This window comes from Sceloporus occidentalis, unplaced genomic scaffold, assembly GCF_023333645.1.
Source record: "Sceloporus occidentalis isolate IW3139 unplaced genomic scaffold, rSceOcc1.0.p SCAF_11, whole genome shotgun sequence".
NCBI classification, from domain to species: Eukaryota; Metazoa; Chordata; class Lepidosauria; order Squamata; family Phrynosomatidae; genus Sceloporus; species Sceloporus occidentalis.
Genome location: NW_028316991.1, coordinates 3,623,277 through 3,767,455, shown reverse-complemented (window position 1 = coordinate 3,767,455; position 144,179 = coordinate 3,623,277). Strand labels below are relative to the sequence as shown.

Below are 144,179 nucleotides of genomic sequence, written 5' to 3'. Positions count from 1 at the left end.
ATACACTCTCCAGTATCTGTAGGAGCAGCACCAGCGTCTGCAGCAGCGTCCACCAGGAGAAAGATGGCCGTTGCAACTTCTGCGCCCATCCACGGCCGTCCGCAACAACAACCGCTTCCCAGTTTACTGCGGAACCGCCACATCAACCGCAACCGCACCTACCGCAGCTACCTTCCACTTCGGTAGCTATACCGGCAAACCGCTTCGATGACTACCGCGGCTGCCGGTAACCTCGGTGCGGCGCGGTAGTGCTGTATAGCAACAGCGGCTACTATGGTGGCGTCTCTAGCGGCGTCCCTGGCAGCGTCTCTATCGGCGTTGGCAGCGTCGTATCAGCTGTAGGTTCCGGGCGGATCAGCCGGCTATGGAGATCTCGGCATCTGGACCTCGCGGCTCCTCCCTAAACGCACGTACGCAACATAGCGTCGTCACGTCATCTTTTCCCCCCCGTCTCCCCGCAAACAAGATCCTCAATCCATGTGTTTAATAGGATGAAAGACCGGTTACTAGTTCATTTTAATCAAGAATATCTTGCATTTCATATCAGTAATCTTCCTTTTATTCATTAAAATATGTTCTAGATTTTATAACCTTATTTAGTTAATTCGGCTTAGTTTGCTATTTTTTTCCTGTAGTAAGCCTTTGGGTGTTTGGAACACTTTTTTAATGTTCTTGGGCCCCTCATCAGCCCCGTTTACCCTGGTTTGGAAAAAAGGTTTTTAATGATTTTTTGTTACTTGGCTACCTTTTTTAACCCCTTGATGACAATTGCCGGTCCGGGCACGTCACGGAAATTCAAGTCGATAACGACAAATGACGTGCCAGGGCCGGCACGTCATTAAACGGGTGCAGAAAGCGATCTATTTACGCTTTCTGCACCGAAACGGCGTTGCTGTAATGCCTCGACCTCGAGGCATTCAGCAACGCCATTATCGGCAGAAAGGGGCCATCTCTGGCCCCTCCCCGGGGCGTCAACATCCGCCATACTTTGTATAGCGGCGGACGCCCGTTTTAAAAGCCTCCTAAACTTAAATGGTGTCGCTGGAATGCCTCGATCAGGAGGCATCCAGCGACACCAAACACTTACCTGGGGATGGACTGTGACCGCTCCGGAGAGCGGTCACAGCCGCAGCTGCCGGTGAGCTTCGCCATCAGCAAGATGGCGGCCCGGGAAAAAAAATAATAAAGATGAAAAGGTTCGCTAGACGGTCTCCTGACCCTCTAGAGAACTCTGGCTCCACTTGCAGGTAGAATATAGGTACTGCATTCAACCGCGCAAGTCAAGGGAGCTCAGCTTTCTAATCACAGTGTGATTAGAAAAAATAAATATAAAATAAAATTAATAATAATTAGAAAAAAAACCAGTAAAATGTAAAAATAATTTCCCACTGATGTCACTATCAGGGGAACCTTCAAGTTGGAAAAAAATGTTAAAAAAATTTAAAAAAAGGCAAAAAAAATATATATATATAAAAAAAATATTTTTGTGAGCAAGTCCTAAAATTAGCATATTAGCTTAAAACAATTCTCGCATGGAAAGAGTTAAAATACTGGCATATTAAATGCCCATGGGGTGTCTACTTTTAAAAAATTTATGATTTGATGGGGTAAATTGAATTGGCCGGGTTCAACAAGGTCCCAATTAACACGGGGGGAAGGATGGCCACACATCTAATTTACAATTAGAAAAATGCACACGTACCAAATGTGGCCTTTTAGTTCCCCCCAAAAATGACAAACCCATGCATGTGGGGTATCATTGCGCTCAGGAGATGTTGCTGAACACATATTGGGGTGTCGTGTGACAGCGGCATATACCAGGAGCTGTAAATTCATACATAAAGTAGGTGTGTGTGGGAAAAATACACACACAAAAATACTACTGCAAACTTTGAAAAAATGCTGGTGGTAAAATGTGTGCATGCAAAGAGTTAAAATACCAGCATTTAAAATACCCTGGGGTGTCTAGTTTTTAAAAATATATGGTTTTGTTGGGCACACTGAAATGGCCCGGCTCAAAGATGTACCAAATAGGGCATGGGCAGTGGATCCCCAAATGCCAAAGTTCAACATTGAAAAATGTGCATGCCCCAAATGTGGCCCTTTTGCCCCCGAACAGCCAGGCAAAATCATTCATGTGGGGTATCACTGCGCTCAGGAGATGTTGCTGAACACATATTGGGGTCTTTTGTGATAGTGACATATACGAGAACTTTTTAATTCATACCTGAAGTAAAATGTGTGTGACAAAACAAATGCAAAAAAATGACTACCACAAAGTTTGACAAAGACTGGTGGTAGATATGGTGCATGGAAAGAGTTAAAATACTAGCATTTGAAATACCCTGGGGTGTCTAGTTTTCAAAAATATATAGCTTTATTGGGCACACTGAAATGGCCCGGCTCAAAGATGTACCAAATAGGGCATGGGCAGTGGATCCCCAAATGCCAAAGTTCAACATTGAAAAATGTGCATGCCCCAAATGTGGCCCTTTTGCCCCCAAACAGCCAGGCAAAATCATTCATGTGAGGTATCGCTGTACTCAGGAGATGTTGCTAAACACATATTGGGGTGTTTTATGATAGTGACATATACCAGAACCTGTTTATTCATACCTAAAGTAAAATGTGTGTGAAAAAACAAATGCAAAAAAATTACTACCATAAAGTTTGACAAAGGCTGATGGTAGAATAAGTGCTTGGAAAGGGTTAAAATACCAGCATTTGGAATACCCTGGGCTGTCTAGTTTTCAAAAATATATGATTTGATGGGGTAAATTGCATTGGCCGGCTTCAAAGATACCCGAAATGGCACATGGAGGGAAGAATTACCAGATTTGGAAAAAATGGCTTTGAAATAGCAAAACGCTACCTGTACTTATTGCCCCATAATGTGTAGAAAAAAGCAAAAAAACATAAAAACATTGGGTATTTCTAAACTCAGGACAAATAGTAGAATCTATTTAGCAGGTTTTTTTTATTACCTTTTATAGATGAGTAAAAGATTTTTCAACTAAAAGTTAGTTTTTTCTAAATTTTTCACCATATTTTATACTTTATACTTTTATACAAGCCCTTCTTGTCCTGAAAAAAACAATATCTAATGTGTGTGGGTTCAGTAAACGGGAAAGAAGAAAATTACAGCTAAACACGAGCAGCGCAGAAATGTTAAAACGGCCATTGTCACGAAGGGTACAAAAAGTAAAATCAGCCTTTGTCACGAAGGGGTTAAATGCATTTAATCATAGACTGAAGAATTTGTGGTCATGTTGTGGCACTCTTTTTTTTGGAAGTATAGTGAGAGATAATTGCTACAGTTCCAAATATTCAACATAATCTTTAACTATAGGTCTTTCTCTGTACATACGCCCCATGACTTAACATACAGCTTTTTGTTTTAAACAGTATGAACAAAGAGATACTACATAAAGATGTGATGATGAAGTGATCTGGTACACTCCATTGTGTCATGGGTGATGTTTATTATGTTGTATGAAATACCTTTCCAAGATTCACCTAATTGCATTGATACTAATGATGACAAACAAAACCCCCTTTAGGTACATGCAAAGTTTGCCCAGAAGGGGGGACATTTAATGAGCAGTCAGAATAATTACCCAATCAACTAATTAAAAAAACTGTACTGATTATGTTTCTTTGGTAAAAATGAGAAGTGTTTGCCCCCTTAGTCTCCACGCTACTAATGTCTGCCTAAGTACATAGAAGCCATGGGTGTGACTAGAAACCATGGGGCCCTGGTGTGAAAATTGCCCTGGGCCCCCCAACTTCAACAGCTAATCTGTGCCATCATTGCCCCTGCACTACTGGTCTGTGCCTTCTTTGCCCCTTCCAACATACAACATATGTAAACACAAATTACTAACACACACTCAACCTACTTACACATACGTGCTCACAAACACCTACACAGACCCTGTCGCTGGTTTACCACCTTTCCTTCCTTGGACCACTTAGATAGGTACCGACCACTGCAGACAAGAGCTGCGATTTAGGAGATGCTCTGACCCAGTCGTCTTGGCATTACAATTTGGCCCTTACTTATTTTTCCTGCTTTTAACACACGAACTTTGAGGATGAAATGTTCACTCGCTGCCTAATATATCCCACCCTGTGACAGGTGTCATGATAACAAGATTATCAGTCTTATTCACTTCACCTGTCAGTACTCGTAATGTTATGGCGGATCGGTTTCTCTCTCTCTCTATATATATATATTATATATTGCACAAAGGTCAGCGTAGAAATGTCATTGAACACAGTAACATCCGCTGATTAGTTAAAACACAGGTTAGATTAAAAAAAATGGTTATTAGAACACGTGATTTGCAACACAGCACTGCCTACTATCATTTTGAGTTACTATGTAATGAGGCACAAAAAGGGTGATTTAAGACAAAGCCCTTTTTCAAGTAAAAACTGATAATGTGGCCACAGACATCACTGCTGGATTTCTCGGCACTGCCCCAATTTCCAGGAGATCTCATGAATAAAAATATCAATCTCAATAAAAATCTACCAGTAAGAGTCTTAGTCATGAAATCCCATGCCGCCATGATGGGTGCACACATTTGAGCAGCACCTACTTCATCTTTAGTTTCTGTAAGTCCAAATTGTGATGTGATGCACTACTTCTTTTATCATTTTGGTAGGGCGCTATATAAATCAATAAAAGAAAAACTAAAATACCATGAAATGTCATTGTGGATTGGAAAGAGTTAAGCAGATCTCTCATTATTCAGTATGTAAGAGAAAAGAACACCATACATATTCATGCTTTTTTTTTTATATATTTTATCACTATATCAACTTAAACTGAACTAATTTCAGCTTGATAGCATAAACTGTTGAAATGATTCACACTTTCAGTAACCCCACGGCGACAATGGATGTTCCGGTTGTCGTATAAAGTAGCTGGAAAGAGCCCTTGTGATACTTATACATAATTCCTCTTTCATGTAATTTAATAGTTTGCCTTCTGGAGTTTTTGTAATAAAAGTTCACTTGGCACAGTGCTCGGAAGCATTTTACGATTAATGCTAAAGTGGCATGTCATGTCATAGGTACCTTGGTTTTGTTGACTGTTCTCCATAGCAGACTTCTACTAGTAGTAAATTATTAGGGTAACACCTATGATGATACAGAGTTGCTAGAGAACTTAAAATCTGGTATTGCTGCCAGTTTCATAAGCGCTTTGCGTCCTTTTGCATCAAGTAAAAAAGAAACACAGTTAATGCTGTTTTATTTACTCTGGAGTGGACTGTTCGAGGCTCTCCGTCAGAATCCTGACATTGACAACCAAAGTCCTCAAAGCATTTTTACCTTTGTAACAAACTTCAGTTAGGCAGCCTCTATAACACTCTTGACTGTTAGAAGATGAACCTTATCACATACTTTGAAGAGGTGAATTTTAATGGATTATACATTCCATTAACTTCCTGTTCGGTCTCGGTGCCGGCTTGTAATGCTGTGCCGGAAGATTTCCGGCGCTCAGCATTACAAGCCGGCACCGAGACGGAACAGGGAGACTCGCCGCAGGACTGGTGAAAGGTAAGTACAAGAAGGGTGGAGGCGGCAGGGTCGGAGGGAGAGGAAGGGTAGATAAGGGGGGGGCGGCAGGGACGGAGGGAGAGGAAGGGTAGATAAGGGGGGGCGGCATTTTAAAATTCGCCCCAGGCGGCATTTTGCCTTGGGCCGGCCCTGCATATAATGAGGCGGTATGACCCAAGCCAGTATTTAATCTTATACTTTGATACATCTAGTGCATCATACGTTCATTCTGCAAAGCCTTCTTTGATGCCACTCATGCCACATCAGTGATCTATGCATCTTAGGACAAGCATTGTCATTAACATGCCTATAACAATGTCTTCATGATAAGAACATGGCTGCACTTCGGTTTACAGTTTGTTTTATTTAATATGTCTTTTTTTCCCTGAAGAGTAGGAGTGAAACACTCCGCATCACAGTGCATTGGCCCTTTGTTCTAAACGAAATTGTATTTCCAATTTAGTGTTATTAGTTTAGCGCATTGTGTGTTACTTACTGCTATTATCAATGTATGTTCTTGTTTTGATCTAGGCCGTACATCTTTTTCCTTAAATACTTCATTTTAGATATTAGACTTGGCCAGGAGACACCTACCTTTAACCTCAATTGAAGAATGTAAATAAAAAAATCAAACAGATATTAAGCTTCATAAATCTCTTAGAGAGTTCAGAGATCACAAATTGCCCTCTCCATGGCTCTTATTTGGAAAATGGATAACTAGCTTTTAAAATATTCACCTCTGTGCCCGATTCTGTACAGTCAATAGAGTTCAGAAATTGAATGAGCTTTGACGTCTGCCTTGAAAAAGCAAATCCACCAAAGATGTACTGTTATTTCTTTGAGGTCTTTAATAGCTTGAGGTTTACCGTGTGAGATTCATGAAATTTAAAGAGCAGATCTCATTACTGACCCGGTTTGCTTTCCTTAATATGGCTTGAAGCAAAATAATATTGGTGTTCCAGGCTCAATTCACATTCACACAGCACTACTTATAGTACCAAACAGGGCCGTCCCTACCATGGAGCAGAGTGGGGCAACTGCTCCAGGCGGCACTTTGCCGCCCCAAGCCCTTTTTTAAAAAAAATAATTTTTAAGCGGAAGAGAGAGAGGGCGCTGAGTGGTTTTCGCTTACCAAGTTGTCAGTACCCGGTCGGCGCCCCTCTCTCTACTCTTCAAGCCCTCTAGCTCGGTCTCGGTTCCGGCTTGTAATGCTGAGTGCCGGAAGATGACGTCATTTCCAGCGTTCAGCATTACAAGCCGGCACCGAGACCGAGCAGGGAGACTCGCCGCAGGACTGCTGAAAGGTAAGTACAAAGGGGGGAGGGAGGGAAGGAGAGTAAGGGTAGATAATAGGGAGGGAGACGAAGGGTAGATAATGGGGGGGCATTTTAAACTTCGCTCCAGGCGGCATTATGTCTTGGGCCGGCCCTGGTACCAAAGCAGAAATTCAACACAAATCTCTTATGAAATAAAGGCTTAAAAAAGAAGTGTTAGTTAAGAAAAAAATAAAGCAACAGATACAGTAAATCCATCAATATATTTAATACCTTGTATGTATAAACAGGTTTAAGTGACAGGGGTATGTTATCTTTCTGTTAGGTGTTAATTCTAATTTGTGTATTCTGAACCTTTTCATTGTTTTATTTGAAAAACTAAAAAAACATCTTTTTAGTAAATAAAAAAAGTAAATAAGTGATTAGGCAAAAATGTATTAATCTAGTGTTGCAAGGAAGGAGAATTCCTGGCATCTGCCCTAGCCAGTACTCGTGGGTACTATTTTGATGGCTACTATTGATGGCACCAAGCTGCGGGGCCATGTGAGGATGTTCCTCCTCGGGCTGGGTTCAGTATTTACCAGTAAGTAAGTTAACCTTTTGTGGTGTTACCTTGTGGCAACCTCCGTGTATCTTTTCTATCTGGAATCCTGACCCGACTTTGACCACACTATTATGTGGTATCCTGACCCGATTTTGTCTGACCATGCTGCTATCCGGCGTCCTGATCCGGCTGTGTGCCCACACTGCTGCCCAGGCATCCTTACTCCTACCTACTCTGCTCCTGGCACGTTGGTAATTGAATCAATTTTAATCTGGTGAGCAATTTTATTTCCTGCTTTAATAGTCGGCATGCCTTTGATTTTTGGGCATATTGCATTTATTAAGTTCTGGCCCCAATATTTTCCGTTCAGAACAGGGAGAAATGCGGCATTTTAAAGTATGTTTGAAAAACGCATCATCTTAAATATGATAAGTATGAAAATACATAGTTCCTTTATATCACTGGGGCTGTGATGTCATGTAATTGGCTGGGACCAACTGAGAGAGCACTGCTACATTTCGTATAATATATAATATAAACTAAAAGAACATTTTAAACAGAGAATTTACTTTCACAGTAGGTAGATTGTAGCTATCCTAGCTGCAGGGATTATTAGAGAGAGTGAATGTGTGTAGGTATATATGTGTAAGAGTCTATCGCTCTGTGTGTATGTAAGTGTGTGGTTTTAGATTGTGTGTGCATGTATGTTTACGTTTATGGTGTTTAGAGTGTCTGTGCATCTGTATATGCATGTATGTTTTTATGTGTAAATCCATGGTGTTCAAGTGGCTATGCTATGCATGTATAAGTGTATGGTGTTGGAGGGGCTATGTGTGTATGTATACATAAGTGTTTGATGTTAGAGTGGTATGTGTATGTTTATTTAAGTGTATGGTGTTAGAGTGGCTGTGTATGTATTTATGTGTAATTGCATGTGCATGTTGTAAGAGTTTGTGTATACATGTATGTGTAAAGTGATAGTGGGTATGTGTATATGTATGTATATGTATTTATGGTGTTAGAGTAGCTATATACTATATATATTATATATGTATGTATGTGTTTGTATAGAGCTGCCTCTGATCATCATCACTGTTAGGGTTCCACCCTACCAGCCTGGACTATGTCATAATTATAACACTGTCATGTGTACCTGCAGCAGCTAGTGACCACCCTTCCCTCTACCTGTTTCTAATCACTTGGGACAGCTGAGCCCTCTTCAAGCTCCCTAACATACCTTTTCATCTTCCCTTAGCATGGCTGCCTTCATATTCATACAATATTAAACGATACTTTAAATTAACTGATACAATTTAACACAGGGGCATCACTAGAAACCAAAGGACCCTGGTGCGGAAATTGCCCCAGGGCCCCCTACTTCATAAGCAACATGTCCCATGTTGCCACCTGTGCCCGAAAAAGTTGTGAGTGCCACCTTTTGCCCCCAAAACAGCATGTCTGTTCTATCTTCGCCCCAAATAGCTAACCTGTGCCATCTTTGCCCCAAACAGCTTGTCTGTGACATCTAAGGCCTCGAAACAGATTGGTTGTGCCATCTTTGCAACCAAACAGCCTGCATGCATCATTTTAGCTTCAAACAGCACATCTGTGCCATCTTTGTCCTCTAAACAGCATATAAGTGCTTAAACAGCTTGCCAGTGCCATATTTGCCCAAAACAGCTTGTCATTGCCCCCAAACAGATGGTATATTCTCATCACTCACAGCCTTGCCAATGGTAGAGGATACAGTTGTTCTGCATAGAAGTTTTACTCGAGTTTAACCAGACATTTACTATACAATCGCTAACCAATACACGAATACACTGAAAAGTATGAACACCACCACATAGTTAATATATTAAGTACAACTGCAAAGAGAAACAACATCAGTTTATTATACTTATTGTTTTTGACTGTTAACAGCTGTAAAGTCATACTCTATGCCAGACTAGACTAGGTGTGATCATTACCTCTGTTTTTATTGTGAATAAAGCCATTTCTAACTACCAGTATGCATGTTCTTGTTACATTGCCAACTGTTTCAGGTAGTGACATTGTAGCAATATGATTTTGTTACATTTACTTAATTGTATTAGATTTGTATTATTAAATTATACTTCTTTCTGCATTCAGAAAAGTAAGCATTTTGGGAGCCTAACATTTGTTAGACACCTATCTCTATCTCATACCAGTGTAACTATATCAGTGAGGTCCATAACCACTTCTTCACTTCAGCATTAAGGTGTAGTGGAGCCTGATATTTCTAATGTAAGGATGTTTTAATTTACTGAGATGGTGGTGCATAAGTTGGACAAGACCAAGGACCAATTAAGGTTTGATTCTTTCAGCACAAATACTGTAATCGGCACACCAGATTGGTTTTTATCTGCCATCAAATTCTGTTTCTATATTTGGAAACTTTTAATCAAGCAGTCCCATCTATCTTTGCAGAATATTCAAATGTTTAAGCTCAAGCTTTCTTTGGTGGAGATACACTGGAGCAAATCTAAAGAAAAATGAGACCAGTATGGAGCCCAATACTTAGTTATATAGTTACATAGTTGCATAGTAAATAAGTAAAAAATACCTAAGGCCATCAAGTTCAACCCTTCTACATAACCTCCCTACTCTTGAGCCAAAAGAAGGCAAAAAAACCTAATTCTGCCATCAGAGGAAAAATTCCTTCTTGACTCCAAAAGGATTTCTCCTTGTATCAAGAAGCTCTAAAGCTTTAAAATGTTAATGGTATTCTATTTATATCCCTGACATGATACATAATAAAACATGAATTTCTTGCCAAATATAAGAATGCAAAAAAATAGAATGTTGCAGAATCTTGTAATACCTTTTTTATTGGACTAACAGTATTTAAAATAATAGACGAGCTTTCGGGAGTCCTCCCTTTATCAAGTCAAAAGCATTTCTGACCAAGCAAGTGACCAGTACATGTTCTGATACAGGGTTAAAACAGGGGTTAAAACAACATGGTAGAGAATTTGCAGACAAAAAACTAAGAGGGTCGTAAATAGTAAATAGTGGCATATACTGCACAGATAAGGCTAGGGGGGGAGCAGGGGTAAGCGTGTAGGAGAGAGAGAAGAAGAAAAAAAAAAACCAAAAAAAAAACCAAAAAAAAACCCCAAAAAAACCCCAGGTTATAGGAAGTTTTGATAGTGTGCTAAGAAGCTCAAATCCACATTAAGTCCTCTGTTTTTACAATCATAAAAATGTATCATTTTGGCTTCAAATGTCTTTCTTTCTTGGGTGTTTTTGAAATTACCTCTCAGTGTTTTGATTTTAAGGTCATGTATGGAGTGACCGGTTTGGGTGAAGTGGTGCCCAACTGGAGTGCAAAGGTTTTCTTCATCATGATGGTTGATCAGGCTTAGTGGAAAATATTTTAAAACCCTTTGTTAAAAACACTAGGAGCTTCATACAAGACACCACTGACTTCCTTAACAAACTCAGTCAAATTACAAACTTGCCTGCCAATTCTATACTTGTAACCATGGATGTGGAATCTCTATATACCAACATCCCACACGTAGATGGAATTGAGGCCTGCTCTCTGTTCCTCTCAGAACATACTCATAACCAGAAATACAGTCCTCAAACCATTACTAAACTCATAGAATTCATCCTCACACACAACTACTTCAGTTTCAACAACAATATATATCTGCAAACCATGGGCACTGCCATGGGGACGAGAATGGCACCACAATATGCCAATCTATTTATGGCTGACCTGGAACAACGATTCTTGGAAACACAACTTCACAAACCCTACAAATATTATCGCTACATTGATGATATTTTCATTGTCTGGACGGACGGAAAAGAAAACCTCAGAGAGTTCCATAATGCATTTAATACATTTCACCCATCTATTAAACTCAAAATGGACTTCTCCACAGAAAGTGTAAACTTCTTGGATACAACTGTCACAATAAACAAGGACACACTACATACATCCCTATACAGAAAACCTACAGACCGATCCAACTACCTGCACAAATCCAGCTTCCATCCATCCCACACAAAGCAAGGCATCATCCATAGCCAAGCCACCAGGTACCACCGCATCTGCTCCAACACTGATGACAGAGACATGCATCTAAAAACCCTGTCTGAGACACTCAAACAAAAGGGATACAAACCTAGGATCATCAATAAGAAAATTAACTCTGCTCTACAAACACCACGTGAACACCTGTTGCAATACACAGACAAACAAACATCCTCACGCATACCTTTAGTAGCCACGTACACACCTGCCCTAGAAGAAATCCGAAAAATCATCAAGGATCTGCAGCCAATGCTAGCAGAGGATGTGGTGTTAAAATCAATTTTCCCTGAACCCCCCATCTTGGCCTTCAGACAACCAGCTAATCTCAAACAAAAGCTGGTGAGTAGCAAACTACATACTGAAACAACACACACAGATAATGGAAGCAAACCATGCAACAAAGCCAGATGCAAACTTTGCCAACACATCTGTACCAGCAACACAGCCACCCACAACAACAAGACATACACTATTAAAGGATCATACTCATGCACTTCACAAAATGTTGTATACATGAGTCAATGCACCAAATGTACTATAGGCTGTTACATCGGTGAAACCTGCCAGCAACTTAATAAAAGGATGAATCTGCACAGATACTCCATCAATCATCATGATGAAGAAAACCTTTGCACACCAGTTGGGCACCACTTTACCCAAACCGGTCACTCCATACATGACCTTAAAATCAAAACACTGAGAGGTCATTTCAAAAACACCCAAGAAAGAAAGACATTTGAAGCCAAAATGATACATTTTTATGATTGTAAAAACAGAGGACTTAATGTGGATTTGAGCTTCTTAGCACACTATCAAAACTTCCTATAACCTGGGTTGGTTTTTTTGGGGGGGGGGGGGGGGGGGTTTGTTTTTTTTTGTTTTTTTTTTTCTTCTTCTCTCTCTCCTACACGCTTACCCCTGCTCCCCCCCTAGCCTTATCTGTGCAGTATATGCCACTATTTACTATTTACGACCCTCTTAGTTTTTTGTCTGCAAATTCTCTACCATGTTGTTTTAACCCCTGTTTTAACCCTGTATCAGAACATGTGCTGGTCAGTTTTAAACTGTGTTTTTCACTTGCTTGGTCAGAAATGCTTTTGACTTGATAAAGGGAGGACTCCCGAAAGCTCGTCTATTATTTTAAATACTGTAAGTCCAATAAAAAAGGTATTACAAGATTCTGCAACATTCTGTTTTTTTGCATTCTTATACACTGGACTAATACGGCTACCCCAAATTGCCAAATATACATATACAAATCATATGTACATCTAATGAAAATGAATTTAATATAAATTCTAATGTGCAACAAACCAAATTATTTCTCCTTTCAATGTATATATATGTATATAAGCTGTATTTCTTATATTGTCCAGTAGATGGTAGTGACTGCCCTACACTGGAAATGTAACATGACTCACCAAGGATAGAAGTGGTAAAAAAGAAATGTGCCATTGTTCCTAAATGTACTGTATCTTACTCGTCCCAAATAATCTAGGCATTTGCTATGTTATTCCAATGATCAGGACAATAGAATATTTTGCATAAACTCTTTTATGGAAGTCAGTGTACATGAGTTGCCTGTCGTGCAGTTGGGATGTCTTACAGTACTAATGCTCTTAAACTTGTAGAATCTAGTTGATAACACAAGGGTATATCGGATGTATGCATATTCTTAAATAATTAGGTAAGACCCCTGAAATTACTTTTCAGAGGTGCTTAATGTGGACAATCCTGGATAGTAGCTCTGATGAACACCTCTTTTCATAATTATCCAAGGTGTGGTCTAGACAATTCTTTGGAGTGAAGTTAAAGATGGGTGGAAAGCAAAGCATAGATGTCAATGATTTCATACAGTAGCTCCCTGGGCCGGTAATGGGAGATCTTCTTACCTCTGTCTAACCGGCCGATGATCCCCACTTTGCTTTGCAAAAAGCAGGATAGGGGGGCAGCTTTGTGCAACAGTGTGGGAAAAGCAAGACAGTCAAGAGGTCCACTGTCTCTGCCTTCTCCTTAATCTCCTAAGGTTTTGGTTTGATACACATTGGGTCACAATACACAAACCTCACAAAAGTGGTTTAATGTGCTGGTACCTATTTTGGATTTGAATACAAATTTGAATGTCCAAAAAGAAGGAGTGATCAAAACAATGGCGAAAAAGACGAAAACAGAGAGCTCCCAATTGTTGTTTGCATTTGATTTTTTCACTTTTTCTCAAAACCAGTGATTAACCCTCTATATAATGTCATTCAGCTAGGACTTTATAATGTCCTGTTGTTTTTAGTTTATAGGCTCTTAATTCTAGAAGCCAATAGCATCAATGTATACCATCTGGCACTCCTTAAGGGGTTTTAGCCTTATTTAGTTTGAATCTTATGGGCTGTTGGGAAAATGAATTGCTGAAACCAGAGTTCTCTAAAACACATCTTTTCTGTGGGAGTACCTTTGTTTTCACTTCGGCAGTTCTCTAGAGATACGTAGGATGGAAGTTACGGCATGTAGGTAACGGTAGTAATGGTTATTACAGCTGTGTGATGTAATCTGCCAGCTGGCAAGTCCCTTATTCCTCCCATGCTCTGCTGTATCTGAATCGTTTTACGTTGGTATATTCATATAGCTGCACAAACAGCGCAGTCTGTATTATATAGGTGCTGGATTTAATAAGCCGCATAAAATAAATATATAATAAATAAATATATAATAAATAAGCCTTATATAAAATATAAGGAAACTTTTTATAACATGCAATCTGCATTTTATTGTACTTTTTATCAGGTTTATATCAGCAGATCGGGTTCAGAATACCAACTACAGATCTCTTTGGCACGGTGTAGTGGCACGGTGCATGTTTTATGCAATCTCTATAATGTATCGCTCAATACACTGTAGTGTAGTAGAGCTGATAACCAGCTCCTTATTGCAGAGGAAACCTAGGCATTAGGGGAAGTCTTGCATGCGCAGATATGTGAGACTTCTCATGCTTGTAGGGGATATGGCTGCAGGCCTGGTGTACACCTGGGAAATCTGGTTTTGTCGTGAGTCAGGTATGAATGTGCAAAGATAAGAGTTCATCTTTCTTTAAAGAGGGCCATCAGAGTGACCTTCCCACAAACCTCAGGGGAACTGTGCCTAAGCTCTTCTCTGCTTCTTTCCTCTTCAGATTAGTATACTCATATAGGTACACGTGCAGTGTTCTGCATGTATTATATTTTTAGTTATTTTTATATGTAACAGCCTTTATTAAAATCTATACTATGAGCTGTCCAACCAAAAATGACTATTTTCAGTTTTTACACCCTACTCCATTTGATAAGAATGTTTTCATAAGTGATTTTTTCACCTTGTGATGGTTAATCAGCATCTGCTTGCTGTTTTGGTCATTTATGGCCACCATACCTTTCCCTATTGCTTTCCAATATGCTTTGTGGTACTTTTTCCACCTGCGCTGCAGACTTCACTGCGTAGATTCTTTTAGGTGTCTGTGATATGTACCGTCCTATACACGGTGCCTCCCACTTTACTTCATTAAGTGCCAATGTAATGGTGGCTACACGTGACGACAAATGAACGAATCATGACGAATTTTCAGAACTTTTGCAGTTCGTTTTCATCAGTCTCGTCGGAGATGGTCCTCGTTTTTGTTGATTCCTACGAACACATGACAATTTTCGTTTCAAATAAAGTTTGTACAAAAACAAATGCGCAAGTCTAGCGTTCAATAAACAGTCTACCATATTGTTGTGGAACCCCATCTTAAAGGGACAATCCAGCCACCATATGGTCCATTTTGTAAATGCACGTGCCCCTTTCCCCACACCCAGGTAAGTGCCCTGCAGGAGATGGTAAATGCCCTGCACGTGACCTACGTACCTCCAGTCAGCTTCAGCCTTGGCTCTTGTGAACACTGCTTGCAGGGGTCTGTAAACAAATTGTGACGCAAAAGGTAAGAAGTAGACTTGTGCATTCGTCTTCGGGCGAACATGAAAACGAACACGAAGAGTGCGTTTTTGTGTTTGTTCCGAAGACTCGCCGAAGAGAAGACAGCGGCGGCAAAACGTAGGCGAAGACGAAGACACACACCACGAAGATCTTCGTGATTGTCTTCGTCTTCGTCTACCATTCCCCCCCCCCCTCTTCTAACTTACCTTGTCTTCGCGGCAGTTCCCGGAAGTGGAAATCCGCAGGTTCGCCGTCACGGGTTACAGGGCAGTGCGATTGAGCCTATTGGTCGCCTACAGGGACCTCCTCTGGCATCAACCAATTGGTTGATCCAGAGGAAGACCCTGCAGGTGACCAATAGGCTCACTCGCACGGCCTTTGTAAATTGTAAGTTAACCCCTGACAGCGAACCTATGGATTTCCGCTCCCGTTAACCCCTTCGATGCTGCGTTAGATAACGGGAGCGGAAATCCGTAGGTTAAAGGGCCGTCCAAGCGACCAATAGGCTCACTCGCACGGCCCTTTAACCCTTTAAAAAAAACGTTAACCCCTAATAAAAGTTAACCCCAATGCTGCAACTTACCCGGCAGATCCCACTGGTCTCCCTGTTCTATCAGTTAAATGTCCGTACAAGCGACTTTATTGGTCGCTCGTACGGACATTTAACTGATAGAACAGGGAGGCCAGTGGGATCTGTAGGGTAAGTTCCAGCATTGGGGTTTTAAAAGTCTGTACGAGCGACCAACAGAGTCGCTCGTACGGACATTTAACTAATTGAACAGGGAGGGAGACCAGTGGGATGTGCCGGGTAAGTTGCAGCATTGAGGTTTTAAATCAGTTAGTCTGTGCCGGGTTAAATGTCCGTACGAGCGACCAATAAAGTCGCTCGTATGGACATTTAACTAATTGAACAGGGAGGGAGACCAGTGGGATGTGCCGGGTAAGTGCCGGGTAATGCTGCAACTTACCCTGCAGATGCCACTGGTCTCCCTCCCTGTTCAATTAGTTAAATGTCCGTACGAGCGACCCTATTGGTCGCCAGCAGGGGGCTCGTCTGCCATTGGTTGATGGCAGACGAGCCCCCTGCTGACGACCAATAGAGGTGCTCATACGTACATTTAAACTCCTGGCGCCAGAGCTGCTGCGGTACGCGTTAACCCCGTATTAACCCCTTAACCGGAAAAACGAAGAAAAACCGAACACGAAGAATGTCCACGAATATTCACCCAAAGAGAAGACAGGAACAGGCGAATATTCGCGGAATACGAAGATTTTTCGCCCCCGAAGACGAGCACGAAGACGAACACAAAGAGCCCCCTGGTGCCCAAGTATAGTAAGAAGACATGTTGGTGTAAGTACTAATGGTTAAAGACGGCATGTTGTTTTCAATGCAGCTTTTTATGGCTTTCTAGATTGGTATTGGTAAAATCCAGTCAAAACTAATACAAAAGTGAGAACTAAAACTGATGGACATATCAGTCCTAACATCAAAATCCAAATCCAATCTTTGTTTAACATTTAACTTTAGAAGAGAAATGTGCAACTCGCGGTTCATTTGATGGGCACAGCACTAGTATTCATTGGCTTATATTTTCCAAGGAATGGTTACTTGGACGCTCTTATTCAGGATCCTCACTGATTATCAACCACTTATGTAGTACAAAGCACACTTAATGAATTAAGTGACAAGTGACAGATGATCACATCCTTAACATTACTTTATGTCACCTTACTGACTGGTTTATGATTAGGATAGCAATGCAGATGACATGAAGTACTATGGAAATATAATCCAAACTTACTAAGGGTTTTAAAATAAAAAATGATTAGAAGTGGATTTGCCCTTTGAAAATAATTCCTTCTCTTTATGCTCTTATATATCAGTTATCAGTTATACGGTTAGTATATAAAGATGTAAGATATGTAGTATTTAAATCTATACATAATGACCCTTGTTATGGGTGATATCTAGCAGGCTTTAATATATTTATTTCATATAATTTATGATATTGTTATTATTCTATTTCTATTTTTTACACTTTAGATAAAACATAATAGTATAGATTATGTATATGTTTGAAATCAAAAACTGTGTTTCAAAATGTGTACCAAGAAGCATATAAACGTATGAAAGAATGTTCTTAAGATCGCAGATATTGTTAAGAGTGCCTCTCGTTATATAAAAAGCTCATAAGTTAGCCTAACAATGAAATGTACGTAACTCAGCTGTATAATAGCACTGTATAATAATAATAATTAAATCACGGTGCAAAAATAATTCCTTGTTTTTCATCTCTAAAATAGTTTCTGTTTTTGATGATTGTGTAAGCGTCTTTCAAGATGCCATATGTTCTTGGCCACAGAACCTAAGTAAGGCATCTCTAGCATGGGGACTATCAATGGAACTGTCAAAGAAACTGTATTGAAGAGGGCTGTGAAGCGTGCCTTGTACATTCCAAGACTATAGCGATCTCTGGGTCTGATTTTCAGCTGTTGAGACTAAACATTGCTTGAAATGTAACTGTTTAGTTAGCATCGCTAAAGTAAGCCAAAGTGTAAAAATCATGCTGAATTATGCTCTAGTTTCAACTGACATACAGTGTAACAGACATGGGGCCATTTACTCATTATATACTGTAAATTTCAAAGTATGTAAACATTACTGTAAACATTACCGTGACGATCTCTGTTTAAAAATCCTTAGCAGACCACTCACCATTTGGCTTTTCTACCAGCTAAACAAATAGGCACTTATTTGGAGACATATAATACATACCGTATTGGCTCGGATATAGGCCGCACCCGAATATAGGCCGAATATAGGCCGCACCCTAAAAGTTAGGTGCTTTTTTAAAGAAAAACATTTCTTAGTAAAACAAAAAACACTTAGTGGAACAGATATGCTCCATCTGCTCTCCCCAGATATGTTGCCACTCTGCCCCCCACTGAGATATGCACTCTGCCCCCCGAGATATGCTGAAGATTGTTAGCGTACATCGCGCAGACGTTCACCGTCTGCACGATGTGCTTTAACAATCTCCCTTGCCAGGACTCCCCCCATGGGAATTCCCGACAAGGGAGATTGTTAAAGCACATCGTGCAGATGTGCCGGCAGCGGGGGCTGTTTACGCGCATCGCCGGTGAACGTCTGCACGATGCGCTTAGACAACCTCCCGTGCCGGCACTCCCCCATTGAAAGTGCTGGCAGGGGAGGCTGTCTGAGCGTATCGGAGAGTAGGATGCAGGTCCCCTGCACCGCTGCGGGGGATCTGCATCCTAACCCTGCTGCCCGGCGCCCGGAACTGCATGTCCCCGAATATAGGCCGCACCCCTACTTTAACCCCTTAATGACAATTGCCGGTCCTGGCACGGCACGGAAAAGCATGTGCTTTACGACAATTGACGTGCCAGGACCGGCACGTCTTTAAACGGGTGCAGAAAGCAATCTACTATCGCTTTCTGCACCCAAAAAGCGTTGCTGAATGCCTCGACCTCGAGGCATTCAGCAACGCCGCGATCGGCACGAAGGGGCCATCTCTGGCCCCTCCACGGGGCGTCAACATCCGCCATACTTTGTATGGCGGCGGACGCCCGTTTTAAAAGCGTTTAGGAGGCGATCGACGATCGCCTCCTAAACTTAAATGGTGTCGCTGGAATGCCTCGATCAGGAGGCATCCAGCGACACCAAACACTAACCTTTTGATGGGCTGTGACCGCTCCGGAGAGCGGTCACAGCCGCAGCTGCCGGCAATCTTCGCCATCAAGGAAGATGGCCGCCGTCCTGTAACAGGAACCACAAATTTTAAAAGTTCGCTAGATAGTCCAGACCATCTAGAGAACTTTGGCTCCACTTGCAGGTTGAATACAGGTACTGCATTCACCATGCAAGTCAATGGAGCCCAGCTTTCTAATCACAGTGTGATTAGTAAAAATAAATTAAAAAATAAAATAAAATTAATAATAATTAGAAAAAAATAGTAAAAAAACAGTAAAATGTAAAAATCATTTCCCACTGATGTCACTATCAGGGGAACCTCCAAGTTGAAAAAAAATGTTAAATTGTTTTTAAAAAAAAATAAAAAAAAAATATATATATATATAAAAAATATATTTTTGTGAGCAAGTCCTAAAATTAGCATATTAGCTTAAAACAATTCTCGCATGGAAAGAGTTAAAATACTGGCATATTAAATGCCCGTGGGGTGTCTACTTTTAAAAAATGTATGATTTGATGGGGTAAATTGAATGGGCCAGGTTCAACAACGTCCCAATTAACACGGGGGGAAGGATGGCCACCCATCTAATTTCCAATTAGAAAAATGCACACGTACCAAATGTGGCCTTTTAGTTCCCCCAAAAAATGACACACCCATGCATGTGGGGTATCACTGCACTCAGGAGATGTTGCTGAACACATTATGGGGTGTCGTGTGACAGCGGCATATACCAGGAGCTGTAAATTCATACATAAAGTAGGTGTGTGTGGGAAAAATACACACACAAGAATATTACTGCAAACTTTGAAAAAATGCTGGTGGTAAAATATGTGCATGCAAAGAGTTAAAATACCAGCATTTAAAATACCCTGTGGTGTCTAGTTTTGAAAAATATATGGTTTTGTTGGGCACACTGAAATGGCCTGGCTCAAAGATGTACCAAATAGGGCATGGGCAGTGGATCCCAAATGCCAAAGTTCAACATTGAAAAAAGCGCATGCCCCAAATGTGGCCCTTTTGCCCCAAAACAGCCAGGCAAAATCATTCATGTGAGGTATCGCTGTACTCAGGAGATGTTGCTGAACACATATTGGGGTGTTTTGTGATAGTGACATATACCAGAACATTTTAATTCATACCTGAATTAAAATGTGTGTGGAAAACCAAATGCAAAAAAATGACTACCACAAAGTTTGACAAAGACTGGTGGTAGATATGGTGCATGGAAAGAGTTAAAATACTAGCATTTGAAATACCCTGGGGTGTCTAGTTTTCAAAAATATATGGGTTTATTGGGCACACTGAAATGGCCCGGCTCAAAGATGTACCAAATAGGGCATGGGCAGTGGATCCCCAAATGCCAAAGTTCAACATTGAAAAATGCGCATGCCCCAAATGTGGCCCTTTTGCCCCCAAACAGCCAGGCAAAATCATTCATGTGGGGTATCGCTGCGCTCAGGAGATGTTGCTGAACACATATTGGGGTGTTTTGTGATAGTGACATAAACTAGAACATTTTAATTCATACCTGAAGTAAAATGTGTATGACAAAACAAATGCAAAAAAATGACTACCATAAAGTTTGACAAAGACTGGTGGTAGATATGGTGCATGGAAAGAGTTAAAATACTAGCATTTGGAATACCCTGGGCTGTCTAGTTTTCAAAAATATATGACTTGATGGGGTAAATTGCATTGGCCGGGTTCAAAGATACCCGAAATGGCACATGGGGGGAAGAATTACCAGATTTGGAAAAAATGGCTTTGAAATAGCAAAACGCTACCTGTACTTATTGCCCCATAATGGGTAGAAAAAAGCAAAAAAACATAAAAACATTGGGTATTTCTAAACTCAGGACAAATAGTAGAATCTATTTAGCAGGTTTTTTCATTACCTTTTATAGATGAGTAAAAGATTTTTCAACTAAAAGTTAGAAACAGTCATTTTTTTCTAAATTTTTCACCATATTTTATAATTTTTTTAATAGTAAATAATATGATACAATCAAAACAATGTCATCTAAAGAAAGCCCTTCTTGTCCTGAAAAAAACAATATCTAATGTGTGTGGGTTCAGTAAACGGGAAAGAAGAAAATTACAGCTAAACACAAGCAGCGCAGAAATGTTAAAAAGGCCATTGTCACAAAGGGTACAAAAAGTAAAATCAGCCTTTGTCTCGAAGGGGTTAAAGACTTAAAGTGGGGGGGAAAAGTGCGGCCTATATTCGAGCCAATACGGTAAAACTGAGCCCAAACAGACATACAAATAAGTTCCCTATTGATGCCCATGTTATATGCTGCCATTTCAGAGAGAGGGCTGCAAACTCTGTGTAGATCCCGAATAAGATGTGTCTGTGTCCTGACATTGAAATTGGCAGGGGGCAACCTACTGATGCATCCTGCCAAGTTTTTTGTATAGTTGCAATTAAGATCACTGGGGGAATACCTAGTTGATAGAGCCTTGTGCTTCACCTTTGACATCTGTAATAACTTTAAGGGAAGCAGCTGTTTCCAGTTCCTTTGTCCCAGAGGACTAGGACCTATGATGATACCATATTTTGGTGATTCTGTGAAGAGCTAAACCATTTGCTGTATATGTCCCTCTTAAATTCTTGTAGACTACAAGTGCCATCTGAACTTCACTTTGCACAAGCATATGAAAGTGCAAGGCAGAGTGGGAAAAGAGTGTTAGTCTATAGCGAGCTCTCAAACTTCAACTTTGGCTAAAAGAACTTTTATGACACATAAATTAATTTAACGCCCATTGTCTTTTTGTGATGCTATTTATTTCTCTCAACATCAGCCTTTATAAATAATGATAACATACCTACCGTAGTCTAGTGTATCTCCCTATAACTTTTCTATCTGGAACAGGAACTGTTAAAATTTATGAACTTCAGAATGCTATCCCACTTCATCAATCTCCTTTGGACTGCAAGGTCTGCCTTAAGTGAATCTTTTTCTGTAGAGTACTGATACATTTTTCATAGTCTCATTCATTGAGGGAATTGCCTCTAGTTAGGTGTTATACTGGGAGAATAGCTCAGTACATATTTTAGCAAGACAAATGATGGCAACATCCATTGAGTGTTAGAGGTCTTTAATGTCTGTGAGACACTTACAGGGCCTGAAGCTAAATACTAAGTGATAACTTTACAAACCAAATATACCTTTCATACGGAGCAGGTTACCCTAATGTGACCTTGAACACGACGAGTTAAAAAAAGAAGGCACTGTGCATTTTATAGTTCACCATAACTTGAGTAATGCTGTTTACTTATTATGAGACAGTATGGTGCAGGAGACGTTTTATGCAGGTGTGAACAAATGCTATAAGGTAAGAATGCTTTCAAAAATAATATTTTTTTTATCATTTGACAAAATGCAAAGTGAGTGAACTGAAGAAAATTCTAAATCATTATTTGGTGGGACCACCCTTTGCCTTTAAAACAGCAACAATTCTTCTAGGTACACTTGTACATAGTCAGAGATTTTGTAGGCATATAGTTAGGTTTATGATTAAACAATTATACCAAACAGTTGCTAATGATCATCAATTTAATATGTATGTTGAAACACAAGCATTAACTAACACAAAAACAGATGTGTAGGAGGAATACAACTGGGTGAGGAACAGCCAAACTCACTACTAACAAATTGACTACAACAAGGAAGTTATACTGCATCAGAAAGGTCTTTCCAAGGCAAACAATGCAAGGTAGACAGGGGTTTCCAGATATTCTGTCAAAGCTCTTTGGAAGAAACACAAGTGAACAGGCATTGTTAAAGAGCGTAGACAAAGTGGTCGGACAAGGAAACTTAGTGCAGCAGATGAAAGACATGTGCGTACTTTTCTTCACAATCTGAAGATGTCCAGCAGTGCCATCGGCTCAACACTGGCAGAAAACAGTAGGACCCTGGTACACCCATCTACTGTCCAGGGAAGTCTGGTCAGAAATGGTCTTCATGGAAGACTTGCGGCCGAAAAGCTATACCTCCAACATGGAAATAAGGCCAAGCGATATATATTCATAAAAAAAACACAGAAACTGGCATGCAACAAAATGGCAGCAGGTACATTCTAGTTTAATGGATAAATGGATAGGATGTGGAAGCCCACTTACATGAGGTTTCGGATTTCAGATAACAAAATGTCATGGGAGTGGGATATTAGTGAAGTGAAGTTGTTTACATACCACCGAAGGACAAATCCAACTTACTAAAATGATTCACTAAAGTTGGAGTTTGCAGAGGAGGTTTGTTTCAGCTTCACTATACAGGACCAACATTCACCTATGAAGGTCCAACCTCAGTGAGCTTCTGCTGCATGAAGAACTTGGCTGGCCCTGTATAACCTGTGAGATTTCTTCAAAATCTCCTTCCACATTGAGTTAAAGCTCAGCCCCTCACACTTGAGAAACTTGCCAGTGTTGGCCATTCATAGTGAATAGTAAAGTGAGGGAGTTGAAATCACAACTTTCCTAACCACTCTTTCTTTAGTGAATAAAAGTGCTAAGAATCACTGTGTATGTCTATTATTTTTAGGTTAGAAAGAGGTCCTCATACTCAGATTGATAAAATAAAAAACACCTTAAAACTTGTTGACACGATTTCAGTCCTAGGCATAAGACAAATGAAATACATGACCATGTATTTGAAGTCTTTCTGATTAAATTGTGACTTTAGTAAGACAATTTTCTTCTATTAAATATTATTTAAAAAAAGACAAAAATATTACGATGAGCTAGCTTTAATTACAAACGCAAGTAACAAAAGGTCCCGTTATACATAATAAACAGAAGTTATTACAAGGTCTTTCATGTCACATGCTAGGCAAGATGCAGACGATAAGTTATGGGGCCAAATCCACGGTTTTTGTTGACTATTTTGTAATAGTAACATAGCTGACCTTAAATGTGGGCCATTTTACTATCTCATTTTCTGACTATTCTATCAACCTGTAGCAAAATATAAAAAAAATACAATAATTTGTGTGATTGTTGAGTGAAAGCGCAAATAACACTTATGATATAATGTCAATATTGGGCAACATCCAACACGTTTTAGGAATGTGTTTCTCACCTCATTTAACTTTGGGTTAACGCTTTCAAATCAAGAAACTGTCGCATATCCCTACTAGCATAAAAAGGGGTTAAAGCCAGGTAGTTGACCAAACCATGGTGCACTGAATACGTTAATGAAAACTGCTTCCATTTCCTTACTATTTCTTGATCTCCAAGACCAAATGAAAATAGAACAGAGACCCAACAGTGTTTCTTTAATTAATTATTTACTTTGGAGAGAAATGCACTTTAAAGCACAGAGAGAACCAGCCAACACGTTGCCAACTCATCGAGGTTGAGGAAGTAGTACATGTTGCAATCAAAGTCGTTAGTCTTTGTTAATTGAAATACCCAGAACTCCAGCCAGCATTATTATGCTGTGTTCTTGTAACGGCGAATTGGTTTTTAGTACAGTATAAATTAAAGTTTATAAAATCATGTCCTTTAATGATTAGGATGAAATGGTTCACAAAATAAATTGAGTCAGTGACCTTTAATGGTATTTTTTTTTTACAGCGTGCCACAAGACAAAGTCCTGCACTCTAAAATAATCTATTTTCTCTTCACGCGCTTCTATCTGCTGTCAGGACCAGTAGCATTCTTAGCACAGTGTCATTAACTGAGCTGAATACTTTTGATCACATAACAACCCCATGAGACATGGTTGAATCATTTAATACAACCTAGTGAAATAGGTGACCATATATCAACTGTCACAGCGCTGCCAATGGATGCCATACTTCTGTATGAAGTAATCATTTAAACTACAGTAGCTATTTAAAATGATAAAATGCTGCTAAAAGATAAGCCCCACTAAGGTGAAGATACAGAATGATCACATTTAAGTGAAACGCGAAAAGGTTTATATCACAGATTGCATCCAGCCTGCTCCTTTCATTACCTCTACATCAAGGGCTCACTAAGTGTTGAAGCTTTTCACACAAGAACAGAGCTGGAATGGCAATAATAGGATGCCCCTGGCACTTTAACGCCAGTGGCTGCTTGATGACATAAGGGTGGCCAGTGGCATGTCCATTGCGTCCAGCCGAGCATGTCCAGCTGCAACACCTGATCTGCCGCTGGAGTGGCAGGTCGGGTAAGCAGGTAGCGCTGTCAGCTACGGCCCACCAGGCATTAGCCCAGTGTGCCAGATGGCCTGCCCAAGAATCACCACAAGGTGGGCAAAATATTAAAACATGCATTCCTAAGGGGCTACCTTAGCCTCTGCAGTAACTCATGCAAAACCATTGAGAGGCTGTTTCAACAAACTGATATTACGACGGACGCCATGTTGATCACATGATATATACATCACAACACCCAGACGAAGCAGTCTGAGAGGGGGGGTATTTTGGCCCATATCTTGTCGTAAATATATAACCATATATACCCTAGACTTTTTGAATTGAATGGTAGTATTTTATGTGAAATTAAATATGTTTATATTGTGTATACTGTCACAAACTACAAAACAAAATCACTTGACGATATTTTTGCACAGCGTTCTCTATATTGCCTTAATTTTAGTCCTCACAGATTTACTGTTCACCGTTCATTGTTTTTTGATTCATACTCTTGATTGTTAAAATTGCATAGGAAGAAACATTCAGCAAATTCCCATTCTACAAAACAAAGACAAAAGTGAATAAATACCTCCATGGGAATCATTGAAATTGCTTCAGAGCTTTTCTGTTTTTACGGGACTTAAAAAAAGAAAACGTTTATTTATATTTTTATTAGTCCAGAACCAGCCTATAGTAACCCTTAATGTCTCTTACTAAACCTAGTGCTTATTTTTTCAGTTGTTAAATGAAGTAAAATAATAAAATTCTTACTCTGTATATTATAGCAATCAAGAATGAAAAAAATAAAAAATAAAAACAATAAGGCAAAAAATGCAATCAGTTTTATATTTCAGAGGGGAATGAAATTATTTCTTGTTTATAATCTTTACATTATTCTTTCTTTCTACTCTTGCACGCACTAATTAGCTTTATATAGCACAAAAATAACCATATGATAGTTAAGGTTTCAACTTTGAAATATGATGTACTGTATCATGCATTAGCAAAGATACTATTATTGGGCTGAAAATAAGAAGATTATTTTCAAAGCATATAGAACGGGTTGCAGCACCCAAGAGGCACTGTGAATTGCGTAATATAGCAATAAAAACATGTACGGTATTTTCTGTGCGTAAGAGAAACCTATGCTACTTATGCAGGCTGTTGCATTGCGTTGATTCATGTAGTTTAAACATGAAAACTGTGTATTAATATTGATTGACAAGATCCAGAACTAGAAGTGGACATTATTACATGCAAATCCATCAGAAACCTGTAGACTGTGTATTAAGTTTGAATCCAGAACTAGAAATTGACTTTATCTCATGGAAGAAATCCCATTGTACCGCGCAACAGAATATGATGATGCTAAATTAAACAATAAATAATCATTAAAAAAAAGCGCAAAATTGCAAAGTTTGGATGTGTGAAAAAATGCTCAGCTTTATTTTTGCCACATATGATGTTTTTGAAATGATTGCATGAAAAGTTGGCAGTATGACATCAATGGAATAGCCCTAGGTTATCAGAAATATATACTTCCATACAAGTCCATACAAATTTCCTTAATCCTCGCTTCTGCTATCGCTAATCCAACGGTGCATTATGGAAAATGCCGGTGCCTATACTGTCGCGGAAAAAATAGGTAGCATGAAGTGATTGGCGGAATGCTAAATTATACAGTTTTTTACTCAAAAAGATAACAGGCAATTAACTACCCTTCTAATAACAAGCCAAATAATTATTTAGACTTCATTTAACCTCTCAGTTGTCATTTTAGTGAACCATCATTTACATTAAATTTATTTATAAAGCGCCGGCAGATTCTGCAGCGCTGTTACAGTCAGTAGAACTATTTCACATACAATAACACACACAATAACAAACTGGCACAAAGGAGAGGAGGGCCCTGCTCTTGCGAGCTTACAATCTAGTTGGTGGTTGAGGGGGAAGTGAGACCATAGGAGAGGACGGCTTGGATGGGGATGAGTTGATCCGGTTCTGATGATGTTTTGTAGCCGCTTTCTGTAGTGGTACCTGGTCTGTCGTTTCCCCACTGTTTAACTCCAGTGTAACTCTTAACTATCCACTTATGATGAGGGCACTGGGGAAGAGACCACAGCAGATACATTTCCGAGTGAGGCCTGGGGATTTATAAGGCTGCCTCACAAGTGGTCAGATAAGGTGATTGCATACAGGAAGCAGATGGTCCACACCTTGGCTAAGAAATGCAATTAAGCTAGACGAGCGGGCACCAAATTTACCAAAACCCTTTAATAGCAGCAGGATATGGAGACAGGCAGGATATAGACATACCGGTTGAAAAAAAGGGGTAGCAGCAGGAGATGAGGGGTTCAAATGAAATATGGGATATTCATACCAGGTGGAAAACAGCATCATTGGCATAACAACCAATAAAGAACAAATCATTAGTGTAAATTATAATTCTATATCAGTTTTGGTATATGTTGTACAAAATAATCAAATGTTTATTGCAAATTTAAATCCCAGATATTACCGTATTTGCTCGATTATAAGACGACCCCCCAAAATCTGAATATTAATTTAGGAAAAAAAAAGAAAAAGCCTGAATATAAGACGACCCTATAGGAAAAAAGTTTTACCAGTAAATGTTAATTCATGTAAACTATGTGAACAATAGTTTGTTAATAAAAGCTATGATTGAGAAAAATATTTTGTTTTTATTTACTTTTTTTTTACAACCTGCCCCCCCCAGTTATGCACATCTGCCCCCAGGCTTGCCACTCTGCCCCAGAAATGCCTTATACCCCCTATGTGCCACTGTGCCCCATGATATGCCTTTTAACCCTCTAAATGCCACTGTGCCCCGTGATACGCCTTTTAACCCTCTATATGCCACTGTGCCCCATGATATGCCTTTTGACCCCATATGTGCCACTCTGCCTCCAGAATTGCCTTATACCCCTATATGCCACTCTGGCATTTAGGGGGTTAAAAGGCATATTATGGGGCAGAGTGGCATATAGGGAGGTATAAGGCATTTCAGGAGGCAGAGTGGCGTATAGAGGGTTAAAAGGCATTTCTGGAGGGAGAGTGGCATTAAGGGCGTTAAAAGGCATTTCACAGAGCACTCTGCCACAGAAATGCCTTATGCCCCCCGTTTAACACTCCCTCCCCCTCCCTCATCCAAATTTACCGGTGCTTGAGCTCTACACGCTGCCCAGACTAAGCACCGGGGACTCAGATGCACCGGTAAGTTGGGGGGGCATAACACAGGAGGATCCAGGCCCCCTGCATCGCTGCGGGGGATCTGGATCTTAGTCTCATAGTCAGACCTATTTGAGATCTGATTGTAAGACGACCCCGATTATAAGACGAGGGGTATTTTTCAGAGCATTTGCTCTGGAAAAAACCTCGTCTTATAATCGAGCAAATACGGTATTTGTTATGAGCTGCAGTCAATTATACTAATTTGTACTATTTGTCACTGTACTTGACACGTGTACCATAACCTTCCTGTGTCATTAGGATCCTCTGGTGGCTTGAAATGCCATAATCATAAAACAAGCTATTGATTTTGGCAAAACGTGTACGTAGTGAGCTGTGAGAGGTAACATATCTGTTATGTTTACAAGTGAGATAATGTCAGGAATCAGGAGCAATATATACATCGATAGTCGTACAGTGAAAGTACGGAAAATCAAAGGCATTTGGAGACTGGACGGCGACATTACATATGGTGCTAAACTGAAAATGTTATATTTTGGGGGTTTTTACAATAGCGAGGAATAAAAAAACCAAAACATAATCAACAATAAACAATTATTCTAAAGCCTGTACAATGGTTATGTCATACTGATGAACCAAGTTAATAAATAATTCAGTACTTTGTGGATCTCCATTTGTAACACTACTGGTTGGAAACATGTTGTTCTTTTTTTTCTCTTAAAGGTAGTTGTTCTGTATTGCATTTCTATCCATGTCAATACTTTTTCTGTTTGTCATCTTTTTTATGAATGCAGTTGTGGATATCTTGGTAAGATTGAACTCAATAGACCGTTTCCTTTACTAAAACATATAGACACTCTTCCAAATGTATTGAAGATTGCTTGTATGCAATGCTGTGTTACGGAAGGCCTTTCATCATAAACATAAAGAATCATTAGCTATATGATGTTCATCATTCACTTTGCTTGAGTCAGAGGTGTCCCTGTCCTGCATTTAAAGATATAAAAAAAAATCGAAACAGTTTGTAGGTGAAACACACAGATCCATGCTTTTCCAAACTGATGCCGTGCTTACACCCTCAACGACCCTTCACTGCAAGGCCACTGTGGAAAATCTTGGGCCCAAGTGCAAACCTAAAGACAGGGCCCCAATGCCCTACCCCATGCTTGCAATAGGGCCACTAGGCTCCATGTCTGAAAAGGGGGCACCGGGACCCAATCTCCGGAGACGGCCATCTTGGCCCCAAAGCCAACAAAAGCCAAGACATGAAAAATGTGGGGGCCCATGACAGGTCAGGGAGGCTGGGCCGCTCTTCTTGCCCAGGCTGTACACACACAGATACTGGATAGCAGCTGTGCTTCATTGTTTTTATGGCTGATTGCTGACACTTGCCAGAAGGTCTGAAAACAGGAGCAGAGACCCAGGACAGTCTATTCAGATACAGCTGTTGGCTAATCAGACTCATGCGAATAGCAATGCATGGCTACGGAGCCCTGCTTCCCGATTAGAGTGTGGTCAGCATGGGGGGTATTAATGTAATCAGGGGATGTTGAGGAACATACATTTGGTTATTGGGATACAGAGCATGATACAGTATCTACTCTGTAGAAGGAATCCTAAGTGATATTGCGATAAGTAATATTTTTTTTCTATTTTGGCATATTAAGGAGACTCTTATAATCATGCGTAAAGGATCACACCTTGTAAATTTGTGTGCATGTCAGTTTTCACAAAAGTGTTTCATTTTGCTTACTTAAACTTAGTACAGTCTATTCCCCAAAATCTTACTTTGTTTTTTAATACGCGCATAGCTCCATTTGCATGCATTGTTCAGTTAAAGGAGCCAGAAGATTTTTCTTATTTTTCTCCTCCCATAACTGCTTTTTCTAAAACCAGTAAGTATTAGTATGTAAACTTCATGCACATGCTCAGTAGCACCAGTCCATTACATCTTATGGAGCAAAACATCAGCATTCAGATAGCATGGATGTGATTGTCTGCTGCTATTCCCATTTAGCTCAAATCCAATAGGCTAGAATGGGAGTTCTACTGAGCATGTGCCAGATGCATTTCGCAGTATGCTCCTTGCTTTTAGTAATTGCTCCAGGCCCCCTACTTAACATGTCCAACAGTGCTAGCTTTGCCCCCAAATGGCATGTGAGTTCAGCTTCTGCTCCCAAACAGCTTATCAGTTCCATCTTAGCCCTAAACAGCTTGTATGTGCACACCTTGTCCCTAAACAGCTAGTCGGTGTCATCTTTGCCCCAAGCAGCTTGTCTGTGCCATCTTTGTCCCCAAACAGCTTATCAGTGCCCCCAAACAGCTTGTTTGCAACATCTTTGCCACCAAGCATCTTGTCAGTTCCACATTTGTCAGCAAATAGCTGTGCACAACCCCAAAAAGTTTGTGTGTGCCATATTTGTCCCTAAGTAGCTTGTTAGTGTCCCCAAACAGGTTGTCAGCTACTTATTTGTCCCAAACAACTTGTCAGTGCCCCCCAAACAGCTTGTCTGTGCCATATTTGCCCCCAAACAGCCTGTCCATACCTCTGCCCACACCACCAACCTGCAAGGGTGGTGTGAGTCTCTTCCTCCATGCTGGAAGTAGATGTGATGTCACATCCTGAATGCTGGATCATTCAGACACTGCATGCAGGGAAAGAGTGTGTGGGGGTTGGCACCTGGACATGGGTAAACTAACACAAACACACACTCAAACACACATACTTACACATATACGCTCACGCACATTTATATATAAATATATATATATATATATATATATATATCACACCCAGACGCCAACATGTACACTTAACACAAAACACTCATGGTAACACAAATTTACACATAAATACTCATACTAACACACATGTACATATTTACTCATGCTAACACTGGCACTTACACATACACACACTAGCTCACACACACTTACACATATACACTAAGCTGTGTGAGAGGTAACATATCTGTCTGTGGTAATCAGTGGTTAGATATTTCTGATACTGGAGAAAGAATGAAGATTTTGCAGCATGGCTATAACTTCTGTGCCAGGTAAGTGTTTGATTTATATATATTTTTTCATTTTGGAAGAACGCATACTAAAGTACGCACAGAGAGTTACTCAAAGAGTAATTCTGTATGTATTCTTCTACAAAATTAATAAAAGGAACGGAGCACTATAGTTATGAAGAAAGGTTAACAAATTGACATCTGTTTAGTTTAGAAAAGCGGCACCTCAGAGGGGATATGATATCATTATATAAATATATTCGGGGCCAATACAAACCGTTGTGTGGAAATCTGTTCATAAACAGGACTATGCATAGGACACGTGGTCATGCGTTCAGACTGGAAGAAAGGAGATTTAGTCTAAGGCAGAGGAAAGGGTAGGGGTGTCAGGGATGCTAAACTGGCCCTTTTTCGACACATTTTTGGCATTGAATTATCCCAGAGGTCTGCTTTACTGCTTCTAAGGGACAGTGCAATTATTTTGGGGTGGAACTATTGTACATTATTTTCATAATTGATTAGATGGCCTATTGTTTGTTTGATTGATCGATTAATCAGATTTGAAAAATGCCATTTTTTCATTTATTTAAAATTATTTAATGAGGGGACCAGCAAAATTAATAATGGGAACTGGGGACCGGATCAGTCCGAAGGGTGGGAGGGAGTTTATTTAAAGACTGGAGGATAGGAGGGGATTACTGAGGGGATGAGATAGGACATATACTGGGGATCAGATCAGTCTGTAGGGTGGGAGGGTGGTAGTTTATTTAATTTGCAGACTGGAGTGTGAGGGTAACGAGGGGACCAGGGGATTTAATGATGGAATGAGAGAGATAGACTGGGGACCGAAGAGTGGGATGGAAATTATTTTGTACTTATTTTAGTACTTCTACTAAAGTTTGTTATTTTGACAGCAGGTCCCTGTTGAAGATATTGATGTTATTTTTAAACAGATGCCAGCAATTATTAAATATGGTAATCTGAATATATTGTCTTTCTCTTCTTCACTCTATCTCTTCTCTACTCTTTTACATTAAATCAGCAGCTATTTAGAATGATACATAAAAGATTTCCAGAATGCTATTTTAAGTTATATTTTGCCCTTTATTATATGGAGCGGCTAAGGAATATTTTACAATAGTAGCTGAAAACTTACAATGCCCTATTTTCACTTCCATTGTCTATGACCCTATATGTTGCTGTGTTTTATTTTAACTGTGCTTTCATATTATACCATCTACCACTTCTTAAACAGAGCTACAAATTCAGGGAGATTTTACATTCTGCCAATTTGTAGAACTTTTTAATAGAATGTTGTATTTCTTGTCTATCTCTGTGCTTCTGGAGTCTAAAACTGAAAATAATCCTGTCAGCAAAAGAGAACTAATGATTCAGTTATGTAAAAATTAAGGAGAATAATAATAAGAAAAAGATTAAAGATCTGGGGTCATATGCTTCTTATGCATATTTATTAGATTTGTATGATCTATATTTTACAGAATTAAGCCAATTTTTTGAACTTGTATGAATCTCCAATAACAGGGGCCCCAATGAAACAAGCAAATGGCGATTAGTAAAATATATAAGAAAATAAATAAATAAAAATGTAGTGACATGTAAAAATTATTCTCAAGTGATGTCACCATCAGGGTAAAAAAAACAAATCAATCAAAAAAAATTACTCTGTATCTTTCCATTAAAAGAGTTAAAATATCAGCATTTGAAACAACCTAGTTTTCTCAAATATATGGTTTCATGGGGTAAATTGAATTGACTGGTTTCAAAGAAATGCCATATAGGACATGGGGCAGGCTGACCAAATGTCAAATTGTTTTTAAAAAATGAGTACCTCCCAAATGTAACACTTTAGCCCCAAAACAACCCGACAAACCTATGAATTGGGCATCACTGTACTCAAGAGATATTGATGAACACATGGGGTATTGTTTTTAAATGACATATACAAGAGGCTGTAAATTCATACCTGTGTGTGAGAAAAGCACAAACATATACTACCACAGACCACAAAAGCTGGCGGTCGAATTAGTGCATGGGAAGTGTTAAAATACCACAATTTTAAATATCCTGATGTGTCTAGTTTCAAAAAAAGTATATGGTTTGATGGCATAAAATGAATTGTCTGGCTTTTGATGCCCTAAAAAGACATGTGGTCAGGTTGACCAGATGTCAAAATTCAAAGTTGATAAAAATGTGCATGTCCCAAATGTGGCCCTTTATCCCCTAAACAACCAGAATAACCTAACCTGGGTGGTATCACTATATTTAGGAGATGTTGCCAAACACATTTTGGGGTGTTGTTTGGAAGTGACATATAAATTTATACCTGAAGTATAATGTATGTGAAAAAAGCAGAAATAAATCCCTCCACAAATTTTGACAAAGGCTGGTAGCAGAGAATGGAACATGTTAAAATACCACAATCTGAAATACTCTGGGTGTCTACTTTTGTATAATTTTCAAAAGTATATGTTGGATGGGAGACATTAAAGTGGCTGCTTCAAAGGTGTCCCAAACAGGACATGGGGGCATAATGTTGAAAAACTTAATTGCCCATGCCTCAAATGTGGCCTTTTATCCCCCAAACAACCTGACAAACCTATGCAAGAATGGTATCACTGTACTCAGGTGTAAGGCTTGGGGAGAGAGAGGAGTCCAGTATGCAGGAAGAATACACCAGGCGGGATGCAACTGATACAAATAGCAGCAAAGTCCGTATACAGAGAGTAGCGTAGTCCAATATACAAGCCGGGTTCAGGAACACAGGAATTCAGGAGAGCCGTTAAGTAGACCAGGGTCGGTACACAGGAATTCAGGAGAGCCGTTAAGTAAACCAGGGTCGGTACACAGGAAATCAGGAGAGCCGTTAAGTAGACCAGGGTCGGTACACAGGAATTCAGGAGAGCCGTTAAGTAGACCAGGGTCGGTACACAGGAAATCAGGAGAGCCGTTAAGTAGACCAGGGTCGGTACACAGGAATTCAGGAGAGCCGTTAAGTAGACCAGGGTCGGTACACAGGAAATCAGGAGAGCCGTTAAGTAGACCAGGGTCGGTACACAGGAATTCAGGAGAGCCGTTAAGTAGACCAGGGTCGGGACAATAGAAGGCAGCAACGTCAATGGAATAGCCGGGATCATACACAGGAGTCAATAGAAATACACCAGGAACGCAATACTCGGCACAATAACTGAGCACTGAGCTTTGCTCAGTGCTGGCTTTTAAACTTGCCGCTCTGGGATACTCCACCCCCGGCCGTGACGTCATTCAAGCGCGTTCCCCGGCGCCTCTAGAGGCAGACACACCGGCTGCAGAGGAGGAAGGAGAAGCGCCGCGGGATCCAATACCCGCGGCTAACGGGTATTCAGGTGAGTGGCTTCGTTGTGGTCCGGGTCTCGGATCCTGACATCAGGAGATGTTTCTGAACACATATTGAGGTGTTGTTTTGAAATTACATATACCAGGAGCTGTAGGTTCATACCTGCTGTACAATGTGAGTGACAAAGAGCACAAAAAAACTTAGCCCCTGACCAGTAAAATCTGCAGATGAGGTAAGGGGGTGTGGAAGAGAGAATGGGTGAATAAAATGAAGGAAATAAGTGAATGGTATGTATAAGTGTTTTGGGGCAGAAATTGGACAAGCAGTCAATTTAAGGGCCAGAGATTGCACAGGGAGGCTGCTTAAATTGCAGAGTTGGTACAGGCAGGCTGTTTTGGGGCAGAGGTGGCATAGCAGGCTGTTTCAGGTGCAGAGGTGGCACAGGCAGGTTTTTTCAGATGCAGGAGTGGCACAGGCAGTTTTTTTCAGGGGCAGAGATGGCACAGGCTGCTTAAGGGGCAAAGGTGGCAGAGACAGGCTGTTTCTGGGGCAGAGATGGCACTGTTGTGCTGAGGTGTCTATATTACCATGGTGTTGCACGCCATGAAAATTTCAGAAGTGAGCCTAACCTGTCCTGGACTTGCCATCTGACTCACCCGGCAGGGCCAACTACTTACCTTTATGGCCACTCCAGCAACAGACCGGGTCTTGCAGTGTGCTGTTTACACACAAACGTTTACAAAATTTGTAAGAAAAAATAAGAACCTGCTTCACTTTCTTTCTTCTCTAAATTCCCTGCTTCATGCATTATTCCTTTTTTTGTTTTACGCCATCACCAGTTATTCAGTCTCCCACCACTTTTCTCCCAATATGTAAAATGGTTATGAGGATCAAGTTAAGTATCAGTATAAGTTAACGATGATACAGAAAACTTGATACAAAAAATGATACAGAAGACTTGCTGCTGTCCTCTTTTGCAGCTTTGGAAGGGGATGTAGTGTATACATGGATGCCTCCATATACATGGTATAGCCAGTAGTAAAAGCATCATATGGAGAAGAAATCTGATAATATATTGGTTTCAGGAAAACATTGGTTAAATACTTTCTGCATCTATATGACATAAGAGATGATTCAAATATATAGGCGTGATTGCAATGAATGACTCTGCCTATTTTAAATTCATTAGCAGATAATAAGCTGTGTGACAGCCAAAGGTTCTTATAGGAATCATGTCTTCAGACCGACACACTAAGCATCACATGTCAAAGCTATCATGCTGTATGGAATAGTGAGAATGAATCACTCCTGAAACCGAACGTAAACTGTACATGATGAAGCATCCATACATGCAATATGTGTGTGTGGGAAAGCCCTCAAGAGATTTAAAAAAGTACATGTTTGAATGTAAACTAGTTGTTAGCAGGGACTTTGCTCAGTAATCCTAAAGCATGCTTTTTATTCTATAGAATTAAATGAGTCATACTGACTGTTTAACCAGAAGTAGAACAGCTAAAAAGAAACACCCGATACAACTGGCCTTGCCATAGGATGGCATCTCCAGGATGACAACAGCCACTATGCCTCATAACTGAGGGCAGATAGCCGCCACTGCTTCATGGGCCAGCGCATACACGCTATGGAGGACTCTGCCTAGCTTAGCCACCACAGTGAACTTACTCCATGCGACTTGTCATTAAAATGCGGCGTGCTGGGATATGACTCCATATGCAATTGCTCAGCACAGAGGACTGCGTTCTTATTTTCTGCGATTTTCACATGTTCTTTTTTTATCCAATCACCCTCTTTTTTTAACCCCCTAAACTCCCGTTACTTAATTAAATGAAGCTACCCATAGCTTGTGCATTTTCTTTGCCAATCCTTATAATTATTTTACTTGTTTTTTGGCAGAAACTCTGGCAAATGAAACTGTTTGAAAGAACAGACTCCATTAGCATTATCATACAATAGCAGCCTTCTTTTTCGCAAATATATCCCAGCAGATGAACTTTTTCTTATACATTCTCTTGATGTATTCTAGAACTTTCGAAGCATAACTTCTTTGACAAGGTTACAGGGTGAGCTCTTTTACTATATGTAAAAGAGCAGATGAATCAAGTCTGTTGGGGTCAACATATCAGAATTTTACTGAGGGCACCTAACATGATAAATCTCATATGCAAAACCAGGAATTATCCCTTTTGGTATTGCCAAAATTGTATGGCCTAACTAAGCTCTCAACTTGATGGTGTCACAACAAGCATTGGATGGGTTCTAGTACATGAACAAGCGTAAAGAAACCTCAGCTCACCTATTGGTTGTTTCATAATCTTCATACATTGTCGTATTTTTTTAAATCTTTCTACCTGTATTCTTGCCCATTTTAAATTCCAAATGTATGGCCACCTAAAGTTGACAATATGGAAAATGGTTTGCGGTAAGCAGTAATTTGTTGCCCAGGGAAAAGGTCAATGACTTTATTCTGGTGTATGCATAAGTCAAGTGATCTCAACCAGAAATATATATTAGAAAAGTCACACAATGCCTTTCCGTGAGCATGCTAAAGGTCAGCAAGTCTGCCTTCTGCTGACCTGCAAGCAACATTTCTTTCTAAGGCACAAATAACATCAACGTCTTTTTATTCAAAGCACCTAATGTGCAACCCAATAAAATTTTTTAGAGCAAATGCAACCCAATGCCGGAAATAAGGTGTCCCAATGCTCCTCCGCTGTGTTTTTTCTTTTGTGATTAAATGTATTTTCCTATTCTTTTGCCTTGTTATTGTGTATGTATTAGATATGGGCTAGCTGTCAAAAGCCCAGTCCATACAGTCAATGTACAAGCCAAGCCTGTCCCATCACAACAAGGTCCTGGCGTGACTGGAATAAAGCAATGACGGAAACAAACCCTTGTTATTAGATCCAGTTCAGGAGCCATTTGCTGAAACTTTAACAATGTGGTTTGGAAGAAAGGTTCCATCTACTAAAAATGGTAAATATTGTACCAAATGGGTTGCCGCCAGTGGAGAGAAATATGAAAAAAACCTTTTGTTATTAACTGGTTTATCATTTAAATGATCTGTATTCTTGAAGACATTCTAAGTTCAATAGCTGCTGAATGAATGGCGGTAAGAATTCTACACAGGTTCTACCTTGATTGATGGTACCCTAAAAATGCTGATCAATCAGATCAAAGGTGTCATCCTCTAAAGTTATGGTCTGCGCATATTGGCATTTTTGAATAATAGGTTCCTCTTTAAATGTCAAGCTGTCATGTTAACATGCTCCAATGAGGATGCACATTTGTAGATAAAATATACAGATATATATACAAATGTTGACCTAGATTATATTGTTATGCTCAGATGCAGACATGAATACTTATTCAAACAATGTTAACATGTGATAATGGGATACAGAGACTCATACACGTCTATCTTACATGAAAATGGCTAAACAAATGAGAGAATGCACTTGCTGTCTTTCAAACGGGAACACAAAAGCCTTTAGTGGAATGACTTCCATCAACCAAGGAATCGGAAAGTATCAGCTTGTATCACTTCATATCCTTCCACTGTCTCCTCTTCCTTCATCATCTTGTTGACTCCTTGCTCTTCATTCTTTCCTCCTCCCCTCCATGGACTGCAGTCAAGTGTTTGGCCACACATTACATCAAAATACACCAGTCTTGGTGATTCCTATCTAATCCGACCATACTTACCATGAAGCCGAATCAGTGGCACATTTCTAAAATTATTTCTATATTTCACTTTTAGTACTCGATTACTGCACGTTTAGTAAGCCCATGCATTCACAAGTAAGCTGTCCGACAGTCCTATGTTCTAAACACCCGAACATGTCTCAGGATGCTTACATTTTGTGATACGTGGTATTAATCCTTTTGCACATGAGGTTTCTGATCTGTGTTGCTAGGCTATTAGCATATTTAAATTGTAAGTGCTTCTAATGTATCAAATACATTTAATAAGAAGACAACACCTAATTTAATAAGGGAAACCATGAATGTCGAAGAGCATGGCTTGGTGAGGATTGATTTAGACAGTCTTTGTTTATATCCCCTAGAGAAACAGTTTATCAAGAGCAAGACATGCATGTGAGAAAGATAGAACAGCCGTAGAAGTCTGGAGAGATTTTCTGCGTATTAGAATAATATCAAGCCCTTCTGGCTTTGATTATTGATACAACACATGCATAGGCTGAGAAGCATTAGAAATCTGAATTTCCCAGAGGCCTTCTTGTATAGCTACAAGATTATTGTTATTTGCATCGTATACAAGTCTTATTGAAATGATAAAAACAGGCAGAAATCTTAATGGTAGGAATTATATTGCAAAGAGAACTCCAACATTTTTGGCAGAAGGCAGACCCAGATTGTTAGAAACTATGACGTAGATTTTAATTAGGCACTCATAATGAAACATCTACTGAATCTGATTATCTCATGGGGGATACGGTATCAGTAGCACTTTCCATGAGCAAGATAATAAATTGATTGCAGTGTCTGAAAGAGAAGGGACTACATTCTAGATTACTAACGGGAAATGCTATAGAGTTATACCGTGTTAGCCATAGAAATAGAAAGTGCCAATCTGGTAAAGATGAAGTATACTAGATTGCAAGCCTTTGAGACTATCTAGGTCTCTTGTTCAGGCATATTATACATTTAATATACCGTATTGGCTCGGATATAGGCCGCACCCGAATATAGGCCGCACCCTAAAAGTTAGGTGCTTTTTTAAAGAAAAACATTTCTTAGTAAAACAAAAAACACTTAGTGGAACAGATATGCTGCCACTCTGCCCCCGCGAGATATGCTGCCACTCTGCCCTCCCCAGACATGCTGCCACTCTGCCCTCCCCAGATATGCTGCCACTCTGCCCCCCCGAGATATGTTGCCACTCTATCCCCCACTGAGATATGCACTCTGCCCCCGAGATATGCTGCCACTCTATCCCCCCCTGAGATATGCTGCCGCTCTGCCCCCAAGAGGTCCCCCCCTAGACTTACCGGTGCAGACTCCCCGTGGTCTTGCAGGGCCGGCGGGGGACAGCTACGCAGTACGCGTATTCATCTTCCGGTGCTGGCACTTCCGCCGTGGGAAGTGCCGGCAAGGAAGATTGTTAGCGTACATCGTGCAGATGTGCCGGCAGCGGGGGCTGTTTACGCGCATCGCCGGTGAACGTCTGCACGATGCGCTTAGGCAAGCTCCTGTGCCGGCACTCCCCGTGTGGGGCTGTCTCGGCGTATCGGAGAGTAGGATACGGGTCCCCTGCACCGTTGCGGGGGATCTGTATCCTAACCCTGCTGCCTGCCCAGTGCCCGAAACTGCATGTCCCGGGCATTGGGCGCTAGACCCCGAATATAGGCCGCACCCCCACTTTAAAGACTTATATTCGAGCCAATACGGTAGCAACAAACAGACAGTCACAGCAAGAGACAAAGATTTGGAATTGCGATTACATTACTAAAGTAATGTCAAAGGGAATGCAAATGTATGACTTCTTTGGAGTGTTAGTGTGAAATGAAGCTTTTGGCACAAGCAGTCTCGTTTGGTCTTATAGACTGTCTCACATTTTGCGTCTCTCTATAAAATTCATTGCGTGGATAGCGTGACATAAATTCTTTATCACAGATTAGGCCTGAGTTAAGAGTGTAAAACGTCATCATGAGTTTATATTCCCACATCCTCCTTTCTCTCTGTGTCTGGAAATTCCTCATTAATATGGTGACTCTGTGCTGCTCTGTCCGTTTTGGCAGAAGTGGTTTTGTACAGGTTTGTCTGTCCTTTTTCTGTATACATTATGTCCATGTGAATTCATCCACTGTCTTATTGTCTGGCCTGTTACACCTAAGTATAGTCCTGAACCACATTGGATGACTTGCATGAGAAGGTGCCATTGATTTTATGACGTAAGCCTGTGTGTGGTATTGGTACCGTGTCTGTGGTGTATATGCGTGCACATGTTTCATTATCAGTTGTTTTAGGTTTGGATGTTGTTTGTAACAGAGCAGGGGAGGGTGTGGGGATATTTATTTTAGCCTCTCATCATATAGTGTTGTTTGAATTTCTTTTGATATCTTGCATAGGATCCCCTTATGACCTGGATGACCCCTCTCTTCTTCACTCTGACAGGTGTCACTGATGGGAAAGAAAGTGCTTCTACCTCATACTTTTCAAGAGAGGAGGAACTAGCAGAAAGTGGATCAGCATCACTTCTGATTTATTTAATTAAAGTTAATGTCACTGTATGCTTGCCATGTATCCATGTGCACTTGGCTCATCTTTTTTGTTACTTTCAATACATGCTTTATCGAGAGGAGATGGCGGTGACCATCGCCTACAGCTGTACTGGGGTATTACCTCCTAATAACTGAGTACTTGAAGTACTCCCCTTCATTATTTCATATTGAATCCCTTGATGTATTTCATGGGGCAAATGTTAATCTAAAGGGGACACTCACCTATTAAAGAACATGTGATGGCTAGCGTGTAAAGCTCAATGAAATAGTACACAATGGTATCAGAACTAATTAACTAAAAAGGCCAGTGCTATTTTATAAGCTTCTCTGTATTTTGTACTACAAATATTAGAGCTCTGTGGCATTTTACTATGTATTTCTACTTCTTTGTAACTTGGTGTAACTGCACATATACTTTTTTTTTTTTTTTTAGTGTAAATAAAGGTTAGCCTTCTATACTGGATAAATATATATGACCTATCATTTAATTTGAATTAAATATAAAAATGAAACAATTTTTACAGATTTGTCTATAATCATTTCCACACAACAAAACCAAATTAAGAATATATATCTACTTGTTCTGAATTTTTTATTAATGCCATACAAAAAGAGGTTGAGATGCTCACAAAGAACAGACAGCTGCTTCATAGTGCATCTCCTCTTGGGAGCATCACAAGTTTTAGCTCTTTAAAAAAGAAAATCTCCATCAACATATCAGTCTGATCCCACCCCAAGGGCAGTCCAGAACTGAAATGTGAGGCAAATTTCCTCTGCCCGAGGGAACTAACCTACACAAATGTACGTTTTGGCCTTCATTGGCCTCGTCAGTGGGATATGGTTAGTATCCCTCTAGGCACTAGAGAACAAGGAGGTCCATGTCTGAACTCACCTTTATACTTGGGGTGAAGCCCAAGAGATCCTCGAAGGGTGAAATGCCATCCAAAAAGAATATGAACCAAGAACAGTCAACCTCTTCATAGCATGCTTTACGGTGCGTCCCTGCTTGGGAGCACCTCAAATTTTAGTTCTCTGTTTTTATTAACCCTGACTGATGCATACATAAACTGATCTCCTATGCTAAATATATCATTTCTTCCCAAGTCATTGATAAAGTAAGACAGGTATCCAGGTATCTACAAGCGTCGGTTGGCTAGAAATATTATAAATTATAGGCTGGCATATACATGTGGGATCTATTCTGTAGTATCCATCCATATGCATTTGCAAGCCCCGTTCTTTTTCATGACCTGGTTTTGGCCAACCATATCTCCATGCGTGTGATATACTTGCCAGCTGAAGAACATTTTCAAAGAGTGCATTTTAAAGTACTACTTTAATATGAATCATTCTTTATTGGGACTGTGAACTGTCCCTTTAAATCAGGGACATTTCTTTATTTCCCTCACCCATTGAATAATGCATTATGCAGGACCAGCTTAATGCTTCTTGCTGGAGAATCTTGCCAGCATTGGCTCTCCATAATGAATAACTCTCCTGTAAACTATAATGTAAACCCTCCCTTCAGTCAATGATCCCCCAAAGGTTAAAATAAGTCTTGGAACAATCATGTAACATTTTACCCATATGCTCAAACTTTAGACAGTGAGAAAAAGATGTAATCTGAGATCCACCGCTAAAAAAATAGGGAAACATAATAATGTGGGAAGGTTTATACAAATAATTAAATGGCGAGATAAGATGTAATTGACTTAACATTCATGGGGAGATAATAAAAGGGGCATGATGAGTCTAAGTGATACAGCAGATGCAAGAACCCTTGAGGAAACCTTCTGTATTAATCTATACAACAGTCTTAACTAACAATCTGTTACAGAAAATTTCATGTGTGGCAATGGGATGAAATAATATGTGCTAATGTATAATAAAGAATTGCTCAATGAATTGTAATGAACAGTGAAGAGAGACAAGTTTCAACTACTTGTAAAAGTGATACCAGTGCCATGCACACAATGTAAAAATGAATTTAATTGTTAACTCAAACTTGTGATTTTTTAAAATGTTTGTGGTTTATCAATAATTAAAAAGTCTTGTATAACAACAATACGCAACCTCAAAGGTGTACTTTTGGCAGATTTTCCTATAAACAGGCTAAAGCCAAACTTGTTAATTGATGTGTACTAATAGCATCAGTAGGAACCCCCTTATTAGTTGAAAAGCAATTCCAGTACTGTTCTATATAATTGTGTAGATACATAGAGAATAAGCACAGTATATGAACATAAAGTGAATCAAATATGTTAAAAGAAACATAAATATGTGTTGTAAAATATAAAGGTTGCCTAATTTTGTGATAATAGGCAAATCTGCAGAGTTGATGTTCTCGAATGTTTCTGGAACGTTAAATGTTCACTTCTTGGGTAAAAAACACACTTTGAAAGCAAGGACTGATTTAATAGAATAAGGATAAAATTAAAATAGCAAGATCTCTCTAAATGATATGTTTACGCTACAGCTTTCCCATATGTTATTTACCGTATTTGCTCGATTATAAGACGACCCTGATTATAAGACGACCCCCCAAAATCTGAATATTAACTTAGGAAAAAAAGAAAAAGCCTGAATATAAGACGACCCTAAAGGAAAAAAGTTTTACCAGTAAATGTTAATTCATGTAAACTATTTTTTTTAATAAAAGCTATGATTGAGAAAAATATTTTTTTTGTTTTTATTTCTTGTATTTTCCAACCTGTCCCCCAGTTACGCACATCTGCCCCCAGGCTTGCCACTCCATTATGGCACTGTGGCCCATGATATGCCTTTTAACCCTCTATATGCCACTGTGCCCCATGGTATGCCTTTTGACCCCCTATGTGCCACTCTGCCTCCAGAAATGCCTTATACCCCTATATGCCACTCTGCCTCCAGAAATGCCTTATACCCCTATATCCCATTCTGGCATTTAGGGGGTTAAAATGCATATTATGGGGCAGAGTGGCATATAGGGAGGTATAAGGCATTTCAGGAGGCAGAGTGGCATTAAGGGAGTTAAAAGGCATTGTATAGAGCACTCTGCCTCCAGAAATGCCTTATACCCCTATATGCCACTCTGGCATTTAGGGGGTTAAAATGCATATTATGGGGCAGAGTGGCATATAGGTGTATAAGGCATTTCAGGAGGCAGAGTGCTCTATTAAATGCCCCCTTAACGCCACTCCAGAAATGCCCTATGCCCCCATTTAACACACACACACACACACACACACACACACACACACACACACACACACACACACACACACCCTATACCCCCATTTAACTAACACACACACACACACACACTCTCCCCTCCCCTCCCCTCTCAGCCCTCTCTTACCGGTGCTTCCAGCCGGGGCAGCGGGTTGACGTCGCCTTCTGCTGCAGCCGGAAGGAGGTGGAGTTGGCAGCGGGGGTTTGTATCCGTCCGTCGCGTATACTTTCCCCGGCTGTCAGAGATCAGAGTTCCCCGCACCGGTGCGGGGAACTCTGATCTCTGACAGTCGGGGAAGGTTTGCGCGACGGACGCAGACAACCCCCGCTGCTAGCCACACCTCCTTCCGGCTGCAGCGGACGTTGTCTACGCGGATCGCGTAGACGTCAACCCGCTGCCCCGGCAATACAGCAGGAAGCACCGGTAAGTGTGTATGATGGGGGGGGGGGGGTGAGACAGGAGGATCCAGGTCCCCTGCAGCGGTGCGGGGGATCTGGATCTTAGTCTCCTAATCAGACTCTATTTGAGGTCTGATTAGAAGACGACCCCGATTAGAAGTCGTCTTATAATCGAGCAAATACGGTAGTATATTCTCAGAATGGCAGTCGGGTGCATATGTACATAAATAGAAAGTCTGACACCAATATATAATCATAGACATGCTCTGATTGTATTATAATAGAAAACAGTATAGAACATTCTGGTTAAGACTTTCAGGTTTTGAGTGACATACGGAAAAAGAAAGCATAACATTTAGGAAACCCTCGGTTCTTATTTGAGAAGGTATATGCCTAGTGTTCCTGACATTCCCATATATAAAGAGTCATATAATGTCCCTTTAATAATAAAAATATAACAAAAGATTTGTGTTCTTTTAAATCTTATCCTTAGTTTGATACAGCTATATAAAAATGTAGAGCTTTATTTATATGTTTGATGAATATGAGATATTAATTCAGCAGCTAACTCACGTGTAATCTGAAAGGTAATGGCCCCAAACAATTTTCTTTTCTAACTATATTCCTGAGGAGAACACATTTTGTATGAGTCAAGATAATGCAGTTTTCTCATTTTCAGACGTAATCTTGGGATGACCTGCATATTCTCTTTCTTATTTAATTGCCCTATTAGCTTGGTTTAGTGTGGGCTGCAGAATCTTTTCATGGGGCAATACAAAAGACCTTCATAGATATACTAACATACACGCTTTGAAGGTCTGAAAGAGGTCTTTTTAGATAAAAAGCTGGAATACACATTATGACTGAGAATAAATTCCTGTGAGTTGTGCGAAACTGGATTTTTTGAGGTAAAAATAAAAAAAATGTCTCAAATTTAGAGGAAGGATATTGCTAAATTGCAAGTTTATTTATGAAACAATGTTTTATGACCAACCTTAACAATGCATTCCTTGAGAGAACTTTGGTTGTCACCAAAAACAGTGTTTGGAATCAGGGGATAAAGCACAAACAAACAAAAAAAATTAATTCATATATTAAAACAGCAGAGTGGCAGGCCCATCTTTAATAATAATGGGGTCCCGACCAAGCCCCCCTAGTGGACCCTTCCAACATGAGTTGGTGCACAGGCCACAAAGCAGGAATTCCTGGTGGAGAGGTACTTGCTGATGGCTGAAAGACCTCAACCTCCATTGCAGCCTAAGCTTGCCTCTGGTGGCTGTTGAAGGGGGTCCTAAGGTAAGTCTGAGCAGGGGCCAGCTGTTCCTTATCTCCATTTGAAATATGAACCTACACAGTGGAAATCAAGGGCACCATAGTAACACAGAATGTGACCAAAAAGACCACTTCCATATAACCAAAATGTATATACCCATACCCATACTGGCCCAATTAAAGGTATTGACTTGAAAATAAACACTCAAAGTTGGGACAATACAACCTTATCCATTTTTCTTACTGTATCTCTTTTACATATACATTTTTTGACGCTTTACAATTTTTACATTATTTATAAAAGTTGGAATATGTCATGTATCCCAGTTCCCATTAACAACAAAGATGATTAAATCACATTCCAGTTCCGATAGTTGCTGAGGGTCAGTTACAAAATAACACAAGGTAGAAATATTTAGACCAAACAATGGAAATATAAGGAAAAACAACCATGGGGTCTTAGCTACTATGACAACCTGGGGACCTCTTTGACCACAGCCTAAAAGATAACATTCTGTTTATTGGCTCTCATACGCATTATATGTTCTGCTATTCTTTATTAAATGAAATTGCTAAGGTGGTGGGGATGCTGAGACATTGTTGTTTACTTTTATCAAGGTTTTCCTGTATTTCTTTTATAATGGCCACCCTCTCTTTACTTTACTGAGAATATTGACCTTTGCTGAATAGCCTCAGACTGGCTTCATGTTCTTTTCTTTTTATTGTCTGTGTATAGAGGACATTTATATTACTGCTTGGTCAAAGGAAGCAAAGTCAAATTGCTTGTCTCTAGTTCTCTTCCTAGGACCTGAACATAAGAGGTTGCTTAATATCTGGAGGAATACATATAGCTTACAGACCCAACAAGCAGAACAGCATGTCTCTTGTGTCATTTTTGTAGTGTCAAGAATTTAGAGCAAGTCTACATATCTTAAGTGCATCAGTTTGTCTCTTTATTGTATGATCCAGATCATTGGTCCAGATCACTGTTTTGCACCTTAAGTCACAGGAATCCCCTCAAAAAACAAAGCACTTTCATATATTGTCAATTAATCCAGTAAAGTCTTTATACGAACATGTAAACATGCACACACAACAAAGCGAAAGATCAGTGCAAACCAGAAAATACTATTTCAACGCACATATCTGAGACAAATATTATGGATTTCGTCACACTATATGGCCATATATTGCCTAGCCTCCCACAAAGTCAAATGTATTCTAATTTTGGTGAGTCCTATCTTATTTTACATGGCTATATTACTTACCAAGGAGCTAAATCTATAGGACTGAACTGCATTTTAACCCACGGAGACACTGTGCGTATGTGCAGGTTTTGACCCACCTACCACACAGGTGCCTCAAAGTTGGAAACATAGCATTTTCCAAAATGTCTTGGTATGCTGAAGGGGACAATGCTATTCTTCCAACTTTGTGGAAACAGCTTGGGGAAGGCTTTTCTATTCCAGCATGACTGAGCCCCAGAGCACCAACCAAGGTCTATAAAGACATGGTTGGATGAGTTTGTGGGAGAACTTGACCTGACCTCAACCTCATCAAACACCTTTGGGATCAACTGGAACAGAGATTGCAAGCCAGGATTTCTTGTCCAACATCAGTGCCTGGCCTCACAAATGCTCTACTGGATAAACAGGCAAAAATCCCCACAGAAACACTCAAATCTTATGGAAAGCCTTCCCAGAAGAGTGGAAGCTGTTATAGTTCCAAAGGAGGGACCAATTACTTATTAATGTCTATGTATTTAGAATGTGATGTCATCAAAGTCTCTGTTGGTGTAATGGTCAGGTGTCCATATAGTGTATTATATATATATATAACAACCTTTCCAGACACGTATATATATTATTAACAATCTCAACTATCAAATAATGATTGCATTATAACCTACAGGAAGCAATACTTTAAAATGAATTAACCAAGAAATAGTCAATTAATTTTATTACATTTTTCTTACAATCCATTCCCATCTATCTCACTATGTATTAAGAAGAAGTTGGCAAAAATGAGCCATGAAGTATTTGAAAGATCAATTTCAAATACTTCATATAATTTCTCACTTCACTTCAATAATTTCTCAGAGAAGACTTGCGCAATCGAACAGCCCAGCAGGTTCTTTTAAAGTCTGTTGTCAATCCCCATGAATAAAATGAAGTTTATCTTGGCCAATAATGGGTATTTGGAACTAAACATCGATGGGTTTGATCTCTTTGTGATATTTGGAATCCTGGCATCTGCAAAATGAATATTGCCAAGTTCTGATGTATACTGTGAAAAACTAGGTAGTATAAGATTTCCTTTGACGCATTATTTTGTGAGTGACATTTGTTTTTTGCGGATATAATGAGCAAGGTCAGATTCAGATACGTGGAGAGTATTTGCTGCTGTCTGAATGAAAGGAATTTGGCTTTCACTTGTTAATTTTATTAGAATGTGTGGTGCAGACAGTATGAAAGAACAGCATTTTATGCCTGCTTTGTAAAGCTATGCAATGCCCATAAAAAAATCATGTTTCACGTCTTTTTTTACCTTAAAAGACCACTTTAACAATATACATACAATGTGTAAAAAGTATTATATTTCGCAGGAAACGAGTACATCATAAATTAGAATTTACTGCAATAACTATTTCACGCAACCTAAATGGGAATTATACAATGGTATTGACAGATCATTCTCCGTCATTTATTATCGAAGGCCAAGAATAGAAGATCTTGTGGTGACATGAGATAAATATAAAGGTCAGCTGTTTCTCACCACCTGCAGGCTGTCTGATGTGTAAAAGCATGTGCCCTGGAAGACTTCTTAGTCACACTATTTGGAAACTCAGTTTTGCACTAAAGGAATCAGATTATGGGGAAGATAAGTGAATTTAGAAGCCAGTAAAATGTATGCTTCTAACATAAATTCGAAATGTTCCAGATGACAGAATGCAAATATTCTAGAATATAGAAATTCTAGTATTTACAAGCAAAATGTTTTTCAAAATAATCATAAAAAAGGAATATAATTACAATATCCTGATCATAATTTGAGCCTACCGATTTCTTTTCATTATTCCTGCTGGATGTATGGTTTACGTCCCATAATTTGCTTGCTGATAGGAAACGTCCTACCAAACACCTTAAAATATTAACTGTACTAATGATGAAAAGATTTTAGTTGACAAACAACACTAATGATCAGGAAGGACTGTTTGACTACTGTATAATTTTTAATAATTTGTAAAGCTCAGTGCTGAAACTCACAAATCCTTTATTTACTCTTTAGCGTATAGAAACAGGAAATGTGATAGCAGATGAGAACCATTTAGCTATTCTGAACATTATTCCTGCTTTAAGGGCTTTGATCTTTGATCTTGCCTTTTACTATATGACTAAAAGTATGTAGACACCCCTTCTAATAAGTTTAGGTGGCCCACTTTGCCTTCTGGGTAACCCGCTACAGCCCTGATCATGTTTTATGTTTCTTAGTCAGTCAATGGATTACAAAATAGAGATGCTCTCCCAACTATTTGGATGGAGAAGGAAACTTGACCACTTTTTTCCTGGTTGACCCAATAGGTTTTGGAAGGGAAATTTGCTGCACTCCAGTGACTGAGTGCTACAGTGTATAAAAAGTGTATAAAATCAAGCACATTGGCAGCCGTCTCCTTAGACAAACTTTGGCAGTAGAATGGGTCGAACTAAAGAGCTCAATGGCTTTAAACATCTCATAGGATGCCATCTTTGCCACAAGTCATTTTGTGAAATTTCTGCCCCGCTAGATCTGTCCAAGTCCACTGTAAGGGCAAATATTGTGAAATTGAAACATCTGGGAGTAACAACAGCTCAGCTACAAAGCGATAGACCAAGCGCACTCATAGAGCTGGGCCACCGCGTGCTGAAGTGCAGAAGTACAAGTTTAGGGAAGGCCCTTTCCTGTTCCAGCATGACTGTGTCCCAGAGTACAAAGCGAGCTCCATAAAGACATGTGGAAGAACTGCAGTGGCCCAGACAGAGCACTTACCTTAACCAACCTGAACACCTATGGGAATTTGTTCCCATTTAGCCAAAACAGCAGTTGTGAAGTCCAACATCAGTGTCTGACCTCACAAGTGCTCTTTTGGCTGAATGGGTGCATATTCCCACAGACACACTCCAAAATCTTGTGGAAAGTCTCCCCAGAAAAGTGGATGTTGAATGCCTATCAATGGGATGTCCAACAAGCTTATATAGGTGTGGGGGTCAGGTGTTCAAAATATGCAGGACCGGACTGGACATGACTAAGCGGCCCTGGCAGTTTAAGGTCAGTGGCCACCAGATGATGTACGGTAGTTGGGTAGATGCAGCCACATCCTAATGCTTTTATACATGTGTCAGTATGCAACCGTGCGTATCCGGTTGGTAGCCGCACACTGTAGCATGGGAGTGCAGCAATTTTCCCTTCCAAAACCTATTGGCTCAGCCAGGAAAAAAGTAATCAAGTTTCCTTCTCCGTCCAAATAGTTGGGAGAGCATCTCAATTTTGTAATCCATTGACTGACTAAGAAATGTAAAACATAATCAGAGCTGTAGCTGGTTACCCAGAAGGCAAAGCGGGCCACTACAGCCCCCACTTTACAACAACTATTACTTTACAACGTGCATGCGCTTTCATTTAGCAGAATAACTACAAGTTCATACAGTCATGGCAGTACCAGACATTGTTATTATATATATATATATACAATATATATAATATATATTATACGGTAATAATATATAATGTAAATATTTGTTAACGATAACTTACTATTATAACATGTGGCCAAATGAAAAATTAGACAGACCACCTGCTTTTAAGGATATTAACCAGTTCAGTGCCTCTGTCTGCACGGCTTCATTAAGAATAGAGATCTATAGTTGTGTTACATTCGGCGACACAGAAGCAGTGAGTAAGTACTATAGGTGCTCCTCTTGGCAGCCTCATGGTCCACATACAGAATATAATATAATGGGGGTAATTGAGTGAGAGTTGTGTGTTTTTCAGAAAGGCGTAAGGACAATAAGATCATTTGCAGCAAGCGTATAATGTGGGGGATGGTAAATGGGTAAAGAGATGGCTAAGGGTGCTGACCTGTTGTTAAGTATCCATTCTGTTGAAAGACAATAGTTGCTACATTACATACTGTATAAAGGATAAACGGCCGAAGGGGAGAGTTATAGTAAAGTGTAATGGGAACATTTACTGGCTGAAGCGGGGAAGTTCTAATTAAAACACGTTGCTGCATTGATAGCTTGGAGAATTGCCGGCTTTCCTATGTAAGAGACGGGATCTTACAGTCAAATGCAAATAAAGAGTGTGTTTATGAATGCCCAATAATCTCCCGGGAGACTTTACCTGTTGGGATGTAAATAGGGTTATTTTAAACAAAAGTAAGAGTCTGGACCCTTCATTTATAATCTGAAATCTGGGGTTAATTCCTGGGCTTTAAAGCATCTACACATAGAGATAATAATACATATTTACTACGGGGGTAATAATACCAAGTATATAACAATGCCACGTCAGCAGGTCTGCGGAGTATTACGGACAGTTCTGGAGACCCCATCTCCAGAAGGATATTGATACATCGGAGAGAGTTCAGAGAAGGGCTGCAAAAATGGCACGTGCTTTGCAGGATAAAAATGATCAGGAAATACTAAGGGATCTGAATATATCCGGCTTGGAGAAAATAAGAAAGAGAGGAGATGTGATAGAAACATTTAAATACTTAAAGAGATTTAAAAAAAGCACAGGCTTATTTGAAAGGAGGAGGAATGATAGAACAAGAGGTCATGGTCTAAAACTAGAGGGTCAGAGGCTTCCATGTAATGTAAGGAAGTTTTACTTTACTGAGAGAGTAGTAGATAAATGGAACAGTCTCTCAGCAGAAGTGGTGGAGGCTAATCCGGTGAGGGAATTTAAACATGCATGGGGATAGAGATAAAGCTTTCCACACTATGGAGCCAGACCGAGGACTGATAGGGGTTTGAATCCTTTTGATGAGGAAAAATGGGCAGACTAGACGGGTGGAATGGTCTTTATCTGTCTGTTTCTATGTAAATTGTTCCTTTGCTTAACCCTTGTGCTGCCTTCTTTCTACATCAGAACCTTGATGTTTGAGCAGTCATCACAGGACTTTAACAATATAGACATTGCATTATTAATACGTACATTTTACCCGATAATATTTAAAATGTAAGAATTTGCATTCATTTTTGGGGAGGGGGGAGGGGGTTTGGCTAAGAAGAACCATTAAAAACCTGTAGGCTTCACCGCTGTTTTTACATCAATCGGATCCTCTGCACAAGCAACATCTGCTGAAGTAAGCATTAACCATTGTGATGCCAGAGGACACAGCTACAGCTAGGCTCTTTCGCTCGTGGCAGATACGACAAAGAATAAACCTGCGGTGTATCTAATCCTGTGTGTCTGACATGTTGCAATGTACACCCATCTGGAACTCCAAAGGTTAATATATTCAATAGGTTGAGCTTGAATGAGAGAGAAGGGAGATGTGATGGACACATTTAAATACACAAAGGGATTTAACAAAATACCGGCAGGAAGTTTATTTCAAAGGAGGAGAAATGTTAGCACAAGAGATCATAGTCTAAAACTAGTGGGTCTGAGGTTTAGATGTAATGTAAGGAAGTTTTACTTTACTGTGTTGGATACAGGGAACAGCCCCCCAGCAGACGTGGCAGAGACTAATACAGCGATGGAATTTAAGCATGCATGGAATAAGAATATGGCTATTCTGAATCTATGACAAGATAAATGACTCTTTAAGAACCAAATGGTTCTAATTTGCCATCAAATTCTGTATTTCCATGTTTAATATGGATCCCCCCCCAACAATATGTAGTTAAGTGTATGACTTTGAACTGACTAATTTTATGCACTCATATGAATAACAGAAGAAGACAATAACATAGTCCGATCTGCGGAACCTTAATACAATACATGACAGTTTTATATGGGGTTATGACTGAAGACACAGCAGATAAGGCAGCGCAGGCATATTACACGCATCCATTACTGCTGGGGAATATTGACTCACACAAGGGTTCAAGGAATTGGAATTGGTTAATGTGCAATACTGGAGGTAATTGCAGAGTTTGTTTTAGTAAATGAGACAGATTCAATAGCAAGAGAGTTTATCTGAGATGTGTCGGAGAACAGGTAATGGATGTGGTGCAATTTAGAACATAAATTATACTTTGTCTTTTTAGAGAACCGTTTAAGAACAGGGTGCCATAAAATCACACACCTGGGTATTTCTTAGAATTTTGGTTTTCCTTAAAAAACGTATCAAAATTGTTTATAGTGAGCTCTTACGAATGCAATTCTTTCTGCTATAATAATTTTTGTTTGTGTTAATATACTGATGACATCATCATTTTAATACAATTATTTATCTCATAGATTTGGGAAAACAGACATGGTATTTCTATGTAAATATTTAGAATGCCTTACATATTGATTAACTTAAATTACTGAAATTACAATTTTTCTAACACTCTAACACTTTAGATGTGCAAAAATATTTTACCTTTTTTCTTTTATTAGTTGATTATCTTTTTTTCCCTTTGAGCCCAAAATATGTATTTTTTTTTTTTTGCTCTTATACGAAAACCCTCTCTTGTTGTTCTTGCTTAAGTTAGAAGAGTTTTCTTTCGTTACTTAGGGAAAGGATACCACACCTCGATTTGGGATTTGGCTAAAATCTTTTTTCCTTTGACCGTTTGGTAGTAAAAGGTCACTTGCTTTTGTTCGGCACACAAGGGAAATCTCATTCAAGTTTTTTTGTCAATGGGAGACTTGTGAATATTGTTTCCACTCTAGGTGTCATTTACGTCACTAAGGAGGTGATAAATATCTGGGAACATAATTGGATGTGAGATTCATTGTTGTGATAGCAAAACTCTGCCCATTGCTCCAAGGAGGCATTATTTATTCAGTAGAGGATCAGCACGCAATAGTTGTCAAGAAAGCGTCAGCTTATTAGGCAAGAGGTGCGTGATTCTGCAAGAGGGTCTTAGCTATAAAAATCCAGCATCAAGGCTCAGTTTTGTAAGAAATTCATTTCACGAGTTCAGGATATGTCAGCACCTTAAAGAAGAAAAAGAAAATCTCAGAAGGACTCCCAAATCCTTCTTATGCTGCAATAATTCTGTCTCCGCAAGCACCCGGCTTTACCCCAAGGAAGAAGATCCAGCCTTTCAATTAGCAAGTAAGTTTAACATGTTTGATTTTCTTTATTGCGCAAAATCTGGACATAAGCTGAAATGTGAACGTTTTCGGTACCAACAGGTTCTATACTATATTTCCAGTTCTTTTCTTTGTCGGGGCTGCATGCATCAAATTTATTCATTCTATAAATTTATTCATTTCACCTGCCACAATAATTCTTGCTGGTTTTTATCGCAGATTTTTGTCTATGGCAGCATTTGTATTCTATCACTTAAGGATAAATCTCATAATGGATAATCTCCTTGTGCTGAAATAGTTTGAAATGCTTTTATACCCCATATGGCATCTTAGGTTGTCATTCCATGTGAATTCATTTCAGCACCATGGAGAGCTATTCCGAGCACACTAAAGAAATGACTGTTCTCTTCTCTCTCCCCTCTCATTTCCACCCCGTTCCTTTAATCTCATTCATTTTCCTATCATGCTTACCTTGCTTACACTGTCCTGTCCGCACAATTGCTTTCACGTCTTCTCTTATGGGATCTCTCCCTCTCTCTCTCGCTCGCCTTCATTTCAGAAATCTCTTGCGCATTTATTTTGTTTCAGATCTGAAATTTGGGGAATAACATGAAGTTCCAGCTGTGGGTATCTATAGGAATACTTCTGGTTTCACTCCTCCCCTGCTATGAGTGCAGAGCTTTCACTAAGTCTTCAGCATCTTCTGCCGGAGCCCCCCCGCCTCTCTTACCTGAGTACCAGCCCTTTTTACTTCGCATGGGAGAAGAATATTTCCTGCGTCTGGGCAATTTGCACAAGTACTCCCCGAGCTTGCTTGGAGGAAGCCGGCTACCTGAGTCTTTGGCCGGTAACTTTGTCAGAGACGTGCAACAGCTGCAGCCGACGCAATGGAACGGCCAGCAGGGGCTTGGGGCTTCGGATAGAGCAGAAAGTCCATACAGCAGCCAGGAGGAAGCCACGGAAAGGGGAAAACGAGCAGAAGAGCCGCCGATTTCCTTGGATCTGACTTTCCACTTGCTCAGAGAAGTCTTAGAAATGGCCAGAGCCGAGCAGATAGCCCAGCAAGCCCACAGCAACAGAAAACTGATGGACATCATTGGGAAATAATATATACTCTTGCACCAAAGAGATTTTTCCCCCCTGCATTTAGCACAAACTATACAGTATTATGTACCATAGTGCTGCCCTGATACCATTTGTTTATTTTTATATAGCTTCAGACCTAGAGGATGCACATATTAACCCTTTTGGGCTGTCCGGAAGGGGGAAATACATTTTACATAGCAATGTGTAGCTAACCCCCTGGCAACAAGGGGGGGGGGGTAACAGCCTGTATCTGTTTGTCAGCATGCACGGGGTGTATTTGACTGCAGTAAAAAAAGAAAAAATTAAAAAAACATTTTTACATTACAATCTGGGGGGTTAATCATGTAACATATTTCCTTAGGAATAAAAGTTTGTGCTTCAGTGTCGGAACTGAATTAGCTTAATCTATAGAAATTGATGGGTTTTCCTCTGGGAGGTGAAAATCGCTGTAATTTATTTTGCATCAAAAAGTTTATTGTACACATTTCCATAATAAAACATCTTTTCGGAGCTCGCACAACTTTGGTGTGTAATATAATGTTTAATATCTATATTTCTAATAAAATCTGCAAAGCTATAACTGTCCATTTTAATTTATTTGTGGAAAAGCGACGTAGAGGTGGTCCAGAGATCTTGTACAAATTGACAAAAAAGAAAAATCTTATGTGCATTCAGATTAAAAAGAATAACAAAAATATTCAACTGCACACCGGTTATAGTTACACAGGGAAGACCTTTAGAGACTCAGTTTTCTTTTCATTCAAATACAAAATCTGTTATGCTAAATAACCAAAAACTACCACGTGAGCACAAATAATTCTGCTTTTGTTTTCTATTTGATAAAACTGATACTTGATCCTTTTCCCTAAAACTTCTACTTCACTATGGAAAAGGGGGGGGGGGCGAGTTCACAGATATCCCCTCATAAACATATAAACTGCTTCGATATGTTCCTTTAAACCTCCAACACTTTGTAAAATTATAAGAATGAGGTATAACGCACCACCTGATATTTCAAGTCATCTACATTGATTAAAAAGCCCCGTAGAACACAGAGTTCCTTATCTTAGGGCACAGAGAACGCATTACTTATCTCACTTCTATAAAACATTTGCCCTGCTTCACGACTACAGAAAATGTCAAGTCCTCTGTAATGATGACATTTCTTAGGTATAGTTAATATCTTACCCATTTCAATCATATGATTATTTATTATATATCTCCATCATATTCCATAGCACTGCACAATGGGCATATAGTTTAGTTCTATTTTAGCATCTCTCACAAGAGCTTCATGCGTCAGACTCCTTCAGAGGAACACAAAGCTCCCTACAATATTTTGCTATATAGCAAGCAGTAATAGCTTCTCTCTCGCACTGTAGAGCGCTAAGGGATAAAGTGCCATTGGTGGCTGGCATATCGACTTTTGAGTATTGATAAAGGTGTAGGCATGTGAAATAGAGAAGCTTATGCCATTCCCAGCACCAGTTGCTCAGTACGTTCAGTGGTTACAGAGGCATTCGCTTATATACCAGGATTTGTGCCATTCTGTATATTAGTATGCACATAGACTGAACTTGTGTCAACATCATCATGGACCAGTACTTTGCTATGAAGACAGATGATTTAAGAGGGAAGAGGAAAGCATTGCTCACCCTTATGGCATTCAGAAGGTTAATTCATAATGTCACTTAAAGTAGAAAACACGTATAGACAAAATTCCACAAAAACTAAGATTTTTTCCACTGACTAAAATGTCTCCGTTGCTTATCTGTTAACGAGTTCTCTTTGGACAGAGATAGAACTTCTTCTTCGGCAAATGGTTATTCTGGTAAGGAATTTAGCCAGGAAAAGGAGAAGACGTGGCGTTCCGTGTCTGTATTTTCTGTCTGATTAGATCCTGTAGTCTCTTCAGAGTCTCCATGCTTGGATTCACTGGACCCGGTCTGTAGGAATAAAAAAAAACCCAATATGTCAAGAAGAGCACTTTAAATAAACCCTTTATTTTCCATTAAATTGTTCTCTTGCAGGCAAGCTTTGGCACACAATCTGTTACGCATTATGAAATACACAGAAAGAAAAACGCGTCCTATTGTTATTAAGACTTTCCTAGAATTGGTTTGGTTCACCAAAATAATCTGTAATGGTAATGCATGAAGACGTGACAGGTAAGATCATTGGCGTACTTAAGATTACTTAAAGGTTTCATGGACAATTTTTATACGTATGATTATCAAAATAATTGAACTCAACCTTAGACAGTATTCCATAAAAGTTCACCTGGACACTGTTTGCCCATGATTGTTTCATGAGCTGAGATGTCTTTCACTGATGTGGGAGAGATTTCTTCATTTCGTATATAATTCTCCCGAGTCTAATGTAACTACCATGCCTAAGGTGTCTCTCACGTTACAACAAGGGCTCTATATTATATATAGTGAGAAGTCTCTTCTCTGCCACTCCTCGATATTTCGTTTCTTCATATAAGTGGTTGTTACAATAAGACATATATTTGAGAATGTCATATATTTCAGCATTAAATAATGCCCATAATTCTATATTAACCAGAATAGCTATAAAAGAAGCACTCAAGACAGGTTGACGCAAACATGACAAATGGCTGAAAATGTGACATTGCGGTAACTTATTACACATCGGCGGCAATATGACAGCTGCAGATTTATTAAGCGGTTACATACATTTCTTTTAACATTTAGCCAAGTTAAAGTACAGTAAAAAGATGTCCACATGGAAACAGAGAAAGCTTGGGAATTGATTGCCATCCTAGAACCAACAATAGGGTCTGTCTCGTTGAAATAAGTTATACATATATATTTTATGAGCCTTGTGCTCGTAAGAAAGATGTTCAAGAAAGAAAGAGTAGATCTCCCATCACCTTGCCCGTGGGCTGACCATGTTAATGCTTAGCACTGATTGAGAACATTCATTCCATTTATTTTAACTCAACACAACATCAATGAAAGTCTCTACCTATAAAATATTTATTTGGAGGATTGTATCAGGGAAATCTACGGACGCTCGGAAGGTCACGAGTGATGTAATTAGGTGCAAGAAACTACCATGGAACCTTTGCAGATATGAATGATATTTTTAACATTCTGTTTAAATAAAATATTATGTTATGCATAGACTTCCAGGTTGGGACAAACAATACTATAGTTGTGGGCTCCAAAGAAAAACACCCTCCTGTTTTAACAGGTTTCTACTTTTTTCTCACCTTTTTTCTTCTCCAGTACAAAATTCATCGCATTGTTTATCTCTCAGACCCTCCACTGTAAACGAAGTACTAGATGGTCTACTAGAGACCTATATGGCATTAACAGTAAATACTCTTTGATTATCTGTAGGTCCAAGAACCAAATCTCATCTGGAACTGTACAGAGGGATTAGGATAACAGAGGAATGGTTATATCATTACCTATGATCTTTCCAGGCATCCCATTCGCATTGTATTTTAGCGTTCTAGCAAAACCTCCGTACAACATCTGAATCCCACCAAGGGACATAAAGGCAGAAAAAAAAACCATTCTTGGATAATTTAAATCTCATAGTATGTTGGACCTGAATGCTAAATGTTAACTCTCTAGTACCGTTCTCTTATACCTTAAGCTGTGCTCAATTCTTGACTGACTTCAATTCATATTGATTATTGACACGCTTAGTCTGATTAGTCCGCAACCGAATTGTGACAGTTATTAACAGCACGCGTTCAGTCAATGACGCAATTAAGGATGTTCTTAGAAAACATTTTTTATATTTGTTTTAATCATTTCGTCCGTAATAACACCATAAGGGAATTGCAAGCATTCCAGTGTCAGAGGCGTAAGGGATATAAGCATCTCTGGGCTTACCATATCTACTCGTGCGACCTTATTAAACCCATGCTTATAATTTTGTCCATTTTATAGTCAAAATGGCAACTTGTAAAAGACTTCCGGTAAGCAGCTGTATAAAAGGTGGATTAACTAATAACATAGAAATTCCACTAAGAGTTTTAATCAGATAAAACATACCATAGTCTTTTTAGGTGAACAATTTCATGCAGATATCAAATACTTCTGCACTTGGCTTCAAATACTTTGCATACTCGGAAAACAGTCCTGCATGTTTTAATGTGTCATGTCATGCTACTCCGTGCATTAGCAGAACACGGAAAGGTATTAAATTGGGCATTTATATTGTATTTCAGGATAGTAGCATCAAAAGAGGCGCTTTTGCCATTAGGCAGCAGATAAGAGCTTTTTCCGAGATTTTTGTCGGAACTATTTTGTTTTGGTTTTTTTTATTGCTGAAATTAAACATCACTCCCAGAAATATATCTATAACACAAGGGAATACAGGTGAAAGCACCGTGTTGTTGGTGTTGTCTTTTTTAGAATATGTCTCACTGTTTGTGATAACCTGTAAATATGCAGTAATTTATACATTTGTCACGTAATTAGCTACACCTAATAATCCACACATTGAAACCTATTTTTTAGCTGGAAAGATTAATGCACCAAGAGGGCTATTCGTTAAGATGTCAGCGTACGTGAGAAGACAGAACTCACATTTCTGCTAATATAAACGTCACGTCTGGTAGAAAAATTATATAAACTCGTCTACCCCTGAGAGTTTAGGACTCCTGAGCATTGGATATGGTATGGTGGTCAGTTGTTCTAGAACAGGTGGTAGACAGTCTCCTTTGGAGTGGAATTCTAGAAGGTCCTCTGTTGCTGGTCAGGGGTAGAATTACTTGTTTTTGGAGGCCTGACAAACCTTATCTGTTGGTGACAGCCATGATTATTTGGGTCAAAGCCTAGGCCTCATCAGAAGACTGATAAATTCAGTTCACCATATATATTTAGTTTGCGATAAGAAAATCTCCCAAAGTTCAAGTATACCAGCATTGCCAAAGTATAAAAAAAAAACACAAACATTTTCTTTTGTGACCAATTATGTTCCCAAAGTTTAAACTTATTTCTGGCTCACATGCTTTTTAAAGTGAAATGGTCATTGGCAATACCTATCGTTATGGACTCACTATATATGAAATATTAGATAAAAAGCAACAAGTCAGTAATTTCAATTTGTTTGCACATTCATTCCATTACGGTAGCTGGTAAACCCAGGCTTGTGACTCAGCCTAACAACATTGAGTATATGAGTAGGGGAGAGGTTAAAGCCTTTTGATAAAAACTTACATTTTTTAGGTGTCTGCGGTAATTACGTCACGTTCATATACATATAACAATGAATTCAATGTTTAGTAAAAGGAAGCAAAGGGATACAATACATGTGTATCTCCTGTAAGAAGGAACTTCTGCTGAGTGCATGATGGAAGGAGGGTTCCGACTGCCAGACTTAACCCTGACCTCTTGGATGTAGGGAAGACAGCTCCTCATTGTCAACAGACCATAACATTCATTTAAGGAATGAATGGCTAAGGAGTTGCTCTATGGGCGAGGAGGAACTGTCTTATCCACCGTATCCTTTTTCCTAGTTTGTAATTTCAAATACTGTACTGATCAGGTTGTAATTGTATCCTCTGATGAAATGTCAAAGCAGATAACCTGTCAGTGTGGGACCTAGATATTGTGCCAACATCAAGGCTTGGGGTGATGGCACTCCAAAAGCCAGAGACTCTTAAAATGCTTGGATCTCTGCCATATGGATCTCTTTAATATAAAGCTATGGCTCTTATTTTCTCTCATGGGTGTCCTACCGTTATTTGTAGCGACTGCATCCAGTCATGAATGTTTGGGGAATATATAAAACCATTTCATAAAATGTACAAATAAATATTTAAAGCTGTTGATGACAAAAATTGTAAGCCTCCATCATCCTCCCTTACAGGACTTCTGAGCCTCTCCTCACGGCTGAAGCTGATATCCCAACCTGTCTAAAAGGCACAGATGGGGTACAGCACATCCCCAACTCAGTATAGCAGAAGTAAATAGGAAACTCCTCTGTACAGAAATGTATTGATAAAATAACAGTGCTTGAAGTTATTATTATTATTATTATTTCATATAGCTCCATCATATTCTGCAGTGCTCTAGAATGGGTAAACAGGACAGAGCATTTGCCTTACAGATACCAGAGGTAAGGAGGGCCCTGCTCAAACAAGCTTACAATCTAGAAGCAGGGTGTATTAGACAAGAGGTAAAGGTGTTACTCCTTGTGATATACCAGCCACACTAGTTACATTAATAATTATAATTTTTCTGGACATAAGTACAGTCAGAAAGCAGGAGAGTTACTAGCAAAGGCGAGCTAGAGGTAAGTGGGAGAAAAGGAGTTGAACTGTCGGTTGATAGGCATCCTTAAACAAGTAGGTCTTGAGGGATTTTTTGAAGGAGTGAAAACAAAGGAGAGACAGAAAAGCGAGAGAAGGGCATTCCAGAGCATGGGTAGCTCTTGAGAAACATTGTAAGCTCCATGAGAACTAGAAATCAGAGTAGAGGAAAGATGAAGATAATCGGATGAGTCAGAGACCGGTTAAGAGAGTATTTGGGGATGTAAGTAGGGGGACCGCTATGAAGAGCTTTGGAAGTGAGAGTCAGCATTCTGAATTGAATCCTGAAGTGTACAGGCAACCAGTGAAGAGAATGACAGAGGGGAGAGGTGTCAGCAAAACAATGGGTGATGACGATAAGTCTGGTGGCAGTGTTCATGATGGACCGTAAAGGGGCAAAATGGGTAGACCAGCTAAGACAGAGTAACAGCAGTCAAGAGTGGAAATAATGAGGGCATGAACAAGAGCCTTAGATGCATCTCATGCTAGATGGAGGCAACAGTTTTTTTGATGTGAGAGGTGAATGAGCGTCAGCGTCAGGGTGACACCAAGGAAGAGAATAGAAACATTTACTGGAAGGTACAATCCGAAAGGTAGGATGTGAACCAGGAAAGAGCAGCGTCACAGAGAACAACATCGTCAAGAGGGAGGATGGTGATCTACAGCGTCAAAAGCAGCAGTAAGGTCCACCAGGATTAGCAATCCTGTCAAATATGTATGAATACATGTTATTGATTATTGGAGATATTATACAGCAATATAGCCTAAGAGTGGCTACCTTAGAATTTCTTTCAAATTCTATATATTGCTACATTTTTAGACAGGATTGCATTTTTCTTTCGAATGCTATTATTTTATTTTGTTCAGGACATGTGTTAATTTGCTATTCTATTATGCACTTGCACAGGTACACAGTGCTTCAGATTTTTTTATTTAAATAAAAAGAAAAGGCCACAATGGAATAATTAATTACGCTGTGCATCTTTCATTCCTGTGGGCCATAGCATTACACCAAGTTTAATCCACCAACGAGCGTGTCAATCTTTTAGTCATGAATTCACACCCATATTGGAAAATGAAAACTGCTTTCTGCAGTTGTATTACACAGTAAAAAAAAAAAAGATTGATTTACTTAAAGGATTGAAATAGAAATATACGTCATTGAACTATAATTAACAAATACTCTTGAGAATTATAACAGTTTGTCTACTTTCTTACGATTAATATAGCGGAATAAGTTCCTTTTTAGCACCCAATCTTTTACTTCATTTCACTTCCATAATTTAAAATTTAAAATGATAAGCCACAATCCGACTTCGAGGGCAAATTGTATATTGATGCAGCTCTGTTCACTTGGCCTCTATTCTACACAAAGATGATGTCAGCCAAGAACTCGTTGTCAAAAGCGGTGTAAATTCAGGAGGTAAATTCTGCCATCAGGGGGAAAAATTCCTTCTTGACTCCAAAAGGCAATCGGATTTCTCCTTGGATCAAGAAGCACTAAAATTTTAATTCTATTGATAGCCCTGTATGTCATGCCTTTCTAAAAAAATATCCAGACCCCTTTTGAAGGCATCTAATGTATTGGATAACACCACCTCCCTTGGAAGTGAATTCCATACCTTTATTGCCCTCACTGTAAAGAATCCATTCCTTTGTCGTTGATGACAGGGTCTCAGAGGGTGACCTCTTGTTCTTTGTATATTTCTGTTAATGAACAGGTCACTGAAGAACTCTTTATATTGATCTTGCATATATTTATATAATGTTATCATATCCCCTCTGAGAAGCCTTTTTCTAGTCTATATAATTTTAACTTTTTTAGTCTCTCTTCATAACTAGTATCTCCCAATCCCCTTATTAATTTTGTAGCCCTCCTTTGCACTTTTTCTAGTTCCATAATAATAGGCACGCCTATGTCTATATGAATATATGTTACCTGTGCGCCAACCTAGATTGGTTATCATAAAAAGAATCATACACAGATTTTTCCCCACACATATATACCACAAAGATGCTGTTTCTATGCTGTTTACATTCATTAGGCTTCCACTTTGCTTTAATCACTTATTTCACTTTTGTAATTTTACCAATGTAAATAAAGAATGTATTTAATGGGAAGCTAATTGCAAAGAGGTACGAATGGGCCACACATTCCATGTGTATGGCCTGATTAGTGATTAGCAACATTAGCCTGTTCAATGTATGCTTAAGTCTAAATACACACTACTATGGCGTCAATGTTGTGTTCTAGAAATGCAAAATGCTATGTACAATCATTTTTTTAAGTGCAGAAATAAATAAATTTACACAACATGCTAAATATTTGTGTAAGCCCATTAAAGTCTCTTCCTATAACACTTCGGGAACTAGTGACAGCATTTGTACACGGACAGCTAGAATGCAGTAATTACAGCCATACATGTCATTTTTTTTTTTCAATCTTGGAACGCATGTAAAGTTAAATAGGTTACGGTTTTCAGGGAATTAATGTTGGCGTAATTGCATGTTTCATGTTAATTTTTGTGCAGATATCGGGTTTGATTTAATGACTAAACCTTAATTGGCATCATCAGTGTAACAAAAACCCTTCCGTTAAAGCGATTGAATGAGGTGCGCAATGTGTCCGAGAACCTAAAACGGAGATGCGTTTGCCCGTACATTTCACCCCATAAAATTATCTCTCTAACCTCCCCTAGACTTGACTAAACATAAAATGTAGACACTGTACAGGATCAAGTTAAACACACTGCACATGCGCAGTCAAGCAAGAATAAGCCTTACCAATTTAACCCTTTAATGCTGACACAACCATATATCAACCATACCGCTACTCCTTCACTACTTACACATTACTAAGCACGCTACCTGTTTCCACATATCACCCCTATTAACACCAATCACCCTGTTCTAATAAAAGTGTAAAATGTATGATATGTTAAAAAATGTTGTGTCTGATGGTTTTGCAAGAGTTGATATAGGTCATTTGGAAAGGTTGTTGCAATTTTCCCATCCCAGTTAGCTGTAATCAGCATTTACTGTGGCCTAGCCGAGCTCCAACATCGTTTGGTATTTTTCCTTAGACTTAATTGGTGGTTAAGTGGTTTGGCCGTTCTCAAGCGGCACGTTGTGGTGTGATGAAGTGATAGTCATGGTGTGCCTTTAGTCTGGGGCATTGCATTCACACTTTGTACGGAAAACATTTTCTGACTAAGACTTGATTTAGTCACATAGTTGAATTGAGCCCTTTAATAGGAGTGCATATTAATAACATGATTCTCAACATTTATTGTTTTTTGACCAACTTTGTACTTGAGTTCCTATACACATTATTGTGATATTTAGGCCTGTGAAACACATATTCTTCTAACCACCAAACATTCTTAGCTACTAGAAGGGTGAGTCACAGGAATTTGGGTTCCAAAGGTGAAGATTTTGGAGGTTTATTATAATATCATATGGGCCGTGACATATTTACTTTGGGGCAGCAATCTGCCTCCCAAGTTTGTGGCTGTGCCCACCTGGACCTAGTCAACCTCAGTCAGAGTATGTCGCTGAATATGGTCCAAAATTGTACTTCTAGTATCAATTCTATGCTTCATAACTGAGAGGCTAAAGTATGACATCATATCCCTGCTATTGCAGAGACACACAGAGAAGCAAGAAAGCATATATGCCATTGGAAGGGAACAGGTCCCACACAGGAGATAAGGGATTAATAGTTGCACCTTCCTTTGACTGTTAAATAGGAATGCCAGCAACACAATGATGTACTGTTTATCAGAAAACAATTAGCGTTAAGCCTTGATATCGAAATAATATTAGCATCCGTAGCATAGATTCATTTGCGTAAAGAGTTATAAATATAGGATTCTTTTCAGAGTAATTAGGATGATGATGAGAATGCATTAGTAAAGGGATAAAACAAAATATTTCCTACCCAGGATAGTAAAAATCAAGTACTGAAACTGACTCCAGAGCTCGTGTAGTATGATAAATAAAGCCAGAACTTGTAAGCTCAATGCTAACTCCTGTGAGGAAATAAGAAACATACTTCACCATTGACATTAATGCACTTAGGTGTGGAATACAGCTTATCAACAGGGACCAATGACAAAAAAAATGATCCAACAATCCAAAACATATTTATTTTGTGAAGATCTGTAAGGATCTGTATTTTCCTAAAAGCCAAAAAAAAAATACCTTAAAAATGAAATCTCATTTCTTGTGAACAGATGTCTCTCTGCAAAGTTTTATGTATGAACGGAAGGCCAGGTGTTTAGACATATTTCTTTATATATATATACCGTATTGGCTCGGATATAGGCCGCCCCCGTATATAGGCCGCACCCTAAAAGTTTGGTGCTTTTTTAAAGAAAAAAAACATGCTGCCACTCTGCCCCCCCCGAGATATGCTGTCACTGTCCTCCCTCCCCGAGATATGCTACCACTGTCCCCCCCCCGAGATATGCTGCCACTGTCCCCCCCCCGAGATATGCTGCCACTGTCCTCCTCCCTCCCCGAGATATGCTGCCACTGTCCTCCTCTGCCCCCCGACTTACCGGAGCTGACTCCCGGGTGTCTTGCGAGGCCGGCGGGGGACATCTACGCAATACGCGTATACAACTTCCGGTGCCGGATGTGCCGGCACCGGAAGTTGTATACGCGTATTGCGTAGATGTCCCCCGCCGGCCCCGCAAGACACCCGGGAGTCTGCTCCGGTAAGTCAGGCGGGGGGCCAGAGGTAAAACGCATCGTGCGGTTAGACAACCGCACGATGCGCTTAGACAACCTCCCTTGCCGGCACCCCCCCCCCCCCCGTGGGAAGTGCTGGCAGGGGAGGCTGTCTGAGCGTATCGGGGAGTAGGATGCAGGTCCCCTGCACCGCTGCGGGGGATCTGTATCCTAACCCCGCTGTCTGCCCGGCGCCCGGGACTGCATGTCCCGGGCGTCGGGCGCTAGACCCCGAATATAGGCCGCACCCCCACTTTAAAGACTTAAAGTGGGGGGAAAAAGTGCGGCCTATATCCGAGCCAATACGGTATATATATATATGGGTATGATTTTTTATTTTTATTTAACACAAATGAAAGATTTTATTATATACAAATGAAGCAATGCAGCACATATGTTGAATTATTTGTTTAAAAACTATTTTTATTGTAGGTTTGTAAGTTATATATATATATATATATTTTTTTTTTTATCTTGTAAGTACAGATATATCCACATTTAAGGGAAAATACACACACACCTCTAAACACTGCGTAACCTGATACATTTAATGATGGTTTTGTGACTGCAAAACTGTACATCTTTTACAGGATACAATAAAATCACTTTATTTATTAGGGATAATGTTCAAATATCTCACCACAAATATAAAACATCATCTCCTATGCATTCAGTTTGATGGTTGTTACCATAGTGCACACAAAATGGGCTGTCCGCTTAAGGTTTTCTTGTTTAGAATGAGAAAACTGCAAGAAACTTTACCAAGGTTTATCATAGAAAACAACTGAAATGTTTTCTTCATTTAGTATAGCAGGTTCTTAATGGTTTTGCTCCAGACAATATTTAGCATACAACACGTACCACAATGTTATTGCACGTGAAAATAGAAAAAAATGCTATAAATATCCACTATGAAATGGTTTTCATTTCCATTTAATGTTCACTTTGTGCCTTGTGTATGCCGATAGATAAAATATGTGAAAATAAATTAGCAAATACTTTTCACACCCCATAAATAGCATTTATTGTGGACAGATTTTCTCTTAATATAAAAAGTACTTCTGCAGTGCATGAGACTTGCTCCTTTAGAGTTTCACAGTAACCGCCAGGGGTAATCCTACTGCATAGATTGAAGGGGGGGTCATACGGGAAATGTGGGCAGATTATGAATTATATATTTTTAGACAGAGATAAGTGAGCATTTAAGTGCATTATCGTTCTTCCCAACACGACATTATGTAGTCATCTTATCGCCATGCCGGGCCCTTTTATGGTCTGAGTACTTTCCAGCTTTCAGTCTGTGGTGTGATTAGGATTCTATTTCTTGTAGATCATGTATGTTAAATCCGCAAAGATAAAATTTGCATAATACATTCTTTATGTATGAAAGTTTCCTATAAATTTGTATTTCGTCGGTATGCCTGGATGCATAGGATTTGCATAAGAATATATGTTTTTATTCACAGGTATACAGTAATGGAATTCTTATTACATTCCAGAGGATTTCTTATTATTATCGTCTACATGTTCATATGTAAGTGTAATTGTGATTACTGCAAATGGTCCAGCTCTAAATTTTTTATTAGGTGAGGAAAAAAGAACGGTCATTGCATACAGATGCAACATGGAAATGATCACTGATGAACTGATGAACTGGTTTCCTTACCAGCCACCGCTGTACCCTCCTTAAATGTTGGAGCTGCAAGGTCTGTTTTCTTTACAGTCATTTCTTTAGGATCTGAAGAACCTACTTGACCCAGAGCATCACTCAATGGCACCTTGTTTGGGCTGGAGTCCTGCCGTGCTGGGACTTTATACCAACTAGGGTAAAACAAGAGATCGGAGTTTTCTGTTGCTGAGAGCACTTGAATGTTAGGCTCGGAGGTCTGTTGAATGCCACTTGGCTCAACATCACCCTTTATCAGGACAGATAAAGTGAAAAACAAAAGGTTATCTTCTGGTATGCAACCCATGTTCTTATACGGCTAATGCATGTGGTGCAAGCTATACTACGAAAAAAGAAACTGTTACTAGATATAATGAAAAAGTTAAAATGCTGAACATGTATGTAGCAGACACTCACACACCCACCAAACTGTGGACTAGAGGATTATTTGTTTCTGGTCCTGAGACGAGAAAGGCTTGTTTTATATATTTCAAGTTTCAATGTTCAAGTTTAAAATTCTAATTTAAGCGCATAAATAATGTTTAGAAGATTATACGAATGTCAGAATGACGTGAGCACAGCAGACAAAGGACCCAGATCGAAGAAAGCGAAGTAAAATCAGAGACACTGAAGGAGTTTGCTGCCTCCTCACAAGTTTCTTGTTTGCCTAGAAAGCAGGTAGTCAGCAAATATTTTCATCTCCGGTGTTTTCTCTACAGTAAGATGTTTTAAACACATTTTTTGTTGTATTGATGGTTTTAGGTTTGCATTCGGTGTTTTGCATTTTGTTTTGCATCCTATATCCTGCTGTGTATGTTGTGCAGCAGGTTCAGAGCTGCATTAACTGGGAAAGATATTCCTATGGGGCTATCGACATCCCTGGTATGCTGCCTTTCAATTTGGTAATTGGGAACATCAGAGATTTTTCCTGTAACTGGCCCATTTTCATGACTGAGCTCTGTAGCTAGTCAGTACAGTCTTTGTAATATCTCATCCCCAGCACCCTGTGTCCTTCTGGGGTGGAGTGCTAAGATATAAAGTCTTTTACCAGCAATCAGAACAAACACGTTGTGCAAGCAAGACGCTGGCAGGTAGATCCTAAATAGACCGCTGCCTGAACCAAGATGGATCAAGCATTGCGAGAAGACTTTAATAATAAGGGCAGATGTCGGGTCTATTAAATACCAGGGCATCGATTGGAGAGATTTTTGCACATGATTAATATTGTATTGCATTATCATACTGGGTACAATAAGGCCCAGATAGCTCTTCTTAAAGAATCCGAAAAGGACACTTTTAGAGATGGAGTTACATTTCTGATGACAATGTAAAAGAAACATCCACCACCTGCCGCTGGCACTCACTTAAATGGTCATTTCTTTATTACATGCCAATGCGACTAGGGTGGTAGAAATATTCACAGAAAGCTAACAGGCCTTGTAATTATTACCAATGTATACCCTAATCATCAATAGCCAAGAAAAGTAAAAAATCAATTAACTGTAATAATTATACACCATGAAGAATCTCAGAATATTCATCATCCATGAACTACCCAAATAAAAAAGCCACTTACCCTTCATTAACTGACAGCATCAGAGCTGCCACCCATCAGCCATCAAGTAATAAAGAAGCAGCAGCATACGATATCAGATACCGGAATCATAGCAGGCAGTAGCATCTAACACCAATAAGAGTGGCAGGGGTCGCACTCTTATCTTTTCGTATCAGAGTCAGAGCCTTCAGTACCATGAAGATAGCAGTATCTGCCATCTTTCACATTGCATGTGTCCATTTAACTTGTCATACAGTTAGAGACATTGCTTGTCAACTTTCTGAACTACATTGGTTGTTTGTTTAACATCAAGTGCCAAAATGACAGCAAAATCTAAATATCAGCAACTAACCACACAGTAAGATGTCAGTATTGTGGAACCGGGCCTAGTGGAAAAAGCTGGATCGTCATTAAATTGTTTAAATCACACCAAATGCAGGATCTACTCCCAATATATCAATTGTTCTTCCGTGTGCAAAGTCATTATAAAAAAGACTATTTCTTCAACACCATTGTCACAAAACTCATACACATTTCAAGATGAAGCCTTTTTTATACAGGGTAAAATTGTATTACCGTAGGAGTGGGAGGACTTGGAGCTGTTAGGCTGACTTCTTGTAACGGAGGTACTTCTTCAGGAATACTAATCAGCTCGACGTTATGTTCAGGCCTCTGTATCACTGGCTGTCCAGAATCTTCTTCACCAGATGATTCTGTGTGGGCCTCTTCTGAATCATCACCCTCTGCTATCTCCTCTTCCTCCTCTTCATCTTCTGATTATGAATGAACATCATAAAATTTCACAGGACATAACTAGCTACTGAATTCTAACATCATTGTTACATCCAGGGGCGTATCGAGAAACCACAGGGCCCTGGTGCGAAAATTGCCCCAGGGCCCCCAAACAACTGGTCTCTGCCTTCTTTGCCCCTGGCTCCCTTCCTACATACACTCTGGCACACATATGTAAACACACTTACACAAATTACACACACTTACTCATGCTCACTAACACACACGTACACATTCATTCTAACACACACGCCATCTCACCCCACTTATGCATACATGCTCACACACACAATTACACATTCATGCTCACAGACACACAATTACACATCCATGATGAGACACACACAATTATAAACCTTTAAATGAAAGGCTAAATAATAAATATATTAAATTAAATGTATGTATTTTAACAATATTTAAATGTATTTATTCATGGTAATATATAAAATGATCTGCAGTGCAACTAATGCTTATGGCACACAGCTTTATCCTCTTGGTGAGATCAAAACACAGGAATTCCAAGTTATCAATGGTCTACTTTTTGGCCAGGACAACAAACAGTCTAGAGCACTACAAAAGATACTGCATACCTCGATAAAAGTCTATCTCTCGTAATATTTGCTCTTCTCTTTTAAGGTCCACTGTGAAATGATTCATGCTTTCATATCCAGGTGGTACCTTTTCCATCTGAAATCCTACTGAAGCATCTGTGATTCTAAAAATGTACAATGACAGGGATTACTCTAGATGCATGCTAAAGAGCGCGTATGATTACATTTAATGAGGAACTAAAACAGATTACTCACTTTTGTAGTAAAGTTTTGGAATTCTGTGAAGAGAACAAAAGTCAAAACATCAATTTTGGCTTTTCACAAGCGAATAAATAATCAACTGTTTTTTTAAATCAAACATATATTAAATAAATTAGATTTTATTTGTGAAAAGCTGCTACATTTGCCGTTTCTTTTTACATTTTTTTTTAAACTCTGGGATTATTAACACTTTATTAAGTGCTATTATTTTATTTTTGTAATTAATATATAAACTCCACAGGGTTGGATTATATTACCTGCCTTAAAGCATATATAACATAAAAAAAAACAGGTGGGATGTTTTGAGCTATTCAGAATCTACTCTGCTCCCTTAGAAGACATGGAGAAGCAGAGTCTCTTCCACCATCAAAATGATCGAGCTACAGTCATCAAGAGCTAGGTACACACTTAGTTCTCAAAAAGCATGTTAGATTCCATAGTCAAAAACTCTGTATTGTTGCATTCAAACACAGAGTGGACATGATTGAGCTGTAGAATCAACCGTTTGAAAACATAGTAGTTCTTTCTAAGTCTCCGGTACCTCAAGCAAATATTTTCACACTTATAAATAAATAGTGGTGTGTCGTAATCTTACAGAACTGGCTAAATAAACTTTCATGGCAAAATAAAGCTTGAAAGTTATTATATGATCCTTTCATTTGTGGGAAATAAATTAACAATGTACGTAGACCTGCGTATTTACCTTGGAACATTTTTTCATTTTAGGTTGACATTTTTACCAGCTGAGACTCATGAATTTAGTTAAGTGGTTATAAATTGCAAGTAATTACATAAATGTTTGTTAATAATTGAAACATTATTCTGAAAAGCAGCTACAAGCACGGTCAAAATATGATCGACGTGGTGAAGCTGAAGGAGGCGACATAAATATGGTTTGCGACTTTAAATAGTTATGACTATAAGGAGACCGTAAGTTATTGTCTGTGTAGACCTCTGTGTAGAGGTCAGTGATGCCATACTTAACTTACTATAGAAAATGTGACGTTCAGCAGATATACCCAAAAAATCACTGCATGGCACATAAAGTATATGATAATATTGTTCAGTGCTGGTAATGAGCATTTTGATTTTCAATATTAAATAAATAATACAAATACACTTAATTAAATGCCCATGGGGGACTATGGTGTAACCTCTCCTGCGTATGGCATACAAATAATCAAAAAAGGTTGAGTAGCCCACTATAAAAGCAGGAAGTATGTAGAAGATGGCAAAAGCATAGATTTATTTTATAACTATTATTTATAAAACAAATTGTTATAATAGTTCACACTATTTTAATTGAATTAATTTTTTGAACAGAAATGTAAATTTCCACTGTTTCCGAAGTGCTGTATGAAGCAGAGGACACGTGAACTCTAGTAATTCATTGCAATTACTCCCTAAATACACTAGTTGTGGAGTAACTAATATGCACTATTAACATTGATAATCCTACTTTGATATGAAGCAATTTATAAAATTGTTAACCAGAAAACCAAAGTCTAACCACAAATAATAAAAGAGCAGATCTGTTCATATAAACAGTTTCTCTGTCTGGAGACACTTAAATGTTTCCATTTTTGTTTTCTGGTGTGAATGTTGAAATGTTTATGTATTGTAATATTGTGTTAGCAACCTAGTCCTCTTGGTATGATTGACTTGCCGCTACTGGTAGGGGTGTTGACTGAGCTGCATTTTTGTTCTAAACCATGCTCTGTGGTTTCTAATCCCAGCTCAGGAGTGTGATTCCTGGCATCACGGTCAGTAGTTCACCACACTGCAGCATTGTTCCTGGATCCCAAATTTATATGTAGATGTTTAGACCTTGACCATTTGTCCATCCTTTATTAGACTGATTTGCTTGTGTCTTTAACAAATGAGCCATCACCAATTAGAATGAATCACCTGTGTCCTTCAACAAACTGTCCTTAAACTGATTTCATTATGTCCTTCAAGTATGAGCCATTATTTACTGTCACCAATTTTCTTATTTCCTTTGACCTTCAGCTTATCTTTTATTATATTGATTGTTTTATCCTTATAGCTTTTCTTATTTATCCATATTCCTACCTATTCTGACCTAGCGCCGCCTCAGACATGTCCTTTTACTATATTGGTTTTCTTGTGCTCCTTACCAAACATTAATCAATCATGCATCAATTCTATTGTGACATTTTACTGTATCTGGTCTGTGACTTCATTCATTTACTGTTGATCTATGACCTTATAGTATTGTGTTTTTCTTTAATGTTGACTAATGTGTTCCACTTTGCTGTAATGTTCTAACTACAGTGTCAATATTTGGCTTTTAAGTCTCCTAATGTTCTGTTCTAACTAGTGTAGTCATCTGTGGCTCAGGAATCATGACTCTCCAAATTGTTTAAACCAATGTAAATTCAAATCCTGTCAATACAACATTAAGTGTGCATGTAAATCAATGGCTATGGGTACAATATGAGTTTAAAAAAGGAATGACATATGCCTCATTTTATACACATTTATCCATTTTCTAATATACATGTTCTATATTCCTTTTCATTTGAAGACATGACTTGGCACTTACAACCCACCATTTGATGTTGAACTACAGCAACACACATATAGTTTTGGCTACGGATTAAGGGAGTTGTAAATGTAAAATTGTGAAGGATCTTCTCCATTATTTTATGCAGTAGTATTTGTGTCTGGTTGTGTTAGTGTGAGTATCTGGATGTGTGTGTGTGTATTAGTGTGAGTACCTTTCCTGAGGGCAGGGTATGGATTCGCCCCTGTGTGACCATAGCAGTCCTAGTAACCACAAAATGCTTTTCTTGTCTTGTAGTAGTTGGAGCCCTCATAGCAAGTCAGAGTAGACCCTGCATCATTTTAACACTGCCCTGCTCCAATAAATCTTAAAAATATATATTTTGTTACATAATTGGCATCAAATAGGTCTGGCCTCTTCAGACTTTGTTTTGAAATGCTATGTAGCATTCATTAGAGAGGTACCTTATGAAAGGTTTCTCCTGTATGTATTATATTTATATTGTCAGTAGGGATTTTCATATTGGCTTAAACATATATCTATTCACACTATAGTGCCCACCTGCAAGAAAACTGCCATTTCAGGCTCGTCCATGAATTGTATTCCCGATTCCACAATCTTTGAAACGTTCTCCAAATGATCAGCATACTTTTTCATTAAAGACTTTACATGTTCAAGTCTCTCTTCCTGGTCTCTAGTGATAACTTGCGTAAGTTCACTTTTCCTTTCTTCAAGAATGGCATACAAATAATCAAAATTTTCGCACAGCTTTTCTTTCTGTCGTTTGCTGTTTTCCTAAAGGACACACACAATCAAATAGTAGGTTACATCTTAAACTGTGCAAATTAATAGTTAAATACGTTCAGTCTTGTAGCTATGTGTTTACTGAAAAAAATAATCAATAAACTGGATTTGGAGATATGCAAAACAAACTCAGTTAATAGCATTGTGAGATTAAAAGCCACAGTCAATTAATATCACAGCTACACATATGTGAAGAAAGATATTAAGAATGAAAGTGGTTCTGATAGTCCTTTTCTTCCCCTTTAAAGTGTTTATCTGACCCCATCGCAAACGCATAAACTTCACATTTAAATCCAATAACCATTCACTTTGCTTTCATTACATCAAATAAAACCAGCTCGCAAAACAATGCCCTTAGCTGATGTGTGACCAAGTCGCCAGCGCATTTCATTACCAACCACGTGACACACAGAAAATAGAAGGTTTAAGTAAAAGACGATTGCTTTTACTGTACACTTAAATTAAAATGCCCCTTTAAAACGTCACCTCAGAAACAATCAATCACCCGTGATGTAGTGAGCAGAATTTTTTTATGTTGAATAAAGAAATTACAATACAGGTTATTTAATACATGGCTATTATAGAATGCTTATTCATTTAAAATGCTACCACAACTTAAGATTTATGTGTGGCAAGGTTATGTGTGGCTTGGTTACACACTTGTACAGTGATAAATAAATGAAATAATAAAAAACCTAAATAAAGCCATTAAAGGCAAAACTCATTTGAAATTGTGTTTCTAGGGATGTGACATGAAGACAATTTCACTTGCATTAGCATTTACTATACATTTTGTTAACAAGAATATTTAAACTGTATGAATGCCTGCAAAGCATATATGTATAATTAATGTAATGAAGCAAAAAATACCATACTGAACTGAAGATACTGAAGAAGCAATGTTCCCAGAAGCATGCTTAAAATGTTTTGTTATAGGGTTTAATATTGCCCTCTCCTCATTGGGATGACTATTTTTGGGATAAGGTAAACCAAGCTGACCTAGTTGTCAACAGACTTGCGCATTTGTTTTTGAACAAATGCGTTAACATGCTCAAATTAAATGTTTTGCAACAAAGGAACAAATGCAACATTGGACGAAAGAAACAAAAATAGAATGTACGCAATACTGCAATCTTTGTTCATATATTCATTTGTTCCATCGCTGCGGCCGCCATTTCAACTACACTACTAGGAGGAGAATCTCACTATTTTGCCTGCACTAAGAGGAGAGACATTGAGTGAGCTGATCTTCGTTTGTCCAATCAGCTCACTCCTGTCACATCATGCCGAGGCCTTGTCCAATGGCTGTGCTGCATCTTTCAAAGCAAAGAAAAAAGCAGACTACTAATGAAGAGAGCCTATATAAGAGCAGAGCAGGCAGGGGATCCATTCATTTCACTGTGACTGCTTTATGTGACACTGCTGTGCTGCATCTGAGCATTTTACAGAGTGAGATTCTTCTGTGTGAGACTCGGTGAGCCTCAGTCTACCATTTCTCACAAGAACTCTCTAAAGTTTTTATTTAATTAAGATCATTAATTAATTTAGTTAATTGATTTAATTAATTTCATTGAGATAATTTAACCAATCCACTACTATCCTTAACCTTAACCCTATAACTCTAAGCTAATTTGACCCTATTTCTTCCATCCATTGGTCTCAGAGTCCCTATTCAACTTCTTTTACGCATTTATTTATTGTTTCCATGGCAACCTGACAAACTAATGGGATTTCTGAAAACAACAAATATTGGCCGAACCTCATTGAATACAAGGACTGAGACAAACTCATTTTTTTGAATACAAAGAAAATGTTTCCCTCAAGAAATGCTCCAACCCAGACTTGGAAGACTCAGCGTAAGGAAAGTCCTGATACACCTAGTTATAGATGAAAGTAAAATTGCTAAAATGGATCAGAAGCTTCAGCAGACTTGGCTCCAGTCACATAGAAACCTAGACTTTGATGGCATATAAGAACCGTTCACCTAAGTCTGCCTTTTATTTCCTGATGTAAGACTCTTACAACCAGGAAAGCTTTATGCCTATCCTGTGCATGTTTAAATTCCCTCACTGTATTAGCCTCTGCCACCAGAGGCTGTTAAATTTACCTACCCCTCACTGTAAAATAAAACTTCCTTACATTGCATGTAAACCTCTAGCCCTCATTTTAGACTATGAACCGCTGTTCCAACATTTCTTCTCTCAAATAAACTCTCCTGTTCATACTTCTTCACACTTGATAAGCCCGCCAGAGCCATAACTAGGATTCTTGGCATCTGGGGCACGGTCAGAGGTCCTGTCTGTGCTAATGTCCATTCCTCTTCCAAAAAAGAAACAGGCATTGACTTCAGAAAAAGGCATTGACTCCGGGAAACTCAATTGCCCTCGTCACCTTGCGCCACCTGAGGCAACTGCCTCTCTTGCCCTGTGGAAGTTATGGCCCTGGAGCCCACACAGAAAATGTGTCATTGGTGCATTTGTTGTTATTGCAGTTGATCATTAGATATTTTTTAGGACTATCATGTTTTGACAGTAGATGCTCCTTAATGCACAAGCATAAAGTCTGCACTATAGTTGTCACCATGCATTGCCAGGCTCTGATCCAGATGCAGTGTAGCACAAACGCAAGAACATTAACTCGGGTTATTGCCTCAGCCCCTTTAATTAAACAATGTTCATGTTAATATATGTTAACCTTGTACAAGGTCGAACTGAGTCAGCGGAAACCATCTTAGATTTTCAGTAATTCTGTGTACAAAGTAAATCTTCCTCCTCCTCTTGGTGACAGTCACCTGCTTCCGCTCAGGAACTGATTTATAAAGGCCAAACGCTTAAATAAGTAGGAACACATTAGCTAAGTGACATTCCTTCAGGTCAATCCCTGCTCCTATATTTATCCATTTAGGACAAAATATGTGTGAGCCTATGTTGAGTGTCCATCATCTAAAAATATTTTCAGTAATGAAGCTACAGGCACAAGAATTGGTTGGTAAGTGATAGCAATAGCCATTTTGAGCGTTCTCGTGTGGAAAGCAGTAAGGCCAGGAATGTTATTCGGCAAATTGAAGTGTTTTATCTTGCCCCTTATTTATAGAAACATAGAAGTTGATGGCAGATGAGAACCATTCAACGTATCTAGTATGTCCGTTATAAAGGCTCAAACCTTAATCAATGCTCGGGTCATATCTTAGATTCAGGATAGCAAAATACCAATTCCATGCATGTTTAAATTTCCTTACTGCATTAGCCTCTACTACCTCTGGTTGGAGGCTGTTCCACTTATCCACCACCCTCTCAGTAAAGTAAAGAGATAGCAGTTGTCTAGAGATAGCAATTTTTAGTTCAGGAGTTAGATCATTACAAAGGCTATGTGCTGTCTTTCTGGCACTGGTTGCCTTAATGGATATTTAAAATAAAAGGTATATTTTATTTGATAATATTTCGCTGTTTTGATAATTATGTTCTTAATTAATTAATTAATAATTAATTATAATGATTAGTGTTAAGCCCTGTGGGTGGTTTTGCAAGTTTGATTGTGTTTCCTTTACAGCTTCACATGGGCTAGTAGGCAAATTAGTTGGTTTTAAGGCATTATTTAACACAATAAACAGAATAATAATTTGACATTTGGGGTAGAGCTAGCGGTTTTCCAACCCATCCTCCTCTCCTCATACAGACATTTGCAAGAAGGAACAATATAGTTTCTTAGTATCAGGTTCTACGCAGTACACTATTTAGTTGATAATGTCTCCTAAATGGCATCGGAAGTGTTAGAGGCTGCTAATCTCTGCTATAGTAGCATTTTATTTCCAGAACAGATTTCCATAATTGCCACAGTGGGGGATGTGTTAGGAATGGTAAATTCATTGTCATTTTCCAGCCCTGCATCAAAGCAGGGAATAGGGAGCTGAAAAGTTTCCAACCACCTACCACACAGTAGTAGTAGTAGTAGTAAGTAGTAAGTTGAAAATCATCAGAAAAGGTCGTTCATGCACAGGAGGCACGTAAAACTGAAAGAAATCCGTACTGTAATCTTCACAATATTTAAAGTTAATTTAATTAAATTATGATGCAAAATTACCTAAAATAACGATCTGGTACTATGATAGCATGTTTATCGGTATCTGTGGCTTTGGTCTGTGCATGCGATGATGTACAGCAACACTGCTAGTAGCTTTGAGTTAACGTCACTCTTGGAAATTAGTTTACTATATCTTTTCATGTTAGAATGTTCTCGGTGTCGTGGGCTCAACCAAGATCCACAACAAGCATTTGCCACAGCAACATTTCTTGCAAACATAACCTTCCATAATTAATGGAGTACTTGGTGTAATATCAAACTTCCATGAAGGACAGAAACCCTGCTAGTATGTTCTGGTGGCAAATAAGGAACTTATTATAACGATAAAGTACAGAAAGAACAATAAATCTGCGGAATTTACTACCTACAGAGGTCCCACAAATTCTTTTGATACTTTTAAACATGGACTGAATGATTTTTTAGTAAAGAAGAATATACTATACAGGCATATGGTGGGTTATAAGGACATGCTTAGCTATAGCTTGTTGGTCCAGTGAGAAGTTGGAAATGGTCTTCTTCTCGATCAACAGCGAGGTTGAACTGGATGGGTGTTTCTATGTTACTGTGCTGGATCCTTTATCTGGATTTTGAAAGTATGAAATCTCTCGTCTCTGTTATGTCTTAAAATACATACTTAAATATCTAATTTTATTTCTGAAATTAACAATATTGGGCAGCCTATAATAACTATATTAATATTTTCTAGGGAAAAATATAGCTAACAAAATGTATGGCACAATGTGTACAAAGCAAGTAATATGCAAGAATTATAACACATGTTGTAAATATTTTTGGATTATTATTTACATACAACAAATCACACGGAATTTACAAAGAAAAAAATACTTTTAGAAAATGCGTCAGACATACACACACACACACACGCGCACCAACCGTGTTTTCATTTTCCACAGGCATAAACAAGGTAGAAAGGGGTTTGAACACTTTTTGATAGCTTCAGCCAAATTTGGCAGATTGTAGAAGAATAATTAATGACTTAGGTAGTCTCCTAATTGGAATCATGGATTTAATCGTGACTTGACTGGTGACTGATTGGCCTTAAGCAGTTTGAAGGAACAGACCTGTGAGGGAGTCAGACAGAAAAATAAATGATGCTCTCCTTCCGCTTGAGTCTGTAAATGTCATATAGTAATGTGTTGTGGTTCTACTTGTTTCAGTGCGTCCGAGCACTAGTGGCATACAGGACAGAATGTCTTCATCTAACTTTAGTTTTGTTTTTTTTTATCAACATTGCTGCGTACGTCTTAATTTTATTATAATGTCGTAAAGAACGAATGAATGAATGAATGGCAAATTGTCCAACCTTTTGTTAAAAAAAAAGAAACTCATGGAGCTCAAATAAAAACAGTGGAAGTGTAATATTTCAGAAGTGCCGGGAAACCATATTATATGTGTTACGTTTTCATATAACGAAGCAATATAACGTTAAAAAGTATAATGGACACCAGTTTCTGAGTGGAGAAACTTTTAGATTTTATAAACAGAAGGAAATTATGAAGGAAGATATGGTTATTGTGAAATGACAAGATATTTGAAGATATCAGGTAGATAATTTTCACTTCACCTGCCTTAAATTATACCTACATAGTACAATTTGGGTGTAAGAAAAGCATTAAGTGCGTGAATGCTGCTGCTATGGATTTTGTCTTGGCTTTCACATTATTGAACCGATTTAAAGATTTATTGTACATGCATGGAAAACGTCAATAAGACAGGAGTATGAAAATTAGGCCCTCAAGCAAGTAGAGGGTAAGGCTTTCTCTTCTTCAAGTGAGATGAGGTTATGGAGGCTACTCTACTCTGATCTGTGTGTCTGTGCATAACATAATATACACATAATGAAAGAACTTCTCAGTTCTACTATATGCAGAGTTATATTCAAATTTAGCACAGTTTATGTATTCTACTTGATCACAATCCTTCTGCAAGATGTTGCCTGTTTGGCTGGTCAAGATGGAGATTAAATATAGGAATGTCCTGCCATAGTGCAGGAAAAATTAATTATTAGCAGCCTTGTTATTTGAAAAATGAGAATAGCTAAATTTATATGCCGGATTTATTCCAGGCTGCTAGAATAAATGGAAACACCAAAAAATAGAATAGTTTGTGTTTTAAATGTCAGACTAACAAGGCACATCTATAACATATAATGTAAGCCCTTGAGACCAACCAAGATAGACTCGCCTAAAAACTTCATAACAAAAATAAGAAAAAAATCTTACAGCGGATTACTTTTCAGATTGTATAAATATAATATATCATAATGACTGTATTTATATATAAATATATATATATTGTAGCTGTATCACTAACTTTAACATCATGTAATGAGCTAAGTGTATTTACGTATATGTTGCGAGCGTTTCTAATGAAGCTAACATCCGCAAAATACACCATACATCGGAGTGATATTTAAAAAAGTATGGACTTTTTCACAATATGAAAATTGTTATTAAAACATAAAAAACGAGAGTGTCCAGCATTGTAAATAGTTACTAAAAGTTTTAATTATTTGGATTAATTACATAAAGAAGTAGTTGATTAGTGTGATGTAAATGGTAATCTTTTGCGTGTCCTAGTAATTCCCTAGACTGATGCGTCAGTAAATTATTTTCTGTGTTTTTATTCCACAATAACAAGATGATCATCAATAATTTCCAGCAAGTAGAGACTTGGCAAGTTTGTGGGGATTAACCTGCCAAATGCAAACTTTGCAGATACCTTCCATCTGTGAGTTTGACAAAAAACAAAACAACATTTCTTGGCTAAAGAACAACAGCAAAAAAATGTAAACTTTACCTAATACCAGTGTTAAAACTCTGCAGGGAAGAAATACTACTTTGTGTAGGAAAATAGGGTGAACAAAATGTCAGAGGAAAACGTCCAGTTATGTTCCTGTCTAAAAACTGTGTTTTTCTGTGCAAAAAGTCAAAAAGTAAAGAAACAACCTAATTTCAATGGATATTTGACAAAAACTACCCTGTAGAGGGGATATGTGGCATAACACAAGTTCCTGGGTACCCCCCTGCAAGCCGTATTGAGGGGCCCCTACCCACATGTATCCCTTTTTTGGGTCTAAATATTATGGAGAAAATAAATGCAATTTTGCTTAAAATATGAACTAGTAGTACGTTAACAAACAACTTGGGCACACTTAGTAATAAAAAAAAATGCTATTAATGAGAGATTTGGACAAATTATGCTTTGTGTGTAATACCCCTGGAGGAGATGCCTATATTCTTTGATGTCCCAGGTTTAACAGTAAAGATATAGTGCAAGAAAACATACAGCGAGGCTATGAAACATAGATCAAACATGGTAACATGGTATATGAACAGGAAATGTCTTATACATATGTGACATAAGCAACACGTGATTGCATTATATGTAACATAAATTAAGCAGTTCCTGTCAGTCTTTGATTTTGCATTCTTTTTTTTTTAGTTCTACTCTTACACTGGAATTTATTTTAAGGGGGTTATCTATCTAATAAATGGGAAATTCAGCATATTTCTGTTAAAATCATAAGTCCCATTACATTTTCCTTTTTTGAGTTTCTGGTTTTGCTTTGAAGATAATATAAAAACCCAAATCACATTTATTGAATGGAATTATTTTCAAAGCAAATATTCATACTTTGTTCCACTGAGGAATAAAGTGTAATAGTCATGATTGTTTTGTAAGGTAAGAGGGTATCATAATGTTCAAAAGCAATAATACTTTCAATAATATGTTTTTAATATACCAAAACTTTGTCATTTATTGATAATAAGGCCACACTAAAGCTTTGACTAAAATTATCCATGACCTCTAAAATATGTGTCCCTTTTTGGCCTTTTGGAAGGTATAGGTATAAGGTTGAAACAAATCAATCTACACTAGACACACAAGACACAACTTCCAGGGTTCCCAATAACCAATATGTATTATCCTCTCCAATTACAAGAAGAAACTGCAATATGAGATATTTTATTAGTATTGTAAATGCAAAATTGTCATGTGAATGTTAGAAGCTGTACAACTGTATATATGGATTAACCTAGAAAAAAATACACAGGTGATCTCACATTAGTGGGTACACTCACCTCTATGGACTTGCATGTCTCCTCCAACTGACTTATCACTGCTTGAATCCTGTCATTGCACCCAACCAGTATATCAATCCCATCCGAGAGTTCAGACTAAAAAGTAAATGCACTTGGTTAATCACATAGAATAAAGTATCCAAGTTGGGTCCCTAACCATTATAGAGAAGCCTGAACTCAGGATCTTAGTTTTTGTCTTAAAGGGGTGGTTTAATGTTCCATGTAAGGAAGTACTTTCCAGGTCTCGCTAACTCCTCTGCTGAAACAGCTGATCAGGGGCAGGAAAGCTCTCACATTGAAATTAATGGAAGCACTTTCTGCACACACACGCGCACACACGCGCACACAAGAGGACTCATTAGACCCTCCAGGACGTTCACCAAGCCAACACTGGAGCTGACTGTCAATAAACATATCTCATGCCAGGATTTGTGTTTGGCCAAACATATATCCTGTACAGTAAATAGTTAAAAGTTAAAAGGACAATTGCATATGGGAGATTCTGTAGAATTTCATTCATGCATTTGTAGAGTAGACACCATGTCAATTTTAAGCGCATATGATTAAAGTGCATATGGAGTGTCCCATTTACCTTTTATCTAATTTTTCACTGCAGTATCGCTGTTCAGTAACTTTTTATAATTGAAAAATCAAGTAAACAATGATCTTTAAATTGTAACACTAGATTAGTATGGGTTGCCGGTATATTTAAAATAAATGGTTTAAACTAAGTTCCTATGGGTCATCAGGCTTAAAAAACTTTTGCCTGCAGGGATCAATTTATTATTTGAATTAGCTGGTGGGACAGAAGGTTTCAGCAATATCTGAATGTAAAAAAAAACCATAAAATGAAATGTAAAAAAAGTTACAATTAGAAAATCTTTCATCTCTTCAGAGACAGAATGAATTCAAAAGATAAGCACAGCACACTAGCTTCACACATTATATAATCACCCTTTCAAAAGCAGAATTGTTAATTGTGAGCAACAAGTAATGTATGAAATAAATAGCCATAAAGAACTGGTGCTAAGCCTCAAAATTAATAGTAATTATCCTATTGGGTCATTAGGCATATGGAGTTCATCTTTAATCTATTAATTACAACATATTTAATGATGGTTATATAGTTCCCCCATATACATTATATAAAAAAAGATTGCAGACAATTCACAATATTTTCCATGGGACTTATCTTTAAAGGGTCAGAATTCAGGCATAGCGTGACCATTTCATCTCATTGTGAAACTCCAAATGTAATATATGACCCTCTGGGTAACAATTTCTTTACCTCTCTGGCACGGAAAGTTTTATTTCCAACATTTAAAAAGTACCTTTTGTCCTTGGAAAACATGAGTAAGTGGGGCAACCTGGCAGTCCTTATGAACTCCAAAGACTTTACACATGGAACAGGTTGGCACCTCACAGTTTAGACAATATATGTTAATTTTCTCATCTTCATGTTCTTCGCACATTGGGTGATCCAATTTCCTTTCAGGTCTACGAGAAAGCAGTAAAGAACACATAACTAGATGAAACATCGTATATATACATCATATCTCCTTATTTAAGGAGTAGGCAACGTTTGAGAACCTATGTACAACTTCCATCTTTCTCAGCCTGTTGTTGACATATCTTTTGTCGCTTATGGTTGCAAACCAGAAGGTTAACTCATCAAATAACTAGAAATTATGGAGGGTCAACCTTGTATTTGGTCACGCTTGCATATTGGTCGATGATAGAGTCCAAGTTAATATAGGGAGTTACTACAGTTACTACAGCAATATAACCTAATTGCTTCTAACACATGGCTGCTAAGTAACTTTAGGACAACGAAAGCTACATGTTATAGGGGTTAAGAAGACATTTTCTTATTTCACATAAGACTCTCAGCAAATTCAGGGATTCAAATCAGACTCTAATCAGAATTCTAAATCAGGTGCTTAATGATTTAAGTAGTATTTCAGAGAGTCCAGATTGTTTTTAAGCAGGAAAAGACAACAGCCATATCACGTTCAATGTAAGCGTACCTATATGTAAAATTATGTTAATGTACATAAGGACAAATCCAAATACCATCACTGTTTTGTTCTGTTTCTCTTTTTTTTAATCAGTGTTGTGACATTTTATGATCTCTCACTGGGAACATGATCAATTTTTAAATATCACATTATTTATTGAGTGGAGTTAAGAAAAGAATTGTGAAGCTCTAATTAATCACTTGCTTTCAAGAAGTATCCAATGAGCAAATGTCATATTATCAACACCTCCACTTCCTGACTTGCTGAAAAAAAAGTGTGAATGTTAGAGTGGAAGGTGTATTCATTAAATCTGCTGACTCATCCAAAACTCATAAAATAGCTGAACGGGCAGAAGTGCACTTTAAAGGGACTTTATTGATCCAAAATGTTGTCCCAGTTACTTTTAAAGTTTGTTTTCCAGGTCTAAGGCATATTAAAAAAAATAGATGTAATAATGGTGGTACAAAAGTAGCAGTGGAAACCTAAAACAGTGGTACTTCAGGTCAGGGGCATACGTAGAGTATTTGGCACCTGGGGTAGATCCTATATTTGGCATCTCCTCGTCAGCCCCTTGTCCTCCTAAGTCATTCACATACACACTGGCACACAATTTTACACATGTTAATGCCAATGCACATACTCAATAACACACACTTATATCTTCATGCTAACACGCACTTACACACTCATGTTAACACATACTCCATCTTGCACACACATACAAATTCATGCTCATACATTCATGCTCACACACACTTATGCATGATCACACATACTTATACATGCATTCATGCTCACATACACTTATACATCCATGCTGATACACACTTATATATCCATGCTCACACACACATACACATCCATGCTGACACACACACACGCATACATGGTCACACACGAACACTTATACACTTTCACTCTAACGTACATATAGTCATACATGCATACCCCCTCCCTTACCCTCCTTCCCTCACTTACTTCACCTGTAGCTTGCTTCCACTGCTCTGGGCAAGTGCAGCCTCACATTTAACTGCTGCGTTCCTGCGTTGGTCCAAAATTGTTCACAAATGGCTGGCCGACTTGGACTGGCCGAAACCAGGTCAGATCGGCCCTTTGTGAACAATTTTGGACCAGCCCTGTGTACCAGTGTGGCTCACCCTGATGAGTGGCACCCGGAGCTGACCCCCTCCTAAGTATGCTCCTCCAGGTATATGCCTATTGTGCCTTGTTAAGATGCCAGCTCTACACTGACAAAAAGTTACCAGGATGCTGTGCTGACTCAGGGATCTCCCTTTTAACCGGCCCATTGCATAGTGTCGTTGCAGGGAGCCTGAGGCATCCTGTAATGCAGCAGAGGAGCTGCCACCCTCCTGGACCTGTTGTCCTAGGCCTGAAAACCTAACTGTGGACAAGTACCTATGATATGTTTTTTTGAAATTATTTAATTTAAAACATATACCAATAGCAGTAATGTTCACAAAATCAAGAAATGCAAAAGAGAAATTACCATTCTCCCTATGTCTTGTACTTATCTCAAGAGCTCTTTATAGTTGTACAAAAGTACAGAGAAAATAATACTTAGCAGCAGTGGACAAGTGAGAGAATAATCATACATACCAGTATTATTAATGACTAATGGTACGATTATTCTAATGGTAAATACTGTAGCTCAGTTAAGCTGCCTTGCAAGAGCCAATTACCACCCCAGTGGCTTTTTTTTCATTTCCACCCTACACTGCTCACAGACTGGTTTACAGTAATTGCTGTTATAGCCATCCAATTTGTCTAATGCAGGTCTTATAATTACATATGCAATTAATAATAACGTTTTTGTGTCAATACATGTCACATGCTATAAGTTAACACTTTTGTTCCTGGATTTAAGTTGCATGAGCTTTAATTCTCTGGGCATAATAAAAAACATTCCCACTGTTTTCTTATACAATTATTATTATTATTATTATCATATTAAATTATTGTATTTATAATTGTATGTATATAAAAACATAATATTTACTGTTAAGTTTTAGTTTTATTTGTAAATATATATATTGTAAATATAAATATAAATATCAGTATGTCCCATTTATATAATCGACAGTGGCGTCGGCAGGGGGGGGCAGAGGGGGCCATGGCCCCCCCTACATCATGCTGTGCCCCCCGGTGTGCCCCCCCAATTGAAACGCCGGCTTTTTTTTTTTTTTTAATAGACCCGGAGGAGAGAGTGAGAGGCGCCGAGCGGTTGCTGAGGAATAAGTTCTCAGCAACCGTTCGGCGCCTCTCACTCTTCTCCGCGACCGCGAGGCCTCTTCCTGGTTCGCAGTGCCGGCATTTCAAGCCGAGCGCCGGTATATGTCGTCATATCCGGCGCCCAGCAGTGAAGCCGGCAGAACCAGGGATACAGAGACCTCGCGATCTCACCGCTGGACAAGCCCAAGGTAAGTGAACTTCAAAGGGGGGGTTAGAAAGTTAGGAGGGGGTTAGAGAGTCAGAAGAGGTAGATAAGAAGTGAGAAGGGGTAGATAAGGATAGATTGGGAGGGAGAGGGGGTAGATAGGATAGATTGGGAGGGAGAGGGGGTAGATAGGATAGATTGGGAGGGAGAGGGGGTAGATTGGGAGGGAGATGGGGGTGGATGGGATACATTGGGAGGGAGAGGGGATAGTTAGGATAGATTGGGAGGGAGAGGGGGGTACATAGGATAGATTGGGAGGGAGAGGGGGGTACATAGGATAGATTGGGAGGGAGAGGGGGGTACATAGGATAGATTGGGAGGCAGATGTGGTAGATAGAGAGGCAGTTGTGGTAGATAGGGAGGGAGAGGGGGTAGATAGGATAGATTGGGAGGGAGAGGGGGTAGATAGGATAGATTGGGAGGGAGAGGTCTTTATGGGACAAAAACGGTGTACGTTCAGCTGTTTGGGGACAAAGTTGACATAATGTGTAACTTAGGTGCTGGTCAGGTTCTATGTGGGCAGTGTGGACACCAGGGTTGTCTTTGGGGTGTGTGACCAGTGATCTATGCCTGTAATTTAGGGGGTTTTATCTATACCTTTAATGCAGAGTTTATATGTAATTTCCAATTGATTTATATCTGCAAAGCTGGGTTTTGTGTCATTCTGTTCATCTGTATCGGCTATATTTCCATACATTATTAATGTTTACCTGCAAATATAGGATTTGCATGTCTTATTCAGCTGATCAATACCTGGAGTGCTGTTTCCATGTGTTGATTATTTGATCTAAACCTTCAGTGCTGAGTGTTCATGTGATTTCCAGTTGATCTATACCTGCAATGCTGGGTTTGTGTGTTCTGTTGGTTTATACCTGCAATGCTATGTTTCCATACATTATTTATGTATACCTGCAAATACAAGGTTTTTTTTAATCTCATTCAGTTGCATGTGCTGTTTCCATGTGTTGTTTTTTGATCTATACCTGAACTACAGGGTGTAAGTAAAAGAGCGCTATGGTTTAGTGAATGAGGGGACAAAGGGACTCTGGGGATGATTACAGGGGAGAGGACCTCTCAATGTCACGGTGCAGTCAGAAGGAGGGAACACTGCACTGACTCTCACTGTCTTCCCCTGATCTGCAGTCAGTGTGGCAAATATATTGGCTGCAGGGGCTAATATTAATATATATCGGAAGCTGGGACTAATACTATATATCGGCAGTAGGGGCTAATATTAATATATGTTGGCAGCAGGGTATAATTTCTATGTATATCGGCAGCAGGGTATAATATAAGTATGTATCCGCAGCAGGGGCTAATATTAATATATATCCGCAGCAGGGGTTAATATTAATATATATCGGAAGCAGGATGTAATATTTCTATATATCTGCAGCAGGGTCTAATATTTATATATATCGGCAACAGGGGCTAATATTAATATATATTGGCTGCAGGGCCTATTATCAATAAATATTGGCTGCAGGGGCTAATATTTATATATATTGGCTGCAGGGACTAATACTATATATCGGCAGTAGGGGCTAATATTAATATATGTTGGCAGCAGGGTATAATTTCTATGTATATCGGCAGCAGGGTATAATATAAGTATGTATCCGCAGCAGGGGCTAATATTAATATATATCCGCAGCAGGGGTTAATATTAATATATATCGGAAGCAGGATGTAATATTTCTATATATCTGCAGCAGGGTCTAATATTTATATATATTGTCAGCAGGGGCTAATATTAAATAATGAAAAATAACTGTCACTTTAGCTGTTATTTTGAAATCATATTTTAATCACGGTCTTTACTTCAAAGAGATAAGTGCATATTATGTAGTTAAAAATGCACGTCTAACGTGTGTGTGTGTATATATATATATATATATATATATATATATATATATATAGTGTATATGTACCGTTTTATAATTGGCCCCCCTACTTTGGTCCCTGGCCCCCCATGTGCCCCCCCTAAATATGAAACCTGGAGACGCCACTGATAATCGAACATTATGAAACCATGGAATAGTTTTATTCAACTGCAGGACGCTATGGGCACAAAGCTGGTGTGTGTGTGTGTATATATATATATATATATATATATATATATATATACGCCAGCTTTGTATGGGCTGGTAAAAAGCATTACAAATAAAATAATGAATTAGCTTTTTACAATTGGGCAGTTAGTATTTTGCAGAAAAGAATATGTAACATAATAAGGGGGTAAAGTCAAAGCAACTATTTACTGTGATTGAAAATAACTTAGGTAACAGCAAAACAATTTTAAGTTTACTATTTGTGAGTAATTCAAATTTAGTTACATGGGGTCTAAGAGAAAATGAATACTTTTATAGATATATATATATATATATATATATGTATATATATGGATATCTAATAGTGGTTATCTCTCGTGTAAAAAATGCCAGAATGAACCTTTATTAAGGAGGGTGATACACTCGCTCACAAAACCCGCAAAGTTCAATGAATTTTTGTAACTGGCAGCACCTTATTTCAGGAAATGTCCTTGCAGTGATGTATATATAGGCCAAACCAATCATCTCACGAAAATCAGAGTGATTGAACATAAATCATCCATCCGCAATTATCCAGACCCGGCAATTGCAAAGATAGAATGGAATCCTCTTTGGTGTGATATTTGAAAACACAAAGATGTATCAGGTCAGAGCTCAACAGGACGGTTCTTGACAAAATTAATAGTACCATGAGATTGCTTTTATTAGAAAGTAGGTTTAGATAGACCATGACTTATATAGCATATAGGCTAGATTTATTAAGAGATGATGTTGTTTAATGGATTTCTATACTGTTTTTATATGGAGCCTTCCCTCTGTTAACTAATATCATTACCAATAGACAATAAAACTGATATCATAACCAACAGATCATTACACTTCTAGATTACAAAATAAATAGCTATAGAAACAATTGTTCACATATTCATTTCACAATGTGAAGGTAAAACATGCTACATGGAGGTTAATGCTTGTAGTGGCTATCCCAATAATAGTTTTTTGCTCTCCAAAACAATTGCACTCTCACTCCTCCAGTCAACAGAATTTTAGTCAGACTGGATCCTCATTGAGAAGGAAGATAGAATTACTACTTTGAATTATATTACTTAGCTAGATAGTATATATATATATATATATATATATATATATATATATATATATATATATACAATAGGATATTACAGCCAGTCTCATTAATATGTAATATGCTTATTTCTTTGATTGAATATCTGTATTTGGGTTGTCCTTAGTGAAGCTCTCCATATATTTATTTGCACTTTAACTACCCTTTGTATTATTTAGCTATGAGACCTGACTTGGTTTACATTCATATTTATCAATAAAATTCCCTTCTCAGGATTTGTATGAATTGTCCTCCTTATTCAGTTACTACTGTTTTGTTTCTAAAATGTTTATGATGGTGGAGTAAGGAAAAGAGAAGCCTCTTGATGAGAAGAAATAGATTATACACACAAAGGATTTGAACATTCTTGCCTAGAGGCCAGGAAAGCCAAGTGCTCCTCCCCAGGAGGCAACATACACACTGGCACACTAACACACACACTTACACGCTCATGCTAACACACACTAACATTCACACACACATACACATTCATGCTAACATATACACACTCACACTAATACACATGCTAACACACACCTTTATGTACACACTCATGCAAACACATGCTTACACTCACTCATTCACTTTATCACATCATCATACCCTTACATGATGTGATGCTTTTTTTCTAGCTGCTCGCACACTGTGTGAGCGGCCACACTATTACCACAGGGTCGTGTGATATCGTGTTACATGACCATGCTTCTGTCTCTGTCAGGACCGCTCAAAGTTGGACCAACCCTATTTTAAGAATTTTGGACAGACTGTCCTTGATCACATATCCTATTTCTGCCACATTCTTTTACATATCATGTATTCTTTGAAGAAAAACAGTCCCTTATTTTTAACCCCTTTACGACAAAGCCCGTATATGAACTCACAATGTCATTGTCAATAATGGGTTTAAGGGGAACCCGCTGTCCCTAAGGGGTTAAATATAAAATATCAACAATTAAACTTGCTAAAATGTGATGCTAGTAATGCTAAAAGCTGTGAGTTGGTGACAGTTCTTTAAAAGTAAAAATACAGTGTTACAAAATTAAAAGTAAAAATATTAAAAATTACAATTGTGAAAGCATTATTAGTTGAATTTAACTACTTTGGTGATTTACGTTAAGCTGTAACAGAATAAATATTAAAATTATAATAGCCACAACAAGGAACCAAGTCAATAATGATGTTATAGTCACAAGTTAAAATGTTTTGCAATATCAGTTCTAAACTTATTCCAGTGATTGATGGACAACGTGAAATGTGTTTTTATCCTGTTCTGACCTATGATTGTACATGCTGAGGTTTACATAAGGCCCCAGCCATTTAGTAAATCAAAGAGGTATATTTATAAAACTTGGACCTCAATCATATGATGAGGATGTCCATCTGTTACTCTCTCGTGTTTCCACAGGCAAGCAGGTGATGGTCCACACAAACCCTGCAGCTGTCTGGCTCGGCCAGGGTATTGCTACATCTGCTTGTTTACAACGTCTACTGTCACCCTGAGGCCTACTCGGTTTTAAATAAAATAACTCTATTATTATTACGATGTAGATCACTGAATATTAGTGCTACAAGTAAAACTAAGAAGAAATACATGAAAAAGGAAATATTGTTATATATATTGTTTATTATTTTATTTTCTAATAGCCTTACACTTGGACATATCTTTAATTTTTTCTATCTTTGATTGTTTTTATTGGTGTTTGTGCCTTAGAAACAGCCTTAGAACAGCCATATGATCCAATGACGGTTGTTGTCATATAGCTTGGCTGTTTTTATCTGGTAGTCTATCCTCAGTAGTGTGTAGCCGTCAGACTTATTGTCAGTTAACTCAATTAAAGTGGGTTGTACCTGATCTGACCTCTGGTTCTACCTTGCAAGTACATTAGAGATGTAATATCAACAAAACTGTATCCAATAAGTACAGGAAGGTAATTAATTGAAAGACAGATACTTTGTGACTTCTCAGGGTTGGCTGGCCAGAGTTCCCCATATCATTCCGGAGGAAGTCTTTTGAGACAAAATGCATTGGTGATTTGAATTTACTTTGCAGAGACGCCATAGCCTCTCTCTCTGTCAATGAGGTTTCCAGAGATCGAGTCTGAGTGCACTGATTGAGGAGGACAGGTAGACTGTAGTGACCCAATGCTATTTACTCCTTTTTTTACATCATTGAATAAGTGTTCCCTTATAGACCTGGAAGTCCTGCTTATACGCAGCTTCACCTTACTTTTGGAGCCTTTCTTGTGAGTTTGACCATTATTATTTTTTTGGCCCCCTTTCTTACAGTATTATACTATGTGTTTATCTTTTTCTTTATCATAGTGTTTTTACAAGCCCTATCATTATCATTTTAGTACTTTTAGACTTAGTAGTACCCACACGTTTCTTTTTGTCAGTGCAATACTTTTTGTAGCACTATTGGGTGTTTTCACAGGTTTTATGTGTCATCCTGTGCAGGGTTCTTTAGATTGCATGATTGGCAAATTGGGTGAATGTGGAGCTTTGTAGTCCAGTGGCCCATCTGGCATTGTGCCAGATCATATACTTTATACTGTCTATAATGGCTGCAGTGTATCTTTGATAAAACTTTTTACTTATATTTAATTTTTATGGAATTCATTATTTAATTTTCAAAATAAAAAGTAGTAACCCCCTTTAATTTAAGGACTAGGTTGCCAAGTAATTGACAATTTCTGCCTCTTGATATTTGGGTCACCAGTTATATTAGATAAAGAAAAGAGGTCTCCACAGAGGACCTGTATTATCACACAATAAGAGGAATAGTAATCAAGTAGAGGCTTAAAACAACTCTGCGCTGAGCAACATTAGTATCCAGAAAAATAAACTCTCAACTAAGCAAGCGTTTAAAACCAGGAGGAGCCCAGTTAAAATACAATACACATGTGTCTCTAGGTTTGTTATAATATATCAGCAAAGCAATCATCAAAGAACTCACAAGAATTTAATGTAACAGCCTCAAATCCAGTTGTGAAAATAGACGAGAAAAAACACCCACCGGTTTTGGCAAAAGAGCCGTTATAAAGGTGATACTTGGTCTTTTGTTGATACCTCATGATATAATTCACTGTAACAGCTTCATAATTAGTTGTGAAAATAGATTAAAAAATGGCAGCTGCAACTTGTGCAGATAAGCCAACCAGTTTCAGCAATAGAGCCATTATCATGGTGAGCTAATAAAAGAAAACTATATCAGGATCCTGTGTGGAATATGTAGGCGGGGGTTACAGATTCACTGAGTTGACCATGGGACTAAAATAAAAAGTGGAGAGAGTTCCCCAATATGAAGTGCCTCATTGTTACTTTGCGTCGTAAGCAAGTGTTGATATAATAGAAAAAAAGTGCTAATGATGACCTTAGATGCTCCTCCAGAACTGATAAATGTCTTTCTGCTAGACAAGTCTATAAGTTATTATTGTTTGGTGGTGGCCTTCATTATGAAATAAACATATTTTTATGTTTCTAAGTGAGTAATCCAGTATAAGGCTAGGTTTCCACTTGTTTTTTTTTTGCTAAAAACGCCCATTAAAAACGCCAATTCAGCCACACAGCGTTTTTTTTTGTGAAAAAACGCTGCGGCCAGATGTTAGCTGTTCTTCAATAGGAAATCGCACAATGCCATATCCACTTGGCGTTTTTCTGTTTGGCGTTTTTTCAGTCCTCTTTGGCGTTTTTCTGCTTTTTTGGGCTCTGGCAGTTTTTCAAAATCGCAGCATGTTGACACTCTGGCGTTTTTTGCAAGGAAATCTTGGCGTTTTTCTCCAATAGAAGTCTATGGGAGAGAAAAAACGCCATGAAAAAGCCATGTGGGTTTATTGCCTTGGCGTTTTTTATGGCGTTTTTTTCCACAGTTACAATGCAGAGGATGGACCCAGTATCTGTGTGTCCTACGAGAAATAGGCTGGAAACAAACCGTTTCACACAAAACAAAGTTCATATTGAATTTTACACCATTTGGAACAAACATGCCATTACAAACAAACCAACTGGATCCTGCGTGCCAAAAGCAACAGCAAACAATTTGCACCATCATTTGGGGCCAATCTTCCTAGAGGAGCAGACATTCGGAATAAAGCATGCCTTACAAACCACAGAAAAGAGACAAAAGGGTCAGCCGGGGCGTTTAAGTAGAACTCTACCAAGTAAATGGCATCAGGAGGGGGCAGATACTTGCCATTTATCCTAATCCCTTTTAGCTGGGTGAAACTTCTAACTTGTAAAGGCTGGAAAAACTGCCTAAGGTCAAAAAAAGCAATTTCCACAGAAAGGCTAAAACGCCAGAAAAAACTCCAGAAAAAACGCCAAAACGCAGGTAAATGCAGTGGCAGTTTTCTTGGCGTTTTTCATCAAGAAAAAAACGCAGGACAAAAACCCAAGTGGAAACCTAGCCTAAGAATAACCAAAGTCAATCAGTCTTTTATCTTTTGGACCACATGGAGACAAAAGATCATAGTGTGGGAGTTGTTCTTCTTAAGCAGGTGTGGAGTGATGGGCTGCCAACATACAAGTGCTCTATATGATAGCCAGGATCCTACCCCTATCCACTGAGTGTATCTGAAAGGGCAGTGGAATAAAAAACATTTTTTCTTAGATTTATGGTATTTGGTGACAGTGGATATTTAATTTAATTTAAGAAAACTAGGTACTGCTACTAGAAGCTTCATAGGCAGATGAGAAGCATTGCTATATGGGGACCATGTGAATATAAAGAGGACCTGCAGTGCCAGTACAGTCTATATGGTAAATGCTCCATGCTTAGATTTTTTACCCTAGAATTGCTAATTTTATATAATCTCCATTCCCCCAGGCTGGTCATCAGGCCCACTAGACAAATGCCGGTGTCCAACAGCAAATGCCATCTACTCTTACCATGTGGCTGCTTCCTGTAAAATGGCAGTATGTGGCCATATACCTGTGATTTATCAACGATTTTACTACTCCAGTCTGGTACTGATAATCCCCACTGTAGTGTGCGAACTGGATGTGATACCTATACAGTTTACAGTAACAAACAATGGTGGCCTCCAGGTCAGTAAAGAAAAGTATAATTTAATAAACATAATGTATAATATTAATGCAATACCACCTTCCAGCCCGACAAATTATATAAAGTTGAATTTAGTGTAGTAAACTGTAATTAAAAAAGTGGTGCTTAATATAAGTGCCTACAAAATACAAATCTTATTCTTCCTTTTCTATATGGAAGCCTTACTGTTATAAAGAAACACATTGTTACCTTGTAGATTCCTGTTTATAAATATCAATAATATTTTCAACCAGTAGATTTCTCTGTAGTCCATACACTCCGTGTCTGTCCAACACCACTTCATGTCTGCAAGAGGGACAGCGGAAACGTCCTCCAGAAGCTACTGTATTTCCACCTCTTGTTGGCAGATATGGGTTGGAGGCCTGTTCTTGCCAGAAATGTAAGAAACAATGCATTAGATGTTTGATTTTTCATTTATTGTTAATTAAATGTCATTTCATTTACTATTCTACCAAACTATATTTGAGTTTAACTTTTTTTTTGAGTTTACAATTATTTTGCCTTTTGTTAACTAAACACACATTGTTAATAAGGAAAGGCATTTCATCACCTTTTATGCATAATTTGCAGAACATTAGAGGAACCCCAGAATCCCCATATCCATTTGCCCCGTTGCTCAAGCCCCAGCTACTTTCTGTGCAGGAGATATGTTTGCCCGAACATACTGTATCTCTATGCACGTTATATGCTCACCTCCAGTCAGCTCCAGCACTGTGCTGTAGGTTGGTTATTGTTTTCAATCGTTGGAAAACTGCAAAAGCAGGGCTGCAGCTTCGACCTCAGGAAATTACTTTTTTTTTAAAATGCATACTAAAGACTCAAAGAGTAGTGGGGCTGTCACTGATGATACACTGCCCCTTAAGTGCCCATGTTTTTACTTGAAAAGTGTATTTTACTAATCTGCGTGATACGTATAGACTGCTAGTCTAACAATTATATCTGAGACATGCACGTAAAGCACATCCTTGGGGGTCCCACTGTACATTTCGGGCAAACTGACCTATTGAGCATTTGGGCATGGACCGAGGGCCCGGGAGGGTCAGAGGGCCTGTGAGGGTCGGAGAACTGCAAGCGGCCCGGTTAGGGTCAAGCCTCTATCCAGGACAATGCATTGTCCGGAATTGAAACGCCGTCTTTTTTTTTTTTTGGGATGCGGAGGAGAGAGGCGCCGAGCGGTCACTCATGAAGTTTTCAGCAACCGCTTGGCACCCCTCAGTCTCCTCCGTGAGGCCTCTAGCTCGGTCGTGGTGCCGGCACGTCATGCTGAGCGCCGGAATAGGACGTCATTTCTTAAGACTACATTTCCCATGACTCTCAGCCAATCTGGTATGTGAAACATCAAGTGAGTACTCAACAGTTAGAGTACCAAATGTTTTTATATGACTATGGATTGGTACTGCAGCTGCTGTGGAATGTTTGTTTGGCAGAACATCATAAGAACTGTATTAAAAGCACTTCAAGTGTCAAATGTTGGGCACAACTGCTACAAAAAAAAGGTGTCATTTTGGTTCCAAGCCTTTATGTCCCTACGTTTACTACTCTCTAACTACACTCTTTGTTGTAATTCCTCAGAATATTTGCTGTGCATTACAGAGCTGTGATGTTGAGCAGCTAGTTGATTATTTTGAGAATAGTGGCTAGTAATTGTAGATTGAGCATTGGGGGGCTACACTAATTCTTCACTACAAACACTGAGTTTTGTTGACTGCATCTACAATAATATTCAGTCAGCCTTATTGCTGGCTGAATTTCATGGGAGTTGTAAGTATAGACTGAGTTTGTGGTGGCCTAGAATGTTCACTAGCTTTTTTGTTGACTGCAGCTCCCATGATATACAATCTGCCATTACTGACTGAACACCATAGGAATTGCAGATTCTGGTCTGTTAGCTACTAATATCATGGTCATATCATGTTTCCCATTAATGGATAACTCCCGTATAAGAAAAAATATAAATATGTTGTATATAATTGTGAGAATTATGATTGGGATGTTCTACAATATGGTGGTGCTTCATTTATTTTATGTCATTTGCCTTTTTAGTAATTTTAAACTCACTTGTCTTAATTTTTGTCTCAACAGTCAAATGAAAAGTTATTTTACTGCTTTGTGGAAAGCAGAAGAGAGGTACATATAACAGAGGACAAGGTCCTGGAGAAGAGATGACAATGTAAATCTACAGAGTGGTAGATAATAGGAATAGTCTTCAAGCAGACGTTAATAAAAGTGAAGGCATTTAAAGGGGAGCCAATGACCCCCTCCATATGTGGCCTGTTTATGGGACCGGTGGCCGCACAGGGCACAAAACACCCCAGAGGCCACCTTCCCTTTCTGCCCTGGGCACTGGCTGGGGAGATCATCCCTCGCTAGCCCTCTCTATCTGCGGGGGACGCAGACAACGTATGGGGTCATGTGACCTCTCAGTGCTCTCTGGAGTTTGTGCAACTGTCAGACTGGAAGGGGACCCGAGCAAATCCTGTGTATGCATTCTGGGCAAGTCCCGTGTCTGTGTGTAATCCGGGCAAGTCCAATTTGTTCAATATGGATGTGTTATTCAGTTGATCCATGCCTGCTATGTTTCCATGTGTGGTTTATTTGATCTATACTAGAACTAGAGGGTTTGCATGTGTTTATAAAGTTGATCGATGTGGTATATGGGGGTTATGCTATATGGGGCAGGAAAAAACAGGTCTGTCACAGTGAAGGAGGGAACAAAGGGACTCTGGGTGTGATGACCCGGGGGGGGGGCACAGGGGTGGCCTGAAACTATGCTTGTTTATATCGTCTGTGTAAGGGTCCCGGGGTTCGGCACTGCAAGGGTCCCGGGGTTCGGCACCTACCGGGACGCCCGCCCGTCCAATCCGGCAGGTCCCGCGCCGTTCGCGGCGCCTCCTCCACGCCAGCTACTAGACGCGCGCGCGCGTCACAACAAAACTTTATGCGTCCCCTGCCGCGGACGGCGGGGAACGCGCCTGAGTGACGTCACGCACGTAGGCGTGGCGTTCACGAGCGGGTAATTCAAAAACTGAGCACTGAGACTCATTCAGTGCTCAGTTATTGTGCTGTGCAGTTCGTGTGTTCTCGCCCTTCGTTCCTGTATTGACCCTTTGTGCACCAGACTCGGCTTGTAGGAGATTGACCCTTTGTGTACCAGACCCGGCTTGTATGAGATTGACCCTTTGTGTACCAGACCCGGCTTCGTATGAGATTGACCCTTTGTGTACCAGACCCGGCTTCGTATGAGATTGACCCTCTGTGTACCAGACCCGGCTTGTAGGTGATTAACCCCTCGTATACCAGACCCGGCTCCTGTTCCTCAGCCTGCTTCCTGCTTTCCGGTCTCCACCTGTATTTGTTTTTAGGAGCTCCTCTTGAGTTCCTAACATAATAACTGAGCCTCCATGGAGTCCGCAGGAGTAGCAGACGCCATTTCTGCCCTTTCTCAACAACTGGCTTCCATGAATCAGTCTCTCCAGGAGATGCATTCTGATCACAACCAGTTGCGTCAACAAGTTCATCAACTGCAGATGCAGCAGAATACTTCTCCGGAACCAGCACCAGTTCCCCCGGCACCAATCCTCGAGGGAGCTACGGCTCAGGAACCACAGGTTCCCTTACCAGAGAGATATTCGGGGGACCGCAAGAAATATCGTACCTTCATCACCTCGTGTCAGATCCTATTCAATCTCAAGCCTCGTACCTACTCCTCTGATTATGTCAAGGTCCATACTGTCATCTCTCTTCTGTCAGATGAACCGCAGTTATGGGCTCACCACTTACTTCACAGTCAAAGCCCTCTCCTTGAGTCCTGGTCAACTTTTCGTCAAGCTATGGACACTCTCTATGACGACCCGTACCGAGTTTCTTCTGCTACTGCCTCTCTACGTTCCCTCAGACAAGGGAGAAGACCCGTAGAGGATTATATTGCAGAATTCCGGCGTATAGCTCTAGAAACCTCATGGAATGAACCCGCACTTCATGATCAATTCCGCTGGGGACTTTCTGATACCATTAAAGATGAGTTGGCACGTACGTCTATTCCTCCTGTGCTTGAAGACTTCATCAAAATGGTTACACAAATTGACCGCCGTTTTAGAGAACGACGCCAAGAACGTCAAGCAGCTACGTCTTTTTGGACTCCTAGTCGTACCGTACCTGTAACCCCAACATCACTCCCACCGGAGGAACCTATGCAAATAGGCATCGCCAGAGGTCCTCTATCACCTTCAGAGAAGGAACGACGCAGAACCATGGGACTGTGTTTGTATTGTGGCAGGTCAGGTCACCTGTTTAAAGACTGCCGATCTCGCAACCGCTTCCCCAAGGTGGAATAAAGAATCTGTATCCCTATCAGCTATGGTGGACTCCGGGGCCAGCGGCAACTTTATTGACACAGAACTGGTCCGGAAACTCTCTATTCCCACTTGTCCCAAGAAACATCCTCTTTCCATCCAACTGGTGGATGGAAGTCCGCTCAAGACCGGGCCCATCATCACTGAGACTATCCCGTTAAAGGTTAAGATTGGAGCCAGCCACATTGAGACTCTCCAGTTCGACATGGTTCCCTCACCAATTTCTTCCGTCATCCTTGGCCTTCCCTGGCTAAGAACTCATAACCCTTCCATTAACTGGGAGACCTGCGTTTTTCAATTTAAATCTCCACATTGCATACAGACCTGCTTAAAGACTGTCTCAGTATGTCTGACTCAAGATATCACTTCACCTCAGGAACTTCCTATATCTTACCAACAGTTTCAAGATGTCTTCGAAAAGAAGAGCGCGGATAAACTACCCCCTCATCGTCCCTACGATTGTCCCATCGAACTTCTCCCTGGAGCTGCTATACCTTTTGGCAGAATTTATCCCCTATCGGAGCCCGAGCTGACTGTACTAAAAGATTATATTGATGAGAATCTCGTAAAGGGCTTTATCCGACCATCTACATCCCCGGCAGGGGCAGGAATATTTTTTGTCCATAAAAAAGACGGAGGTCTTCGCCCCTGTATTGACTACCGGGAACTGAATAACATAACCATCAAAAATCGGTACCCATTGCCGCTTATTTCAGAATTACTGGAACATGTACGGTCAGCTACGATCTTCACAAAGATAGACCTACGTGGAGCTTACAATTTGGTAAGAATAAGGAAGGGGGACGAATGGAAAACAGCGTTTAGGTGCCGGTATGGACATTTTGAATATCGAGTGATGCCTTTCGGTCTCTCTAACGCCCCCGCTACCTTCCAACACTTCATCAATGATGTTTTTCATGACGTTTTAGACCGCTTTGTTATAGTATACCTTGATGACATATTAATCTTTTCACCTTCCTTGGATACACACCGTGACCACGTGTGTCAAGTTCTCAGTCGACTCAGGCAAAACGGACTCTATGCCAAATTCGAAAAATGTGTATTCGAGGTCCAAACTATCGAATTTCTGGGGTACATACTCTCTCCCAACAGCATCCAGATGGACCCCAGGAAGGTCACCTCCATACTCCATTGGCCTGCTCCCACGGACCGCAAAGGTGTACAAAGATTCGTGGGATTTGCGAACTATTATCGTAAGTTTATCCGTGACTTTTCCAAACATATACAACCTCTCACGGCCCTTACTTCAAAGAAGAGCCCATTTCTCTGGAATGAAGCGGCACAACGAGCATTTGACTTTTTAAAGAACAGATTCATCACTGCACCTATCCTCAAGCTTCCGATTTCCCATCAACCATATACCTTGGAGGTAGATGCCTCCGACACAGCGGTTGGTGCTATCCTTTCCCAAAGGCAGGAGGTTGACGGTAAACTCCACCCGGTCGCCTATTTCTCTCGGACCCTCGCCCCAGCAGAAAAGAACTATTGCATCGGGGAGCGTGAATTATTAGCGATTAAACTAGCATTAGAAGAGTGGCGACATTTACTCGAAGGTGCTTTATATCCCATCGTTGTATTTACTGACCATAAAAATCTGGAGTATCTACGAACCGCTAAAAGATTACAACCTCGTCTGGCAAGATGGTCTCTGTTCTTTACACGATTCCAGTTACACATAACGTACCGTCCAGGCTCCCGCAACGTCAAAGCGGATTCCCTATCGCGTATGTATGACTTACCTTCTGATACATCTTCGAATCAGGACACAGTTCTGTCACCCAGTCATTTTTTGGCAGCTACTCATTCCTTATGGGACTCTATTCGAAGACACTCTCACCAGTCTAACCCCCCAAACATACCAGGATTACAATTTCGTCAAGGACTTTTTTACCATAAAGATCATATCTATGTGCCTCAGGAGATCCGTCTCCAAGTGTTACAGACCTTCCATGATACACCTCTAGCAGGACATGGTGGCGTGAAACAAACCCAAGATTTAATCCAACGCTCCTTTTGGTGGCCTAAACTAAAAGAAGAAGTAAAAACATTTGTGTCCTCCTGCTCTGTCTGTGCTCGTTCCAAAGACTCCCACCATAAACCCGCTGGTCTCCTCCAACCCCTTTCAACTCCATCTAGACCATGGGCAAGCATATCCATGGACTTCGTTACCGACCTACCTCCATCTTCACACCTGACCACCTTACTGGTGGTAGTGGATCGATTTACTAAGATGGCCCATTTTATCCCTTTCGAGCATCTTCCATCCGCGGTGGAGACAGCATGTCTGTTCATCACACACATCTTCCGTCTCCATGGCCTACCTGACAATATCATCTCCGACCGAGGATCTCAATTCACCTCTCGCTTCTGGAATGCTTTTTGCGACCAAATCCACGTCCACCGCTCCTTATCTACAGCTTTCCACCCGCAAAGCAATGGCCAAACCGAACGAACTAATCAAACTTTGGAGCAGTATCTCCGTTGCTTTACGACATATCTTCAAGATGACTGGAGTTCCTATCTACCGTTGGCCGAATTTGCTTATAATAACCACGTTCACCGATCCATCCGTATGTCACCTTTTTTCGCCAATTACGGGTACCATCCATCCATACTGCCTGGATCTCCAATTCTAAGTACAGTACCTTCAGTTTCAGAACATGTCACCAACCTTACTCAAACATACAAATTACTACATAATACCCTGAGTACTGCGAAACGTCATTATAAGTTCTTCGCAGACCGTCATCGACGTTCTGCGCCTTCCTATAAGATGGGCGACAAAGTATGGCTCTCTACCAAACACCTGAGGTTATCTTGTCCCTCTAGGAAGTTAGGTCCTAGGTTCATAGGTCCTTTCCCTATTACTCGTGTGGTTTCCCCATTGGCGGTAGAATTGAAATTACCAAGCACCTTAACCGTCCATCCGGTTTTTCATGTATCACTGGTGAAACCATGGAGGAACAACCCGTTCCCGGGCCGTCACCCTGTTCCTCCTCCCCCCATCATTATTAATGATAACCCCGAATATGAAGTTGAGGATATTTTAGACTCTCGATATTATCGTAAACGATTACAATATCTCATACGGTGGAAGGGATATGACTCTGACGAAGACTCCTGGGAACCCGCTGCCAAGGTTCATGCTTCCACTTTAATTTCTGCCTTTCATTTACACCACCCTGGTCGTCCAGGTCCTTCAAGAGTCCAGAGGCCTCCCTTTAAGGGGGGGAACTGTAAGGGTCCCGGGGTTCGGCACTGCAAGGGTCCCGGGGTTCGGCACCTACCGGGACGCCCGCCCGTCCAATCCGGCAGGTCCCGCGCCGTTCGCGGCGCCTCCTCCACGCCAGCTACTAGACGCGCGCGCGCGTCACAACAAAACTTTATGCGTCCCCTGCCGCGGACGGCGGGGAACGCGCCTGAGTGACGTCACGCACGTAGGCGTGGCGTTCACGAGCGGGTAATTCAAAAACTGAGCACTGAGACTCATTCAGTGCTCAGTTATTGTGCTGTGCAGTTCGTGTGTTCTCGCCCTTCGTTCCTGTATTGACCCTTTGTGCACCAGACTCGGCTTGTAGGAGATTGACCCTTTGTGTACCAGACCCGGCTTGTATGAGATTGACCCTTTGTGTACCAGACCCGGCTTCGTATGAGATTGACCCTTTGTGTACCAGACCCGGCTTCGTATGAGATTGACCCTCTGTGTACCAGACCCGGCTTGTAGGTGATTAACCCCTCGTATACCAGACCCGGCTCCTGTTCCTCAGCCTGCTTCCTGCTTTCCGGTCTCCACCTGTATTTGTTTTTAGGAGCTCCTCTTGAGTTCCTAACAGTCTGCAAGGTAACTATCAAGATGTGCTAAGTAGGTTTTGTTATATACAGTTTTACATGGATGTCCTTTAGTTTCTGTTTTCCCAACCACAGTTGTGTTTTATCTTTTCTTGCTGGACTTTGGGGACATCAGATGCACTGTAGGCAAAGCCAGAGCATTGTCGCAAATAAACACACCTATTGCTATTTTGGCCTCACTGTCTGGCTGTCGTTAGGACATTTACTGCATAAATAATGATGTGATTACATTAAGTGTGATGCAATCAGTGCTGTATTCTGATCTCCAAGATGCTTTCAGGTCACAAGAACTAGCTTCCCAGATATCAGAAGATCATGGGTAGATAGTATCCGCATGAAACAAATAAACGGTACCATTACTATTTATGAGACTTTTTGTGACAGATATTACATATCTGTTAAATATTACATATCTATTATATATCTGTCACAACATATATTCCGTATTCCTGAATACAACCAAAGGACATAAAAGTATCGTGGCACTTCTTCTGGCATTAGAATAAGTCTGTCCTGGACATCGCAGAACACCAAATAACATTTTCAACAGGCAGAGAAAAGGCAGACTGAGCCAATGGATCTTTATATCTGCCCTAAAATTATGCACTTCTGTGGGGTTTATTCATCAAACAGGAGTTTGAAGGTTTAACTCACTGCTGAATAAACCTTTGTTTCAAGGAGTCTATATCTTCATGATACTTATACAAGGAGTCTATACATTCATGATACATATACAAGGAGTCTATACATTCATGATACATATACAAGGAGTCTATATCTTCATGATACATATACAAGGAGTCTATATATGTATGACAGCTCACAATTTGCTTCTTTTACTCTTCAGAGCATAAAGTGATCCAAGACATGGGAGCTTGTCTTCTCCATCCTCCCAGAAAAACAGTTTTATCTGCTAAATCTAGTACTACATCAATCTACAAAATCATTTACATGTACTGTGTATGGCCATCCCCCGCTTTCCAAAATTTTGCTTTACATCTGTTTCAAGAAACGGAAGAAAACTGAAGATGATTTTCACTTTTACACAAAAAAAGATGTAAAGCGAAATTAGCGTTCATTGCTTATTCGGTATTTAGTTACAAAATGACACCCTGTTCTCACCACTAAAGTGAGATGAAAGGCTCTGAAAAAATAACGCTGAAGTAAGGAGAAAATCATGACTCCATGAGCAGCGCTAAAGCTGTGATGGGATTTAAGTATCTCCAATCTACTGTGATTCATTCTTAATCAACACTGATCCTCATAAAGGGTCAACACCAAAGCTTAAACTAAAAGAAAGCTGAAGCATCAAAGTAGAGTTCATCTAGAGCCTGAGTTCAACCAACCCCCCCCCCCAAAAGGTGTTAGTGTATACCCCAATTAAAATAATCTTTGAAATCTTTGTCTTTATGTAGAAGAAACTTACCGGGGTTGAAGTGCAATGAAAGACCTGGAACACAACTCTCCTGAAAACTGTTCCGTTAAATCCATTTAGTGAATAGACCCAACCATGTTATAACCATGTTGGATTAATATATATGCCATTTTTATAAAGTGAAGATAAAAACTGCTGTGGGCCCTGAGAGTCTTTAAACTCTACCAAGATTAATGTGTAATGTGGTAGCCCTGACATTTGTGACTCATTCAGACTGTGCACTAAATGCTTCACAAGTCACATTGCGCTGCCCTTCTACCTCCTCCTTGTTTATTGATTCATTTTTTCTTATTTGTTCTAAAACTTTTAAGACACTTATAGTTGATTACCCTGCGAAAACTCTTTTGTTCTTAATTTAAGTCACCATGTAGTATAAAAAATGATTAGCCTTGTACCTAAACAAACCTCTTAAGGTAAGAATATACATATTGATTTTAATTAATACGCAAATTCAAAATTTGAAAAATTAACCCTAACACAACTACCGTAGATTTCTGCAATGTTTTAAAATGACATTAAAAAAAAAAAATTACATAATTTAGCTTTTTTTTGCTTTGGTTTAGTGTTATTTTGGGAATTTATTTGCATTATTTTACCTAGTTTGTTAGCATCCCAAATAATATATAAAAACCTTACCTGGAAAATATCACTGGCACATTTCCGGCACAAATTATGTTGACAAGGTAGAATTACCACCGGTTTGGAAAACATTTCCAAGCATATTGGGCAAATGAGCTGCTTTTCTAGATTATCCATAGTCTGCTGCTCTTTGGACGAGGGCCTATACGTTAAAGAAGTGCTCATCTCCCAGACAGTCCAAGGAAGATAGACTTTAGGAAAAATATGCCTTACTGATCAGTTTCCGGGTCCCTTCCCTTCAATAATTCCTGGACTCGACCGATCATATATCCTGACTTTCCTTAGCTGGGACACATTGTTTAAAGGATCAGCTGAAGAGAGCTGAGGCTGTTTTTAGTAGCAGTTTGTCACATGTTGCCATAGTGGTCTTTCCATATATGAACCTGACACTGGGATGAATTCAGACAGGTGACGGATCCCAGGGATGTGTGGTCAACATTCCACCCTGTGGGAATAGGGAGGGGTGCCGAAAGTGGGGAGAAGGACATCTGGAAGAGAATGACAGCTGTCACTAAATCTGTCTCTGCTGGGTTTCTATATAGAAACATATCGAGGCTATACTTAGCCCACAAACCTCTTTTCCTATATGATATATGCTTAAGTTTCTAACATACATATTCTGCAAATTAAAAAATAGTTGTATTCTCCATGAATTTTAAAACCACTGCTGAACATCATATCTGTAAGTCAGTCAAACATTTTGGTAAAGTTTCTAAAATACAACTTTGTTAATAATGAAATCTGTTAATTACCGGTATTCTTTATGTGTTGGGTTCAACTGTCTGGTTTTTGGTTCTGAAGTTCTACAAATGCAATATTCCTTAATGTCAATTTTTATTTTTATTTTATTTGTTCATTTTAAAAGTGATTGAAACTCTGGGGTTTGACTTTTAGGTCCCTGTATATAAGAAATACAATGTATTTGTTTTTAGAAGGCTTCACCAAATTTAACATGTTATCAACAGGCAGACAGAACCTGATACATTAGGCGTAGAAGGCAGTGCTTACAGATGACAACGATCGTGTGATTTGGAACCAGGGTTAAAGCTGTGCGTCTGCTGTGATCTTTCATAAAGCAACATGGTTGCTATTAGCCATGGCTGTTAATAATCTCTAAACACATTGAAAATTAGATCTCATAAGGTTTTATAGAGGTTTTCATACTCCAGTACACAATAACATTAGCCAGAAGATTTAATTAAATTACTTGTACCCTAGAGGGGTGTAATCCAAATTAACTGTTTGTGTCTCTTAAGGTTTTATCTATAACCCTATGCTGCAGGAAGAGTCACGTCAGCCCTCTGTCCTGCCCCATTGATAGTCCGTTAGCATGTACTAGTGTACCACCATGCCAATCATTTCTACTGGGCTTTATCCAGAATCCTGCCATTGGGGGAAAATGAATGAGTTACCATGTCCTAAAAAGTACCATAGATTCTATTGTATCATAATCACTGACCAGATCACTGCTTTTTCTATACAGGCTTCATTTTACATTGACTCATCTTGCAGTAATTCATGCTTACATCATGCTTCCATTTTAGACCTGATCTAGAGTTACATCATGACACATGCAGAATTTCATGTAGCTTACTGTTTTTAAACACTAAAAGGGATACTGCCCCATGTCCCTTTCTATTTAAACATCCTCCCTGCATTTATAGGTATTTTCTGTAAAAGATACAATTCTGACAAATTTAATAGGGTTTTGTAAAGATGTTTGCTTTAGATAACTGTTTATAGTACTGCATATTTGTTTCATGCTGTTAAAGGGGAAGTGTCACCATCACAGCCTTTATCAAACTACCTATAGCTTGTGCTATTTGTAAATTACTGTGATTGTTTTAGAGAGATGTGGCTTGGAAGTAGACTTTTGCTAAAGGTAGACTTGCATAATTTTAAAGTATATGTTTTAAAGTAATGTTAAACAGATATGTCAATATGGGCATTTCTAAGACTATGACCCAGACAAAGTATGTCATTTTAATTCCTTGCCTACATGCGTCATCTTATTTGTATATGTCTGCTGTTTTAGATGCATCCTTAAATCCTAAATACTGCAGAGTATGTATTTCTGTATGTATGTATAAGTGTGTGATAACATGGATTTGGAAGTGTAAGTGGGGAGAAAATATGGCACAGGCAGGTTGTTTGGGGGCAAAGATTGCACAGGCACAGGTGTCCCCTGCACAGGGCACCTAAACACCTAATGCCAGCACTGATCATGACTCCTCCTAATCTGCAGAGGCAGTGTGTAAAGTACTTTTGTTTTTTTTGTGTTGGGCATGATTGCATGCTGGGGGGAGGGGGGCAGCAAATGTTTGCTCAGGGTCCAAGCAATATTAAAGGCGTCCCTGCAGCCAATAACATGGATGCTTGCTACCTAAACAGTTATGTTAGAAGCAGTCGTTAATTGGATGCATGCTGCCTAAAAAGGGATGTTTTGCTAGTACATGGGATTACCTGCTACTACATGGAGCAGTGAATTCCTTAAACAATAAACTGTAGCAAGAGTGGGGCTAGGGTTAGTGGTTCCTTGGTACAGTATCTTTTCAGTGCCCCTCCCCCATGAAAGACACACATTCACTGTAGTACCTTAAACTATTAAACTATATACATTCATGCACACTTTAACACTCTAAACACATGTGCACTCTATCATTATAGACTTATACATAAATACATACATATTAATATATATATATATACACACTCACTCTCTCCCCCTCTCTCTCTCCCTCTCTGCCTTTCCCCCTCTCCCCCTTTCCTCCTCTTTTTCTCTCTCACCCTCTCCTTCTTTTTGTCTCTCTCACCCTTTGCGACTTTTAAAAAATCTATATATATTTACTGGAGAATAAATAAAAAAATGCAATATGTGCTGCAACATAGTGCAGAAGCAAACACGTCCTCAGTACAAACATTCATAAAATCAGATAGAATCAGATGATATGAGTACTACGATGGAGCACAAAATCACATTTATGGAAGCCCAGAATAAAGCAAAAGCCACGTACAATTACAAATCCAGACATGGTACAAATGGTTTAGCACATTGGAAAACATCCTGGGTAATAGGGCAGTGGTGTAACTGGGGTGAGTAGGGGGTTTGTGATTAGATTTGTAACTTATACATTACTTGTGGAGCACTGATGTCTTAAAGAGGGCTTGCCATGGCTTAATGAATGTATCCAATGTAGTGTATTGATCAATGCATTTGATTTATTGTTAGCCAGCATGTTTAAGTGTTTAATAGAACTTCAGCTGGATATACTAAAGTATTATTGAGTTTCCCCACAAATACTATGGGTAATCAATAACTTACAGCAAAAACTATTGAAGGTGAACTAAAGTGATATCGAAAATTGGACTGGAGACGCTACCGTATGTGTGGCTAGTGGCCATTGGTATGTTAATGAAAATAAGCGTGTCCTGAGCCCTAATTAATGTTACAGTACAAAGTATAGATATATGTAATTTGCTTTTTACACACTTGAGAATTCCATCACTCTCTATCTAGCTATATATTAACTAATGTATTTTTAGGATTTCTAAGAAGACCAAATGTAATTTTGATTTTGTTTGTCCATGTAAATAAGTTAGATAGGATTACAATGTTCTAGTATGACCGCTTAGGTCTAGAGTCCTAATTCCCAATCCCTTTCACTCACCCACAATAAATAACGACAGGAGCCATCAATGTGCCTAAGTGCGTTGGTCACAGCTTTATTAACTCACCATGCCAGTACAAACTTAATATAATAACATGACACACTAACCACTAACAACCATCCAGCTGTTAGACCTAATCTCAACAGGCGTTTCCAAAACCATCAACAGCAAGAGTTCTGGCCCAGTGGGTGCCATCAGCCCATACAGGCACTGCATCCAGGAACCACCACTTCTCAGCTGGCCAAGGTGGGGAATCTTCCGCCACTGTGACTATAAAAAACATAAAAGACAGAACACCAAAAAAACACCAACACATGCACAAGACATATAGAAAATACCAACAGGGAGGGAGGGTGTGAAGTGTATGTCCTTGCATCCATTAACCAATGAAGGGACGGCTGGCCTGCCTGCTTTTTTGATCTGGGCCAGCAGTCATATTCCCCCTTTCCTAAAGTCTAGGGGGGCTTGCTTCTTAATTTTTAAAAGTGCATATATTTGATATGATTTTGGTAGTGAAGGAAAAAAACAGATTATGTGTATAGAAATAGCATACAGTCAAATAAATATTTTTGTTAGAAACACAACAATTTAACATGTTAGTGCCAATTTTAGTATATCTCACACTTCCATTTACTTAATTATTCTTTTTTTGGTTTGCTTAGTGCTTCTGAACGAAACCTACTGATTCATACAGTATTCATATATAAATATATATAAAAGGGAAACTCCAGCCATCATATGTACTTTAAATTACTTTTAGTCGAGAAGCCACCTCCCCCCTTGCAAATGTATGGGGGGATTCTGAAGAATCTGTCCATATGCATTTGCCCCTTTTCCACACCCCTATGTAACAGACATGCAGGAGATGTGTTCAGTCACACAACACTCCTTACATATGATATAATTACTGCTAATATAAAAAAAAAAACCCTGTGCGCATGTGTGGCAAGCCATTACCATTGATTCTGTACTGCAGCTTCTCCATAAGGCAAGTATTAATTATGTTTTTTGTAAAACATAGTGAATACATATGAAAGTACTTACACAGTAGTTTGTTAATGTATTAATTGTCTACTACTGGTATGTGAGCATGAAGTATACGGTTTTATGCGCTTTTTTTAAAGAAAAAAAGCCCTCAGGGAGCTGCTAGTTCCAATTAATAAAGTCATAAATACTGTATAGTAATTCTAAACTTTAAAGTAACTAGTCATAAAGTAAACCCCTAATTACTTATCCAGTTGTGAATTCATAATTGTGGTGCTATGGGTGAGTTAAGAGCACATTATGAGTCATGCATACTTAGTAGTTATCCACCTCCAGATACTTTAAGCATATCATTTTCTCAAACTGCAGCTGGTGAACGGGACATGATCACTGGGAATTATTAAACTGTGAAGATATTTATACACTTCAGCTTGCCAAATTCAGATTACTGAGGTTCTGTAAATATTTGTGGCCCATCATATCAGGTAATTACATTTTCTTCTATATTGAGACATCATACTGTATGTCTGCATGTATCAGTGTAATAAATTATTATAGGTATATAATTCAACAGTGTTAGCCATGTAAAGAAATAAATGATAAAATGAATTGAAATTGAAGTGAATTATATTAGATTGCAAGCTTGTGTCAGTAACACGTGTTATAGATGTTTACATAACAAATAAAGATTAGCTTATCAAAAAGTATACACCTTTTGTAATCCTACATAAGGACAAAATATAGTGCTCTCCCTATATATAAATAAATGCACTGGGAAATGGAACTTGGAATCGAACAAAATGTTTACATGTGACAACTGAGTATTATTACGGCTACAAATATTTCAGCTATTTTTCTCTGGTAATGCGTTTCAGTATAGTGAACATTAGACTTTACTGAATTTTGGCAACTTTTGTGATTCATACAAAGCCATGGAAACAAGGCCAGACCCCACAAATCAGACAAAACCAAAGCAAAAAGCTACAATAGGCCCACATTCACTTTCTCCCACTCACTCTCTCACATTTTCATTCTCCTTCACTCTCTCTCTCAAGCTCTCTGAATGTTTCCCTACCTTGTCTGCTGACCACTTCCACATCTTCTTGTTCTTCATCTTTCTGTCTTCTAGGAAAAACTAAATTAACAAATTAAAAATGTCCTCGATTTCAGTCGTCACCGAATAGGCAAGGAACATAATTTGTTGCCGGAAAACAAATCAGACAAGAACAAACCGAAAGATTTGTCCGAATCTTTTTGGCCCATTTTCACACGTATAGTAAACATGTGACTTTTTTTTTACAATTGAATCTGTATTTTTCTTTTTAAGTTATAACAAAATGGGCTGTAGTGTGTAGTATTCATTCTTAACACTCATACCAAAGACAGAGTGTGGACAGAATTTAAGGAACAAAGTTACAACATGATGGGATAGTAATATATGGTAAGGCCTGGTTCCCTATCTAACTCAAAATAAATATAATGTATAAGAACCTAGCTTACGCATTCTGAACAATTTTGGCCCATTTGTTTTCAGCAACAAATTATGTTCCCTGCCCATTCGGTTCCGTTGAATATTGAAGGGCATTTATGATTCGAACTAATACGTTTGCTGGCATCCACACTCACTCTTGTCTCATGCTCTCTAAATTTCCCTACCTTCTGCTGACCACTTCTGCATCTTCCTCATCATCTACCTTTTATCTTCTCCCTTCTCTTCTCTCCTATCTTTAACTTGCTATCTTCAAACTTCTGTCTTTGTCCGCATCTCTGCAGACATTACCCAGCGGGAACTTCCGTCAAAATCGGGGAGTTCATTTCAGGGCAATATGGTGGCCCTTCCGGTGACGTCATCTTGGGGAGAGGATGTCAGTGGAAGTACCGTCGTTTTGCACTGAGTTGATTTTAGGACAAAATGATGATGCTTTTGGTGACGCCATCTCCCTAATTAGAGGTTGGTGGAGATGATGTCAGCGGAAGGGTGGACATTTCGGCAGTTCCTGCCGAGTTATGTCCGTGGAGATGCAGACGGAGATTGAACATAGAAGAGAAGGGAGAAGATGAAAGATAGAAGAAGAACAACAACAAATGTGGAAGTGGTCGGCAGAAATGGTAGGGAAACACTTAGAGAGCGTGAGAGAGAATCAGTGTGTGAGTGTAATGTTTAGGTGAGGTAGGACCCCGCATAGTGGAGTGAGCCGGGCCAAACAGGAACCAAGAGTAAAGCCAAAGAACAAGCCGGGTCAAACAGGTAAGCAGGATAAGCTGAATCAGAATCCAGAGGCGAGGTCAACAAGCCGACTCAATACCAGATTTCCACGAATCAGGAGCCAAATCAGTGCGACAGGAACGAGGTCAACAAGCCAGGTCAAAACGAAGCAGTCAGTCACGAACGCACAAGCAAAGTAGCAAAATACACCAAGCAAGGGTGACCCAGAAGTGGAAGTCCCATTTATAAATAGGGAGAGATGGAGGCGTTTCTTGCAGGTAGAGGTCACCTGAGGTTATAAAAATGCGTTCCTCGTGGAACGTGCAATTTCAGGTTTTGGCCTGTGAGTGAACGTAGGCCCACGTATTTCGGACATAAATTTGGAGTTTTTGCCTCATTTCTGTCCGATTTGTGTGGTTTTCGTTGTTTTGTAAAAAAATTGCGTAAATTTGCAATTCGTATGAATAGGAATGCACAATGTCTAATGCATACATTTACTGTAGGCTTGCGATTGAAGCAGTGTTTGGGACTGTTGTGGGAAATACTGATAAAACATTTTTAGTAGAAGATTTGTAAAATTTATAGAACAAGAGGTAGCAGGGTGTTGAGGCCCATTCCATGAATTCTCATGGAATGGGAGTTCTGTTAAATTAAGTTGACTATGGAAGGGAATGTACTTTAATAACTAGAGCATAGACAATGTTAATGCATAATAAAAATATGGGAGACATGAACCCCTCTATAAATAATGAAGTAGATGGTAGAACTGTCTGTAAACTGGGAAGGAGCATACTTTTTTGTGATGGAATCATACAGTACAGTATATGATTTATTCAGCTTTGCCGTTGTCTATTGTTTGCCATATCCTTTTTTAAAGTGTCCTTTTGATTTGTCATCTGTATATCTTACTGCTTACTGCTATAAAAGATCACAAACCTAAAGAAGGATTTAGAAATGATGTTATATGGTATTCATGAATATTGTTGCAAGATGTAACAGTTCATTGTCATTGCTGTGGATGTCATTTTTGCTGTTCTGTGATATAGGAAAATCTCATTTTAAATTGAAAAGAACTCTAGAGGATTAGAGGCCATAAAATATTATTTTGTGAAGCTTGATCAGACATTACAGTATTACAGGGAAGGAAAATGTATATGCTTGATAGCTTATAACGTTTTCTTGAAGGGATAAAAGTAAAAATTATATACGCTAGAAAAACGGCGTCTCAGAGGGGATATGATAACATTATATAAATACATGTAGGGCCAATATAAAGAGCTCTTCAGTGACCTGTTCATTAACAGAAATATACAAAGAACAAGAGGTCATCCTCTGAGACGGGAAGAGTGCAGGTTTCTTTACAGTGAGGACAATAAAGGTATGGAATTCACTGCGAAGGGAGGTGGTGTTATCCAATACATTAGATGCCTTCAAAAGGGGTCTGGATATTTTTTTAGAAAGACAAGACATACAGGGCTATCAATAGAATTAATATTTTAGAGCTTCTTGATCCAAGGAGAAATCCGATTCCCTCTTGGAGTCAGGAAGGAATTTTTTTTCCCCTGATGGCAAAATTCGAAGTAGCTTAATTAGGTTTTTTTTTCCTTCTTTTGGATCAAGAATAGGAAGGTTAGGTAGAAGGGTTGAACTTGATGGACTTAGGCCTTTTTTCAACCATATGAACTATGTAACTATGGATTGCATGAATCACAAGCTATTATATTTGAAAAGGATATGGCTACAAAATACTTAGAGATGGTACACTTTCTTAATTATGAAATGGATTTCCGAACATCTGTTGAACCCATAGGTAATGATTTCTTGTGAAGAGTCTACACTATTGGTGACTTACAAAAATCTATGAAAAGTGCTTTAAGTAGAATCCATAAGACTCAGGTTAGTACAGAGGAGCTACTAATGTAATAAAAAAATGATTTAATAGCACACTAAGCATAACGGTATCTGAACTAACTTCTGACAATAACATTAAAACGCCACACATGATGCCTTGAAGGGTGTACAACACGCACAACTACACTGAACCCTACTGCAGTTAGCCCACTATGTGTTGTAAAGGTCTGTCCTTTCCCATATATGTTTCCCCACATGCCAGCAATGGGCCCTAAATTATTTGGACAGTGTATTGTTTCTTTTCATTATGGCACGCCCATGGCCCTTTGGCCATCCACTGCCTGGATATGTGCGGCCGCGCATTACATTTTTATGCTTACATAGCATGAGGCCATGCATATCCAGCCAACAGCAACAGTGCTGATAAAGGGCCTCTGTACTTCTATGAAGGTATTCCATCAAAAATAGTCATTTACACCATCAACATTAATGTTATTTTAACAGAAAAAAATGTGCTTTTCTTTCAAAACCAAAGAATTTCCCTACAGTAGTATTGTATGTTACTGTATGTGCATGTATTATACCATATGTTCAAACAAATTAATTCCCACTGCTACTAATTTGTATTTCATTGTAGTTCTTTATATTCATACGTTTTCTATATATTTTTCATTTCTAGATCCTGACAGGAAACATACTATCTGTTGCTGGCTTTCCCATTAGGGTTAATGTTACAGATTTGATTAAATCTGGTATAATGCTAATGTCCCTGTGTGGTCCTTTAATCTTTAATAGACATAACACTCATTCTTATTATTATCACAAACGCTGTTATAATCAATAAGTGATAAAGGGACATAATATTTGTAAAACAAATAAAGATAAATGTTTAAAACAAAATGATATCCTGGGGACCTCTGACCCCTAGTAAAAACTGAATCAGATTAAGTTAAATAAATCTTCATTACAGACGTTAATATTATATTCACAGACTGGTTTCCTTCTCAGGGGGTCAAATATCAATGTATGTTCCAACATCAGGAAAACACTTTCTATAGAAAATATACAACTTAAACAGATGGCTCCAATTCCTACATTATCTACCTTTCAAATATCAAATGGTCAATACATTAAATTCACTAGAAGCTCACCCCCATGCAGTGTACAATACAGTCGGGTCCAAGTAAGACATTTTATAGCACTGTGGAGACCACAATGAGAAGACTAACAATGTTCTGGGAAATCAATAGGAAATGTCTAAATAAGGCTTTAAATGAAATATCCCATTATTTCTAAAGATTTCTTACTCCAGTTAGATTAATGTTGTGCCACACGCTTGCATTTCGTATAATGAGATCATGTAAATACTAAAACGATGGTGCTAAATTGTTGTAGAGATTCAGAAATTGCAACACATTAACAAATTATCGTCCATTTTCTTTTCAGTGTATTTTCATGTTTTAATGAAAATTAAGTTCCAACATCTAAGTAGATGTCACTTTGACACTACATTTTAATACACCAATCACACTGGTCAATAGACCATGGCCGCCATCAGGGGAGTATAACTAGTAAAGTTATTAGGGGCCGGGCTGTCCTGCAGGGCCCCCTCAGGAAGACAAAGTCTCTCTCCTTTTTTCCTTAACAAAAAAGGTGTTGCGGCAGCAATGACAGCCGACTGCTGATGCAGTTAATAAGCTATTTTTTTCTCTGGCACTCCTGCCCCTGGCCAGCCTCAGCGGTGACTGCACACAACATAACTTGAGTTGCAGACCTCCTGCAAATGAAGTCATATCCCTGGCCCCCAGCACTACACATGGCAGCAAGCAGAAAATCTGGAGCAGGTTAGTGCTGAGCACAGACAAACAGCTCCCAAAACAAAGACAGGAGCCACCAAGGAAGCACCCTTCAGCATCCAAGGCTAGGAGTTTGTTGGAGAAAAGTAAGTTTTGGGTTGTTTTTTTTTACCATGCAATGGCAAGTAAGAGGTCTTGTACCAGTCTTGTACCAGTGCTGCAGCTAAGTTGCACTCAAGCACCTCCACTCTATGAGAGATCCCAGTCCATCTTTTAATATATACTTAACATCTGGTCAGCGACATATTTGCCCCCCAAAAGCTTGTCTGAGCCATCTATGACCTTAAACAGCCTGTCTGTGCCATATGTACTCCCAAACAAGTTGCTTGAGCTATTTGTGCCCCAAACAGTTTGTCTGTGCTACCTTTGTCCCAAAGCAGATTGTCAGTGCTTCAAATAGCTTGTCTGCGTCATCTTTGTTCTCAAGCAGCTTGGCTGCGCCATCTTTATCCTCAAGCAGCCTGTCAGTGCCACCTTTGCAACCAAATAGCTTGGCAGTGCCCTCAAATAGCCTGCCCGTGTCATCTTTGCCATGAAAAAAGTGAGCAGAAGAGGAAATCCTGGTGGGGTGTTTGTTGGGGGGTGGGATCATCTGGGATAGGGATACCTCAGACCAATTGTTCTGTAAGGAGCCCCAAAATTTCTGATGGCTGCCCTGCCATAGATATTTTTGTTTAAGTGAAAATTGATCATCTAGAGCATTTCACTGACAATGTGATGCAGTCTAAAGTATACACCATTGAATTATATGATAGTGCTATATAAATCAATAAAATAATAATAATAATAATAATGTGATACTAGCTCAGCTGAGAATGGACAACACTAAAAAACTTGCCCCACTGTGAGTGCTTCCTCGCATGAGTCTCAAATTTTAGCTGACTTGTATTAGCATATTAAACTTTATATTGCTCACAAGGGCAATCTGCATTGAAAGAAAAATTCCTGTGCACAAGACGTGTGTTTTGGCTTTCATGGGTATAAAACTAATTCAGACAGTGATATGCTGATTGCGATGATTTTCTTTGAAATGGCACACACAAACTAAAGTCCAATACATTTTCAAGGGAAGCTAATTCCCAGCTCAGCTAATTATTAAACCTTGTCCATTATGTGCAGAGGTAGTATCCCACACTTTTGTACAGTTCAATCCATTTTTTATTAGGTCTTGTTAGCTATCTCTACTATAGTTACAAAATACTGTTTTGCAGCAGAATCAGACTAATTTAATCATATAGGCACCACCAAAATGCTTTCATATCCTTGTTGGTTGATTGTCATCATACTGTACCTTTGTAGACCTATGTGAACAGATGCAGAGATCTACAAAAAATACTGAGCTCTACTTCAGGCAGATTGAGGTATTCTTAAAATCATAAAATTCAATTTTAGTTATTAAGCAGTTTAGCAGTAATATGTTTTAGTGCCACAAAACAGCTTGTCTGTTTCATTTTTTCCCCAGCTTTTATGCCCCCCCCAGCAGCCTGCCTGTGCCATTTTTGCCCCAAACAGTCTGCATGTATCATTTTGCCCCAACAGCCTGCCTGTGCCATCTTTATCCCAAACAGCCTGCCTGTACTATTGCTGCCCCCAAACAGCCTACCTGTGCCATCTTTGCCCCAAAACACTTCTACATCCATGCTAACACACACTTACAGTTCTACATCCACATCTATACTAACACACACTTATACATACATTTATTCAGTCATTCATTCAGCCACTCATTCATTTACCCACCTATTCACTCACTAATTTATACTCCCTCCCGCACTCCCTTACCTCACCTGCATCTTTCTCTGTGACGCAACCTCTCCTTTACCATCCAGAACACAGCAAGATCATGCAATGCAACATAATGTGACCCCTCTGAGATCCTGCTTTCTTCTGGGCAGTAGAAGAGTGGTTGCTCGCCACAGCGGTAAGATGCAGGTTCGCTTGTTGTTACTCCACTGGGGCCTGCAAACATCTGCCCCAATGGACCCCAATGGGGAAATCTCCTGGTTTCTCAGTAGGCCAGTCTGGCCCTGATAATCAGATTAAGTTTCCAAAGCTGTTAAAACAACCATGAGGTTATTTTACACGAAAGTAGATCGACCAACAAATTATATTTGTACATTGAGCATTTATTAAATTATTGCAAATGATTGGTTATCATATTTAAATTACATACTAAGATTAAAAGCATACAAAGATTTTGATATTAGAAGTTAGGTGAACCAATCAACAACAATCAGCAGCTTATCAATAGGGGAGAAGCAGAACATCAAACCGAATCACTGTTCTGTGGTATACGTTCATGCACAATGCTTATTTTAACAGTAAACACCAATACATACGTTTATTTAATATATAGAAATATGGAATTTGGGGGAAAAGTGATGGGTCAAGTTAATAAATATGCATTGCACTGTCCAGCTGTACCTCTCTATCTCTCTATCGCACAACCTCATCTGAATTGCCTATATTTTGTATGTAAAAGAATATAAATCGGTAAACAATTGGGTGAGTTAACATGTTGCACCAAGTGATTTTAATAATAAGCATTCCATTTTCTTAGACTTGAAAGAAAATTATTCTATGCTCTAAATGCTAAGTGTCTGAGCTTAAATGAACAGTAATGTGAATGTAGTGTGCACATTTTGAGTAGATATAATGCTTTGTAATTACTATTAAAGTTAATCTTATTATTCCAATTTAATCCAATGTTTTTTGTGGGCAATAATTTCTATGAGTCTGTTTGATAAGAGCGTTGATTGTCTCCAATCAGCTGTGTTTTCTCATTTGCATTTGTTGGTTGCATTACGATTGGTGTATATCCATCTGAAACAAAAAAAACAAGTTTAACAAATGTTAAGTTTTAATTTACTGCCTCCTTCCATGTAGTGCATATAACAAAAAAAGCTTTAAAAAGGAGTGGTTTTACAACAATGCTGTCACCCAATTCCATTCTGAATAAATAACATACCTCAGGCACAAATAGAACCAAGATAACAAAAAAAGTGTCACTGTCCAAAAAAGTTCAAAATAAAGAAGCAGTGGCTCAGCACTCAAATGATAAGGTGAGTTCATTTCACACAGGCAACGTTTCAACACACAGGTCTTTCTCAAGCCAAAAAAGTTGTCTGGCTGCTAAAAAATCACCTAAAGAGGTTCTGGGTCAAGAACGTGTCTAGAAATAGAGAAATAGATAGGTAGATTCGTGGATAGATAATATCATCTATCCACCATATTATCTGTATAATATATATATATATATATATATATATATACACAGAAGATTTCTGTGATGTAGAGAACAATACACATTTCTTTGGAGCTGCATATGATTCCAAGTAAAGATTTAACATACTATACAACAGGGTTTAATAAATATTCACAGAACAAGAAAACCTGGTGCCCCTGATGCTCCTGCACATTTCATTGCTATCACAGACTATTGGAAAACTAAGGTTATATTAAAACTGCAAAACTATGACCCCGTTTTTGTAGTTTATTTAATCTAAATTTGCTGTGTGTCCGTATGATCTATATGTCTTTATAACATAGCAAAAATTATGCAATATCATATTAAAAGGGCACCATGTGCTCCTACACAGTCACCAATAAATACAAGTACATGTCCCAGGAAAATTATGGCAATAATCAACTTATTTATAGTATTAATCTGATGTGACCTCAACTATGACATAAGACAAAGCTAATGAAGGCTAGAATGAGTAATTCTATAGGTAAAACAATAACAGTCTTCTTTGAATAATGATGGTCATTTACCATAAAGAGTCATAAGCTAGAGAAAGAATAGATCATAATAAATTATTATTTAATGCAGTGGAACACATGGGATTTTCAGGTAAGTTGATGTCCTTACAAAAAACCTTGAGGACCCCATCCTGCAGCTAAATGATTTTTCATGGTACCACATCAATGAGAATTACATGCATCTTTATTGAACATTTTCGGTTTCTGGGATATATAGTGATATTTGGAGTTTAAAGCAAGTACACTTATTACAACATTTTTTGGGGGGGGGGTTTAAACCCCAAAAAAACTTTTTACTACACATAATAATAATAAGTTATATGCATACAATTGTATTTTTGTACCGGTGTCACAAGGCTAATTCATTACTAGATGTTTTTATATAGTACCGTTTTTTCTATATTACTTTGGTTGGTGAATTTCCAAATTAGACAAAACATTAAGTGAGGTCTCTAGCATGTTTAGCAAGGGAAGTTTAGCATATCTGTCAATCACAACTTAATGAAACTTAAACCTCTTGGGTTCCTGTCTAGAGCCGATCTACTTCCTATCTTGGGTTCTGTAGGGGAAACAATTTAGCAATGTCTCTCAAAGTCAATTTGAATACAGTGTGCTGTATTATTGATCTTTTTACGTCTATATATTGGCAGATAGCATATGTTCTTTTATTGCATTGTCAGTGTGATTGTATCAGTGATCCTATTTGTGTCACATGATACTTGAGCATTTGGGATTCCCTGAAAGATTAGAAATGAGTCAAAATATTATTTGCTTAAAGAATTATTAGTCTGAATTTGTCTGGTATTTAAGCGTTACTAGGAATAATGTTTCTAATGCTACAACTAATTATAAAAGTGTTAAATTAATCAGAAATAACAATATCTGTAGAGGGAGTGGCATAACACAAACTAAGAGTTAAAATAAAATGTAAATGATATGACTAATTCTAGAAACGTACCTTGCTTTAATAATTGAAAATGAGGTTTTGAAATGCAGTGTCATAAAAATGATTACAATTCAAAGCTAGAGCTATTATATTATGGAGATCAAATATATATTGTATGTAAATTATTGAATGAATTGGTCTCCTTATATCACAGTGGGTTTTTCAAGCATAATGATTTTCATGTAAAGAGCAAGCAATTCTCACAACAGCAATAAGGTGCTACTTCTAAAAATACTAAACAAAAAAGGCATTGCAATATGACTGGAAATATACTTTTATTGTAATTTGCCAAACTACTTTTCTACAAAAACCATAAGAGTTACATTATCAACAAATATACAAGTAGGGAAAGGGACAAAGACGGGGTTGTTAAAATAAAAATAGTTGTAGAGGGGACCCTGTTTTCTAGCCTCCATGAGTAATTGATGAGAATTATTCCAACTTGACTTATTTAAGTTGACTTTGGATGATTATTAGACTTGCGCATTCATTGTCATACAAATGGGTTTTTGTGCCGATCTTTACCATTTCGTCCATTCTTCCAAAGAATAAACAAATGAATGAATGGAACATTGGACGAGAAAAACGAATGTGCGCAATACGAAAATCTTCATTCATTCATTCCACTAAAATGGTGGATGAATTTTGTACAAACCAAAGACAGACAAATGTCGTTGAGTATGAAGAAAATGTTTTCTACGAAAGCAATGTGAAAACGAACAAAAATTTTCTGCTGGCGCCCAACTTAATCAATCCGGTGTTATGACATCATCAGGGGAAGTAGAAAGACAGATCCACAATGTCTTCAAACACCCACAGGCATACCTGGTCATTATCATTAACATTTATGATTAGCATGTGCAAAGCAGAATAGAAATAAGTTGCAGTTTTTATAAATATTGAGCAAAAATGCAAAATTTACAGTAATGGAACTAGCTACAAATACTCTATATTCCAGCAGAAATCAAATGGTAAAATATTTTTCCCTGTGGTGCCCACACCCCCTAAATACTGATATTTAAGAGAAACAATAGAATATTTTTATGTTATAGGATAAAACCATTTATTTTTTTCCCATTTTTCACCTAATTTTTAAAGATTTTGTCATGCAAAATAGTTTGATGGGATGTATTCTGATTATAAAGAACAGGCAGATTGTTTAAAAATGTTCTTCAATTTCCAGAAAATATTCCACTATCTTCTCTGAAAGTAATGTCAGATTTATTTGGAGATTCTAGTAGTATATGCTATATATTACTATATTCTACTATATAGATTGTTAAAGGGGTAATATCTTCTAACATGGGTGAATGTCTAGGTAGTCACCTTTTATGTGGTGGAAAAAGAAATCTGTATGTTGCGCTTATGTGCAGTTAGCATCTTTTTCCTGTAAAATGGCTGTTAGTAAATTCGGGTACACACGCTACCACTGACTGCTTCTTAGAATGCAATGAACGCTACCTGCACACTTTCCTCTTTCCAAACCACACAGAGCTCATATATACAACATACTTATATGTTATATACTTGGTATTAATACCTATATGTGGACATGTAGACTCATATATGTATTCTGGGGGTGCTATTCTATACTTTCTACTAGTTTTTAGTGGGTTAATATATGTTTAATAAGCCTTCCTTTACCAACGCACTAGGAACTGATCTAACACTACTTTAATATGCTTCAAAAGCATGGCATTGCGTTGGATGACTGATTTCATTAAATTTTAATTTCCCTCCTAGAGACTTAACTTGACCTTTGAGGAAACATATCTGCCAATATTCTGGCAGGCATTATTGTCCGTGAGACATGTAGATAACTTCATTACAATTAGCTACATTTCAAGCAAACCTTTAAGAAATTTGGCTTAATTGACCAAAAACTAAAGTGTAGCAACTCTGTGGTGTTCCTGGCACTAAAACTGAACATTTTCAGTAAAATATTGTCACAATATATTCATCACTAAGACCCAGGATAATGAAATACATGTATATACAAATCATACAAATCAATTAAATGATCCTTAATTAAATGTTTCATCTAATTGTGGAATATTAAGGTTTTTCCTGCATACACAAATTATTTAAGAAGCTCCATACACTGCTACTTTTTTGTATTGACCAGATAAAGACATTTGTGCTTCCTATGTTTTTACAAGGATGCTACCCTGAAAGCAAATAAAACACTGGCTTGAGTCTTCAATTGATCTGTTGAGATGGAGAAGAGACCTGTATATGTGTAGCAAAGATTTATCACAATGTTTACATTTTCAAGCTAATGTATATTTTCCTCTCCAATGGAAAAACTAAGCTAAAATTTGAGACTCTCCTAATAGGGACCTAACCATAAGGCAAGCTACACATAAACATATACCCTGTGATGCTGAGAGAAGATATGGGGCCGGCATCAGGCACAGGTGCTGGGCATTAAAACCCCCTGGAGGCTGTTGATCAGGGAGACTAGAGGCTGTTGGAGTTCCACAGTGCTCACAGGGCAAGGTGAAGCCCTGGAGAAGACTATTCCTGAGCCAAGTGAGGCAATACCTGGCTGTGTGTGCTGTCTGGGGAGCTTTCCAGAGCCTGGCTTAGCTGGGTCTGGCTGGGAGGTCTAGTTAGTGGATATTTAAGCCGGTCAGTCTGGGCCAGCATAGTATAGCTAGAGAGGGCTCCAATTAGGAGCTAGGTTTCTTTATTTTATGATTTTGTTTTGGGGTGCTTCATTTGAGCAGTTGAAAATAAATAGTTGTTACTGAGCCTTATTGCCCTAGAGGACTGTGCTTAAGAACCCTAACAGTGACATTTACGGCCCTCATGCTACAGGGTCTGTCACAACTCACACTGACTTACATGCATACGCACGCACACACACATATACTCATACATATAAGCATACACACTCACACACATTCACACACACACATCACATACATTATACAGATTGGCAGATACAGTTTATTTTGGATCAGGATCAGCTTGAAAAATATGACAGGAAAGCCGCCCATATTCTACCAATGGACCTTATACATTTATGATTTTTTAAGCATATGAAGAACTCCTTAGAACAAGGCATCACTCAGTGATTTGTTTTGTTTTTACTTTACCTGATTCCATATCTGTCTTGATTTCCTCCTCTAAGTCCTCAGAAGACACATAACATTCATAGTCCTCTCCCCCTGTTGGTCTGGGTTTGCATTTTCCAAAACAACAATTACAGCAACAGCAGAGGCAGCAGCAAAAATAACAGCCAGTCAAGAGTCCACAGATTGCAAACAGACCCTAAATAGAACAAATGGGACCGGTTTGAAGAAAAATAAATCAGAATTAATTTGTCCATTTACTACCATTTTTAATGGTACATTACATGTGTAGTGACATCCTACTCACCATCCACCTTGAAATACGAACAAAAAAACCAGAATTTTCTATATTCCCTATGTAATATGGAACAGCAAGCCATTTCTTTTTTTCTACACCATATAGGGTTTGCAATAAATGTAATATGTACAGTTCCTAGCTGTGATGACTTGTTATTCTATTCCAGTAGGCATTGTGTGTATTAGTTAAAAAAACGTAATTACCTTAGGCAGAAGCTGCAGCAACAGAGCGGTAGATTGTCACTTCCTCTGTGGTCTGAAGATTCTTGCCCCTTGAGGCAGCCAACTGAGGCAGCCTATCAGTCCCAAAAAAGTGCTTTCATGCTAATGCTATCATACAAAGTGTATATATAGTTTGGAGTGTCCTTTTAATGAGTATGGTATAGCTCAGGTAGATATCATCTCTTGATTTTGGGATATTAAGGCAAATTATTTATGTACAGTTTGTGGTTTCCTGACCTCTGAACTACCATATACATCATGCAGAAATGTAGGGTCACCATCCAAGTGGCCAACATGTTTCAGTAAACAAATCACTCATAAACTTAGCACTCAGGGCAAACAGTATTATTTTAAACATTTGCTTGTTAAAAATCAACTGGTATTTAACATAAACAACTAGAAAAATCTCACCTTTGCCCACCAACTAGACAGCATGAAGTAGGCATTAACGTTTTCTTCTCCAAATTGTTCTGCGACGTACAGCCCCAATGAACCATATTTATCATAAATATTCCTTTTTGATGAATCACTAAGGATTGCGTGCGCATTGTTGATCTCTTTGAATGTTTCTGCTGCGTGAGGATTATCAGGATTCTTGTCTGGATGATGCTTTAGTGCTAATTTTCTTTAAAAAAAATTATAATTGTATGTAGTAATTAGTTACACAAACAAAATGCTTGTGGCACATGCAGTCAGATAACACATTCATAGGATAAGATGTAGAGCCATAAGTTCTCAACATCTCAGTAGTCCCCTTTTCAGATGTATTGGAGCTCTGAGTTTATGTAGCTACATTAGCCCCCTGCATTCACTGGCACGCATAGTTACACACAAACTCTCACATTTACACAAACTTACACACTCATGCTACCACACATACACACTGACGCTTACACATACAAACACACACACCATGTTAACACATACTCACACATGCACATTCATACTTACACACATACACATTCATTCTAACACACACACTCTCACTGTAACATACATGCATACATACATACATAGATATCCCTTCCCTCACCCTTGCACAGTGTCCCTGCCGGTGCAGTACAAAATTGTTCACAAAGTACCAGGCCGACCTGTATCAGTACAGACTTTTGGACAGGCCTGGAGTGAAATTGCCTCCTGAGCCACCCTGTCTAGCACTACTCAGAAGTTACCTTGCAGACAAGGAGGAAAATCTTAAAATGTTTAACTCAATATATTTAAGATGTTTTATTTCTTTTAGCTCATCTTTTCTGCATCTTTTTTTCCTTTCTCCACTATTACCTTATACAAGGATGGGAGGTAAGAGTAACAGAGGGGTTTGGTTCTGTGTCTGCCCATAGGGTTGGTTTTATTATATTTAACCTCCTATGCAAATTATTAGCCCCTCCACTCACCCTCCTTAGTTTATAGAGCATTATCAGGACCCTTTTCTTTATATCATTTTTTAATATATATATATATATATTTTAAAGTCCCTAAGTGGATGCTGTTTTTCAACTCACAGCAACTTAAGTTGAGTTGAGTTTACTGTCACTGTCATGTAAATGTGAGTAACAGTAATTAATATGTGAGTTAGGCAAAATGTAAATTTGCAGTTACTCAACCTTAGGCAAATAGACACAAAAAGAGTTAAACGAAAACAGAAAAGATTCTCGGGTTTACTAATCTCCAGCTTTTCCTATTGTGGAGCATTCCTCCCGCTCTGTCTACTATCACTTCCTACAGTATTTAATACTAAATTCTTGAACTTAGTTAAAGCATAATAAATTATATATATTTGAAAAAAGACCTATATGCTATATATATATATCTAATATTGTGAGAATCGAAAACATGAATATTTAGTAATGTGCATAATTAATCTAGTGAAAACAAGGTTTGAAAAATGTGATCAGACATAAAAGAAATTAAAATGTAAAAACATTTAGAAATTAATGAAAGCTTCTTAACACAGATGCACCCGTGTCATTAGAATTAATTCTAAATTAGACCATGTGCTGTAAGAAATACCAAACTAATTAGCAATGATAGGAGTAAAAATACATTTAAAAATGATTTGGTATAACAGACAGTTTTGGTGATATTTTTACATTCATAACAAAACATTTACATTTATTTACATACCTATTAAAGCCATCAAAGAGGATGAATCATTTTCTCTTGAAAACAATTTAATTCTACGGTCATTCCTCGGAGACATCCACTTAATTCCTAAGTGCTTTTTAACATTCTCATAATTACTAATAATGATGGCTGAACCACTTTTGTCACTTTTTAACAATGAATGCTATGTAAATATTCCTTCTCGGTCTCTTACGTAAAACCTAATTTCCCTCATTTTGCATTTTTTCCATGACAGATGTCACCTTCTGGGAGTAAACAAAGGTTTTATAAAACATTTCAACGTACGCTTGGACCCGAAAATGGAAAATTAGTTTCTGAAGTTACAGTAACTGGTAAGACCTTCAAAATTAATTTGTCTTATTGCATCGAGGAAGAAGGACCAGACTGCCTCAGAGAATAAGTGGCAGACGGAAGAGAGGAAAGCAGAATGATCAAATAATTAAGTGTTGCCAGAATTATTGAGAATATTCCAGAGGAAAGGAAATGAAAATGAAAACTAGAATGTTGTCTTGCCTGATATAGAAAAGTGTGGCTTGTATCATGATGATGACTATTATTATCATTTATTTATATAGCACCAACAATTGATGTAGCGCTTTACTTAAATAATGAATATATATATCTATATATAGATATATATATCATTTGCACATATCTGGCCATATATATATTTTTAAACTGTTAATTCAAGGGTTCTGGCAGAAACAGTGTCTGAATTATAGCTGCTTAATTGTTAAATAAATATTTTATTCATGCATTACTGGTTTAGTAAATTTAAGCTAATATCAACATTTTCCTATAGAAAATGGAACGATTTAACATTTTTATTTCTATTGATGCTATCCCCATGATTAATGATGGCAATTCCATTTACTTTTTTAAACTTTAGATACAACATACTTTATTAATAGCAATAAAAATAAAAATGCTGCACCTTTTATGTTCTTCTGACCGTGTGTTTTATATTTATTTCTCAACATAATGTGTTAATTCAACTATATATTTTAGTCTTTTAATATTTTAGAAAGACTCATTAAATATTGGGTAGGAAACTGCAGTGGCGATGGATCATTTTTTTTCACCGTGTATATTCTTCACCTCTGATATATACTTTTAATAAATTGTGTGTTTGGAAGATACTTGACATGTTTTTTTTCCAGGGTACACAAGTAATAAGTGCTCACTGTGGTCCTGGTGGCTTAATTTCCCTGAGGGGGAAGATCAGCAGGAGCTTTGTCCTCTCCACACTCCCTTCGCCCTGATTCTGCTTATAATACTCTTATCTTAATCTCATCTATCCATCAAGCCCATGAATTAATGAGTCAGAACTCCCACTTTCTGTTTCCACATAAAGATAAAGGTGAGGATTAGCAACTGGGGTAAACTGGGGTAAAGTCCACACAAGCACTATATGTATTAATATATATATATATATATATATATATATATATATATATATATATATATATATATTGTATGTGAAAATGTATTCATTATGATTTTCATCACATTTACATACCATGCTCTATGTAATACCATTTACTGTAGCTACATAAAAGACAAAACAAAAAGACAGTGTTGTTGCAATATATCATTGTGTGCCATCCTAAATGCTATTTATTATTGGTAGAAAGAAGCCTTAATTTTACCAAAAAAATTAAGGCCTTGTCAAGACAAACCAATGTACACCTACTGTTATAAAGCTATGGTATACCTATAGTACAGATTGTTTTATTTTTCATATGTTTAGTACATTATGCTTTATGATGTTTATATTTATATTGTAAGCTTGATTGCTTGAGGTTCAATGTATGTAATACAATAAAAAAATGTTTATCAATCAGTTTCCTTTATAGGTAGATAAAGGAGGGCAGCAAGGTGAAGGGGACTCTTCACCAAAGCTATTATGCATATAGAACAGGTGGGTCAAAAGCATATTAGGGTATGGGGTGCATTTCTATTTTTTGAGACTTAATTATTAATTATAATAATTAATTATATTTGCCTGCTTAAATTAAAAAAAAAAATAACAAAGTCGTTAGGGTTTCTCTAAGGCTGTGACAAAATTCTGATGAATTTGCATACAACCCCACCTGAAAGCTTTACATATTCCCATATACAACAATCTATCATGCTTTACAGTGCATGCAAATGATTGAGATGATGCTTGTTAAGAAAGTGTATAGGAGTGGGGTTTGTAGAGGTAATATAAGGCAATGAGGGACACCTCTCTTCTCTTTATTTTTAGTTTTTTATTCATCCTTAACTTAATACAAATACCCTCATATTAAGTCCAGCTGAGATGCTATTCTCCTTACAGGACCATACCTAAAACTCTCAGGTCTCAGGGCAAAGGAGCAGATTCTCAGTCTAGAGCTGACTCCTTGCTTTTCTAGACTGCTGTGATCACATATAAAACTCTCAATTGGTACTTTTGTCCCCAGTATATAGTTGATATCTCTGCTTGAATTTGGGTGATCCAATAAAGTGTATTTTTAAATAACGATGAGTCAGTGGTTCCATGAGTGCCGGTATTAGAGCCATTTGGGTAACACATTTGATAAGTAACTATATAAAATCTGCATGATGGGCTATTAAAAGGGTTAATATTCCAAGAATATCAGGGTCAGCTAATTTTGAAAGTTCCCAGGTATGTCAGGGATGTGCATGACACAGATACTTGCAGCAGGGTGAACGTTTGGCCTGAAGGCGCCAATACAAAATAAAAGCCGTAACTGTGTGCTGTCTACAGTCATTGTAGGCAGGTTCGAAAACAACATTTCATTAAGTTACATCATGTTATTGTTGAATAGATCATATGCTATTCTATGCTATTAAGTGGGTGTTTATGGCACATATTGCAAACAATGTCAGTTATGCTAGTGGGGAATAGTCTACCAACACATGTACGTGTAACACAATATTACCAAAAAGCTTTAATTGTTTCTATAAAATGCAATTAATTCCTAGTCTAGGGTGAACAAGGTTGATACTGTATTTCATGGATCAATATCACACCACATCAGAAGCCAAACGCTTGATGTGTAATTTTAATCTCACTTCATTTAGGTCAGGGCTGGTTTGGAGATTGCTCTCCAGCTTTACCCAGCAGAAATAAGTGTACTAATGGCTAGATAAGCTTTATGGGAATTGATATTCCACAACATCTGGAGAGCCACTTGGCAATACGATCTTGGAACTTCAGCCTTCAGATAGACCTCACTGCAAATAGAAAAGGCCAACTGGACCAGGCAGCAACTCTACCTAATGCTCTGTCTAATCACTAAAGTTATTTTTTTTTTAGGAGAATGTTTTCAACTACCTGATATTAGTATACCCCAATTAGGTTCTCATACAAGAAAGGCTCAGATGACCCTGATTAATGTATAGTTAATGGGTTGGGAGTTCCTTAAAGTAATGTAGCTAACTTAACAACACATTATACCAGGTCAGCTTTTTGGGGAGAATGGTCTTTTATGATGCATAGAGATATCAAGGAGTTAAAAAGTTCACCTTCAGGCATACATACACTCTATATATATATATATATATATATATACAGACAGACACAGTATGTATATATATATATATTTACATTTAAGAAATATTTTAAAATGAAAATGTTTACATTTTTTAATTTTTTTATGATTTAAATGATAACCATTTACTGTACTTTGCTAAAAAAAAAATGTATCTATAAAAAAAGAAGTACTGTATTTGCTCGATTATAAGACGAGGTTTTTTTCAGAGCAAATGCTCTGAAAAAGAACCCTCGTCTAATAATCGCGGTCGTCTTATAATCAGACCTCAAATAGGTCTGACTATGAGACGACTAAGATCCAGATCCCCCGCAGCTGCAGGGGACCTGGATCCTCCTGTCTCCAACCCCCCCACCCCACTTACCGGTGCTTCTGAGTCCCCGGTGTGCAGCGGAGGGAGGTGTGGCTAGCAGCGGGGGTGGTCTGCGTCCATCGCGCAGACCTTCCCCGGCTGTCAGAGATCAGAGTTCCCCGCACCAGAGAACTCTGATCTCTGACAGTCGGGGAAGGTCTGGGCGATGGACGCAGACAACCCCCGCTGCTAGCCACACCTCCTTCCGGCTGCAGCGTAAGTTCTCTACGCGAATCGCGTAGACATCTACACGCTGCCCCGGCTACATGACAGGGGAGTCAGAAGCACGGGTAAGTTTGGAGGTGGGAGGGGGAGGGACTGTTAAATGGGGGCATAAGGCATTTCTGGAGGCAGAGTGTTCTATGAAATGCGTTTTAACCCCCTTAATGCCACTCTGCCTCCAGAAATGCCTTTTTAACTCTCTATATGCCACTCTGCTTCCTGAAATGCCTTAAAACTCCCTATATGCCACTCTGCCCCATAATATGCCTTTTAACCCCCTTAATTCCAGAATGGCATATAGGGGTATAAGGCATTTCTGGAGGCAGAGTGGCACATAGGGGGTCAAAAGGCATATCATGGGGCACAGTGGCATATAGGGTTAAAAGGCATATCATGGGGCACAGTGGCATTTAGAGGGTTAAAAGGCATATCATGGGACACAGTGGCATTTAGAGGGTTAAAAGGCTTATCATGGGGCACAGTGGCATATAGGGGGTATAAGGCATTTCTGGGGCAGATGTGCATAACTGGGGGGCAGGTTGGAAAATAGAAGGAAATAAAACCAAAATATTTTTCTCAATCATAGCTTTTATTAAAAAAAATAGTTTACATGAATAACATTTACTGGTAAAACTTTTTTCCTATAGGGTCGTCTTATATTCAGGCTTTTTCTTTTTTTCCTAAATTAATATTCAGATTTGGGGGGTCGTCTTATAATCAGGGTCGTTTTATAATCGAGCAAATACGGTATGTAAATCTGAGGTTGGCAGATAAACTGACGTTCCTAGTGCTTGTCTAGGTCGTACCAATGCAAAATAGTTTAAAGTAATCTGTTTAGATTTTTGTTTGGTATTGGTTTATTCTGATAGTTTCCACTTATTATTCCATAATAGTAATTTGCATTTATATAAGAAATTCCATCTAAAGAGGATTCAATTTGTTTTTCAATCATAATTCCATGCATCTTGACTTTTATGCAATGACGAGATTAGTTAGTAGAAATAGTGTCTGCCCAGCATCAACCATAAAAGAAAAAGAAAACAGTATGATGTGAAAAAGTATTAGAAAGGAACCTTTCTATGAACAAAGGCTTTGTTCTGAACACATCTCTTGGGTTAGCAACAAAAACATTTATATTAAGCACCTAACTTGATCTGCATTGATAAAAACTAAATGGAGGTAAGCTCAAACAACGAGCCAGTCGTGACGTTCAATTTAATACCTCACAAACGTCCTTCTTTAGGACGGACTGTCCACCTATTTGACCCAAATCCCTCTACATCTCTTTTACTCTTACAGCTGAGGTCCCCCTAAAAATTATGTCATTTCAACACAATTTTTTTGTGAACTGTATCTTTTTAATGCAGTTTACTAGAATGTGTTTAGTACAAATTTTAACTGCACTGATTAGAAATATGAGTAAATTACAGAATCGCTGTTCCTCTCCCAATGGATTTGTTATATAGTGAAGTTTGAGTTTGCAAGGATTTGTCTGCTTCCACCATTTAAATTCCCAATGCGCTGTCTCTGAAGTCTTGGTGCTTTAAACAACTAAGGAATATAAATGTGTCAATTAGGCAAATATGAAAACTTAGCATACTACGCAGATAATCTATTTCTCTGCTCTACGGTTATTCTTTGAATTTCTCTATCTTATCTCTTTATTGAAAACCATAACAATTGTTTTAGGTATATATATGTATATATTCAATTTTCTTGAATGTTTTTCACTTTTGAATAGAATGATGGACTTGAAATTGTTTGGAAATGGCCTTATAACCCTTCCCAGATTGATGGGCAGCAACAATTGCTTTTCTAAGATCATTCCTGATATCCTTTCTCCTTGGCATTGTGCTAACACATACCTGAATGCTCCAGACCAGCAGACTGCTTTTATAGAGATGGTCACACTTGCTGATGATCAATTAATCAAGGGCATTTGGTTAGCAGCACCTGTCTTCTACTTAGCATCTTATTACTATGGAAGCAGTAAGGATGTACTTAGTTTTTCAGACATGGCTTCTCCATTTTGGCTTTATTTTTGTTGAATAAATCATGTAATATGTAAGAATTCAAAGAGGGTGTACCTTCTTTTATATGTACACATTCAGGTGGAACACATTTTCTAAAGGTTATTCAGGGACATAGGTTTCATGTGTACAGGAATGTCCAGGATAATCCAGGATATGTGGTGACCCTGCCATCTTTATCTTTTCAATCAAGTTTCCTGGCGCCAACCTAGCTTCTTCCAAACAGGTGCCATTCTCTCAAGCTTACCTGCCTAAAAAAGCCAACCCACGCTCTACTTCATTTGTGATATAATGGGGGCTAACAACACCTACCTACTGGATTCCATGTGGAGCAAAGGAGAGAGAGCTCCTAGTGAACTAACATGGGAAGTTTTCCGGTATGGAAATATGAAGACAGGATAGTGAATGATTCACTAAACAGTAAAAATGCAATATGAAGTACCATTTACCCAATGATTAGTCAATAACATATTCCAGGATAACTTTACGAAAATAAGATTTCATTTTATTCTATTAGCTCGCATAAGTGACTAATACCTAACTTGACATTGCAGAATCATCTTTTTAAAGCTTACTTGTAGGGCTGAAACAACTAATCGATAATGAAAATCGTTATCAACGATTTTCATTATCGATTAGTCAAATCGATTTTTATCAATTATAAAGAGAGGTTTTTTCAGAGCAAATGCTCTGAAAAACTCCTCTCCTTATATAATCCGATCTCAAACAGAGATCGGATTATAACACTAGAATCCAGATCCCCCGCAACGCTGCAGGGGACCTGGATTCCCCTCACTGTCGGCCGGTGGGTGTCCGTGCGATACGCACAGACAACTTCCGCCTCTCCCCTCCACTTCCATACACCCCTCTGACTCCTCCCCCCTCCCATACACCGCTCTGCCTCTCTCCCGACTGCCTGGTATTTTGTGAACCTCCGTTGCTAACAGGCACTTTCACTGCAGCTTCATAGAAGCCTCAGCGTAAGTGAAGGTGAGTAACGGAGGCTGTGGCAATGGGGGCGAGTGGCATATTGGAAGTTATAAGGCATATAGGAGGTATAAGGCATATCGATATTAGACATATCAGGGGGAGCATAAGACATATCTAGAGGTAAAAGGCATATCAGGGGGCTCAGTTGCATATCACTGGCATATAAGGAGTATAAGGCATATCGGGGGCACAGTGGCATATCAGGGGGCAAAGTGGAATCTCTGGCATATAAGAGGTATAAGGCATATATGGGGGCAGAGTGGCAAGCTGGGGGCATAACTGGGGGCAGTTTGGTAAATAAAAGAAAATATAAACAAGGCTTTTTTCTCAGTTTTTATTAAATATGAAAAATAGTTAACATATGAATTAATATTTACTAATAACTTTGTATTAAAACCTAGTTTGAGAAACACTGTGTTTGGGTTCTTGTAGCTTTTATTATTATGTCAGTAAAATAAGAAGGTGAATAGAGAGAGGCCATTGCAATACAGAGATGAAAGTGTAAATTGTACGTTTTTTATTACATTATTTTAAATTAAAAAAAAATGCATTTTTTATCCGATTAATTGATTAATAGAAAAAATAATCGGCCAACTAATCGATTATTAAAATAATCGTTAGTTGCAGCCCTACTTACTTGGTTTATGTATGACTCACACTAGAGCAAGGACTCACTGGTAATTTGGTTTCGGGTGCACTTAATGAACAAAATGATTCTTTAATAACCCACATGCTTTTAAGTTATGTTTCATAGTGTAGGGAATGTTCTTTTTGACTAGCAGACTAAGAATCTAGACCAGACCTGGGCAAAGCACGGCCCGCGGGCCACATCCGGCCCGCTGAATAGCTCGGACCGGCCCGCAAAGAGTGTCCTGGTGACTCACCAATGAGTCCGGTGTCCCCCCCCGCCCCGGTCACTTACCTTAAACTCCTGTGTTGGAAGCGTTTGTCTCGGGTGCCGGCGCTTTACGCTGGGCGCCGGCATATGACGTCAGACGCCGGCGATCAGCAGTGAAGCGCCGGCACCCGAGACAAACGCCTCACGCTTCCAACACAGGAGTTTAAGGTAAGTGACCGGGGCGGGGGGGGAGATCCTGAGAAGGGGGGGTTAGGGAATTAGAGGGGAGATACTGAGAAGGGGGGTTAGGGAGGGAGGTCTTACTGTGTGTGTGTGTCTTACTGTGTTTGTGTGTGTATCTTACTGTGTGTGTGTATCTTACTGTGTCTGTGTGTGTCTCACTGTGTCTGTGTGTGTCTTACTGTGTCTGTGTGTGTCTCACTGTGTCTGTGTGTGTCTTACTGTGTCTGTGTGTGTCTCACTGTGTCTGTGTGTGTCTCACTGTGTCTGTGTGTGTCTTACTGTGTCTGTGTGTGTCTTACTGTGTCTGTGTGTGTCTCACTGTGTCTGTGTGTGTCTTACTGTGTCTGTGTGTGTCTCACTGTGTCTGTGTGTGTCTTACTGTGTCTGTGTGTGTCTTACTGTGTCTGTGTGTGTCTTACTGCGTGTGTCTTACTGTGTTCATAGCTTATTCAGTTATTGTAATAAATATTTTAGCCCATTTTTTAGCTCAAAATATTTTTTCCTTTTTTTTCTCCTCTAAAATCTAGGTGCGTCTTATCAGCAGGTGCGTCTTATAGAGCGAAAAATACGGTATGCACTCCGAAGCCTTGTTCATTTTGTTCACTTCTGTGCTGTGCTAATAGTTATTCAGGCCTTACTTATTCAAGCACCTCTACCAATGACGTAGGCTTGAATAACTTTATTAAACAGCACATAAGTTAACAAAATGGACAAGGCTTCGGAGTTTGTAGTTTGTAGAGGTCTGGCCCTCTAAAACCATTCCAATTTCTCATGTGGCCCCATGGGAAAATTAATTGCCCACCCCTGATCTAGACCATAGTACATTCATTTGTAAAATAATAATGCCGTGGCTTGATTAGGTAATTCTAGATGTTGAGAATGATAAAAGTTTGTAATTGTGATTTTTTGTGTATTTGCTTGCTATATCTTTGTTTTTAAATGCAATTTTCCAAATAAAATGTGTAATCTTGACAGTATAAAGTAAAATGATAACTTTTAGCATAGACATTGACAAGGTTTATATACACCACACATACCTGTAGGATTTCTTAATTTCATCATGAGTCACACCTTTTTCTAAGCCAAGAATTTGATATAATGCCTCACCAGACGTTGACAATGAACGCTGTCTTTGCTCAGACATCCTAGTTCTGAAAATATGATGAAAACAAACAAATTAAAAGAAATTGATTAAGAACAGAAAGGGGCAGGTTGGTCAAGGAGGCTGTTCCAAACTTCTTCAAACATGGTCGGTTAGACTTGGATGGGGCAGATGCACAGTGGGGTATGCTACCTTAACAAAGGCTTCAGTCATGGTAAACGTAGGTAAGATGTGATGATGTTAAGGTGTAATGGAATTAATATGTTTTAGTAAGAGGGTGTTTTAGAGTTAATGTGTATGTGTGTGTTAAAATGAGTGTCTACGTGTGTGATGATGTAGGGTTGTATGTGTGTGTTTTAGAGTGAGTGTGTATGTGTAAGTGTTTGTTAGTGGGAAGTTGTATAAGTGTTATAGTGAGTACTTGTTTAGTTACAACATGTTTATTCTGTACAAATACCAAAAGTATATTGGTAAAGAGTGGTTAATTCCAAAGTGTTTGCGGTTTTGGTACTTGCATTTATTAAACCCTGTAGTACTCACAATGAGCTTTTTTCCAGAATGTGGAAAATGTATTTTGTTTATAGAAATATACATGTATTCGAAAATGAGAAACCATTCCAACGTGTATACCATGGAAACTGCCATCTTTACATCCTTTTCTTCTCTCCATTTAGTTATCTTAGCCCTTTTGTTAAATTGCTGACGTGTTGACTTGTTCAGGTATCTTTTTAATGATGGGGAGGCGAGGGGAGGACAGGAAATTGATTACCAATCTCACACAATTAGTGTGTGTGTGATTCTGCCCAAAATATCATGGTGCTTCATCTGCATTTGAGTTCCCCTCTACTCACATTTTCCATTTTGCAAAGTACCCTGGAACACCGGAGGGGCAATTCAGGGTGGTGAAATCCCAGCAGATGCTTATATACATTGCTCCTGGCATATAAAATCTATTTCACACCAAGACTGGGAAACAAATCAAACCAGCATATATTTTTGCTGTCTATATATTGTGTCCATCACATTGTCTTCATCTTTATCACACACATCATAACCACCAGCAATAAAATACCCCCCCAGAAGAAAATGTTAAAATATAGATTTAACTTTGTCACACAGACACAAACTCAAATATTCTCCCCATTCTTAGCCACACTGATGTCCACCCAAATACACATACCATTCTCTATATGAAAGCACACAGGGCGGCTGATGCACTTAAGTATACAACTTCACACATCTCTGCCATACACATTTATGTTAGGTCCTCTATAACACAACGCCTAAGAGGCAGCTCCTATTGGGTCCACAAAGACATAGAGATACAGTCAAGAGAAAGAAGTAAGTCTAATTAGTGAGAGTTCTGATGGTGCATAATACCATGTACGTTACTGTTTTCCTACATTTTATAATTTGACTGTGTAATTATTTCATTTATGACAAAAAACAGTGTTTTAAAAAAATGTATTAGACATATAAATATACTACCTAGATCATTTTTGCAGGCTGCATCTGCTTTTAGTACATTGGAACCACAATGGAACGATAGGGCAGGTGTTAAGCACCCAGTGCCTAGAACACCAGTGACAAGTACATTAAACAACTGCACAGCCCATTAATAATAATGATAAACATTTTCTTACTGGAGCCAAAGTATTCTGGATAGATAGATAGATAGATAGATAGATAGATAGATAGATATATTTAGCGGTTTAATCTGGGTTACATATGCTTAAGGGATACACCAGGGCTACATTCAAATAATCAATGTCCTGCAAGATCTTTTTTAAATAATGTTTCCAGTTAAAGGTTCCATCACGTCACCCTGCTTCTGACTGCTATGCATTGGTCACCATCAGGCACTGATAAGGTTAAAAGAAACAGACAGTTGTCACATTAACACTAAGGTCACACAGTTGGCTTTGAGAGCAATGTTTATGTTACAGTACTCCTTAAGAAATTCTTCCAGCTAAATAAAGCATGAGCGGCCATAATAAAACACACATAATTATTGGTGATAAAGTTCATTACTCATTTCCTTTCTTTTTTTATGATCTATTAGTTTCTTTTCAGCTTAAACTGTTTTACATCAATTCAATTTGGGCTGTAAATTTTTATTCATGGTAATAAATCCCTGAGCCAAATCACTTGCGCTGTTCCACACATACAGACATGGACACTTTGTTCACATTCAAAAAACGAACATGTTTAGTTTGTTATTTTTATAAATATTTAATAAAACTTTGTGGCATTTTGATCTATGTTCAGGAGCAATACAAAATGGATCACAGCAAGGGTCTCCTTCAGTCTTATTAGTGAAGTATTAGCATGCAATGACTATGCCAAAAAAACTCTGTTGAGGCCAAGGGTCAATGGGACCACAAAAATTAGGTGTGCTATTATTATTATTATTGTAATTAATATTTATTGTTTTATATAATGCCATCATATTCCATAGTGCTGCCTTTGCTTAGTAGGAAACAATGTTATGCAACCATTAAGAGGTAAGACACTGATACTACATAATCCAGATTGTAATATTGGGTCCACGTTTAAAGGTGACATATAAATAAGTTTATCTCACGTTTTGTTGTTCTTTGTTTTCTGTTGTCAGAAAATTGATCTATTAAGCAGTAATTAATAATTGATTAAAGACTGGTACTCAGCTAACACACAATAATATATTGGTACTGTGTGGGGTTTTATTTCGGAGATGCCAACTGATGCACATAAACAGCCACACTTTATACAAAAATAAACAACCTAAAAAGCATAAAAGGCATAAAAATTCATAAAAATTCTGCTAGAATAATAATGACCAAGTAAGTACACTAAACAAAGCAAGAATTCAGTTCATACCCAGGGGATGCCCAGTATTGGGGATTCCGTCACACTATATGGCCATATATTGCTTACTGCACCACTACGTCAAAGTACCCCAAGTCTGGCGAGCCCTATTTTTTAAGGCTATATTGCTTACCAACCAGCCGTATCAATGGGACTGCTTTTTGACCCAACTGAGACTCTCAAGAAATTTAAAGCCTTTTCTAGACACCATTAATGAGGCACCTGTGTGGTAGGTGGACTGCTCAACACTAAGGTTTGACCGGAACCTGCAAATATACACAAAAAATATACAAAAAAAAGGAGGAGCACACAACCTAAAAAGCATAAAAGGCATACAAATTCAGATTCCCGAGTTGCTGCTAGAATAACAATTTATTATTATAAATACTTATAATACTTCTACTACCACTATATTTATATATATATACAAGGCCAATTTACATGACCACACAGTAGTAAGAGGTAATTTGTGCCAACAATTTACGCATCGCTTAATCCAATACATATATTCAAGGGGTCTGATAAGTTGAGAATTGACAGACTAAGACAAACCGATACATTAGGTGGAGAGAGCCCTGCTCGCAAGCTTACAATCTTGACTAAGTACACAAAACAAACCAGGAATTCCTTGCATGCCCATTGTATGCCATTAAAAAACACTAAGGCCCAATAAATATTGGGAATTCTGTCACACTATTGAATATATATTGGTATATTGGTTCAGCATAATTATGAGCAGTATGAACAAATTATGAGACTCCATGGTCCCTGCGCAAATAGGTGAACACTGTATGTGTGTTTACCCAAGGTTCTTCAAACGTTGGGTCAAAGACACATTCTCACTCCACTAAGCTCTGTGCTGTACAATAGTCATTACAAAGCATTTCTGATTTAATGAACATCTGATAAGGGTCAGATTCCTCCTGATTATGTGTTTTAAGTGTTACTGGGCCACTTGGCTGGGCTTGCCACATGGGCCAAAAATCACCCTTGCTCCTCAGTAAGGACATGTGCGGTGTTCTGAGTATATATGATATTATTGCAAAGTTAGAAGAGCCCTATATTAACGAGTCCAAAGCTCTCTTCTGCCTCTCTCAAGAAATGCCTTGTTAATATGGGACTTGAAATTGCCTACAGGTCTGGGGAAATATGGATTGTAAATTTGGTCCCATATAGCAACATGTTCAAAAAAGAAAACAGTTTGTAAATTAGCCTGGAACAATTTTCCAGCAAGATGCTGGGTTTCACCATCGAACACAAATTGAATGTTTATTATTGATTGCTTTAAAATATGTTCTCTTGATAAATATGGCTGGAAGTATTATGCGATGTTGTGTTTAGTCACCAGCTCCCATATGTATATATTTGTGATTTGATTTCCTTTATCTCCTACACATACTTTAAATGCACTCACGGAACTAAACAAAAATAGTTGGAGACATAAACTCATTTCACAATATGAAGAAGCAAAACAGGAGCGGTAAAAAAAAAATTCTGCATGTAGCTTGTGGAAGAAAAGCTTAGCTGTAAATTCATAAAAAAATATAAATTGACAGCATTGAATAATGTCAAAAATACAAATAGAATTAGATCTTACCTGGTACTGTCCCCTGATAACGGAATACTTCTGCTTTTATTCTACCCTGTTAAGGTGGAGGGAATCGGAGGAGCAAACAGAGTCACATTACTTTTTTTGTTAATTTGAAATTCTATCCATTAACTCTCCTGAAAACCTAAGAACCTTTCAAATATTAATGTACACAGGTGGCTATTTTTAAAATCACCTGTACAAAGGGAATCTTCTGCATTTAGTGTTTGATCACATTATTTATCAAATAACAAACGGTTTAATTTAAATGTAGTAGATTGAAACCAAGAGATGGAACAAATGTGTTTCTTAACAGTAATGACCACAGGGAGAAACTACCTTAAAGATAATTCAACAGCTTTATCACTTGCTGCCAAAGTCATACTGTCGAAAATGTTTATTTATTTTGGTGGTTTTTTTTTTTTATTTGTTACGGTCCTGTCTTTTACTCATAACGATGTTGCAAGAACACGCAGATGTAGTGTAAATATGCTTCTAGTACCCTTGCCCATTGCAGAGTTTATGATAAAAACTGCTGCAAACCCACTTGGCCCTCACCCTTTCATGATCTGGCATTCTAACCACGTTCTGTCTACAAGTTGTACTTTAGGAGATCCTAAGTTGGTCTCCAGATATTTAAGATGAAGTAACTAATTATAACATAAGTACATTTAAATGGTTGACCACAATAAAACCAACTAGGGCAAGGATATATGGAAAACATTAAAAGTATTCTAAATTTGGTCACGGCAGATGAAGGAGTGGAATAAGTTTGGAATTATTATTCTCTTGTATTGATAAAGCTCGAACAATTTATGCAGTGCTTCTTACAGTGTATACATTCAAAGGGTATGACAAAACTAGAAATGAAGACAAACCAATAAATGTGGTAAATAGGACCCTTTTGTAGTCTTTTAATCACAGGTTGCGTAACTCCTATGATATCCAGAAGCAGGTTGTACAATCTGGTATAAATAAGAAAAATAAGACATTGAAGCATCTATCTGTTATAGATTCTACTATGTTCTTTCTTAATGTCAGGATGTATAAACCTTGGGTGCACTTTATGACTGCGTGTGCAGGTTTCATTTAGCAGGCAAACTTGTTCTTTTTCCAGAATAGCAATAATTTTTCCCCTGAAATGCTGCTCATCGTATTAAGTATGCTTATAGTTCCCTCTAGTGGTGAGAACTACGTATTAGTTTTCTCACCCAACTAATCTACCCCACTCAAAATTTCAGTTCCAATATACGTTTTTGACCTTATAAACTATGAAATGCATTTACCTATAAACTGTAGTGAAGAGTTTTAAGCAAAGCCCATAAATTCAGGAATTCTGAGACATCCATATTACATTATTTCATACCGGTTTCTAAACAATGTACATGAAGTTCTTTTTCTTGTTATCTATGTTTAGGATCTTAAGATGTCCATTACATGGCAGAAAAATAGTTTTTAATATACCAAAATAATAAGATTAACTAAAAAGAACTAAAAAAAAAAAAATTACACTATAGAAGATTTCACAGACAACAATAGGAGGCATTATTTACAGTAAGGACAATTAAGGTATGGAATTCACTGCCAAAAGGGATGGTTCTATCAAATACAATAGATGTCTTCAAAAAGGATCTGGACATATTTTTTAGAAAAGCAGAACATACAGGGCTATAACTAATAGAATAAACATTAATATTTTAGAGCGTCTTGATTCTAGGAAAAATCATATTGCCTTTTGGAGTCACATAATTTTTACCCCTAAATCCCCAAAATTAAAAAAAAAATTGAACTTGATGGACTATCTATGTTACTATGTAAGTGTCCAAATGGTGATTTTTTTAAAATTCACACTATATTTATACCATTACATAAGTTATGGTGGGTAAAAGGTGATGGAAACCCTTCCACTTAAATTTAAGGGGTAGTAGAAGTATTATTAAACACTCATCTACAGACACCAGACAAGCCAGTAGGCTTGTTTTTCCCTCAGAAATCTCATGGTGCTTTCACAACCACAAGGGATTCTGGGTAGGCACATGCAAATAAGGTTAACAATTATCACCTTTGCCTCTATATCCACTTTATACATGGATCCCTTGAAAGTAATTGCCCGTAATTACTCGTAAAGGTGATAATTGTTAACCTTATTTGCATGTGCCTACCCAGAATCCCTTGTGGTTGTGAAAGCACCATGAGATTTCTGAGGGAAAAACAAGCCTTCTGGCTTGTCTGGTGTCTGTAGATGAGTGTTTAATAATACTTCTACTACCCCTTAAATTTAAGTGGAAGGGTTTTCATCACCTTTTACCCACCATAACTTATGTAATGGTATTTCTTAGCTACCCCAAGCCTCAACTATTAAGCCAGTATCACAACCTCATGCTGACGAGTCCCATGAAGGACGAAACAGCTGTCCATGAGTGGTGATCTGGCTATTGTATCTCTTCCCGAGTTTTGTCTAAAGGCTGTCTTGTACAGCGGGCAATTACTTTCAAGGGATCCATGTATAAAGTGGATATAGAGGCAAAGGTGATAATTGTTAACCTTATTTGCATTTGCCTACCCAGAATCCCTTGTGGTTGTGAAAGCACCATGAGATTTCTGAGGGAAAAACAAGCCTTCTGGCTTGTCTGGTGTCTGTAGATGAGTGTTTAACCCCTTAATGACAATTGCCGGTCCTGGCACGGCACGGAAAAGCATGTGCTTTACGACAATTGACGTGCCAGGACCGGCACGTCTTTAAACGGGTGCAGAAAGCGATCTACTATCGCTTTCTGCACCCAAAAAGCGTTGCTGAATGCCTCGACCTCGAGGCATTCAGCAACGCCGCGATCGGCACGAAGGGGCCATCTCTGGCCCCTCCACGGGGCGTCAACATCCGCCATACTTTGTATGGCGGCGGACGCCCGTTTTAAAAGCGTTTAGGAGGCGATCGACGATCGCCTCCTAAACTTAAATGGTGTCGCTGGAATGCCTCGATCAGGAGGCATCCAGCGACACCAAACACTAACCTTTTGATGGGCTGTGACCGCTCCGGAGAGCGGTCACAGCCGCAGCTGCCGGCAATCTTCGCCATCAAGGAAGATGGCCGCCGTCCTGTAACAGGAACCACAAATTTTAAAAGTTCGCTAGATAGTCCAGACCATCTAGAGAACTTTGGCTCCACTTGCAGGTTGAATACAGGTACTGCATTCACCATGCAAGTCAATGGAGCCCAGCTTTCTAATCACAGTGTGATTAGTAAAAATAAATTAAAAAATAAAATAAAATTAATAATAATTAGAAAAAAATAGTAAAAAAACAGTAAAATGTAAAAATCATTTCCCACTGATGTCACTATCAGGGGAACCTCCAAGTTGAAAAAAAATGTTAATTTAAAAAAAAAAAAATAAAAAAAAAATATATATATATATATAAAAAATATATTTTTGTGAGCAAGTCCTAAAATTAGCATATTAGCTTAAAACAATTCTCGCATGGAAAGAGTTAAAATACTGGCATATTAAATGCCCGTGGGGTGTCTACTTTTAAAAAATGTATGATTTGATGGGGTAAATTGAATGGGCCAGGTTCAACAACGTCCCAATTAACACGGGGGGAAGGATGGCCACACATCTAATTTCCAATTAGAAAAATGCACACGTACCAAATGTGGCCTTTTAGTTCCCCCAAAAAATGACACACCCATGCATGTGGGGTATCACTGCACTCAGGAGATGTTGCTGAACACATTATGGGGTGTCGTGTGACAGCGGCATATACCAGGAGCTGTAAATTCATACATAAAGTAGGTGTG

At 38.7% G+C, this 144,179-nt stretch overlaps 3 protein-coding genes across 3 annotated transcripts; 1 reads left to right on the top strand and 2 right to left on the bottom strand.

Moving 5' to 3' along the window:
• The first annotated feature begins 54,779 nt into the window (after nucleotides 1–54,779).
• Nucleotides 54,780–55,277, top strand: LOC149305447 (corticotropin-releasing hormone-like). The gene has a single exon (XM_089477536.1). It carries the CDS (start codon nucleotides 54,780–54,782, stop codon nucleotides 55,275–55,277), a length of 498 nt encoding a protein of 165 aa, XP_089333662.1.
• A 1,802-nt stretch (nucleotides 55,278–57,079) lies between these two features.
• LOC149305446 (tripartite motif-containing protein 55-like) lies at nucleotides 57,080–105,803 on the bottom strand. Its single transcript, XM_089477512.1, has 11 exons — nucleotides 105,636–105,803; nucleotides 95,532–95,704; nucleotides 83,962–84,127; nucleotides 82,631–82,726; nucleotides 74,202–74,435; nucleotides 71,108–71,130; nucleotides 70,892–71,016; nucleotides 70,086–70,282; nucleotides 67,955–68,204; nucleotides 65,518–65,585; nucleotides 57,080–57,202 (listed from the first exon to the last, which is right to left on the bottom strand). The coding sequence occupies exons 1-11, from the start codon at nucleotides 105,801–105,803 to the stop codon at nucleotides 57,080–57,082; spliced, it is 1,623 nt and encodes a 540-aa protein (XP_089333638.1).
• Nucleotides 105,804–118,932: 13,129 nt separating this feature from the next.
• On the bottom strand, nucleotides 118,933–135,990 carry LOC149305445 (dnaJ homolog subfamily C member 5B-like). The gene is made up of 4 exons (XM_089477391.1): nucleotides 135,884–135,990; nucleotides 124,920–125,133; nucleotides 124,014–124,188; nucleotides 118,933–119,027 (listed from the first exon to the last, which is right to left on the bottom strand). Exons 1-4 carry the CDS (start codon nucleotides 135,988–135,990, stop codon nucleotides 118,933–118,935), a joined length of 591 nt encoding a protein of 196 aa, XP_089333517.1.
• Nucleotides 135,991–144,179: the final 8,189 nt, after the last annotated feature.

Coding starts and splice junctions, on each gene's coding strand:
- LOC149305446 (XM_089477512.1), bottom strand. CDS start 105,803: ATGAGCACTTCTTTAACGTATAGGCCCTCGTCCAAAGAGCAGCAGACT. Junction 74,436..82,630: donor AGACATGCAAGTCCATAGAG/GTGAGTGTACCC, acceptor TGTGTCCTTTAG/GAAAACAGCAAACGACAGAA. Junction 71,131..74,201: donor AAATGGCAGTTTTCTTGCAG/GTGGGCACTATA, acceptor TTCTCTTCACAG/AATTCCAAAACTTTACTACA.
- LOC149305445 (XM_089477391.1), bottom strand. CDS start 135,990: ATGTCTGAGCAAAGACAGCGTTCATTGTCAACGTCTGGTGAGGCATTA. Junction 125,134..135,883: donor GAAATTAAGAAATCCTACAG/GTATGTGTGGTG, acceptor TTTTTTTTAAAG/AAAATTAGCACTAAAGCATC. Junction 119,028..124,013: donor CAAGACAGATATGGAATCAG/GTAAAGTAAAAA, acceptor TTTTTGTTTCAG/ATGGATATACACCAATCGTA.
- LOC149305447 (XM_089477536.1), top strand. CDS start 54,780: ATGAAGTTCCAGCTGTGGGTATCTATAGGAATACTTCTGGTTTCACTC.